At 38.9% G+C, this 109,459-nt stretch overlaps 3 protein-coding genes across 4 annotated transcripts; 2 read left to right on the top strand and 1 right to left on the bottom strand.

Moving 5' to 3' along the window:
• Window positions 1-2,827: 2,827 nt before the first annotated feature.
• On the bottom strand, window positions 2,828-18,880 carry CENPJ (centromere protein J). The gene is made up of 17 exons (XM_035542774.2): window positions 18,836-18,880; window positions 18,467-18,623; window positions 17,442-17,961; window positions 15,767-15,890; window positions 13,887-14,034; window positions 12,319-12,424; window positions 10,391-11,996; window positions 9,024-9,156; window positions 7,990-8,155; window positions 6,710-6,952; window positions 5,863-5,962; window positions 5,071-5,165; window positions 4,309-4,407; window positions 4,060-4,200; window positions 3,881-3,965; window positions 3,656-3,776; window positions 2,828-3,052 (listed from the first exon to the last, which is right to left on the bottom strand). Exons 3-17 carry the CDS (start codon window positions 17,874-17,876, stop codon window positions 2,860-2,862), a joined length of 3,795 nt encoding a protein of 1,264 aa, XP_035398667.1. The 5' UTR covers window positions 17,877-17,961; window positions 18,467-18,623; window positions 18,836-18,880; the 3' UTR covers window positions 2,828-2,859.
• Window positions 18,881-24,341: 5,461 nt separating this feature from the next.
• PARP4 (poly(ADP-ribose) polymerase family member 4) lies at window positions 24,342-67,728 on the top strand. Its single transcript, XM_035542805.1, has 34 exons — window positions 24,342-24,467; window positions 27,034-27,229; window positions 28,168-28,291; window positions 29,350-29,428; window positions 29,986-30,099; window positions 30,859-31,008; window positions 32,268-32,405; window positions 34,188-34,361; window positions 36,286-36,446; window positions 39,345-39,482; window positions 40,271-40,369; window positions 40,584-40,767; window positions 41,526-41,688; window positions 42,230-42,354; window positions 44,036-44,167; window positions 44,408-44,494; window positions 45,003-45,167; window positions 46,052-46,098; window positions 47,745-47,826; window positions 48,265-48,402; window positions 50,147-50,342; window positions 50,584-50,654; window positions 52,119-52,306; window positions 54,843-54,942; window positions 56,081-56,251; window positions 56,669-56,749; window positions 58,488-58,568; window positions 59,334-59,429; window positions 60,467-60,607; window positions 61,758-62,432; window positions 62,955-63,056; window positions 64,947-65,049; window positions 65,956-66,088; window positions 67,141-67,728. The coding sequence occupies exons 1-34, from the start codon at window positions 24,342-24,344 to the stop codon at window positions 67,289-67,291; spliced, it is 4,911 nt and encodes a 1,636-aa protein (XP_035398698.1). The 3' UTR covers window positions 67,292-67,728.
• Window positions 67,729-69,469: 1,741 nt separating this feature from the next.
• Window positions 69,470-95,942, top strand: MPHOSPH8 (M-phase phosphoprotein 8). 2 transcript variants are annotated; one of them, XM_050709254.1, is made up of 14 exons: window positions 69,470-69,782; window positions 74,077-74,232; window positions 75,141-75,995; window positions 79,333-79,429; window positions 80,552-80,803; window positions 81,251-81,376; window positions 81,463-81,551; window positions 82,636-82,776; window positions 83,553-83,639; window positions 85,576-85,730; window positions 90,252-90,406; window positions 91,923-92,002; window positions 92,769-92,852; window positions 93,535-95,942. In XM_050709254.1, exons 1-14 carry the CDS (start codon window positions 69,522-69,524, stop codon window positions 93,574-93,576), a joined length of 2,580 nt encoding a protein of 859 aa, XP_050565211.1. In that variant the 5' UTR covers window positions 69,470-69,521; the 3' UTR covers window positions 93,577-95,942. The 2 variants fall into 2 exon arrangements, with proteins under 2 accessions (XP_050565211.1, XP_035398697.1); XM_035542804.2 differs by having other exon boundaries at window positions 91,875-92,002.
• Window positions 95,943-109,459: the final 13,517 nt, after the last annotated feature.

Below are 109,459 nucleotides of genomic sequence, written 5' to 3'. Positions count from 1 at the left end.
CTGTGCCAGTGGTTCTCATACCGAGCTCTGTAACTTCCGGATGTCCATCCCTCTGAACACAGAATACTTGAAATGAAAAGCTTTACACCATGTGGTGTCTACAGAGAATACTGAAGACTGGTTTGGGTTTTGGTTTTTCAAATTCCTTAACCAACTTGACGTTATGTAGTTCTTTTCCCTCCCATTTAATAAGCCCTCTCCTAATCTGCGTTTATGGATTTTCCTTACAATTTTGACTCTTGATTGAGATGTAAATAGATAGCTTCACTGTCTGTCTATTCCCATACAGCCTTAAGTGGTGTTTTGTGGTAATTCCTTCATAAGCGTAGCTGGAATGAATGTGTAGTAGTGAAGAAATAGATAAAGAAATAATGTTGAGTACACTTGTTCCAGTGTCTTGTTAGAAGACTTGAAGGGAAGATGATAGTTCTATTACTGTGATGTAACTCTTGTTCGTATTTCAGGCATATTTGGTGACAGTTTTCTGGTACCAGTCTGCAATCAGGAATGAACAGCAGGGAGGTGGGGAATGTTACTGGTTTTGTTCTGAAACACATTTGCATTGTTGCTGTGTTTTGCTTTCAGTAGTGAGATGGATGGCTTGGGTGTCCTTGCACCTCCTTCCTACTCCTGGTGTTGTAGTGTTCAACTCAAAGGGTTAGAATAAACAGGAGCCTGCTCAGCATACATCTGAAAGCTTCCTTCTCTTTCCTGCTATAAAGAGATGTTCAAAGAAACCTTACTAGTGTGGTGCATCCTTTATGTTCAGAGTTCAGCTGCTTCAGTCACCCCATGGAGAATTTGGTCTAGATTATCAAGGGAAAACATAGGAAATCAGTGTAGCAAAATACAAGTCTTGAAATCGTACACAACTGAAGATGATAGTCTTTTTAAACAAAACTGATCCCAGCCTCTCCTTCTCTTAGAGGTCTTTGTTACACTCACTTCCTCAACAAATACCTAAATAAATTCACCTGGATTGCTCATGTCCACCACAGGACAGGGCTTGAATCTCATTACAACCAGCTGGGTTTTAGATAGGTTCTCTGTATTTTCTAGAAATCAGGTAGTGACAGTGTGAGACTCCTGCTTCAATCTTGTTTACCTGATTTTTGGCATGGCCTTTTGTGTTTTCTTACTTTGACCATAGGCCTTACACTGGAGAAGGCTGGGCATCTTTAACTTTGCCATCCTGCATTCAGTGCAAGTTTCCGTTTTTGGTAGAAGTATTTTCAGAAGAAAGCTCCAGTTGAGTCCCTGCTTGGGTGGTGTTGAAAATGGCTACTTCAGCGTGACCAGAATATCTATGTGAAAACCACTCTTTCTCTGTTCTGCCCTCTGTAAAGATCGGAAGAGGTGTGTTTTCTATCCCAGCAAGTGCTGCTTGAGCTCCACCCTTGTTTCTTTGTGGTAGTAGCTGGAACTGGGTTTGCTCAAATTACATTTTGCTCATTTTTTTGCCAAGTTAACAAAATGAACAGAGTTACAGGGAAGGCAGGATTGTCCAGTTCAGGCTGTTGCATCAGCTGGGCTTGTGTCCCTGAACCACATAGTGCTGTCACCTGCATAGCCATTTCCTGATGTTCAGACCACCTGACCTCCAGACCACCCATCCCCTTGTGCATTTCTTTGTTTGACATGAAAACGTGTACAAAACTTAACTGTGGAGTTTACAGCCAGTCTCTGTGCTAAGTGTTGCAAGTTGCCAGTTTTTACTAGCAGTGGAAGGATTAGTTCATGGGTTTAGTAAGTATTTTGGTACTGAAATGTGTTACATGCTGTTCTAAATACCATACAGAGGTGTTTCAGTACAGTCATCTTCCAAATGTAATGTTGTTCTTACATCTATTAAAAATTATATACAACTGTTGTGACAGAGGCTTGGGCCTGAATTACATTAAGAACTGCCATTTAGGACTGCCAGAACTGACAGGACCAGCCCCTACAGCCCACCACCCAACTTCTAGCTGAGTAAGCGTTACATCCCAGTGCAAGTTAATTTAGCTCTTCAGTAAAATAGAGCACAGTAACTACAAAGCTTGCTTGCTCTCCCCAAGGAAAAGGGGCAGTGAGGGTGTAGGGGCAGGAGGTATCTTCCATACTGCAAAAAGCAAGTGAAATAAACTTAGAATAGCCAAGTTGGAAGGGACCAAAAAGGATTATCACGTCTACCTTGTCAGCATCTCCTGCAGAAGAGGCTTGCAGCAGACACAACAGCAGTAACAACACTTTGGTTGTAGGTGCTGGGGAATTTTTAAAGATGAGCCAGCTTACAAATCTGCAACTGGATGAGGTGAAAGAATGGGATGAGAAGATGCCCTTTGGTGGTTTCTGATGTTTTTTCCCCTTTGCGTTGAGTAGCATAGAGAATTAACCTATCTCACAGTTGCCTTTTCTAGCCTTAAAGACAAGAGGGTTACAAAATACAGTTTGGGGTTTGCTGATGTTCTTGCTTCCTAACTCAGATGAAATAAAAATAAAGAATAAGCTTCAGCCTGACTGAAAAGTGCCCTTGATTTACTCTAACACAAGCAACTTTTACCTTAGATGGAATGGCTTCTCTCTTGAACTTCTAAAATAAGATCATCTATGCCTGTTTGATGAATTTTCAGTGGCCACCAAGCAATTAAAGGATACCCTTTACCCTACACATGCTAAAACACTGAATCACTAAACAGCTTCTGAAAATAGAAACAGGCAAAACAATTGACAAAGCTCTGATGTAGTAATACCAACTGAAAAATAAATTTATTTCAGGAAAACTATAAACAATATATATACACAAGTTTAAAAGGTGGTTCGTTTTGTTTACAGGAATGTACATTGTTTTTGCTGATGTGTCAACAGGATCAACATGAACTACACCTTGGTGTCCATGAGGATATTGCCATCCTTGTCCTTTACTCTTACTCTCCCAGAGACATACTTGGTTTCCTGGTGTCCATTCATATACACAGTCTTAACAGTACCATCTGGATACTCCCGTCTCTTGAACTGTGATGTGTGTAGCTCTCTCTGGCCATTATTGAACTCGATAGTTTTGCTCCCATCTCTGCATTAAAAACAAGTATGTGATTTTATTTTTTGTAAAAATCATAAGGACTATAAGTAGGCTTAAATTTATTCTTGGAACAAGCACTAAATACATAAGCCTAAATGAAGAAATTAAAAACAGTATTTTTGAAAGGCCTCTTTCATTAAATACCATCCCAGTTGGTTGGTACTCAAACATGTTTCTCCAAAAAACAGTTTTTTTCTGATGTGTCTTCTTTATACTCAAGAGCATCTATTACACATTCTCTCCTCTAAATCTATGGCTGCAAAGGTCCAGGAAAAGTTTAAAATAATGTTTTGAGCACAGGCAGTTTGGATGTCAGACCTGCTTGAGGCACAGCTAGGTCCTTAAACATTCTCTAGAATTACACACAAGTCAGAAGTTACTTAACTTTTTTTTTCCTATTAGAAAAGACACAGGCATTCAGTTCTCCATCCCCTCTATGATATAAGAAAAATGCAGACAGTAACCAAGCCTTCCCTGTACAGTATATCCAAATGTAAGCTTTTACAAAGACATCGCTATATACTGCCTCTGGCAGTGAGCTCTTAACTACTGCTTTCCTGTCAGCAGTCTAGGGTACCTGAAAACAAAGCTTACCGCTGAACACGAACGATAGTGCCATCTGGAAAGATGCTTTCTTCTTGCCCATCCGTAAATAAGTTTTTGATAGTTTGATCGGGGAAAGTGATTTCTTTCTTGCCATCAGGATAATGTTTCTCTGAAATGTATTTTGAGACAATATCCTTATTACGTAAATACAGGAGTGTTTTGCATACATATGTAGTAGTTTTGAGGGTTGGCTAGGTTGGATGTTTTCTTTACCTATTTGTCCGTTTGAAAATTGCAAGACCTCCAAGCCATCGCAGTATGTAGTATGAGTAGTCTTAGCATCAGCATAATAATAAATCTGCAGGAAACAGTTAAAATTAACATACCCAGTCAGGAATCGTGTGCATACACGCACATGTATAAGTATAGGGGAGAAGGTGCAGGATACATACCACTGTTTGATCAGGCATAATCTGCTTCACATCCCCATTAAAGAAGGTTATGGTTACGGTCTTCCCATCAGACCCCACTTTTTTCCATGTCCCATTGGGAAAAAATATGAGGTGACAGCCATTTTTCAAAACCTTTTCAACCTAATGAATGGATTACAGAGATCAGTATTTAGCCATCACATTCAGGCACCCATTCATCTTTCACGGCAAGCATCTCACAGAATTTCAAGTGCCACGCTCTTATTTTACCTTTCCATCAGGATAAGCAATTTCTCTCTGTATCTCTTCACTCTCTGTATGCGCAGGTCCAGATGGTGCTGGCACAAGAGCTTCATTAGGAGAGGTGTCCTGAAATCACAACAGTAATATAAGCATAAACTCCAGTCAAACTTTGTCGTCATACAACTGTTTTCCCTAGGCTGACAAGTATGTTAGGAAATAGGAAGCATGAGGGTAGGAAGACAGGTCTGGGAAGTCATAAACCCAGTCTAGATTTTATGCAACATCTAGTATATGATGTACTCGGGCTAGCAGTAATTTGTGGTCAGTTTTTTCCAAGCAGAAATGGAATTCATTGCTGTAGGGTGGTGCTCAACAGACTGAAGTCATCCATACAGAGGCGTGAAGCAGCTGATGAAGTTTTATAAAGCCTAAATGCTGCCTACAGCAATTAAGAATTCTTAAAAGATTCTTGGATGGTTTCTCTACATGGAACATAGTCAGTTCCCCTCCCCCCCCCCAAAAAGGGTAAACATTCTGCAAAATTCTAGGGGGTAGATTATTATTTTGTTTCCTTTCCTCAGCCAAAGAATGCTGCAACAGCTAGAGGGAGGTAAAGCATTGACTACTACATAGCCTTTAACTGCAATTTTGTTACCAAGTATATAAAAAAAATTGAGTCAGTGGCTTTCCAGGTCACCCTCCAAATACTCACTTAAATACAGATAACTTCATGGTTTTTTTTATTTGTTTTGTGTTTTTTTCCCTTAAAAATCAAGATACAAGACTTACTACCATAAAAGTCCTAGAAGAATCTTCTAGTGCCATTGTCTCAGAGTTGCTTCTGTCCTTAGCAGGTGCTGAGGCAAGCATTCTTGAAAGCTTTCCTACTCAGATAAAAGTAAGGAAGTTAATTTGGACAGTAAAATTAAAGTGCAGTTTAAGTGTTAAAATCATAATTATATATGAGATCAAGTTGTACAGGACACCTACATTTCTTTAGTGCTGTAAAAACTGAAAGCGGTATGTTTATAAAAATTCAGCATGTCAGCTCTCTGGGGCATGTCATTTGCTTCAGCAACATGCTGGACTGAAAAATCATTGCAACGGGCATAATGCTTGCACTCTGTCGCCTATTTCATTTTTAGATCTATAGAGGAGATTCTTAGAGGAGATATCTAGAGGATCTAGGTAACATTCTTACTAGCCATACCTTATAACGAATAAAACAGGACTGACAATCTTTCAACAAGAACAGTCTTTGGCAGACTTTTTCTACGTCTTTCCTAGCATTCCAGAAGGATTATCAAAATAAAAACAGCACGGGCTTCAATTCTGGATTGTACTCCTCTAATAGACAACATCATGGTTGTTTGCCTTTAGAGATGTCAAAAAACAAACAAAACCTACAACCCTCCAGTTACTTGCTATGTTTGATTATTCATTAGGAAGGGATATAGGAACAAATGCTGTTGTCAGCTAACTGTGAAAAGAAGGAAACCAAGGAACAGCAGCACTGCTCCCTCTACACTTATTTTCTGTTAACTCTTTTAAAAAATTTGCTGATTAGACAAGCATTTATACCTTTTGCCTGTGAATAATTTTTGCCACTTATCTTGCCACCCTTCTGTGCTGGAAGAAGTGGAGATCCAGTTTGGCTTTTCAGGCCTCTATTTGGTAGACTCTGGAAGGAAGGAAGAGTTATTTGTGGATTATGTGACTTTTATTCAATAACTGTTCGCTTGCAATAAAATTTATACACCATTTGTCATGAAACTTACTGCAAGCTTTCTTCACAAACTACATTTTTTGAGATTTAGTCAGCAGAAGGGTTTGCTTGATGTAGCCCAAGCTACGTTTTGGAACTCTGCCTACTGCCTCACTACCACCAGCTACAGAATGTTAATTTGGTACAAGCAATCATAAATAACAGTTTCAAAACTAAATATGATTACTGTAGACAATGGTGAACTGCCTGATTTGCCTGGCCGATCCTTGAGGTACAAAGGTTCTCAGGTTATATGCCATCTATGTACTTTTCCTCTTATAATTGCATCATTTTGAATTTCAATGACAAGTTTCTCAACAGAATAGATAGTGCACACAGTGATGCCTCCTTGGAGATCATCAGAAGCCGTGTGGACGTGGTCCTGGGCAGCCTGCTCTGGGTGTCCCTGCTTGGGCAGGGACATTAAACCAGATGACCCCCAAGGGTCTCTTCCAACTCAACCATTCCATGGGTCTGTGAACATTCACATTTGGAGAGAACATGACATTAACGAAATTCTGTGTCTGTCACCACTAGCAGACCCCCGAGATTAGTAAATTAAAAGTTAATATCTAGGTTGTGGCTACTGGATTCCAACTTTATGATCCACAACACAAAAGTTTTCACACAGACCAACTTAAAACACTGAGATTAAAAACTTACTACAGATTCTGCTCTTCTTAGAGTCACCCCAGAATTTTCCATTTTCTTCTTGCTTCCAGCAGCTTCTACTTTTTTCCAGGCTTCAAGACGAAACCTCTCCATAATTTTGACTTCCTCTTTTAGCTCCATGTTCTCGTTTACTAAAGCTTCTATTTGATCTTTCAGGCGTCGATGGGTGGTTGACCATTTTGCTTCTTTTCGTTTTACATCTTCCTGTAACTCTGCAATCTGCTGTTTTAAAGCCTTAGAAAAATGCACATTTATAAATGAAAGAAGTTTCGTTTTTTAAATATATCAAAAGATTTTCATGTTCTAGGAAGGAACTTACAAGCAAAAGGAAAAAAAAAATGTACAAAAGCACTTGAGTACTTGTACTTAGCGTAAAACAGGTAAGATCTGTGTAATGGTAGAGGGTGAAAGGTAGGGATTTTTAGTTTTATTCCATGAAAAGGATAGGATCAACTTTAGATATCAACTCCATAAGCTCAACTTAATCAGAGGATGTCTCTCATTCCCCTCTGAGCATCCTTTACACTTCATAGATTGGCCAGCACAAACACACTTGAGGCAGAAATTTGCTATCCTTAAGGCTACCCTCCAGAGGACCCTTCAAAAATCTTGGCACCAGAAAATAGGGAGGACACAAACACACAAAATACACATGAATCTGCCTGGCCAGTTTAGCAAACGTTACTTCGACCCGTTGAAGTAATGTCAGGAAGTGACATACCCACATGTGAAGGTTCATACAACTTATCTGTATGCCTAACATACCATAAATCCTGACAGTGAAGAAATGTATTGTTTCATATATCTCTGACCTTTAAGGAACTACAAGTAAGTAATCACAAAATGCTACTTTGAAAATTGTAGAAGATAACTATTTTTACCCTGGAACAGTTATAAACAGAACAAAATTCAGGTGTGGTTCTAGTTTGCATTTTTAGCCATTACCATAATAAAAACTTGCAGTGTTACATTAGCTACAGTAATTTTGTATCAAAGATGAAGATCATTCTACCGTAGTCAAGTGCAGTTTTTATTATGGAAATGTGACAAAACGATTTGCTCATGTGTTTTTTTTTTTTTTTTGCCTTGAAACCATCAAACAATGTTGTGAAGACTGTAACTGCTTTCTCAATTAGGCTGTGTCTACTCACGGTTCCTATCTTGAAATGACTTGCAACCTTTCAAATAAAGTTAGAATTTAGTTCTCAACTCCCTTTAAATGAATTTAAGTTTTCCTGTGTGGACAAGAATAATAACTATCATTTTTATACCTGAATTTCATCACGTTCTTTTTTATCTGGAATTGCTCTAGCTTCTGTGGTATATTTTTCAAAAACTTTACGTTCCTTTTGCAGTTTTTTCATTTCTTTTTTTCTATATTCTTCTATTTCAGCCAGTTCTTGGGCTTTCTGCTGTTGAAAGTCTGCAATTTCTTTCCTGTAATTATAAAACAAAGCTGTTGGTTTTAGCCCGACTCCTTCAAGTCTGGAGTGAGAAAATTAAGACTGAATTTTGCAGTCATTGATTCAAACCCAGCATCTGCTACCCCCAGGAAGGTTTAACTATAAACAGTATTAAGCAGTAAGAGTTTTCACACAGATAGTGTTTGAAGTCCAACTATTTCTATCTTCTAGTCACAAAAGTTATCCTGATTTTTGCAAATCTTCACCAAAATCTGCCAACATTCCTCAAAGCAGCAGAACACCATTCCCCCAAAAGCAGTGTGAAAAAGAATCAGCCAATACCAGGTCCCTCACGTTAGCCAACAACACGATGCTGTTTCCAAACAAAACAAACGTGACTTTGGTAGGAATTGGCATGCCTCCTTTAAGTCACCAGAGGATTATTTTGCTGTTTGCCACCTGGAAGTCACCAGGGGGCTGAAATGAAGTCAAACTCCGTTTGTACACACATATATTCAATCCATAGGAAGAGCATCGATCATGTTAGCATGAAATCTGTTTTGCAAGACCAGTTTAGGACTGTGTTATTGCTCAGAACATTGCTCGATTAGACGTGAGGAAATTCTCCCCAGGTGTAGCCTTCAAGGATATCATATTAATCCAGTAGGAGTTCTTAATATTATTCCGAGATTGGTATTTTGTTTGTGAGTAATAATGACAGTTTAATACATCCCTAGTGCAACAACCAGTTTCTTGACCTACGTCTGCAGTTACTGAAACACACCAATTATTTATCTGTAACACTATCTAGGTACAAACAGGACAACAGGGAACATACTATGTTAGCAAACACCCCAAACTGTTTTCAAGTAAAACTTTCCTAATTTTCAGTTAAAAATTACCTGATACTTGCCAGGGCATGCTCTCTTTCTTCCCGGAGTTTAGTTAGAGTTGTGTTTTCAGCTCTGAACCTCTCAATTTCCATTTCCAATTCCATGAGTTTCTCTCTCAGTATCTGGGATGGAACAGTGTTTCCTACCAAAGAACAATCAGGTGCAAGTTGTTTAAGCAGCCTTTGACTGAAGAAAACAATTACCACAGGCCATTTAAAAAATATATATACTATTTCATAGATAGAATTTTCTTGCAATACTACCGCTAATACTGAAATAACATAGAAGTGACATTTTAAAGCACCCTGCGCTATATACTCAAGGGTGGTGAGGCACTAGCACAGGCTGCCCAGAGAAGCTGTGGATGCCCCATCCCTGGAGGTGTTCAAGGCCAGGCTGGATGGGGCTTTGGGCAACCTGGTCTGGTGGGAGGTGTCCCTGCCCATGGCAGGGGGGTGGAACTGGGTGATCCCTAAGGGTCCCCGCATCCAACCCAAACCTTTCTATGTTTCTGTAACTACCTGATACACCAAGTGTATCTATCGTCTTTGTAGAACTAAGTATGTATTAGGAATTAGAATGTGAAGGTCTTCATGTCAAGCTAGAGAAATTAAATAAAGGTATGTTGAGGGCAAAGCGTCAAACAGGAAAAACTCACGGCTCTAAATTTTCCAAGTTGTACTCACAACACAATCTGCTCACACTGCCCTGAAATATATTGTAGGAGGCCCATAATCATATCTGTGGGCTTCTTTGCTATCCCATTTATTTGATCAGTCGCAGCTTAACACTCATTGGGCTTTAACAGTCTGCTTCTGAGTATGCAAGGGAAGAGCCTAAGCAGTGACACTGCAGTGCAGTTAGTTGCCTCATTCACTCTTAAATGCTGCCAACCATTACCTCCTGCAAACAACATTGAGCAGATTTCTTTCAAAAACCCAGCAAAATCAGTTCTCTGCAAAGCAGTAAGTAGATGTAGTAGCTTTCATATGAATTTCTCAAAAAACAAACAAACAAAACACTAAATGGGTTCAAGCTCTCCTGCAATGAACCTACCACCTACCATCATCTAACAGAGAAGGCATGCTAGGCTATACCATCATGTTGTCACTAAACAACTGCATTTTTAATGATCTTGCATAAATACAACAGCTTGTAAAGGAGCTCTTAGAGGCAGCCCTTCCACAGACTCAATCTGCAAAATGACTAGATTGCACCAGACACACAACCAGAAGAGATAAAAAATGCCATTCCCTGAAGCAGAAATCTGTACTTAGACTTTTCGGTGTAAAGTCAAGTTGCAGCTTAAGCCTTGGAAAGAAAGACTTGTAAAACATGCTTCCTTCAGCATTTCCTACCAGTTGCTGTTCTCTCACCTCCTGACTCCTGTTCCACATCTGATTTGATTTCATGCTCTGAGTGACAGCCTGCCTTCTGCTTCGGTTTCAGCGAGGGAAACAGTTTCATCATCAGGTTTGATGCCGGAGGCCCGTTTGAATCACTGTCCACTGCAGACTGTTTGGACAGTTCATCTGCCTTCTTCGAGGCAACTTTTCTCTTTACTGCTTTATCTGGGACAGTTGTATCATTCTTATTGAAAAAGTCTGCCTGTAAGGACATTTTAGTATATTTTTCAGGTAAATCATTGTGAAAATAATATTCATCAAGATCACTCCATGTCCTTTCATCATCAAACTCAATCTTACTCCTATTTATACAAGACACGCTTCTCTGATGGTCTGAAGCTTTTCTAATCTTTTGCTTTGACAGTGTGCTGCAATCTTCGTCTGACAAGTCACCTCCATATTTGCTTTCTTTGCTGGTATCTGTAGAACTTCGGTAATCAAAAAATCCTGGATCACTTTCTCTATTGCTCTGAAAGGATTTCTTAACATCTTCATTTTCATTTTTTAAGGTGGTCTCAAATTCTTGCTCAGAATCTGTAGTCGTATCACCATTTTCCTCATCTTTATCTTCATTTACAGTCCATTGAGTACTTTTCAAAGCAGGAAGTGCTGTCAAGGAAGAACCTGAAAATATTACACTGTCTGTTTTATTCACTGGATCCTTCAGTCTAGAAGCTGTTCCTGAATTTGAGACTGTATGTGTAACCGCTTTATCATTTTTATTTCCCTGTGCGATACAGTCTGCCTTTTTATTTTTTGCATTTATAAGTTTAACTGCAAGCTCCTTCACTTGCTGCTGTTTTGCCTTGATCGGGGTGGAGGACATTCTACGTCCTTCTGAGGTTTGCTGATCTTGATCTAAGATCCTTTGCACAAACGAGGAATTACTTGAAAAAGATATTTCGTCTGCAGCTTGCTCTAGAAACAAAAATTCATCTAATTCTAGATTCTCTTTTTCCTTTTCTTTTTCCCAGTTTTCCAACTTATTCTGAAACGAAACTTCAAAAGACAGTTCTGGATCTTTTACAGGGTGACCTACAGGACATTTAGCATTAGAAAAGGCACTGGCCAGCTCACAAGACAACTGAGGCTTTTCCACGCCATGTAACTTGTTTCTGATTTTGCCAGTGTTAGACTTAGCAAATTCCACTACGTTCTCTTTATTTTCTATTTTGTGGTTAATTTCTGATGGGAAAGAATCTCTCATCTGTCCATCAAGATTTTTTCCTGGTTGCATTCTTGTTTCTAATGGCACGGTATTTTTTCCATTGTGATTCCTGAGTACAAGAGCCTTCTGAATAGGACAATATTTTGCTTTATCAGGCTGGTTATTTTTTTTACGTGGCATAAGAGGGCTCCCAGAAACCAGCTCTTTGCTAGGAGGCAGACTTTTCTTTTGTATTTGTGATCTGTCCACTCTGTTTCTGTCATCTGAAACCCTTTGTTGAGGTTTCAACATGCTTTCTCCAAGCGTTGTTATCTTAGATTTGGCATTAGTGAACCTTGTTAAGCCTTCTCCTCTTTTCAGGAAGGGTCGTTTGATCACTGGCTTTTGAATGGCTGATCCATTTGTCTCCTAAAAGTGGATATTGAAAATTAACACACACAGAATTTTTAAAAGTCCTTTACACAGTTTTAAGATTTTTTTTCAGATAAATCCCACATATCAGTAGGAACTTATATAGCATATTTCTATTGGGTTTCTAAAAACATCTTAAACAAATGCAGTAGTCAGGGCTTATTTTTTTTATTTGTAAAGTAAAATCGTAAAATGTGAATATTGCAGTCAGTGTTAGCTTTTGATGCTAGAATCTGCCTTGTATGTTTTTAAAGCACTCATCACTATATATATACATATAAAAAAAAACAGTTAAAAGTTAAAAAAGAAATTTAAAAACCTGTAATTTCTGGCTTTGCTTCAGACGCTGCTCCTCTATCTGAATCTGTTCTTCCAGAAATTCTTCAAATGTCTGTTTCTTCTCTTGAATCGCAGCTTTAATAGGTCTAGGGTAATTTAAAAAATCAAGTCTTACGTGTCTACATAATTTAACTGCGTTTAGCATCCCTACTATTCAAAGGCCTAGGGCGCAATTACATAAAAAATGACAAATTATGAAGTACTTTAGTCATTAAGTGGCAAAGTTAATCTGAGAAATGCACGATACCACTAGCTGCTTATCTTTTGAGAAGTGATTATCAAATCCCTGCTATAATTAATATACATCTAAAAGCGCCTTTATGCAGGCTTTGCTGTTTTGCCTTTCACAGCTTTTCTCAATGACCCATTCTTCTGCCCAAAACATCAAATTTTCACTTGGATTTTAGTCACACTGCTCATTTCTGCAGTATCACCTTGCACCGGGTATGGCTGGGATGGAGTAAGCTTTCTTCACAGCAGTTCACGTGGTGCTGTTTTGGATTTGTGACTAAAACAGTGTTGGTAACGCACCAATGTTTTTGCTATTGCTGAACACCGCTTGCACAGCATCAAAACTTTATTTGGTTTCTCACACAGCCTGCCTTCCTCTCCCAGCAAATAGGAGGTTGAGGGGGACGCAGCCAGAAGAGCTGACCCAAAGCGACCCAGCAGATATTCCATGCCAGGTAACGTCATGCTCAGCAGTGAAAACTTTGGGCTTGGTTTTCTAAAAACAGCTGTTGTTCAGAGGCCAACTGGGCATCGGTCTGCTTGCTGGAGGTGGAAAGCGATTGCCTTTGTAACACTTGGGTTTCTTCCCCTCTTTCCTTCACTTAGTAAACCGTCTTGATCTCAACCCACAACTTTTCACACATTTGTGCTCTTCTGATCCCCCAACCCAATTCTGCTCTGGGGAATAATGACCAAGCAGCTGGCTGGGTGCCTAGCTGCTGGCTGGGGTCAACCCACCACAGCCTGGTACAAGATTTCTTGTCTTGTAATGACCAGACAGACAAGGCAGAGCTTCAAAACAGTGCCAACCACTACTTTTAGTCCATCCATGCCATAAACAAAGCTTCTACCATACACAAGAAGGCTTCTCCCAAAAGCACTATTATTACCTCTTAGCAATACCCAGATACTTAAAAAACTCCTGGTAATAAACTAAAGAGTCGTGGCCTTACGCTCTTCCTTCACATTATTTTTTTTTGCCATCTAATAATGGATGGGAAATTGTAATAAATCAAATTGGGAACAGTAATTATAACTGCTAATATGCTAAGCCTATACTAAGATGTGCCTCTGAACTGTCATCACTCCATGTTTCACACACCTCTTCAGCCAATACACAACGTCACATCTTTCACAGCATAAGCAACTTCAAGCCAGAGCCTCTCTTACCACTGGTCTCCACCACACCTAGCAAAATGGAATCCTTGGTTGAGAAAGCTATACAAATTGAGAATATTAGACTCTTAATCAGGACTCAGAACTCAATCAAACTTGTGTTATGTATTTAGAACTGTAAAAAATAATGTTCTGAATTACCTTTCCTCTGTATTAGTCACCCACAACTGTTTTCCTCTGCTGGACTTTTCAGAGAGATCTGCACCTTCCACACATAAAGAATCATCGTGTGGATCTTCAGCCTCCGTTATTTTTTCCATCTTTTGTTCTGGACACCACACGTTTTTTCCTATGAAATTGATAGAACATAGTTGTGGTTTTTTTTCTCCCCAAAGCAAACAAATCAGTTTTCAGCTCATACTTTAAGCAGCACTCAGATCAGATTAAAACCAGAAGGGAGCTTCATGGTCACGTATTCTGGATTCCCACACAAAAAAAGTCCTAAAATTTCCCCAATTTAATTCTTATTTGATTTTGAGCTCTCTTTTTAAAGGAACATCCAATTACGTATAAATTTTTTCCACACACCTTAACAGCCCATTCTGATTGTTCGTTATCTTTGCTAATTTATCGCTTAAAAGTAAAACAACTGAACAACTTTGGATGTCTGCTCTACTGAAAAGGTCTCTTATCAAGATTCTGTTTCCTATGTACAAATGTAAAAATTAAGATCAGTTCATCCTTTTGCAACCTCTTAGACCAAGACCTTGGATTAAAAGCTTTGAAATACGATGAAATGCAATCTCATACCTTTTCTCTGAAACCTCTACAGGTTTACAGTAACCTTATTAAACAGCTAGATTAAAACCAAAACTCTATTCCAGTCATAGCAGCCTGGTAGTCATGCTGCTGTCAATGGTAAAACTAAAAACAGAAAAGGTGAAGAACTCTAGTGCATTTCTTTTACGTACAGATAATTCTTAGTCATGCAGTGGCATCTCTTTGCCAACCCATCTTGATTCCTAATTCCAGTTCAGCTATTAACCCTCACGGCAGAGTTGGACTGGAGACATTCTGTATCCCTGTACAGATTATTTTCTGTGTGCCACATGGGTTCAATCAGCACAACTCTGAACGATGAGATACATTCTTAGTTATTTAACTTGTAAAAAATCACTGTTTTGTGTATGTGGAGGACAACTATTCAAGGCATAAACTCTGCCTTCATTGTGATTCCGATACCCAGATGACCACAACCTGTGAAAAGCCATCAAGCCCACTGAATGCCTAGGTCTTGGCTTTTGACTTTCAGCCATCAGAGCTTGAAATTAAAAGAAAAACACACCACTGTTCTGCAGGAGAAAAGAAGTGGCACTAAAGGGCAAGAACCAGCCTCCACCTTTACATTCCCAATTAGAAATAACTCATTAGGCAATCTAGTTTTTGTTCTAAGACTAAACCCTAGATCAGCTTTCTCAGATAGAGTAAAAGAAAGATAACCGTTAAATCATGTAGGACTGATACTACCAGCAAAAGAAGATCCCCCTACCTCAACTCTGCCAGCTTTTTCCAGCCCAGCACTGTGCTCTCCCTTTGCACACAGCAAATTGGACTGGAAAACTGATCCAGTTTACAAATGTTTGTTTTTCAGTACAAATCAGCTCCCCAGTCTAGTTCAGTTCATCACTTGAGTAAATTTGTTCTGCATGAGCACACACAAGGAGGTACTACTTCATTTGGATACAGTGACAGCTTAAAGCAATCAAAAGTATATTGGGAAACAGCTAATCAAAAAGGAAAGAAACTATTTTACACTGTCTTTTATAATATATTCTTCAAAACAAGGCTGCCATCATTGATTAAGTTACAATTACTCTTGGCAATTTATAAAAGGATTTTATAAAAGTCCTTCTACAGTAGCACTCATTTATCAGACACTCAAACGATGCAGCATTAGTCTTTGACTAATCAAGTAGTTTTAAGATGAAGAACACTGAATACACTTTCAGATTTTAATGAAGAAATGAGATCAAATTCTTCAGTTTACTGAAGTATGTCTTATGCTTTATTTCTCAACTTACCAAGGATTGCTGTCTGGTCAGACACCATGCTAAGTAGCTTCTGCTGTTCTTCCATCAGCCTTTGAAGTTGCTCCATCTGTTGTTTCTTTAGCTGTTCCTGCTTCTGTTGTTGCAATTCCTTCAGCTTTTCAAACAAACAAAAAAATGTACTGGAGGACATTTATTTACGTTATTTTACTTAAGACAAATATACTTAGAATGCATTAGAGTCATCAAGACAAGAGGTATTTCTTGTTTTAATGATGTTCCATTAGCTAAGTGCAACATGAAGGGAATTAAGAATACAAAGTGCTTTGATGAACGCAATTTTCAGTTCTATCTATCAATTGCACATACTATTTCCAGTGTGCACAGTTAACAGATCCACTCATCTTTAATTGACCAATCTGCAAAAAAAGGAATCAGAACAATCATTTCTACAGTATGAGAAAAACATTCAAATTCTGCTCTTTTAACATAACTTGCATGTGGTGGTTTTATTAAAATGTGAAATACCTCAAAATCAATAGTGCTTTAGAAATGTTTATATATCAGTATTCTTTATATGTATGTATCAGTAATCTTCACTCTATCTGAGATCTTGGAAATAAATATTACATGTAAGTTATATATATTTTTAGAATAATAATTGTTAATTTATATTAGATTGGCAATAACTTTCCAAGACAGGAGACTTAACAATTCCTTTTAAGATACCATTAAACCAGATAGTATCTGTTATTTTAGCCACTGTTGGACACTGCTGACATAACGAAAAAAGTGAATGAATATTTTCCTAACATATATAACAGAGATGAAATACCTTTTATATGCTTAGTAGTGGAATTATACTCTAGAGATTCACTTTTTCCCCCCACACTTTCACTTGCAGTAACAGACATAAAGATTTGCACTGAGGCAACTTCTAGAAGGGTGGACAAGGAGTTGAGTTCTTAATCCCAAACAGCAAGACCTATTAAAGTGTGCCTTAACACCTTCAGCTAACATAATTTATATCTGCTAATTGGGGAGAGCTATAAGCAACTGTATTGCCAGTCACAGAGGGTCAGCTGGCAGGCTTGCTTTGGAAAAAAGAAAAAAAAAAAAAAAAAAAAGTAACATCACAGGGTTGTAATTCCATGCCTTTTTTGTCCTATTGTCTTGGACATGTATGTATTCAACACCAACTTCTCTCTTCAACTAAACAGAACCAGGTACAAGGGTGCACACACATACAATGAGAACTAACGGAAGATGTTGCTATAGCTACAAGAACATACAACTTCACTGTGTTGTGAATATCTGCAGTGAAGCACTCCCACTGTAACGACCAGCACCCCATTGCCACAGCTTTAAGTGAAGAACTAATGGAATATTGTAAAACTGTGTGCATCTTTCCAGGTTAAAAAATAAAAAAATAAAAATAAAAAAAGATTTTGAGAACAAATATGCTGGCACTAAATACAATTCATTTTGAACTGGAACCTGTGCCAGCAAAAACCAGCTAAACCGTATGTTATGAGGACACCAACTTTTATGCATGCATAACTGACCTAGGGCTTGCTCTTTAAGCCTACTGTGTTCTATACATGGAAAAGATTTTGCATACTTTCAGGTATGAAAAATCATATATAGGAACAAAATAAATCTTAATTTATGTATGTCAAAGAATTCTAGAACTTTTTTTTTTAATTACCTGTTCAAGCTTCTGTAAGAGAGGATCACAGTAATCGGATTTATTCCGACCATCCACTTCACCATGGACAAAGTCTGTTTTAGAGCTTTCTACATTATATGCTGCTGCTGGAAAAGATGTTTCAGCGGTATCCTGCTGAAGTGTACAAGAGCTGCCAGACTCCAGCATCCGTTCTTCACACAAGGAGTCATCACTTACAGAACGACTCTCTGAAAGATGCAACACTTCAACAGGGAAAGCCGTGATGTTTTCATGTCCAGATAATAAATTGTCTGTGTTGATTTTCAGACCAGTAAAAGTAGGATCCAAGAAGACTCCAGCACGAGAGCTATCGAACATGCAATGTGCAAGGAAGTTTCGTTCACTACTCAGATCTTCAACAGCTGGCATCTTGTAAATGGTATTCAGATCTACTTGCTGATGTAGTGTTAACATAACACTATTATATCTTGGAGTGTTAGGACAGCAAAATTTTCAAAGCCATAGGCAGCTGGCGTGGATGGTTACTTATTTTTAGCACCTAAAAATTAAGCAGATAAAATAAGAAACCTACAGTAACAGAAAGTTACTCTCCTATAACCAAAGTATTTATAAAAATCAGTCACTGTCTGCTTTTCCCTAGGCAACAGAAGCAATTCGGACAATTGCCAATGAGCTTCCTGTGCAGGAAGTCAGCACAATCCAACATTTAATCTTAATAGTAACTGCACTCAAATAAATAACACCTCAAATACTATAGAGCTGTGTATAATATTCTGTTCAGTAGTACAGAGATGGGTTCTGAATTTTTTAAATGTGTCTGCAACAGAAGTGAGAAGGGATTTGATGAGGTGAGAGAGAGACGTCCATTACAGGATCTTCACGTGAAAGTAATGTTGTAAATATGCCCACATAAATACAGTCATATTACTGTATTTCAATGCATCCGTAGCATCATTCTCATGGAAATTCTGCACCCTTGCTGCCTGTTAGCTTCTCCCTCCCCTTCCTATCGTCTTTTATCGTTATTACTGGACTCTGCTTACCTCCAGCGGGTCCCAGGGCGATTAACTCTCCACCTACACGCACGGTGTGTGTGTCGGCGTGTCCTGTCGCTGTGTCGTGTCGGTGTGTCGCAGGGAGCACAGAGGTAAGGCTACAGAACAACAGACACGACCCCAGGAGCCCAAGGCTTCAACAGTCCTGCCAGTCAGGAAACAACTTTTTAAAGTTTCCTCATTCTCGGGAGATCAGATCACAGAAACTCTTGTTGAACCCTTGTTGAACCTCCCCACACGCCCAGCTGCCCGCCGTCGCCCCTCACAGCTGCCGCTGCGCAACCCCCTGAGGCACCCGCACGGCGACGGCCCCGAGCCGCGGCCCCAGCGGCCCTGCCCCTCCGTGTTGTTACAAACCTGCCGCCATCTCACGGCCTCCCGGCGCCACGCGCCGGGCATGCCGGGAGTTGTAGTCCCGAGGCACGGCCTCCCGGCCCAGCTGGCAGGCGGTCCGGAGCTGAGCGAACTACAGCTCCCGAGGGGCCCCGCGTGGCGGCTGAGGGAGCTGGGGCTGGGTAGGCTGGGGAAGAGGAGGCGCGGGGGAGACCTCATTGCTCTCTGCAACTGCCTCAAAGGAGGCTGTGGGGAGCTGGGTGTCGGCCTCTTCTCGCAGATAACCAGTGATAGGACTAGAGGGAATGGTCTCAAGTTGTGCCGGGGGAGGTTCAGGTTGGAAATGAGGAGACATTTCTTCTCAGAAAGAGCAGTCAGGCGTTGGGACGGGTTGCCCAGGGAGGTGGTGGAGTCACCATCCCTGAGGGTATTCAAGGAAAGGTTGGACGTGGTGCTTAGGGATGTGGTTTAGTGGGTGACATTGGTGGTAGGGGTATGGTCGGACCAGATGATCTTGGAGGTCTTTTCCAACCTTAATGACTCTGTGATTCTAAACTTGCCCTTGCCTTGCCTGCGCTTTGGTTTTGCCAGTTAAAAACATATCGCCTGTGTGGGTGTCCTGAGGCTGGGTTCTGCATTAACAAGAGGAGCTACTGTGCTGGGAGAAAGGATTCCTACCCATGCCTTTTGAAAGCACAGCATCATGTTCAGCCTAGAAAAGAGGAGGCTGAGGGGAGACCTCATCGCGGTCTGCAGCTTCCTCACAAGGGGGAGTGGAGGCGATCTTTTCTCTTTAGTGACCAGCGATAGGACTTGCGGGAATGGTGTCAGGCTGCTGCAGGAGAGGTTCAGGCTGGATACGAGGAAAAGGTTCTTCACTGAGAGGATGGTCGTGCACTGGAACAGGCTCCCCAGGGAAGTAGTCACTGCACCAAGCGTGTCGGAGTTTAAGAAGCATTTGGACTGTGCACTTAGTCATGTGGTCTGAATTTTTGGGTAGACCTGTGTGGTGCCAGGAGTTGGACTTGATGATCCTTATGGGTCCCTTCCAACTTGGGATATTCTATGATTCTACGTTTAATCCCTTGACATCCTTGTGAAAACACAGCAAAGGTTTGTTTTCAGTATTCCTGCACACTGAAGGCCTGACAGGGTTCCAGGTTGTTCATGGTCTGGTTTTGGTTGACAAAATTTATGTTGGGCTCCCTCTCCATGCTAGGAGTGCAGTGCATTGTCCATTGCTAACAATGATCCCTAACTTGCAGGTTGATAACTACAAGTTAACTGCATAGCTACATAACTACAAGTTCACATGAAATTCTTCTGAGGTCATTAGGGCCTTATGGATCTCCACCAAGATAAATTAAAACTGTAAGAATTAAACCAGAAGCAATTGTCAGCAGTTTTTCTTTGCATAACTTTCTTATCAGCTATAAAAGTGTTTCCTAGCAGTTAATTCTCAACACACGCGTTATATGTAATCATTCTCTATTCTGATTTTGAATTTGGGAAAGTTTGCAGTTCAAAAGGAGTAAAGCCAAACGCTTTGCTAAAATTCCACGAGAAGTTTGATTCTCTAGGGAAATAGGAAAAAGAAGAGAGGCTAATATTCGGTGGTCAATAATGAAGGAGAATAAGGTCCTCTTCACTCAGAGGAGGGAAGAACTGCTGAGGAGGGACTGCGCAGGCTTCAGCTACTTTTCCTGCTGTCTGTAAGGTATTTCAAAACTCACTTGCACTTTAACAGTGAGTTTCCTCCTTCAAGCACAGCGAGAGCTGGTGCTCCTTATTGTTCAGTTGGCTGCACTTTGCTTGGTTTATTTATTTGACAGGGTCACAATTGCTGGCGCTGTCCCTTTGGGCATTTCACAGGCAGGTATGTGCGTGCCCCAGCCCTTCCTACCTCCCTACACCCAGCGCTCCGGTTGCACTTTGCCCTGTTGAGGAAGCAGGAAGATTGTTCAGGGAGAGGAACTGCCAGAGCGGGTGAGTGTAAACAATTTTTCACCCAAAACCTAAAGAGAGGAGTGGGATCGGGGTCATTTAATAGCTCTCATGCTGGGAGCAGAGAAAGGGTGAGGGGGGTCTTCAATTTGCAGGCAAACTTAGCGAAGTGAATCTGCCCTTCCATCAAGTTTTCACATTGCTTTCTGCTTACTGGTCGACACTACGGCTTATTTACAGATCAGTTCTCTCAAGATTTTTTTCTTAGTTATTAGCTGCATAGCTTTCATAAGCAAGTGCAATATAAAATATCTTTGTGGAGTTTTGTATCACGTATGAGCTACCAAATTCAGTTGCTTCTCGAGTTTCTGTGTGAAAGAGGGATGTATTGGTAGGGATGATGTTTGCGATAGCTTGTACATATTTCATTACCCTCCTAATAATCTGTGTGTTAAGGCTGTGTGAATAGAATTCATTGTTTCCCGAGGAGACAAATTCTGGAGACTTGAGCAACATCCAGAAGCTGCTGTAGAGAATATCTAGTGCCTGCAGAGTTCCAGTGCAAAGGGAGGCAGTGCCCAGACCAGTAAGATGGTTTTAATAAGAGAAACTTTTGGCAGTGGTACATTTGCCTGTATATATGATACAAATTAATCTACCCAAGCCAAGTTATATGGCTGCATCTTAAAAGATCATTACCACCTCAGATAACGTAGTATCTTGCAAAAACCTCTTAGTTAAAATACAGGAAGAAGAGTTAGGGGTTTTTTTTGCGTGTGTGAGCAAAGAATACTTTTATGCTGAAAGCACTGGTAGTGCCAGACAACAAAACACAAGAGCCACAAAATATAAGTATATAATAATTTCATGTGTCCTTTGATCCTCGATCTGCTGTCTGCCTCTCCTAAATGCATGTATCGTCACTGCAGTGTTGCCAGTTCTCTCAGATGTGTAGGGTAGTAGATGATTTGGGGTCCCTTTCTATAGAGTACCTTTATGAGATCAGATTATATACATATATTTTTTTTTTAAAAATGTGTCTGATAGTGTTGATTTTCTAGGTTTTCCTGAAACCTCAAATTCAAATGAATTTCGTTGCCCCCTCTCTATGACCAGCTTCTTCCTTTCTGCTCATAACTCAAGTTACGGCAGCTGGCCATCTGATAGCTTTTTTACTGCACTGAAGAACATCTTTATTTGCATTCATTGAAAATCAAACATGCCATAGAGTAAGAAAATACACGTATTCCTTCTTTGTTGTTGCTGTGATTTTTTTTGGTTGACTGGTTTTTATTTTTCCTTTCCTAAACTGTCTTTATCTCAACCCAGGAGGTTTCGAAATTTTGCCCTTCTAATTCTCTTCCTCCCATCCAGCTGAGAGTGAGGGGAAGTGAGGGACTGGTAAGCTTAGCTGTTTACCAGGGTTAAAACACACCACTTCTGAAATGCCATGGTCAGTGCCACTTAAAAATTTTCTCTGCCATGTTAGGGTCTTTTGGGTTGTTTTCTCTCAACACTAAATCAAAAATCAACAGATTTGATGTGGAAGCTTTGTTGGCCTTGTAAAGGCTTTGGTGCAATTGATCAATATGAATTTCTAAACCAGAAGAACCTGTTGGGTAATTCAATGACAGGTTAGCTTTTAGTCCTAAGAAACTACTAGAGAAACAGTTCTAACATAGCACATAAAAATATAAAGTGGTAAATGAAAGTAGTTCAAACAGCTTCTGCTTTCCTTTTTGAGGTTTTTAACGTGGTTGTTTATTTCTAGGAGTAGAAGGATAGGAGCTTAACCACAGTTTGCCGTGTATGGGGGAGCTCTCGTCAATTTGGAGAAATGTCATTTTTGCTCTGAATGGCTTGTCCAAGAGAGATGGCACTTAATTTCAGACATTTTTGGCCAACACAAGAACCGCCTTCCTTTCATATTATGTTTACTTTCAAACAAGCAATTTCTTTTTTGTTTTGCCTCATTCTGTGATTCCAGGGTAAAATTGGAGAGGCCAAATACCCTGGATTGTCATTTTTCTTTCCAGTTATCCCACAGTTAAAAGTATTTGTCCTTAAGTCACCATGGAAAATTTACATTATCAAGTAGCTCTTCCAGAAATATAAACAGAGTAAAAACAGTTTTTTACCAGCGACACTGATACTAACCCCCCAGCTGAGATATGGCCATGGTTTACTGGCAGTCAAATAATCATTCAAAAAAAGAATTTATGATCTGAATATTTTGTTTTACAGGCATACATTCTCTTTGTGCTACTTACTGTAGCCTTAACAGTGTGTTTGCATTAGCAGTTTGGCTTGGAGCAGCAATGCAAATTTAAGGCAAGTCTTTTGGTCGTCAGGAGTTCTCAAAGTGGTTTTGTGGTATACTGTCTTAATGTCTTTGAGAAAACTGAATTGGACACCATGCTTCAAATATGTTTAGTGGGAACGCTGGTTTTGGGTTCTCTGTGAACTCACTTTGTCACAAGGTCCTCTAGTTCGCACTTAGTTTTAGCACTTTTGTTTACCAGTGAAAGGCTCTGAAACCCTGGAAAAGCTGTGATGTGCCGAGGCACGCATATGCTGTATAAAGAGCTCAGTGCTCTGTGTAGTGTTCTCATTTACACTGTAATTTTCTTTATCATTCATCATTGGCTTTTAAAATAAGAATAACTTTACACTCACGAGTGTCCAGGAAAATAAATATGCAATGATTATACATTGTAGTGGGTTAAACTAGGCACTGCCTTTACATTTTGTTGTCATAAATTCTGTTTAAATAAAACTTTCCCAGCCTCTCGTATCTTAGCATAGTTTGTCACAAATGACACACAGCCAATTTTTATTCAATTTATTTTACAGACAATTTAGGCTGACATGGCTGAGAAGAACAGCAGTCCCCCTACATCCATCTCTCTCCTACTCCTCCATCACTTTCAGTGCTTTGCTACTCCTTTGTGCCTGCGTAAATCTTTGCCCTAGGCCAGAAATGAATTCAATCGGAAAACAGATCTAGATTAAAGCTAATCTCTTGTTCTGGGTTGTTGTTTTTGTTTCTTTGTTTGTTGGTGTATACTTGTGGGTTGTGTTGCTGTTGTTAGGTTGTGTTTAATCTGGATCAATTTTCTGAAGGTCTTTTTAAATGTTTATGTTTTTTTTATTATTATTTAAAGATTATATGTACAACACTGAGTAGAAACATGAAAAATAGTTCATGTTCTTGAAAAAAGCAGTTGTTTTATAAAGGTACTGTGTGAAAGGGTTGTTCCAGTTTAAACTAAGATCGTTCCACTTTACTAACAGTGGATACTAACTGCAAAAGGTCAAGGTATGAGTTTGACAATTAGTTCAAGTCATGACTTGACTGAAAATGTAGGTCACACTAAATTTTCCATATCATTTTTTTTAAATGAATAAAACTGATTAAGAGATGTTCTTTGTCAATTTGATTGCCATGCTGATAAACTGGGATTTGTTGTGGAACTTCCTAGAGTAGAAAAGGGAATATTTGGTGAGAAACTACTTAGGTGGGTAGTAGGAATGAAAGATTTCTTAGTCAAAATAAACCCCTCTTTTTTGTCTTAACAGGAATGCAATGACAATCTTTGCAAACTGTGTGTTCTTTGTTAAAGTGAGGTACTTGCCCATTCAGGAGAAGAACAGCCTAAGAGCATGTATAAAAGAAAATGGTGGAGTAATTCATTATGTGATTAATCGCAAGGTAAGTTCTAGATTTATTTCTGAGATCTCAGAAGGAGAATACCAAGTGGTGTAAGTGTTGTCGAGTGTTAATCTTGCCTCATGTAGAGAAATAAGGACTGTAGAGATTATTTCTCTGTTCAGTATTTCTGCTTATAATTCTAATGCTCTGTAGTACTGAAATGTCTCATGGAAAAAATAAGAGCAATATTCTCTCTCTACAAAAGAATCAGGGAGGCTTTTTTTCCTGGATAAAGTTGCCATGTTGGTTTTCTTCTCACGTCATCAGGGAGCAGAAGCTCTGAATAAGGAGACACATCCCTGAATTGGGTTTTGGTCTTGTTGTTTATACTAATGCAAGCATTTGATTACAGAGAAGTGATGGTTGTAGAGTTAGAAGTTTGTGATATCACAGTTGTTAATTTAAATACAGGTTTCTGTTTTGAATATATACTGAACAAGCAGCATGGATAAATCATGACGTGCACAGGAATGAAATCAGCAGGTCACATTATGCACCTAGGAGTGTTTGTGGGACTGTGGCCAGGCAGCATGGCTTGGCCCACGTCTGTACTAATGAAGTTTCTTGGTCATCAGGGCTGAGCAGCCACATCCAGCCTGCCTGATGGGAGTGGCCATGGCGATGTTCCTCTCCCAAACCATGCATGGAAGCTGGGGGAAGTGAGTTGGTGGAGTCTAGAAGTGCCAAGGAACATGCTAATGCCATAGCAATATTCACGTGCCAGTGTCAGGGAGTGGATTATCTAACTTAATAGCAAAGGCATAGTTAGTGCCTTGTCACTTCTGCCACTTGAAAGTGACATTCATTTCCTCCCCCCACAAAGCTAGTACTTGCAACAAGCTCATAAATATTGCCATATTAGAGCTCTTCTAATCTACCTTGGGAAGAAGATAGTGCATTTTATTTTGATTTTTTGTTTTGTTTTCTCTGTATACTTTTTTTCTTATTTTAAGAGGAGTATGATTAAGCAAACTAATTTCTCCCTCTCACTCTTGTGTAACATTTCCTCATAAAGCACTGAGTGAGTTAGTTTAAACTCTGCTGTTAATGCACGCAGCTTCCATAGGTGACTGTTATTTTACAAACAACAAAAAACATATTTGATATCCTCAAGAGTCTGTAGATTGATTTTTGCATAACTTAAGGAGTTGGCATTAAATATCTCTCTTTTTTTTTTTTTTTTTTTTTTTTTTTTTTTAAGAAAAGGAATGCAAAGGAATGTGTGAAGCAAAGGAATATCGTAGGCACATTATATTGTTTGGAGCCCAGCACTTTTCCTGGCAACTCTGAAAATGCACACCTGTTTAGGGGAGAAAGTGAAGAATTGAAGAATAACATATTGAGGTCTAGCAAGAGTATTCCAAAGACGTGATGGATTTCTTTGCCCTCTAAATTCAGGATCTTCTAAACTGCTTTCAAGACCAGGTTAGATGAAACCCTGAGGAACATGATCTAGTGGGTGGTGTCCCCTCCAGCCCTTTTACCAGCTTTGTTGCGCTCCTCTGGATGCTTTCAAGTACCTTAACATCCTTTTTATGTTGTGGGGCCCAAAACTGCACACAAGGTTCAAGGTGGGGCCAGACCAATGCTAAATGTAGTGGGAGAATCACCTCTTTTGACCGTCTGGCTATGCTGTGTTTAATGCACCCCAAAATGTGGTTTGTCCAGGGCATGCTGCTGGCTCATGCTGAGCCAGCTGTCAACCAGCACCCCCAAATCTCTTTCTTCTGAGCTGCCCTCCAGCCTCGTTTCTCTGTCTGTACCTGTGTCTGGCATTACTTTGTCCCAGGTGCAGCGCCCAGCGTTTTCCTTTGTTGAGCTTTGTGCTGTTGAGTATTGCTCAATGCTCCAATGGATCCTCTGCAAGGCTCCTCATCCCTCCAGAGAGTCAGCAGCACTTCCCAGTTTATTATTTTCAGCAAACTTGCTGAGGATGCATTCCACTCCTGCATCCAGATCGTTGATAACAGTGTTGAACAGAACTGGCCCTAGAACTGAGCCCTGGGGAACACCGCTAGTGACACCAGCCAGGTACAGCCCCATTGACTACAACCCTTTGAGCTCTACCATCAAAACTATGCAGAAAGTTTAAACTTTCAGCATAAATGTGATTCCAGTAAAGCAGTGTAAGGTTCTTTATCAGGCTACCAAAGCATATTATGATTGTTCAGGACTCTGCCCAGCTTTTTTTTTTTATCCTGTTATCCCAAAGAGTATTGGATTTATAACTAGTTGGCCACTATAGAGCTTGGCCTGTTACTGGACCTCCTGTGTGCTGCTAAAAGGTCTACAGAACATTAGGCACTTGTCTGCCCTCATATCTCTGTAATTACTGTAGAAAGATGGGTATGATCTGAAGTTAGCCATATTTTAGTCTCTCTGTTGTCTATGGAGGAAGTGTAGAGCTATCATGTCTCTGAATTAGAAATTTGATCCAAAAAGGTTGTGTTTAAAATGTTTCCTTTGGACTCTAGGATTTTACCAGCATGGGTTGCAAATAAACAATGTTTGGATTAATTTTGTAGTTGTGTATGCCTAACAGTTGTAATTGTAACCTGTCTTTCAGTGTACACATGTTCTTGTGGATACTGCTGACGTCCTCAGTTGTCATGATCTAAAAACTATTCGGAAATATCAGCTGCCTGTTGTATATGCAGATTTCATTTGGAAATCGGTTGAAAATGGGAAGCTTTTGCCAACTAATGCGTATGAGGTTAATACATCACAGGGCGACACTTCTGACCAATGGCCAGACAGACACGGTAGGTATATTTGGCATGGTGTAGCCATCTATCAGTTACTTTGGGAAAGAATGTTTCGGAAGGTCAATATTTCAAATCAAGTTTTAAGAAATCAGCAACCATGGATATTGGGAATAAAGTTGATATAAATAAGATTTTTTTTCTGAAAAAAAAATCCTAAAACCCATTTACAAGCACATGAAGGACAAGAAAATTATCAGGAGTAGTCAGCGTGGATTCACCAAGGGGAAATCATGCTTGACCAACTTGATAAGCTTCTAAAATGAAACGGCTGGCCTGGTAAATGAGGGGTGGGCAGTGGGTGTTGTCTACCTAGACTTCAGGAAGGCCATTGACACTGTATCCGATAAGATCCTCATAGACAAGCTATTGAACTATGGGCTGGAGAGGCAGACAGCAATGTGGATTGAAAACTGGCTGAATGGCCAGGCCCGGAGGACAGTGATCAGTGATGCAAAGTCTAGTTGGAGGCCAGCAACAAGCAGAGTACCTCAGGTGTCAATACTGGGTCCAGTCCTCTTCAATGTCTTCATTGAATGATGGGGCAGAGTGTTCGCTCAGCAAGTTTGCTGAGGGCACGAAACTGGGAGGAGTGGCAGATAAACCAGAGGGTCATGCTGCCATCCAAAGGGTCCTCAACAGGCTGGAGAAATGGGCTGGCAAAAACCTGAAGAAGTACAAAACCCTGCACCTGGGGAGGAACAACCTCAGGCACCAGGCCATGCTGGGAGCCACCCAGCTGGAAAGCAGCTGTGCAGGAAAGGACCTGGGGGTCACTGAGTTGAACATGAGCCACCAATACTGGAGCTAAGAAGGCTAAAAGTGTTCTTGGCTGCATTAGGGAAAGCATTGCCAGCAGGTCAAGAGAGGTGATCCTAGGTTAAATTAGATTAGAAAACCCAGATACTCTACCAAGTAAATAAATGTTTTGATTGCAGGTTTGGAAGACCTGTCATCTTCTGAAAACAAAAATGCCACAAATCAAAATGAAAGCAGTGACCTCAATCCTACTGTTATAGCAGAAAGTGACAAGAAAATTGCGTTCAAAGTAGGGACACTCAGGTAAAATGATAAAATTAAATATGTGTTTTGATACACCTATGTTGATATTTATGTCAAAGAAAAAAATAAACTTTCCAATCTGTTTCAGCGGTCAAGATCTCTTCTGGAGATTGTTTAGTACCTTAACAACAGTGTAGTGAAGGAAAAAGTTATTCTTTCTTCATTTTCTATACCATCTGTATGAGTTTATAACTACTTCTACCTTTTTTACCTTTGAATCTGACTGTGGAAATTGATTTTACATTTTTCCGTCTCAGTAAACACCTACGTTCCAGCTCCTTAATGGATGCAAAGCTTCTACCAACTCAGCAGCCGTTTATCATCACGTATTTTTTTATTAGTTTGGTCACCCGGGCTTTTATTTGCTATCCAGTCCAGTTTATTGTTTTTAGAAGTGTCAGGCATCTCTCTCTCCCGTGAAAATTCTTGGGAGAGCTGAAAATCAAGATCATGAGATTGCCCTTATTTGATAGGGAAACAGTATTGTTCTAACTTTTACCAATTATTGAATTAAAGGAACAAAGCCAGCTCCAATGCTCTTATTTTAAAATGAGTGAATAAAATGCAGCTTTCACTTTCAGAGACTGCTGTTCAGTGATAGGGAAGGTATTTAGTTACTCTCAGGGAATTTAGTAGAAGTTATGTCTAAAAGTCCCGATGCTGAAGGATATGACTACAAGTATATACGTTAATGTGAAAATCAAGAATAAGAGAGGAATTAACATCAGGGAGCGCAGGTTAAAAGATGTTAAAAAATTAACATGCAGTCAGGCAATGAAAATCTATGTATTTTCTTGCTTCCAGAGTTTTTCTAAAGGATGAAGATTGAAATCTAGTCTTCATCTTCAAGTTTACACCAGACATTCGGGCCTACTAGTGTAGGTCAGCAGTTTGTCACTGTGGGATTTTATTTCTCAAAACTTTTCTGTTTTTATTTTGCTGCTGAAAAACAGATTTATGTTCTTATATTAATTCTTACTTTAGTGTGATGTTGCAGCCTGTTAAAACACAGTATTTACTGGGCATTTGTGGCTTCAATTGCTCTGATTCCATTCCAGATTTTACACTGAAAATGATCAGGATGCTCCTTTTTTCCCTCAAGATTTTGAAGTTGCAAAATACAATGTCCTTGAAAAAGTAAGCCTTTCTCTTACTGTGACAGAATGTAGGATAATCAGTAGACGAGTAGAAGTTTTGCAGTTTTATACACAACGGCAATCACGCTTTTATGTTATCATGTTCTGCAATACAAAGAGGAGTACTGAAAAGTGCTTCAATGCTTTCTGTCTTTCAGTGCAGCCTAATTCTACCAACATAGAACTCCTGTTATTGGTGTAGTGTTCTCACCAAAGTATTGCAGTAGAATAATACGTGTATCCTTCTGACTAGATATATGTTATTATGGCTGTTATGTGTTAAATCTAACTTAAATGTTAAGCATTTTCATTAAAAAGGCTTTTAAAGCACAGAAATGATGGAATCATACAGGAAGCCCTGAGAGGAGCTTGTGCTCGTTACGATGATACAAATAATGAATAATTTTGTTTGTTTTTTTTTAAGCCCTAGAATTTGTGGTTCTCAATGGGGTGAAAAAATAAGTAGGACAGGGGGAAGTATTTGGTGCAATATCACATAAATGAAACATACTTAAGCATTAAATGGGGGGCGGGGTCTTTATTTCTCTCTCCATTCAGATTAACTCCAAGGGAAGCAAAGATTTTGTAGTTATTGAATTACAGTGCACCCAAGAACAGTATGACTTTCTGTTCCGACTGTATGCACACTTCAGTGCTTCAACTGGAACCAAGGTATGAGCCACTCGTTGACGTTACCTGTTTGTTTCTTTATGCACATTGACCACTCCTGTCCCAGAGAGCTTTACGTGCTCTTCATTCTTACCTGCAGGCTGATTCTTACATGTAGATAGTAGGAGGTCCTTCTATTAGCTTTATCATAAGAAGTTTGATTCATATTTGGCTTCTCTACTCCGTGTGTTTGCGTACAACTCTCAAAAGAGCTGCTTTGGAGCTTGGCAGCAACACAGCATGGTCCTGGGTGCATCTCCCTCAGATACATGCATGTTCCTGGTAACATCTAAACTGTGTGATGTTTAACTGCAAAAATGCTACAAGGAATGATAGCGTGGGCATACTTTTGAGAGACAGAAAAGCCTGTCCTGAGGGCAGCCTAAGGACATTTCTCGGAGTAAAAGTTACGTATGCGCTCTGGTATAGCTCTGATAGTCTGCGTTATTGTAGCAACACTAAATTCAAGTCAAAGGAGCTGTATCAGGGATGGATTTGGAATATCTCAACCAATAGAAAACATTATTCCAGCACACATTTAGATGAAACTAACTTGTCACTGTGAGGCTTGTATATGAAGCCCTGTGCTTGTTCTTTATGTCCCACGAACCCTCATGAAAGTACTGCCTGGCCAGAAGCCTGATAAACCACAAGCCAAAAATTAAGTGTGGATTTGTCAGCTGTTAGCACAGTGTCTGGTAAAATTGATTCTATAAGTCTATGTATAGTTTCTCCAACTAACTTTACTCTTTCAATTTACAGAATAATAAACAATTTATAGTAAATAAAACTGCTGAAGAAATAAGAGAAAATTATGATATTTTGGTGGCGAATCTGAAGAGCCAGGACTTCCTGCTCAGAGAAACTTTTCCACCTGAAGCAGAATGTTTGGCTTCTACAAAATTGCAAAAGGCTTGTACAATTCACTTGTTTACACTTTTCTGTTCTTAATTATTTGTTTTAGTTTCTAAGTTTCTGAATGTGGTAAACACTGTCTAGATTACAGTGATACAGTCATAGGCTAAGGGAAATTGTTTATATGTAAAAGTTTTGAAATTGTTTTAGGAATATTAAGAAAATCTTCAAAGCACTTAAACACAGTAAAAGCAAATACAATCGTATTCACTATCATTTTGTCTTCTATGTAGGTTCATCACCAACTTTTTTTTTAAAAAAAGGATATACTAATACAGCAACCAAAATTATTATGTCAAAATTATCACTTTGTCATAACTATTTTGCACACTATACAGATGTCATAGGCTTGGTGTAGATCTTACTGAAATCAGTAACAGGACTCCCTCCAGTGGCAATAGATGTTGGATTCTGCTCCCTAAAGTAGTTTTCAGACAATGTTTTACTGCTATTTAAAATATTTGCACTGTGACAGAAAGTTTTTTCCCATTTACTTTCTCACTGTACTTCATCTACTTCTCTCTTCCACCATGGCTAACTTCTATTTTATGGCACAACTGGAACAGAGAATATATCCAGCAATGGCCCACATACATCATCTGGTGATCTCAGGAGCTGTATGGCTGTTGCCATATAAACAAGTAATGTAGCATGTCCAAATGTGTGCTAATTGTTTAATGTCATCAAGTTTAGTGGAAGTTGCTGGAGTTGAAGAACAACGATAAAAAGCTTAAGTAAATACTTTTAACAATGTTCCTCAGATAAGAAAATCTGTTTTCATAACTTTTATTGAATGTATGAATTGCACTGAAACTCATCACCTTTGTACTCTCCTGTTGTTTTACTACAATTTTTTATTTTCACAGTAATAATGTCTTTCCCACCACAGCTTTCTTACAGAGAATTATATCTATAGTTACAGTATCTCCAGTGTTTTATAACACTGGCCGTTTTGAACCATCTGTTCTTTTACCAGCTGTGTAAAACTATTACGTCCTTATACCTGATAATACAATATAATGTTAAAGATACCAAACATCAACTTAATTCCAAGATGTTATGTCTTAATTTTCAAGATGGATCATGGCCACTTGCCTGCCATGCTCTTCACCTGAAAGAGTTAAAAAGGCAAACTTTCCCTTCAAGTTGATGGAACTGAAGAAATTATATTAGGCATGGATGTATATTGTTCATCAGAATAGGAAAATTCCTGTTGCATTTTGTCTTTCCACTGAATTGTGTTTGTTTTACTACAGTTACTTCTAGAAGAATCCATAAATTCAAGTGCTATATGCCAGCAAGTTAGTGATTTTGTGGAACTGATCTGGGCAGAAGCTCTTGGCCACCTGGATAGCCTGCTATTTGAATCAGTAAAAAACATAAGTCTAAATGATGTAAGTTTATTCTTGTTACTCCATGAGGACCCATACATAAACGCTATTATAAGTAATTTTTTCCCCAGCAAACAAGAATGTTCTGTTTCAGATTGGAACTGGCAATTACATCGGGTAACCATATTTCAGTCAGACATTCTCTTGTATTAGAAAAAATAGTTTTAATTATAGTCCATGTCTGTATTATCAGATGACACATATAATTAACATATGGCATCTCATGAAGGCCTTTGGATATTACAACTGTTATTGAAAGAAATTGCCTATCCATCCCTCTGTTAACTCTATGGTTCATTTAATCCTTTTTTTTTTCCACATACCTCAGTGGTTTTGCTTTCCTTCCTAAACAGTTAGGAGGCTAATGTTTATTCATGTGATTTAAGTTTGTATAATTTAAGTCATAGCTGCTTGACAGCAGGATTTTCTTCATCTCTGTTAATACTGGAGGAAAAAATATTTGGAGATTAGGTTGGTTTTAAATTGGAAGAGCTTTGCCAGTAGAAGTTCCCTAATTCTAGAATGACTTTGCCCTGATCTTCGTACATAAGACACTTTTGATTCTCTTCAATTGATTTATGGTAGGAGAATATTTCTTTCAGTTTTTGATATGGAAGTATACATTCATGTAGGTTGTGATGAGTAAGTGGTATATTAGTGATGCTTTATACATTTACTCAGAGACGGTAGTGAGTGTATTTCATAAATCAGCAAGGACAAAGGAAATTCTGTTTGTTGTAGATGTTTTCTATGAGGTGCAATTGTTTCAATATCAAGATTCCTACCATATTTTGGGTAGGTGAAATTTGACAAATAGTTGATAATTTGATAAATAATGTTTGATCATTGGTAGTTTTTGAAAAAGCTGAATCATAAACCTAAAAGACGCAATGATTTGTAAGAAAATGCTAATACTGTTTTCACTACCTTTGCCCGCTTATAATTAGTTTGCCAGAGAAATAGCATTTGTGTAGAAAGAAAAAATCTCTGGATATTTGAAACAAAGAAGTGGGTTGCTGTTCGGTTAGATTAACTTTCCATTTTTTTTCTGAAGGCCTTTGTGAGACTGAGACCAGCCTTGGGTCAATATTGAACTGAAGTAAGACTTTGTTATGCAGCCTCTAATGTCAGCATTTTACTAGCTGTTGCCTATGGCTCTTGTAAATTAAGAGTACTTTGCCTTTTTCCTCCTGCCCCAAGAATATAAAATAACATAGAGCATTCTGTAAAAAATTTCCAGTTGAGAATTAATATGCAGACACAAGCAAATATATAGAGTATCTGTCTAGAGAAACTGCCTAGAATGACTCATTACTTTCTTTTGATCAGTAGGTTGCATTTTATAAATAGTATTTCTACTCTGTTTTATGTATTTTAGGATAAACTAATGCAGTTAGAAATTTAGTAAGAAATTTATTATCATCTAATATGTGTAGTTATTTCATCAATGTATTAAAGCTAACAATATGAGTCAATGGGATGTTAAGTATCATTACCTTTCAATCTGATTCATATTCTGTTTTATTTCAGAGGGGTTATTTTACTGCCTCTTAGCTCTTCCAAGGTACTTAGCAAGTAGCCCAGTATAAGGGTAGAATAATGTCTGACTTCTAAAAACTATTTTCATATCTGAGATGTAAGTACATTTTTGGTGGATATTGCATTAACAAAGAGTTCAAGTTTTATTTCAACATGGAATCAAATTATCCATTTCAGTATTTGTTGCTTTCTGTTCTACCAGTAATTTTGCAATGGCTTTCAGCTTAATAATCTCTTCTCTTAAAGGTGAGCAAAGCAGAAGGTATTTTGCTCCAGGTAAAGAATGGACTGGCTGAGGGAGCTGGTGAGGCAGCGCTACAAGAGATGATGATGGAATTCTATGAACTTATACGTCACAAAACTGAAATAGACTATAAAGTTTCCAAAAAGCTGTTATCTAGAAAACAGGACCTGTGCCAGGTAACTTTTCCAAACTGACAGTAAGCCCCAATCTGCAATGTGCTACACAAATTTTGAACACACTCAGTAGATAAATTGACGGTCACAGACTGTCAGTTTAAAAAAAGTAATTTACTGGAATCTTTTGAATAAAGTAATGCTCATGGGGGGTACTGAATGTGTTGAAGAGGAGGATCAATTGCCATCCAGATGGTGACAGAGTTTCCACTGCAATTATTGTTATGATGGCATCTTCAGCTGGATTAAATGAGACACATGAAACTGATGTTATCATCCTGCTGACCCTGGCAACTGCTCCAGCATACACATAATCAGTTTCTTTTGACTAGCATAAACTACATACAAAATACTTCTAAGCTATTTTAACTATGTACAAAGACTGTTCTTCATGACCTTTCCTTTCCCATGTATGCAGGAACAGTTTCAAAAGATGATTTAAAATTATCTGTCTATTGGTCTGTTCCTACATCTACAGCACAAAGTGCTTGAGGGACTTCCCTGGACTGCAAATAGCATCTATCAGTTGGTCTAAGCACAACAGCCCTGCCTAGGGGAATCTCCAAGGATCCCCACCACGTCTCCCCCTCACAGTTTCTGCATTAATTAGTCACTTCCTTCATTTTTAAGTTGTGTAGCAGTTCAGTCAGGCAGGAATTTAGTTACTCTGCCAGGAGAACTGATGACGAGGTGTGCTGAGTGTGCACACAGATGCAGCCCTTGCATCCAGCAGCTGTCAGAGAGCAGCAAGGGCAGGTGACCGGGGCTAGGGGTGAAAGTGAGCAAGGCCAGAGCAGTCACTGCACTGACAGGGAAGTACTGCAGTACCCAGTTAGGAGCAGAGCAGCAGATAGTGACTGCTGGTGACAGTTAACGGGGTCAGACAACGATCCACATTGCCCCCTCATCATGAGCTTGTCCAGCTGGTCCAAGGTCAAACTGGGAACTCAAGTCCACAGGATCTGAGTCAGAACCGAGGACATACAAGGCTGGATGTAGACATGTCTGCAACATAGCTCAGCCAAGAAACCAAGGGTAAAAGCCTTAGCGTAAAGGCATCTCTTGAGCAGAGAAGGGACAGAACTCCACCGAGTCTTCCCACAGCTCTCTTTCAGGCCCCACAGCTTCACTGTCAAAGCTAGTTCTAATCTCAAGCAGCCAGAGTTTCAGGAGAGGTGAGGCATTCAGGGCCCTGACAACTACATCATACTTGTAACTATAGAGCAAACTCAAATTTTCTCCTTGTATTACAATTATAATGTAAATTCCATAGATTCTGCCAGAGATACTTCTTGGTTTTGGCAAAGGATATACAGAAGTCAGTCCTCTGTAAGTCACAAAAAATAAAGGGGGAGAGGTAGAGAGAAGGTGGCTCTCTATCGTTCTAAAAGAATAATAATAGCGCTTTTAACCTTGGAAGCCTTCTGCTGTCAAAAAACTACTATGTCTTATAAAGTTTTCCCATGACTCAGTGAAGTTTAGCATTACATATTTTTTTTAAGTTAGATGTCCTTTCTCTTGATCTGAGAAAAGTACATGGATGCCTTGTGCTATCACCCTGACTGGACAGGGGCATCAGGGACAATATGATAAGATTCTAGTAAGTCAGGATTGCCGCAAAAGCAAAATGGTATCCAAGCACAAATACTGGTCCCTGGAGCTGTTATGAGCAGGCTCGATGCAAAGCTTGATTTGCGGTTGTATAGAAACAATTTATCACCTGCATATCTTTTTTCTTCTGTTTTGTTTTCATGGGATTCTACAGCTGTTTGCTCATGTTCCACTTGTTATCTAGCGAGTGGAAATGTTCTTTTCCATATTCTTTTTGTTGTTGCTGCACTGTCACTTTATCTAATTTAGTCTTTTTTGTGTGGTTTCTTAATTAAAATGTAGCAAGTATTCATAAATTTCTGTCTTTATTTTCCAGCTCATCCGAGACATGCTTAATATACAAGAAACGAATATGTCATGCCCAAACCCAACATCTTTGGCCAAATACCAGGCCCTGAGGTGCAAGATTGAAGCTGTTGATCCAATGAGTGATGAATTTCTCAATGTTGCACAGCAAGTGTTAAAAAACAATTACAAGTGAGTGTTTAACGGTTGCGCAATGATTGTGGTAACATGCAAGGTATGGTGCACAAAATGCCTCTAAAAAGGACTGAATTATTAGGTTCTGTTACTATGCAGTGTCAAACTAATGGGATTGCAGAGCAGGCATATTTGCCGTAACCTATACTAGAACCAACTGAAAAAAAATCAGAAAACTGAAAATGAGAATATTGTTAATTTTTTCCCCTTTTTAAATTGTGAAAAGCTGTCTATATATAGGAGCTATTTAAAGAAGATATATGGCTTTTAGGCTTGTTCATTCTGTTTTGCTATATTTATTTCCAGGTATTTTATAGAATACAGGGAAAGTGAACATCAAAATAAAACTTGGGGGGTTGCTGAGAAAAACAAATATTTCTTTCTGTGTATTATTAGAATAAATATGATGGAGTAGGTGGGGAGCAGGGGTGGACTACCTGGTCATCTTTTTATTATCTACAGAACTTGATGTCCCTTTTCAGGTAGCTTTCAGTTGTATGAAAAACATGTATTTCTGGGAATTTATTCTGTGGATTTGCCTATTATTCTATTTAATGTTCTTGACATTGGCTTCTGATTGGGTACCCTGTGTTTTTTGATTAACTAATGAAATTTAAAAATGGGTAAACATGGAGAAATAAATTTAAAGAGAATGTCGTTCTAGAAATTGAATAATCAATGGTTAGATCATTGATGATAGAAGAATGGAGTGGGCTTCAGTTCAGCTATATAGAATCATTTAGGTTGGAAAAGTCCCTTAAGATCATCAAGTCCAACCATCACCTAACACCAAGTCCACCACTAAACCCTGTCCCTAAGAGCCACATCCACATGACTCTTAAATTCCTCCAGGGATGGTGACTCCACCACCTCCCTGGGCAGCCCGTTCCAGTGCCTAACCACCCTTTCCAAGAAGAAATCCTTCCTGATACCCAATCTAAACCTCCCTTGGTGCAACTTGAGGCCGTTGCCTCGTGTCCTATCACTTGTCACCTGAGAAGAGAGATCAATGTCCTCCTTGGTGCAATCTTCTTTCAGGCAGTTATAGAGAGAGCGAGTCACTTCAAGTTTTTTACTGAGTAAATGTAGTGTTAAGCAGCTCAGGCCCTTGCTAAGGCCTAAACCCTAGCAACTACTGGTTACTAAGCAGTTGTACCCAAATACGAATTGCTCAAATATGGAAGGAGCGCTGTGCTCAAACATGCAACCTTCTGTTGGTTTTTGGCAAAGTTCAGTACTTGTGAGTACTTGACATTTTGTCTTAATGAAGTCATTTAAAATTAATAGAAAGAGTTTATGTGACTCAATTCCACCTTACAGTTCTTTGAGACAGAACCAATTAAGTAAGCCTTTTGGAAATTAGCTGTTATGTGAACCCACTGGACTGCTCTTTCTGGATCACAGTTATCAAATTTAGGGCCTATAAACTAACTCATAGGCTCAATGATCATCTAACTAGTTACAAGCATGGGATTGTTCACCCAAAATTTTGTCTCTATTCTTATACAACAGATAATAAAGCATAATTACATTCGAAGAATTAGAGATCATTTAGTCCCTTTCAGTTTTTGCATTTGCAACCTTAGTTTTTTTAACTAAAAGCAATCTCAAAAAAATTTCAACTGCAGTAGAAGCATGCTAAAGGCTCAGGGCCCAAGCTCTCTCTCAAAAAAAATTAAAGTTCATATGGCGTGTTTATAAATTAGGATGTAATGTATCTGTAATCCTCAACACGAGAAGCCATACTGTTTGAGTAAAGCATTCAAAAATACAAAAGAAACTGTCTTATTTACCAATATTGTTTTAGCATTTAGGAACTCAAGACTGGCTGAAGTTTATTAAATCTTAAAAGCATGGAGCTTTGACTTGTAAGCAAAGGTTTGATTTGCTTTTACTTTCCAAGTGTACTGCCTACTTTATTTATCTAAATTTAAAATTGCAATCCCTAAGTCCTTTACTTAGTTGTTTTGTAAATCCTAAGGTTCCCCACTGTGTGACAGCCAGGAATCCTGGAATCCTAATATTATCTTCTGGGTATTTCTTAAGGCATCGCTACCTTGCCACTCTTGAGCAACCCAGTCCTTAGTCCATGCTCTGTCATCTGAGGAAGCATGTTCCAAAGACATGTACATAGCAGACTGGTAAAGCAGAGGGCAGGTGGTGAGCACACTGTTTCCCACTTGGACCTCTATGCAAGTAGCTAGATAAAGCATTAAGCTGGCAAGAAAAATGGAAAGAAGTCTGAATCTGTTGCTTAGTGTAATCACAAGAGAAGGACATGAATCCCAGTGTGTGCTCTGCCCAGTAACTACTGTATGTAAAATGCATAAATCTTGCTGGAGGTGGGATTGCAACCCAAGCTTTCCTCCTCTCAAGTGTATTTCTTAATTGGGAAGTTCAAGTTGCTACATTCAGATAACCTGAATATTCTAAGATGTTTATGGTTCAGCCAAGATGGTGAGTTATCTGAGTATTCGCAGTAGGAGAATTTTTAGTACAAGATAGATTTGGCAATAATTTCTATAATACCAGAGTCTGCTCTGCATAGAGTTATATGGGGTTTATACATCACATCTTTGAATTTAGGTTCCAAAATATCAAATGAGATAATTTGATCTGACTTTAAGTATGAAATCACAGATTTTATTTCTTCCTAAGTGTCTAAATGAATCTTGAACTTAGTCATAGGTTTTAAATATCTCTGCTGTTTTCAGTAATTGCAGTTATCTTATTTTTTCTCTTATTGCTGTTAACTTATTTTTTTGCCTCCCAAATTGCCAACCAAAACCAAAGATTGAATGTTACTTTGAGATTTACTACAAGGCTTTATCTCTTAGCAGTAGATCGTTCTTAAACAAATTTTCTGAGTCAAAGATCGTTTCAAATTTCTTGCAGTGACTGTCCAGTGAGAATTTTACAGGTGTATAGTGTTGGCAGAGTAAGTGAAACAGCAGAATTTCTGGGCAGTCTTGGAAATATTCGATCCTTATTCCATGCATCATCTGTGCGCAATTTCATGGGAATTCTTTCCAGGTAAAAATTTACATTCCCCTTTTTTTGTGACATTGGGTTAGGTTTAATTATCTATAACTAAATATATTTTGATTTTTAAAAACGCTTTTTTTGTGAAACTCTTTTACATTATGTTTAACCTAATTTTTACTGTTAACATTTATATAACCATTCATATGCTTCTACAGAACCCTGGGAGGGATCATTCTTTTGTAATGATAAATGTGATTACTTTCCAGCTGGATTAGCATTGAGATGGAGCTATTTGGTTATGATGAGGAGGACTGTAGTTTAAATCCAGATGAAAGATGACAAAATGGAGAGAGTAGGAGAGTAATGGCTGTGTGGATAATTTACGCTGTTTTAGGAAAGAATTCCATTAATGATGTCCTCCTTCCAGTTCTTGTCTTCCTGTCCACTTCCACATTATTTACCGATGACCACTTTATCTGAAATAATTTTAGATGATCATGATTTCCTGGAATAATGGAATATCTGGTTTTATGACAATTCTATGGATTCACTCAGGCATAGTAATGAGTCTGGGAAATGCGTTGCTTTTCTGCTGAATGAAAAAAGCAAACAGTCTTCATAGCTTATGTAGTCAGTGTCTTGGTGATTCATATGGCTTTGGGATTTATTTTTTGATGAATAGACTTTACTTGCCTTGAGTCTCTATGTAGGGTTTTTGTAAAGTGTATTTTGATTTAATCCTCTGTAGTTCATAATTGCACAACGTGTATTAGCCCACATACTTTGTGCAAAAGTATTTTGAACTTCATTCATTGTGTGACTTATTTTTTCTCTAGAGGACTCCTCTTGCCAAAAGTGGTTGTTGAAGATCATGGCCTGGAAAGAACTGACATTGGAAATCTGGGAAGTGGCATTTACTTCAGTGATTCTGTTAGGTCTGAATAATGGCAATATCTTTTGATATTATCCTTTGTGTTTTCTTTTTACTTTGCAAATTAAGTAGATATATGTTTAATACTCTTAAGGTAACTTAATTATTATTTCTTTCATGTTCATCTGTTCAAAAGTATTTGTGTATTCTTAAACTCCTAGAAGCTTTACTTTAAAATCAATTTTAATAAAATGTGCATGATCTTTTTTTACATATAGTGCCAGTATTAAGTATTCTTCACCCAGTGAAATGGATGGAACCCGACTCCTTGCAGTTTGTGATGTGGCACTTGGATCCTGCTTAGATTTGTATGAACGAGATTTTTCATTAAATGATGCACCATCAGGTTATAACAGTGTACATGGAGTCCGTAAGACAGCAGACATCTCTTCAGACTTTGAGGTACTGATCCTGCAGTGTTGGGCACTTGAAAAGACACCAAGTTTGGGATTTATTTATACCAGTGGTAGATAACAGTATAACCTGTATGTTTCAGTTCAGACACTAAATCACTAGACCGTAATGCATAAAATCACTTTTGTCTGTTTTACAGCCTGAAAAGTGCATATAAAACATCAAAGGCTCTAAGTGACTATTTGTGAGGAGATTTAAAATTTCTGCAAGAAAACAATACTTGAAAGAAATATGTTAGCATTCTTTTTTATTATAACTGAATCATCCTATAGATATCTGATCTATGACGTTGAAATTGCTATTTGGAAGTGCTGTTCTGCTTTGTATGGAATAAGAAATCACTACCATGGAAGGTTCACTGTTTTGGAATAGAATCCAACTGATAAAATCCCTGTCCTTAAAGGTTGGTACTCAAAGACAAGGATGATAGCCTTACTGGCATACAAATAGATAAAGTCACTGGCTAGACGTTCACCAATTTTTTTTACTTCTTTTTGTTCTTAGTTATTCTGAAGAATGATTGTGTATTACAGTGAAGAAGAAATACAAGGAGTGTGGAGAAAGCAAACATAACAGAGATGTAAATGGTAGCAATAAAGAGAGATTAGGGGAGTGAAAAAAAAAAGGTCATATTAGTATTTATCAAAAGTGATGTCATTTAGGCTCATCTCTTAATAAATCTGCATTTTTTAAATATTACCTACAGCTTTGTTTTTATTGTAAAATACCTTTCTTTGCTCCTTCAGGATGATGAATTTGTTGTGTACAAAACCGCACAGGTTAAAATTAGATATGTTGTTAAGTTTTGCCTTCCTGAAGATCAAATAAAACCATTTCAGCCTGGAACTGGGGTGGAACTGGAGCAAGATAACAGTGAGCCAGAGTCACAATGTCATGTACAGAATGAGAGTAAGAAATATTTTCTGTTTGTGCTTTTGGCTTGCTTCCAAAGTTCCCTAAATATTTATCAGAACGCTTTTTAGAGTTCTTGTATGCAGCTAGCTTATTAAAAAATCATTTGTAGTTTATTTGTGGATGTTACCAAATTAGTTATGTGGCATCCACGTAGCATCTGTTTAACACATTTCCTGTAAGCCTAATTACCAATGGTAGTTGGAACTCCTCCTGTCACAGTGTGTTTCAAGAGAAGCACAAGAAGCACTTTTGCATAAATCATGAGATGGTCTTTTAATAATTCAAATGCAAGATGTTAAACAAAGACCTTGTAAGACCTTGAAGACTTATCATGAGCTGGTGATGAGCTGGTGACAGCCTACAGCTCAGTAGTGCAACACAAGTATTCTTAACAAAAATGAGGATTACTTTTAATTTGTGTGTTCTGAGTCGCAGAAGTAAACATAGGTCATTGTTATAGGATTAGTTTCAAACTTGCTTCCCAAATGTGCATTTCAAAAATAGCTTTCTAATATTTCGTAAACTCTTTGTTTAGGCTATGTGTTACCGAGTGCAAATATTTCAAATACAGTAAAAACTGGTCTTCAAGACAGACTGGGAAATCCTGTTCCTTTGGAAGGCTTTCATATTAAGGCAAGGATAATAGACTTCGTAGCACAGGTAAAGTATGCTATTTATTGTCCCTTCCCGTAAGTCAGCCCTGAAAAATTATTTCGGTTGTTAAATAGTGTTTTAATCATTAAAAAGAAAAAATCAATCTCTAAATGAAGGAAAGTCTGAAACTGAGTGAAAAGTTTTTATTTTTAGAGGTGTATAGTCAAACAAGTGCCAAATGCTCTTTGGTCAGCAAAAGGTTTGACTTTATTTTTCATTCTGTTTCTGTTGATGCGTAATCAAGTCAGCACTGCAGAGAAACTTACTGCAGTAGCGTATGCATTCTGTTCCCTTGTAAAGACCTTCGTGGTGATCTGTTTGCCAGCTGAATTATAAACCAGTGAGAAATACCTAGGATGATTAAAGATTTCTGGAAATGTATTTGTGTGTTTTGTTTTTAACTTTGGTTAGACAACCTAAATTAGCTGTTGCAAGTAAAATCAGTACAAAAGAACTTGCTATTCTAGCTTGAAAATTAGCTATTTAAATTTGGCCAAAATTAGCTAATAAAAGTTAGCTAAGCAGACTAAATTTTTTGTGTGTTTGTTTAGTATATATGCCCTAAGAACACATCCTGTCAAGACGCAGGATTTTCTTCTGTCCCGGGGCATAATTCCACAATCTCATTCCCCCTGCAACTGAGTCTTGTCTGGGGCAGTCTTGATCGTGCAAAAGCTATGGTTCTACTGGGTTCTGTTGTATGTGTCTCTCTGCACAAACATCTGTATCCAGGGGTGTCCACTGCTGAAGTAGTTTCATAAGAGCAATTCATATTTTTATTTGTTGCTGAAGTCCTAAAAAAAGAAAGCAGGCAAAAACAGGAGAGTAAAGGGATTGAAGAATTGTTGTCAGATGAGTCTGTGCTTAAACTGTTCTGACTCTCAGAACAGTTGTCTGATCAGTCTGATCCTTTTGAACAACTGTTCTTCTCATGAGGGATTGTCTTTATTTTTTGGTTTGGTTTCCTATGGAATGAATTACTGTACAGTAGCATCTGTGCTATGACCCAGTCCACCAAAGCAGAAAGCAGTTTATAAAGCAGAGCTACAGAGCATAAACCAGAAATGATGCGATGGCAAGGGACAAGAAGAATGGCAGCAAAGGCGAATGAGGAATTCCTGGGGTTTTGTTAGGACGCATGGGAAGTAAACAGAAGAGCAGATGTGAAAAGAAGGATGCAATCTGCCACCTCAGAGGCAGAAATACTGTCAGTAGAAAATAGATGCTACACATACAGACTTATACAAACATCCCTTTCGGTATATCATAATAAAAAATAAAACTTTTTTATTAGTTTTGTTTATTCCTGCTTCTTGTTTAGACATTACCGGCTGAAACTATTAAAGACCTATTGCAGTGGTGACAACTTTTGCAGGCAATAGCTTGACAGCTCCAGTTCTGCATAAAGTAACCTTTGTAAGGTCACGGATTACTCTTCTTCTGGAAGAGATTTGATTAATAATTTAGAGAGTAAAAATTCCACAGCTCCTTGCATTTTTGTGAGATATTTATTTGCCAAGCACTGGTGAATGTTATGCCTTCGTTTCTAATATACAAATAAATCATCAAGTTGTAGCATACGTATTGACATTTTGCAGCGCAAAGCAGTTATGCTGTTACGTGTACAGTATTGATGTTTTAATCACATTTTAATGTTATGGAGCTATAAAAAAAATGTTCATTTCAGGTAGTAATGTTTCAGACCTACACCAATCAAAACAGTAGTCCGATTGAAGCTAAATATGTTTTTCCTTTGGATGATAAAGCTGCTGTTTGTGGATTTGAAGCTTTTATCAATGGAAAACACATTATTGGAAAGGTAAGATGTTACTGTATACTGCCTTTGATGTAGGTCCTTCAATGTCAAGATTTGAAAGCACTTATTTAGTAATAAAGCGTACAACACCAAAATTAATTTTGTTTTCTCTCACGTTCTTTGTTGTTACCACTTGACTGTCATGTGGTAACGTCATGTAAGAGAATACTGTGTTCTGTATATGGAGATGAAAGTGTTCTGTTTACAGAGATGAAAACACTTATTTTGGAAAATCTTTCATAGGTTAAAGAAAAGAAACAAGCACATAGAGAATATTGTAAAGCTATCAGTCAGGGCGATGGAGCTTATCTAATGGACCAAGATGCACCGGTACGTTGAATAGCATGGTTTCATAACCTATTTGAAAATTTTGCGTTTGTCAGATTACAGATAGATTATCTGGGCATGCGTGAATATTCCCATCAGAATCTTTGCTCAGTCGTGTCTTTGTTGGGAAGAACTTATTTGGACCATACATTTGATCCTTTTTGAAAACTGCTATTATTTCTTCAAGTATGTTCCACAGCTTATATAAAGCAGGTATTTCTCTTTTAGGAGCTTACACTTTTGAAGAAATCACAGCTTTTTTTTGCCTTTTTTTTTTAATAAAAGATTGATTTATTTAGTTATTACTGATTAGTTTTGCCCAGAAATCTTGAAGAGCTATTGAAAGGTTAATATTTCTTGTCTCAGCATCATTTTTCCTTATACTTCTCAAAAAAACAAGTAGTATTTTCTGTGTTAGCATTTAGATTCATTGTGCTGAACCACGAATTCAATTATTGTTTTGGAAAACATGAGCTTCAACAATATCATTAAATCTAGTCTCTTTTTTTAGGATATTTTTGTAATAAGTGTTGGGAATTTATCTCCAAACTCTACAGTTCTGATCAAAATCACCTATATCACTGAACTGAGTTGTCAGAACGGTTGTATCACTTTTCATATGCCTGCTTCTGTATCACCATGGCAACAGGACAAAGCACTGAATGAAAACACGCAGGTTTGTTAAAACGCAATCTTAAAATAGCATCTTCTTTTGAAGCAAGGATTTTGTACCTAGGGGATTGCAGTTACACAAGAGAGTTCAGTAAGATCATGATTATCTTCTGTTTGATTTCTTCTCTTTTTATTAAAAGATAATTGTGCTTATCATTCTTGTCATAACAGGATTGTTAAAAAGCAATGTGAACACAAGCTTAGGAATGCCATGATCGGTAGAAAGCCTGTAATATCTCTGAGGATTTATTTACTCTTGCGGTACTTGAAAAGCTGACTTGAGTTGAAACATGTTTAAGCTAGATCTCGTATTTTGAGTTATCTGCTGTTTCTGTGTTGCCATTCCTCCTTTGGTTTGCAGGAAAGTAGGCATTGTTTATATCCATCATGAAACAGCAGCTGAGCGTCTGCTGAACACTGCTATTACCCTTCTCTGCCTCCTTTGACCAGGTTTCCCATCTGTTTCTGTGGATCTCCCTGATGGCTTAGGAATTGTTCAGGTGGGAGGGGAGGTCATCTCTGTTTAAATGCTGGCAAAGAGCCAAAGGTGGTCCTTGTGGTCCTACTCCCTGTGAGATCATATAGCTGTGTCGGATGTCTGACCGTTCAACAGTCATGCCTTCTGCTTCAGAGCTGTATTATACTGAGTTCTGAAGTTCATTGTGTTTTTGGGAGAGAAGCATATGCAGGCTCATCTGAATTTTAGCTGCAGTGATGCTCAGATGACAAAGCCATATGAATGAATGAAGTAAACAGGGTTCCAGACAATCCCATCTTAGTGATAGAATAAGAGAAGGGAGCTCCAGATGGATAGAAGTGTCAGGGATTATATGCAAATACTTCTTAACTGGTGCAGTATAAGATTTTTTTTTTCTTTTTCTTTTGTAGGATGCAGTAAAGAAGGTTTGTGTTAGACAAATAAAAACACTGAAGAAGTAAGTTGCTTGCATTAATACTATAATTTGATTTATTATCAATACTTTTAAATCATTAAGTTAAGACATCTGCATTTAATGTTTTTCTGTTTACATGGAATATTTGTATTACCAAGAGACTAGTTTAATTTCATGTTTCATTCTAGTCTGTCATCCTTAGATAGGTACTATCATAAATATTTCGTTGTGTTTCAGAAACATTTCTGTTACTAAGGTTTTTACATAAATTCCCAAGTCACAAAATTTAATGAGCCTACATGATCTTCATATTTGCAGTCTCATTGCACTTAACGTTTTAGCCTTTCTTTGCACTTGTATTTTAAATTAAAAAATAAAATTAGCTGAAACAACGATGTTGCTGGTAAAGTAAGACTTCTTGGAAACAGAATATTATAACTTTATTCCTAGTAATGTTTCTGCATGTGGCTGTTCTCAACTGGAATCACAAGGCATGTAGGTGGCAGTAGCAGTAAATGTGTCAAAACTTATGTTATTCAGGGAATTGAATTTTCCGTATTAAAAACAAATGAAAAGTGTTTTTCATGAGCATGTCCTCTGTTCTAGCTGCAAAGCTGGCACAAAGCCACATCTTTTGTAATTTTCTCAAATTGTATTTAATCCTGAAGTAGTGCTCCATACTGTTACCTTGCTTTTATTCAGTACAGTTACTGTTGGTTAGTAGAAATATTGTACTGATCAACTAAAGATTTGGTGCTATTTCTGGCATATGCATATCAGAAATAAATTCGCATGTTCATATAATACACATCCAGTTGTCGAAAACATATTTAAAATTATAATACAATTTAATTTCAATGTGAAGGGACAACTCAACTAGAAAATGTGAATAAAAATTGGGAAGCGCTTAAGAATAGTTACTGTGTGAGGATGGAGGTCAGGTATTATTAACTCAATTTCCAGCATCAGGTCCTAGAGACAGCAACGCAAAGATATCTGAGCTGGCTGCAAACATTTATATAATGCTTAATAATAATTTTTTCTTGCTTCAGTCTGGTTCTGCCGCTGCTCTGGGACTGTGCATACCTATTGCATATTTTATCCACAAGCATCTTAAAGATAATGGAGATGTGATTGTGAATAGAAAATAATTGCTTATATACTGTGCAGAGGATACACAGATTCATGGTGCATTCAATAATGTTGAGGTTAGGACTCTGAGTAGTCAATGATAGTTTTTAAAAGAGGCAATTTACCAAAATGTAAGACTGACCAATGGAAGGGTACGCATAAAGGAAACGTTTGCAGCCCTACACACCTACATTTTAGGAGATGATATCCTGGAATATAGTAACTACCAATAACCCAGGCTTGTGGTGAGTCAGCAACCTGAAGTGAATAACCATTGTGATAGTGTGGCAAAAATGGCTAATTCAATCCCAAGATACACAAACTGGTAAGTAGTGAAGAGAGAAGATTGGCTGAAATTGGCAAAATGCAATCTGAAGACCTTAAAAAAACAGTGGGGACAGAGACAGAAACTTGTCTAAATAGTTTAGTATTCTCCACTTTCATCCAGTGAGCTTAAAAGGTCAGGAAACGGAGCTCATTCTCATGGAGATGTCATTGCACGCAGATTAATCGTCATCTTCCCTGGACCACCATTCATTTCTGTTCTCTATTTTTAGTGGATTCTCCTTGGATATGTCTATTGAGATGCCATATAGCATTGAACGCCTATATAGTTGGACACATAAACTTAAAATAAAGGTAAACTAATTTCAAAATAACTTAAAATAAGGCATCTGCCTTAGCAGTTCTGCTGTGTATTTAAAAAGGAACTTTAATCCTAGGAAATGTGTGTTGTATATCTGAGTGGCTTTGTGCAGTATTCCTTCTGCACACTGGTAGCTTCTCTGTTTTTCTCAGATGAAGATGTTGTGCTTGAATCCTTTTTGCTTTGTTTTCATATTTTAAAACACTTTTAGGAAAGTGAATGATATTTTAAAGAATATAATATGTACATAGCAACTGCACCTTTTAAATTTTATGTAATCTTTCTAGAAAAGACTTTTGGTACTACCCCTATTAACTGTGCTGTCATCATTCCCCGTCCTCACGAATGACAACTTTATTTTGTACTAGTAAAAAATATTCACTGAGCTGTTATTAAACAAATATTTAAATGCCTGTTTTTTCCCCTGCTAGAAAACAGAGTGCAAGGCTGTAATTAAGACTGTGAAAAACAGCTGCTTGGACAGCAGTGGCTTTGGTCTAGATATATGGATTTCTCAAGCCTATCTACCCCGAATGTGGGTAGAGAAGCATCCCAACCAAAGGAGTGAGGTATGGCATTACTGTTACACAGTTCATGAGGTAATACTGAATATGCTAAAACACAATAAACAGAAACAGTTTGGTTTTGATGGGTAGAAGATGAAGAACAATTTCACACCATAGACAGTATTCAATTTAATCTCTTTATTAAGCTGAGTATTCTCCAAAAATGAGTTTTCAGTTCCATAGAATCTTGTTGACTTTGTTTTATCCTTTGCCTTGTAATAGACTGAAGGTTGAGGCACAATTTCAACACAGTGTCCAATCATATTTCTGTTAAAATACTTTTTTTCTAACTGTTGTGCTCCTGTTTGTATTTCACAGAAATGTGACTACACTGTTTGATGCAGATGTTACATTTACAGAAATGGAAGTGAACAAATAAGTTGTGGCTTAGGCTGGAACTAAGTAGCTTCAGAGTCATGCAGTCTGTATTCTAACTAAAAATTAAATAACATTTTAAATCATTAAATTTGTAATAAATTTGTAATACTATTTACAACTCACACACAAATATTTATATAACCCAGCAGTGTTTTATCTTAAGTCACCTGGCCTTCTTAGAAGATCTTGCATTCTGGAGTAGTTACTACTGTTGCAGTGGCTATTTTCAAAGGCATTTAAATCTCATAGTTTTCACTAACAAGTGAAAAAGACATAGAAAGCAGTTCAAACACTCTGGATCACTTACAAACAGAATCTGGCTGTGTCAGAAGAGCTCATTATTACAACTGGAAAACATTAATAAAAGGTTGAATAGGAAAGAAAAGAACAGTTCAACCTCTTCTTACCTTCATACACTCCTTGCCTGAGAAATGCATTTAGAACTTAAGAGCACATCTTAAAAGATGTGATTCCAGTTTATTAGAAACTATTTCATCCTCCTCCATTTTTTGTGACCACAGCTGTTCTTTTCTGGTATAAAAGTGAAGTCTGTGGCACTTTTAGCTATTTTCAGATGCTTTTATCTTTTCTTCTTTTTTAATAAGACAAAATGCTGCAGAGGTGAAATGTAAAGTCTTGGTATTACCAATCTGTAAATCCAATGCTGAAATTGAGTAAAATGAGTAAAATGACAGATTAGATTGTTTTCTTTTTGACAATGATGTCTCCTATTTTTCTTCTTTTAATCAGAATTGTATAGTTTAAAAGGATTAGTTTAGGGACATTTGTTTCACGACTTCAATAATACAGATATTCCCCTGAGGAAAGGAAAAAGAAAGAAATTTCTGTTTGTGCTTCCAGACTGCAAACCTTTCTGTGCTATTGGAAACACTTTCACTCCTTCCAGCATTTCATTGCTCCACTTTTGAAAGCCCTTGTGTTTTATAGCATCTCTGTTCAGAGCAAGGACAATATGCATTTCTCTGCTTTGCATATATATATATATATATATATATATAATTCTACTCCTTCTAACAAACTGATGGTGGCAGTGATGATTATAAAAAATATCTGATTTTTTTTAACTTTGAGAAGAGAATCCAATGCTGTTTGCTGGAGAGTAAATCAGATAAAAACATTGAACATCAAAATTCCTTTTTCAGTTGCTCGTGTGAGGCTTAAGTTATATGTAAAGGATAGAGAAGTTGCACTTCTCACTAAATAAGAGTAAATGAAATATATTAACTCAAACTTTCAAATATGGCTATATTCTGCTCTCATTCCATAATAAGAAAAATGGAGATGCTTGGGTACACTTCTAATGCAATAGCATTTGTTCACTGCACTAATTTTGTTTCTGTCTCTGTAGGCTTGCATGCTTGTATTCCAACCAGAGTTTGAAGCAGCGTTTGATGAAGAGCAGCTGTCCAGTGAAATTATTATTTTATTAGATTGCTCAAATTCCATGGCAGGTTCAATGTTACGGGAAGCAAAGCAGATTGCTTTACACGCTTTGAAACAACTTGGTTTCAGACAAAATGTGAATGTAGTCAAATTTGGCACAAGTGAGTTTCTCTGTTTCCTTTTTAACTGTGAGCCACCTTTTACCTTCTTGCCATGACTTAATAATTTTATATGCATCATTATTATCAGACCAGCTTAACACACTGAACTGCAACCTGGAATGTGTAGCAGTATGGCATATTTCTACTCTGATATTCTAGTCATAAAACTTAAACTTGTGTTTCCACAGTGTTGCCCCGTGCTAAATATTTTAATGCTCCTAATATCAATCTTTGTTCACAGATTTCACAGAATTTTCCCCATTTTCAAAGGACATCTTAAAGGATCTGGCATCGCTGACCGAGTTTATTACAGTAAGTAAATCAGTTTGGTTGTATTCTAAAGAATGTTTCTTTAAAAGGAATGTTTATCTTTGCAGAAGTTATCCAACTTTTCATCTTATTTTCTTTTTCTTTAAGCCAGCTTCTAAGATATTTTTTTTATGATTTAGACTATTTGAAACCTATTTTCCCTAGTAACAAGCATAATCACATTTGAATATTAATTCCTGTTCAGTTTAAAGTGATCGCTTAAGTTGTTATTTTGAAGCTAAGTAGATATAAGTGTAAGAACATTTTTTCAATGTTTCCTCCTAAATTTGTCTTTTGGAGTTCCTGCCTCTCATTGCCCTGCTCACAGCACAAGAGAGGAAATTATTTCCTTCACAAAATCACAGAATCACAGGAATGGCTGAGGTAGGAAGGGACCTCTGGAGGTCACCTGGTCCTAACCCCTGCTCAAGCAGGAACACCCGGAGCAGGCTGCCCAGGACCACTTCCAGGTGGCTTTTGGAGACTTCCAAGGAAGAGACTCCACAGCTTCTCTGAGCAACCTGTGCCAGAGCTCCCTCACCTGCACAATAAAGAAGTGCTTCCAGATGTTTAGACTTCCTTCTGGAAATCTATAATTTGTGAGTGAAGCCAGCATTTAGGCCAAAGGAATTTTAGTGACAAGAAAAAAATACTTTTGGACGATTATTTGCTGTTTCTCACCTCTTAAGGATCAGAGGATATCCAACAAAATGATAAATCAGTGGATTTAAAAGGAAAACTAAACAGAATCATAGAATCATAGAATGGCTTGGGTTAGAAATGACCTTAAAGATCATCTAATTCCAACCCCCTTGCAATAGGCAGGGATGCCACCCACTGGATGAGGTTGCCCAGGGTCCTATCTAACCTGTCCTTGACCATCTCCATGGATGGGGCATCCACAGCTTCTCTGGGCAACTTGCCTCAGCACCCCTCTGAGTAAAGAATCTAATCCAAATCTCTCCTCTTTTAGTTTAAACCCATTCCCCCTTGTCCTACCACTATCTGTCCACGTATAAAGTCACTCAAAAAACAGCATAATACACAGTGGAACTCCTTGTCACACTTGCTGTTGAGGCTAAACTGTAGTTCAGTTCAGAAAGTGGCTTAAACAAATTAAAAGATGGAGCTGTAAGTAGTTCTTAGATGCAATAGTCTGGATGAAAACTGTTCAGGATGTCCCCAAACCACTGATAACTGAAAGCTCTGAAGGATTTATAATTTTTCTTATATATCTTGCCTATGCATTGTTTTGCCTAACCCAGAGAAAATACAGTATGATATGAACCTTAAACTCCATCTCTAATCATAATTATGGAAGAGCAGGAACAAAATAAAATTTAAGAATTAATCATTTATATTTGGGAACCAGAAGAACTGTATACTAAATAATAAATTCTGCATTATATGTTATTTTGAAAAAGGTAAATTAAGTTCAAACTAAAATTGTAATACTTTACTTTTCAGTCAGCTACTGCAACATTGGGAAATACTGATCTGTGGAAGACCTTACGTTACTTAAGTTTGCTATTTCCTTCTCAAGGACACCGAAACCTCCTTCTTATATCTGATGGACACATTCAGAATGAGAGTGTGACATTCCAGATTGTGAAAGATAATGTCTACCATACAAGGTTATTTACATGTGGTGTTGGGTAAGTACAAAGTTAACCAGCAATTTTATTTTAAGTGACCGATAATTAATTTGAAATGAGAGGTGGATAATCTGAGAACTGTCAGATGTTTGAGTGTACTGTCTTAAATATATATGAGTTTAGATTAAATGCAGAAATGTTTGTAAGGAATTTCAATGATAAGATACCTACAATAAACTTAATTCTGTGCTATTCGTATCTTTCTTCATTATAACAACTACTATCTAAGAATATAATTGGGAAATATGAGAGTTAACACTTTAAAACTTAGCATTTCATGTCTTTGTAAAGTCTCATTTTGATAGTGGGATCTCAATTTAACATTAGTTGTATAATTTCATGATTTAATGTTCATCTGGTTTGTAAGGTAATGACTTAAAGACAATGAAAGCACTAGGTTCCCAAACCTGTGATACATTTCACTACTGGAATGTAACCTACTTCAAAATGATGTGAAAATAAACCTCCTCAGCCCAAACCCAGCCTCTGCCTTTCACTAGGCAAAACAGGGAGTAACTACTCCAGCACAGTCAGCTTTTTTGCTGAACAGCCAAATTCATGCTTCCTCTTCTCAGATGGAGATGGCAGACAGTAAGGATGATTTATCTTACTACCTAGCCAGAGTGGGGGAGCAGGAGCAACTGCTACCACTGTGACTCAGCACAGATCTGTCACAGCGATGGCAATACTAGAGAGAATGAAGTTTGGGAACATCTGGTATATACCCTGGTATATGGCTGGCTATAAGATGCCACCTGTGTTAAAAAGAGTTCTTAGCAATCACAGGAACAAGCAAAACCTCACTGAAATTCGTTGTAATTTAGTTTGACTGTACAGTAACAACAAACTGGAAAGATGTGACTGAAATGACTTTAAAAAGTAATGGGTTACAGTTGCATATTTCAGGTTGCCAGGCTTAAATGGGAAGGAGTCAAAGAGTGTTAGCTTCTTTCTGTATCCTGGGAAGGCTGGCAAGGACACATCAAAATAAAGACCAGTGGTGAGAGTCATGTTCTTCTAGAATGTTTTTAATGATAACTTCAACAGGGCTCTATCAATGTTTCCTGGTTGGGAGCTGCAGGCCTTCTCCCAGCACTGCACGAGCACACCCTTCAGGCCATGTACCAAACATCCCAGTGCTCTTCCAGTGTAATCCTTTGCATCAACACACAACAAAGAACAAACGGTGTGTGCCCACTAACATGCTGACATCCTTTCCAATGTATTTGCAGTCATGTTGTGTTCGTGTTCAGCATACTTTACATTCGTATTATTGCTATGACAGAACTTGCCCTAGGGACAGATTATTTTACTGCTGATAGTCTGAGAGGGCATGGCTTTTAATAGTTCCTCTAGACCTATAACACTAATGGCTGACATTAATGTATAACAGTCTACTTTCAGGAGGCAGGATCTGTTTAATATGTTCCATTGGTAAAGTAATAATTGGGAAAGAGGTGTAAAAGAGAACCTCGCTCTCTGGTTCATACTTCCGTGTAGACAGAGTGTTTTCTAGAGGGCTGAATTAATAGAGAGTACTACATCAGTTTTATCTGTGATAATTCTTTGCAGGTAAATGAAAAAAAAAATCACAGAGTCATAGAATAGTTTGGGTTGGAAGGGACCATAAAGATTATCTAGTTCCAACTATCCTGCCATGGGCAGGAGCACACCCTTCAGGCCATGTCCCTCCCACTAGATCAGGTTGAAAAAATATTTTTAAATAGTGCAAGGTTTGTACTTTACAGAGTTGTATAAGATAGCAAATCTGTAAAAAGACTTAAAAGGGCAGTAAACCTTTTTAAGTTCAAGATGTTGTGTGTTCTTGTTACAAAATACAACTGTACTGTTTAATTTTGCCTGGAGGGGATTTGGTGAGGATTTGCAAGATTTCTCTAAGACAGTGGTATGGTCCTGTTGAGGAGTGAATCTGCTATTGTCTGACAAAGATTTGAGAGAGAGCGTGCTGTTTCTCACCCATGAGAATTCTCATCTCCTTAATTGTTCTTCTGTAATGCTCTAGAAGCTCTCATTTGTCTGTATACCTATGATAGCTTCATAGTAGTCAGACCATTAGCCTGCTGTTCTATCAGGCTAATAAGTGTTATCATATTGGTTATATCCGTGTTGTCAAGAAAGTGACATTCCCTGTAAGATGACTGTGCCCATACTACATAGCTCTGCTGAGACTGAGGTTAATTACTTCAAGATCAGCATCATTTTGATCAGCCTTACTGGTGTTGGGATATAAGTTAATTTCTCTGCAGAGCCCTGCACTAGGACACGTAAAAGCTCATAAGCCATGCAATTTTCTCAAATGTTATTGGGAAATCTGTAATGCAGCATCATTTTCATTGGCTCAGTTGCTTTCAGTTGGTCTATACCCTGAGAAAGGGGTGAAATTTAAAAAAATCACAAACTTTGCAGTACTAATTAAAATCAAGATATTTAAAAACTGGTATCAGTTGTAGAAATGGTATCAGGTGACTTAATGATTTAATTCAATAATTACATGAAGGATTTTTTATGTTATTAGTTCCACAGCAAATCGTCACATGCTGAGGTCTTTGTCCCAGTATGGTGCTGGAGCGTTTGAGTATTTTGACCCAAAATCAAAGTATAACTGGGAGACAAAGGTACGCTTACATATCCTTAATATACTCAGTATGTCACCATTGCCTGACCTATCGATATCTGATACTGATTGTCTTTTGGGTGCATGCCTTATTTTCAGCAGGAACACGGGCTAAGAAGGGATATAGAGCTGTGGAGCTCCCTCTTTGATAAGGGAGGGAATTTATCACTGCAGTTGCCCCACCTTCTCATTCAGATTGGTCACTTAATGTGTAAAATAAACCAAGGAAACCAAGACTTAGTTTAGTTTTTCTATTGTTTTTGAGAGAGGTCTCTGCTTTTTTTGGTGATTGCAATAACACTGACTTGGAAAAAGTTTATGAAGTGTCAAACTATTTAAATAATTCTCCCTGAATGGAAAACCAGAGTTTTGCTTCTATCCTAGATGTCACAGGCCATCTACAACCTCGTCCTTGCCATAGTGTTGAGGCCTGTAGCAACTGCATTCTGTAACATTGGTCTGTTGGTGCTTCTGTAAATTTCAGGCAACATAGGACCCCATGTGCAGAGTGCTTCTGGGTTTCCCAGTAGTTATGTGCCTACAGCTCTATGCTGTGCCTTGAATCTGGTCCCTCCTGACACAGAGATAGCAGAGAAGGGGCTGCAGCATGGCAAATAGCTGGCATGTTTTTGTCTGGGGGAAAGAATGAAGATCTGTCCTCTGGCTATTCTGGCTGTCATTTGAAGGATGCAAAATTATCCTGAGCAGACCACGGAGATCTGCAGAACTGTTCACACATCTCAGAGTTCACACATAGGAGGCGCTGTGTCTAGCAGGCCATATTCCCTAGCCTTTTTGGCAACCCTGATGAATGGAAACTTTACTCTCAAATCTCATCTTTCACTTAAAAGAAATCTCATTATTCCCAAAGCTGGTACAGTAGCGGCTGAGCGATTATCCTTTGACTCATTTGTACCAGTATGTGGCAAAAGTTTTACAAGTATGTGGCTTTAGTTGTATCAGAAAGAAAAAAAAAAAAAAAAAAAAAAAAAGAAAGGAAATTAGGTCCATTCACATGGGAAGTATGGGTATTGGTTTTTTTTGTTTGTTTATTATTATTGTTATTGTATTGAGAGATTGTGTTTTCTCTTAAAAGTCTAGAAGGAAACAGAGCTAATTTGTTTTCTATCTTTACACAGGTACAGAGACAGGTGTCCAGAATATTTTCTCCAGGATGCAGTTCTGTTTCTATTAAATGGCAACAGTTTAATATAAATGAACCAGAGCCAATGCAGGCTCCTGCTCAAATACAGTCTTTATTTACCAGTGAGAGGCTTCTTGTCTACGGATTTGTCCCTCACTGTACTCAGGTAAAGACTGGGATATACACTTAATACTGGATAGAAATTCACATGTAAAAAGATTGCAAAGGTCCTATTGTATTTCATTATATTAATTTTGTATTATATATCCTTTATGCAGCATATACTTAGCTTCATTTTCACTGCTAAATGTAATTAAATTACTATTTAAATGCCATTATTAGTCTTCCCAATAAGAAGTAGAGAGGAAAAGATTACCGTGTTTAATGTGCATGTCATTATACTTTAATAAATACAAGATTTCTTTATTCGTGAGTGTCCCCTTGTTGTAAGGGGAAATGTTTTTAAACACAGACATGCAGAGAGTTACAGATTTGAGTTACATTCAGAACATGGAACAGCATGCATGTGTGCAAATAACACAGTACAAGACGAAGAGAACTTTTTTTTTTTTTTCCCTTTTAGGCCACCTTAAGAGCAATAATAAATGACAAAGAACTACAAACTGTGGTGTCAACTACTGAATTACAGAAGACAACAGGAACAGTGAGTTTGGCCAACATTGCGTGCACATATAGTGAGAGAAGCTGCTTTGGGCTCTTTTGAATGAATTAAAACCCTTGTTTTCAGTTCTTGCACCATTATTTTTGCTTCTGACGTTTGAACAGACTCTGTGCTTTTTAGCACAAAACTTGGACTTCTCAGAACTGAAAGTGCTGGTTCTTATTCCAGCAACTTCGTTGGGCTCTAGCTTTGTCCCTGCATTTGCTCTTCTTCTTCAGGTGACTTGCATGAAGGAGCTGCAGCAGCATTCTCTTTCAAGTTGTAAATTGTTACTATGTGGAGAATCTTGTCATCAGTCTTTCATTATAGAAACTTGTATATATTAAAGTGTTACTAGCCTTTTAGCTGCTTCAGTAACCAAGTAACTTAAGAGTATTTGTATAGATGAAAGCTCTGCACTGGTGTTGAAAAGGAAAACATGCTGAAAAGAACCATTTATTAGATCTAAGAGGTGTCTACACTTGAAAAATCATCAGAATAGTCATCCTTCAGTAATAATTCTGACATGACTCTCACCCTTTCCCCACTAAGGAGCTGATTTGTTTTCAAATAAAAATGACTGTTCCTTATTTAGTGTAATCCACTTAGAAAGCTACTATTGTGCGCTGTAGTCTAAGGACAGTTGGTTTCCATGGATATGCTCTTCTACAGACGAAACTGGCAAGCAGAAGCAATGTATTTGCTTGCCATAAAGAATTAATGCTTTTTTTTAAAAAAAAATCCTATACTACAAATTCCAGATGTAGTTAAAAAAATAGGGCTTTGAAAGGTGTAAACTGAAATGGTAAAATGATTTTTTAAAGGGCCAAAATTAGAAGCAAATTATTAATTATTGATGCTTTAGATGAACTCTGAGAATTTTTACCTGTTTCTTTTGTCAATTCACCTTATCACAAAAAATGCTGGCTTATGAGGTGTTCCTCAGTAGTGCCTTTCTCCAGCACTTACTGTCTTCTTCCAAAAATGAATCAGTGGGAACGTTTGGGCAATAGGAACTAGAATAGAGCAAAACTTTGCCACACAGAGAGAGTGCTTCCTCCCTCTGTTAGCTTTAGCGTATTGAACAGACTAAAAGTGTTTTTCTTTCCCATGAAAGACTGGTTCCATTTTTAAAAGCAATTTCTAGTTAACAGATTTCAGTATTCCCTTTTTCTGCACACAAACCCTCAGGTCAAAAATAACTTGATTTTTATACACCTAATGAATTGTTTAAAGTTAAACACTCTAGAATGAATTTAATTTTCCCCCAAATTCTGTATTTTTATGCACAGGACTAATTTACCTAACTTCAGCTATCTAGATATTCTTACTTAAGAGTGAGGAAGTTGTCTGGGCTCAGTTTACAGTCACTGTAGGGAAATGTGTTCCTCCAGAAGAGGGAAGCTTCCTACTTGTTTTAGTTAGCTGTTCCAAGATGAGATGGATTGCCTGGTGGTTTTTTCTGTTCATCCATTTCTTTGCCTTTTCCCATCCTTTACTCTAGTGAGAATGTGTGCAACAAGCAACAAGTAAAGACCTAGGTATCTTTTAGTTTGCTAAAGTTAAGTGAAATAAAAATGTACCTTAGGTGCAGGTTATGACTGCTTTTTAAATGAAAGATTAGCTTGACCCTTAGAAAACTGGATACTGTGTAAATATGAAAGCTGCCCAGATCTCATAAATAAAAGGAAAAAAAAATTTTAATCTCTTTTTTTCATCACCACCTTTATTTTCTTTCTAGGTGCTACACAAACTCACAGCAAGAGCTTTTATTAGGGACTATGAAGATGGGATTCTTCATGAGAATGAAACAGAGCATGAGGTTTGATAATCTAAAAGCAAAAAGTATATATTTAAAATTACAAATAGCAAGCATTTAAATGGAATAGAAGGTTTTTTGCTTTGTTAAACATAACTTTAAGGTTGAAGTTCCAGTGTCATTTTAAGGTTAAGGTCACCATATAGGAATACATTTTCCTCCTAAATGCAATTATGAAGAATTTGGGGACAGTCGTGTGTTCTTCCCTGTTATGAGAATATTGGTATAACGTACATATTTTTCCTAATCTATACATTGTCATTGCAGGTCATTGGTGGTTCTTCTTTCCCTGGCATATAACATTTTTGTTTCTAGAAGATCAGAACATCCAGCCAAGATTCTTGGCTTTTGTATAGGATAGGGTGGAAGATAATGACTTCAGTTTTACAGATAGACAGATTTAATGATCTGATGATCTGTTAAAACAGATTTAAGTTTTAGCTACTTAAAAACTTATCACTTTGTCATCTTGGCTTACCTGGGGCTTCAAACTAATCCTAAATAAGATAGAGCTTTCTCTTACACAAGAGGAAGTGCAGAACCAAAAGAAGTGTATAACTACATGTCTCTACCCAAAGTTAAGTGAGGAAGTAGAAAAAGTTAGAAGGAGCAGAGAGTTAGGCCAGTACATTCACATGAGCCCTTCCTTTTATATGTCCCTATTTAGAGTGCGTAAGTGTGTTTATATATTCAGTTTTGACATTTCTGCTTCTTTTACCTGATTATATTTTTTCTGCCTCTTTCATTTGTTAATACTTAACAATCTAGATGAAGAAACAAATATTGAAAAACAAGATTATTCATCTCAGCTTGGAACACTCAATTATAACCCAGTTTACAAGCTTTGTTGCAGTTGAGAAGAGGGTATGTTTTCTACAAAATATCTTGTTCTCACTAGCTTCTCTGTGAAAAGACTCTAAATTCTGTAACCTTGCACATATCAAAGCCAGTCTTCCTTTACAATAAACAATGTTTATTATTTTAAAATAGAGCTAAAACTATGTTTTTTGAAATGATTCTGGTTTCTTCTGCAATACAGCAAGTTATTTTTGTTTTCCATTTCACATATTGCTTGTCCTTACCTTACAATCAGACCTCAAACAGTCAGTATTTTCCTGTTGTGATTTGCTATAAGGGTTTGCAATTTGTGCTAGTGCTGTGGAAGCCAAATGGGTCAAAGGAAAAGTCCAGATGAAGAATACTCTTTAAGTAATGGGTTTGGATTGGCAAAGGTCATTCCGGGACAGTCTGTATTAGGTGGTAATCAGAAGGAAACCAAAACTTGAAAAAAATCTCTTCTAATACTGCTGTAAACTGTGGGAAGTTTTGTTTGCTTCCAGCATTAGAACAGTGGTAGGAAGAACAAAACTTTGCAGCAAATGGAAACAAATACATACAAATGATAACTTTGAAGTTCGAAAGTCTGTAAAAAAAAATTTTCAAATGGAAAAGCGGTATCATGATAAGCAATATGGTATCAGTTGGAGTAAGTAGTAGATCGTGCACAAAGAATGGGAATTCATCTGACCATGTATGTGTATTTACATTTAGTGATAAATCGGTCATGTTTGACTTCTTCTTATTGTCATCTGAAATAAATAGATATTTCTAGAGCTTGATTCATCTCATCTTGAAGTTAAATATCTAACTGTGAAGTTACATTTACTGCTTATTGGTATACACCGATACCAATATATTGGTTACATTTACTGCTTATATTGGTATTTTTAATGTACTGCATTATCTGTTTTTTTTTCTGTTTTCAACACATTTCAAACTCGCAAAGAAAAAAATGCACTCTCTGTTATGACAGAATTTTCTGTTATAACATCTATCGCAACTAAGAACTAAAAATTGAAGAGAACTTTCAAGTTTTGTAACTGTGATGAATTTTGTTTTAGGATGCTAATGAAATTTGTCCTGCTGATGTTCCAAACATTCCGGAAATTATAGCAAAAGAAGATGTAGATATTTTACCGTACATGGACTGGGACCAAAAGCCAATGGAATCTGAAATTTTATGTTCAGAAGGATTTTCCCCGGTAACTATACTTAATATATGTTTTTATTGCTAACATTTCTCATTTATTATCCAGCTGTGCTGCTGTATTTTATGTGATAATACACAGTAATTGTTAATGAAATTAGGTCAATTTTTAATAATTTTGAAAGTCATTAACTCCAGACAAGTACTGTGTGGAATTTTATTGTCCCAAAAATAAAGTATATTTTAAAAAATAAAATGAGAAATTTTGAAAGAAAATATGATATTATAGGCCTCTTCTACCATCCAGCAGAAACTAACACTTCTTGAATTAAAGGCTTTATCTACACTAGTGTATTCTTATGAAAATCTTGAACTAGTCAAATAGGATGTTTGCTAGTTATGGTAGTTCTTGACTTTAGAAATTAGTTAGCACCTCTAATTCTTTTAGCCCATGAAGTCTTAATGGGTTGAGGCTTTACATCTCGAAATTTTGTAGGAGAATCAAGTAAATCGTTATTTGTCTATTCAATTATGTTGTGTGTGACCATGACGTGCATTTAAAATAATTGAAGATCATCATCTTAACCTGTAGTCTGTAATGTATTAAGAATGTGGACTATTTAAATTGTCCCAGTGTATATTTGTACTATAACTTAGGTCAACTCATATAAAGCCATTTTTTTTGATCCTTTGGACCAAGAACTCCTAGGTAGCAGAACACCTAGAAGTCTACACTGGTGTATAGTGGCAAGCCCACTAACCTGTATGCAGCAACTACTGGACCTCACCTGGTACATGTACCAGAATTGGTCTGCATCATGTGAACTTCCCAGCTTGAGTCAGCACAAGCAGGATCCACACTTGAGTTTACATAGATCTATCTTCTGTGTATATAAAACAATATGGTGCAGTGGAACTTCCTTGGCTCCAAATCATCACTTGGATATTCATCGTTTTTATCTTAATAATGTAAAACACTCGCCGCTCATACTTTGTCAAGTTTTACTCTGAATTGGACCAGTGCAAGGTTGAATAGGGTAAGAAAAATTTAGTGTAACTGATGTATTACTTTCATTTTGAACATAAGAATGACAATATAACGATACTGTGCACAACATAAGAAGAAATAACAGATTGATTAAAAAGAGGAAAATGTCTTAATAGTTCTGGAATTATTTTGTTTCCTTGTCATTTTTACTAAACAGGCATGTTCCCCAGGAGTAACTGATGCTTGGTCAGATTATTTCTTCAGTGACAGAGGTGAAACTGAAAGCTTCCAATTTCAATCTGAAGAACTTCCTGTTATTCACGAGAGCACCTCACAAAAAATCACAGCACAGGGCTTTGGAATTTTTTCTGAAATTCAAAGTAACACTTGCAGTCTCAAATCAAATTTGAATTTTGATAATGGCATCACAAAGGAGGAATCTTCAGGAGCAATGTCATCTTCACCACATGACCTTCGTGTGCTGGATTATTGCAACGCTTTCTCATTTGGTTCAGCAACTAAGCTAGGAGGAGGAGCTTATCTGACTGAAAAAAATTCACTTCAGACCCCTGTGCTTCCAAAATTAGGCGTTTGTATGAGTGTTCCTGCACTTCCTCATCCCCGTTCTCTTGAAAAACTGGCGGGAGGCATGAAACCTGCTTATTCTTCTTGTGTTGCTCAGACACAATATTCAGGAATGTTTGGTTCACCTGCTCCTACAGACACAATACTTTCTGATAAAACAAATGTTGAAAAACAAGTTATTCCCAAATGTCCTGTTTTCCAATGTGATAGCAAAGCAGCAATGTCGTGGCGAAAGTGTAAGAAAAAAGTAGCAGGTCAACATGGTGCTACAGCATCTGAAGGAGTTACTGAGGGCACTAAGGTTTCGGTAAGTCTTCAGCTGGGAGTCTTTGATATACAGGATGCTACAAATGTCATGTTGAAATCTAGGCTGCATTTAGCTAAGGAAAGCTGCCTTAACATTTGTGTTCTAAGGTTCATTGCTGTACAGCCTGAAAAGAACATGGTAAGGGTGGTAATGAAATTGCTTTCCAATTCAAGAAATCTGAACCCGAGATGCAGAAAGCATTCTTTTTGTTTGATTATTTTTTCATTATTTCTGTTTAAAGTGATAAATCTTACGGTCTGAATTCTGCCACTTGCTCCTTACTATTCTAAGAGACAACTTTTAAACGGAGAAAAAAGGTCTCACTAACTCTGGAATTGCAAATGCTTTCCTAAGTAGGAGAGAATGAACCTGAAATCTTACAATTTCAACCTGAAAAAAAAGTTTATTTTAAAAAGAAGTTCCTTTTAAATTTTTTTAATGAAATTACTTTTTACCATGATGTAGTAGTTGCATGAATAATGGTGGTAGAATAAGATTCTTAGTGAATATTATCCTCTTCAGGAACAATCAAAGAGCTTTGCAGCAATAGAGAAAGAAAAGATTCAACGGAGATTTGAGCTGACTTCTATAAACTTGAAAGAAATTTTTGAGCTCCAAAATCAGGTACAGTACCCGTAGACTATTTGTGCATTACTTTAAAAGAAAATACATGTAGAAAGAAAAAGTATTTTTACTTTAGTCCTGTCCTGAGATAACTATTTTATAAACGTATTTGTTTTCTTTACTTTATGAACTGATCTTAAAAAGTATATAATGACCTCAAAGTCATGCTACGTTTTATTGCTCTCATGGGCAGCTCTTAATGGGTGCCTAAGGAACAGTGTAAAATCAGGGCCAACAGGTACTGAGTGATACACCTCCATTTTAGAGCCTCCATCAGTTTGCAGCTTGGAGACTTCCTGGGACATGTATGAAACCATATATGGGGAGACAGGTTGAAGAATTAGGTGTAAATAATGCACATTATGCAAGAAAATAAGAAGTAGTTGGGGCTTAGAGGATTACATAGAGTGCAGGAGGAACTTCTGCAGGATAGTTAGACCAGCTGAATGACTAGCGAATTAAAGACAAGCTGAATTAAACAATATTGCCCAAGAATTCTGCAAGCAGGGTTCAGAATAGGTAATGTTTTGCCTTGCTTAGGTATGATCCTCGTGGTTGGAGAAGTCCACTGCTTCACCTAACCCATCACCAGTTGGTGAGCTTACCAATTGATGGGGTGAGGTGGCGATCAACAATCAGATCGTAGGCCACACAACTGATATCCGTATGTAATAAACAGAAGGAGGTCTTCAGTAGTGCTACGTGATCCAAATGAAGAAGCCACCGTGGTATTCCCTCAGTGGAGACTCCTGTTGTTTATCAGCAGAGATTGGCCATTCAGCCTGGTGCTTTGTTGAATTCCCTTTGTCTGGGAGTATACCTGGTACACTAGATCCAGCACGTCAGTTTGTATGCAATAGTAGGAAAAGGCAAGTAGGAAAGTATAGCTGATGTAAGTGTCAAGAAGAGATGTCTATTTTTCCTATATTTTTGACAGGTCACTTTTATCAAATTATTTTTAAACATTGAACCATTACCATATGCCACACATGGGGATATAATGGGGAATAGTTTTGTGATCGGCTCTTATGGGAGTTAACTCTCAAAGAGAGCTTCAAGATTGCTTTTCTTTTTGAGCAGAATTGCCAGTTGTTGAATTAGAGAAAGAAAAAGTTTCTCAGTTTTTTACACTAATTAAGTTTAGTGATCTAACAGAATCTTACTTTTTAGATAATTTAAAAACATGTATTGTCTTCTAACTTACCTTATATGAATCTGTAAATTGTTATGAATTTGTGTCCACAGTTACAGTTATCTATGACATAAAGCTGCAAGGACAGATAAAAGTTTTGAAAGTGTTTATCATTGAAGAATAAGTAGTTGAAAATCCTATTGAAAGCCCATCTTCCATCTTATCTGAGAGTAGCAAACTGACAGTTTTAATCAAAGTTCTCTAATTTTTGGTAGGGAAAGTCAGATAAAATAGGATTGGTTAATACTGTATTTAACAACATGAATAGCAAACTAAATTTATAGAGACTGCATTCCCTTCAGAGGAGAGAGATCCTTTTTTGTTTCTTCTGGGTAAGACAAATGCTTATTTTTGAGCACCTTTAAAATAATTTTCCAAAAGAATTTGTTTGAAATAAAATTGAGGTTAATGTTGTCATAGTGCAAGTCAATTCAGAACTTCTTTTTTCTTATTGTTTGAGGTTTTTTTATAACCTAACTACAACATTCCACATCAATTACAAACATCTGATGGTTTATCAAAGGGTTTGGAAGTTAAATATTTGATTCAACTAAATGGATCACATGGATTTCAGTTCGGTGTTTGTGTAAGCTTTTAAAAACATTTTAAATAATTATCCTATGTTTATTTTGTTCCTGACAAACACATTTTCAGTGTTGTGAATCTCTCGCTTATCCATATCTTTGTTTATTCCATAGAATGGCTCTTGGAATCTCAGTCCCCAGTTGGGAAAAATCTTGAAATTTGATGTTGATTATTTAATTAATCATTTCCTTATCAGAAAAGGCATTCAGTCACTTGGTAAATACTTTTTCTGTTATTAAAAAACACTGCATTGTATTACATTTCCTATCTTTATGTGTTATTACTCTGTATTTCTAGGGGAACTTTCAATAAGATAAACTCAGAATTTAAGTGGATCTCTTAACTTAAAATTTTCAAAAGCATCTGATTTTAATAATATATTTTCTTCTCAACTTCTCTCACAATATAGTGTCCTGAATGCTAAGTACATCTCCTGGAGAAATATGTGGAGGATATGAAATAGCTGGAATAGCAATAGAGGTTCTTTTATCTCAGCTATTGTATCTGCTGTATTAATATCTACTTCAAAAAAAAAAAAAAAAAAAGAAAGGGAGTGGGGGAGGAAGGTCTCTCCTAGGAGAGAGACTGAGACAACTTCTGCTTTTCACATTTCAAATAACACAAATAATATTTCTACAGTTCTTTTCCCCACATGCTGCCTGCAGCGCATTCAGTATGCGTTCTGTCTATGCACACTTTGTCTGCTGTTTGATTCTGTCAGTTGGCGCTCACTGCTGGCAGCAGACCAGAAAACTTGGGGAAAAAAAGGCAATTCATTCTTTCTAAATTATTAGAGGATGCAGTGCTTCATCAAAGGACAAAACTCTTACATTTTTCCCATTCTTACACATTCCCATTCCCATGCATTAAAATCAAAGTTGATTAGAACCCAAGCAAACGCAAACTGCAGAAGTCCTAAAAAAGCATTAACAGACATAAGTTTGAAAGCCAGGAGCATGTTTGCCAGGTCACTAATGTGAATACTTTTCATAGTACTGATTGTATGGTGAAACAATTAAGTAGCATCAGGACTTTAAAATTTTTAAATTTAAAACTTTGTAGGAAGTACCTTTTCTGCTATCAAGAATTCATTTAAATGATTTCCCTTTTCTTCTTCCTTAGGCTCAAATGGAAAAGAAAAGCTACTGCAATTGATTGCTACTCTTCTTGTGCTTCAGTTCATACGCTGCACAAAGGAACTGAATGGGATAGTTTTCAAATCGCTGATGAAACTTGATAATTTAACCACTTCAAGGTATGCTTTTAAAAAAATCTTATAATTTAATATAGTAATGTAAACCTTCTCAACATATGTAAGATTAACCTCATTATGGAGAGTAAATGGCTATGCTACAGGATATGGCTGTAGAAAAGGGAATGGGAAGCACTAATGATATTGGTGACACATGCCTGCTTCTAAGAGGATGGATGGAGGAGAGAGTAATTTGCAAAATATGATACAAAAACTGAGAAATCAGAGCCAACTCAGATGTTGGGTAAGTTGTTCAGAAACTTGCCCAGTTGATTTTTAAATACCTTTAAGGATGGAGATTCCACCATCTCAACCTTTTCAAGACTTCAACCTTTTCAGACTTTTCATTCATGTAACTTGTTCCTCTTGGTCTGCATCCTTTTTTAGCATTTGGGTTTAGCAATTTAGCATTTAGCATTTTAGTATACAGGTTGGTGTTCTTCACAAGCAAACACTGTAAAATACAATACTTTTGAAATCATCAGGGCACGTGATCACAGCACAACTTCCACTTTTTCCATTAGCCCTGGGGAATGCTGATGCTGGCTCATTCTGACAAAGTCCCCTCACTTCTGTATGTCCCAGTGCCCTGTTATCTTTCAAAGACGGGTCCCTGCATCTGGAAATTCCCTTCTGTTGGGGGTGAAGTGAACAATTGTCAGCTGGTGTGAAATACGAACAAAATCATATTGACTGCTGGATGAAAGAAGTTTGGATAGACCACAAAAGTGAAAGAATTCTGACATGAATGTACAAAGAATGAGACACGTTTGCCGTTATGAAATGCATAGCACTTCACCGTGGTGATAGGAACAGTGCAAATGAATGCAAGTAACGGTTATGGATCCACATATGCCCCATATGGAATATTCCAAAAAGATGGGGCAGAGGAGATGATGATGTAGTTTCCTGTGTCAGGTGATATTTTACGTAGGCTGGGTCATTGTACTATAGACAATTTTCTCTTTCAAATGATCACAGAAGAAATTATTTTCTTGCTTTTTTCGGTGGATTTACAAGACTTTATTATAATAAAACTTCATTTCTACACACAGCGGTGTTCACTGGACTTTTGAGTTGATCAAGAAAGCAATAGAGTGGGTAAGAAGAGTTGACAGACAATTTCCAGCTATTTACTATCGACTTGAACTTGGGAAAGACTGGGATTCTGCCACCAAGAAGATACTGGGTATCACCTTTAACTAACATCAATTTTCTTTCTACTTAAAATATTTAAACCTTTGTAATTGTTTAAGATAATAGTGAAATAGCTTTTCTTGTGATTTTACATAAAATGTTTAAATTGAGGATATTTGATTGTATATTATTCTCGAATAATTCTCACACAGACAAAATTAAAGGATCTTACAGTTAGTAAGTTGACTTTACATACATAGTACTTTACTTATCTGTGACTATTAAAAATACCTCCATATTTCATAATTTGACATTATTCTGTAGTTTGTTGCATATTCTTAGTACTTTTACATCTTTCATATTTCTATTTATTCTAAAATATTTAATTCTTCTACAGTGGCACTGTAATTGAAGTGCAATATAGTAATTAAGTTAAATACTGCAGAATGTTTTGACAGATACAAGAATGTGATTAGTAAAGACCTAATAAACATCTTCACATATAAACATCACAATAAACATCAAAACACATATCAGTGTTTTGAGTTGGATGGTTTTGTGATTCCTACAGTGTGCCGTGAAATGCAAACAGCAGAACTGTTGTTTTTCTCCTGCACTGTTTTTCTTATTAGTCATATGTCAATTTGTGAATACATAGGTCAATTTTGTTAGGAGGTATGTGTTCTCTCTATTTGTCGGCTATTACTCTGTATTCTGATTTTATCCTGAGGAAAAGCTACTTGATTAGTATTACTTTATACCAGACCAAACACGTAAGCCTAATAATAAATCCAGAATAAAAGTGATTTATCTTAATTTAATGTGCTTTTCACGGGTGCTTAAATGAACACATTACCTCTTCTAAATTCCAGAGCTGCACAGAATCACTCTTTGGTATGCTGTGATCAGAAGAAGTGTAGGTAGTGAGTAAAAAGACAATTACTTGCACTGAGGCGGGATTGAGTGTGTACAGAACACACTCTGCAGTTGTTTGTCCAACCATTGAAAATGTTCAGAAGCAGCAGATTCCTCAGCCTCTACAGGTAGGGTGCTGCAGTGCAAACAGGACATGCTCCCTAGTATTTATTAAGAGAAAGAAGCATTGTAAGACGTCGCTAAGGAAAACTGGAATCTCTTTCATAGATGTTTTCTTGAGAATTTAGCAAACACCTGCCAAGGATGGAGCATATTCCCTTGCTCCTGCCTAAGTACAGGAGGTTGCTGAGACGATGTCCTGAGTCTTGTGTTTCTGAGATGCTATGAATCCTAGTTTTCAAGTAAGCTACTGGCTCTTTTCAGTGAATAATACAAAGGAAAAGTGTTGTGCTACACTTTCTGTTTGATAAGAGCTCAGATATCAGTTTATTAAGAGCTAGGCAGACTCTTTAATTTAGAAAACTGACAATTTAAGTCTTTGCATGGGCACTGGATGCATAACTAGAGTTACCTTGGAAAGTGAGCATGTGCAAAACTATGAATAAAAGACACAATTTGTATTTTCCTCTGCTACATTTATTTATTCAAATAGTTTGTTGTTTTCACAGTTGCAACGATACATCCTGTATGAGTGTTTTTACAGTGCAAGCGTGCTTTTATATGAAAGCCCCAAAGTTTCATGTGGGTGATTTGTATTCCTTAATAAAATGCTTCCTGGGCAGTTTTGTTAACACCCTAGCACTAGCACAGGCAGTTACAGTAAATAAGGTAAAAAGGTATGTAAAGGTAAATGTAAAACGTAAAAGGTATGTAAGGTAAATAAGGTATGGCATTCTTACATGATTATCTTTTTTTCTCCTGTATGTTACTGCCTAGAGGTGAGCACAGTTTTTTTTATAGTAAGTTTAATGCGAAAAATACTAAGAAATGTAAAGGGATTTCTTGTTTTTCCCAGTGAGAACCCCCATTCCCCAACGGGACCTTGCCTTGAGGTGCCCACAGCCATCCTTTTGGCGAATTTCCCCCAAAACTGGCAGCCACCTCCTGGTCCCCTCTCCCCGTCTTTCCACGGACATGGAGCGAGCGGCGGGGGCTCTGGCCACCCGTAGTGCCATGGAGATCCCCGTGTGTCCCCTCCCTGTATCCCCACGTCCCCCTGTCCCCCTCCCGCCCGGGTCCCCAACCCCTCAGCCCCAACCCCGCTCCCTCCCCGCCTCAGCCCCGAGGGCGGCCTCCGCACTCTGCCCAGCCCCTGTGTGCGTCACGGGCTGGCGGCGCCCCGATTGGCTGCGGCGGCCCCGCCCCGCCCGGCGGTGGATGTCGCAGCCGCTTTTCACCGTTGTCGGTTGAAGCTCGCCCCAAAATGGCGGCGGCGGCCGGCGGTGGGGCTGAGGCGGCGGCAGCCAGGCGGGAGGGGGCGGAGGAAGAGGAGGAGACGGCGGCGGCGGCGGCCGACGGGGCAGAGGGCAGCGGGCCGGCCGGCCGTGAGGCGGCGGCAGGCGGCGGCGGGGAGGCCGGAGGAGGCGGCGGGGAGAGCGAGGAGGAGGAGGAGGAGGAGGAGGAAGAAGAGGAAGAGGAGGACGTGTTCGAGGTGGAGAAGATCCTCGACGTGAAGAGCGAGGGGGTGAGTGCGCGGCGGGGCCCGGGGGCGCGCGGTGCTCGCCCTGCCCTCACGCAGCCTGTGCTGAGACGGGGTTTCCCTGAGGAATCCCTCGTGTTTGGGCGAGGAGCCTTCCCCGGTGGCACTGCTGCTGCACTTGTAACGTGAAACGCGGCGTGCGCGGTCTGCGAGCGAGGTTTTCCCTCTCTTACTGCTCTAACTTTAAAAAAAAAAAAAAAAAAACAAAAACTGACTTTCCTTACTAACTTCTCCTTTTGTCTGCAGCACTGAGGTACGCCTTGCTGTTATGCCTGAGCTGCAGGAGTGCCTCGATGTAAGGTGTTTGGGCAGGGTAGAATATAATGGGGAACTTGGAGGTGGTTTCAGGGTATATTTAGTGAGAGTGGCAGGAAAAAATGCAGGAAGACCGCTCAAAATAGAGGGACCGCTTCCAGTTGAAATAACTAGCTCTAGAGATCTTCTTGGCACAGCTTAGGAAGGAATATCATACCTTAAAAAGGTAAAAAGCAGGACTGGATTGGTTGAAGTTCTTTCAAACTTTCTTGAACTTCCAAAGAGAAAAATAATAAAAAACAATGATGGTCTTTTATAAAGTGCTTTTTGTATCTGCAAATTGTTCGTTCTAGCTAATTACATTTTGGGTTTTAGGCTTCAGTCAGGTATGTGATGGCACGGAAGCCTCCCTGCTTAGTGTGAAACGTGAGGATTTTGAGGCCCTTAGGTCAGGGAATCTTCAGGTGAAGAGTTGCTCATGCGTTCGTGGTGCTGTCACGAATAGGCAGTTTCATGGTGCAGTGTCTTGATGGCTTAAGAATGTTGGGCTTTAGAGGTAATACCGCATTTCTAGTTCTGTCTGTATAAAGTGTCAATCAAAAGAGTGGGTCTGGCTTGAGTAGTTTTTCTAGCAAGAGTAATTTTTCTGCAGTGATGGCAGTGAAAATCAGCGTAGTGGGGGCAAGGGGGAATGTACCGTTCCACACGCTTCTGAAGTGCACCAGAATGCCTGGAGAACCCTCTCTTAAACGTGTCGGTGGTGTCTGCTGGCTCGTGGCAGCCCGTTCTGCTGCAGGCCCTGAATGCTGTGTGCTGGAGGTTGCCAGGCTGGGACAGAGCACTGAGCATTACTGTGTGCGTGTGCCTCACCCAGTGCGTGCTCTCTGTGGCCTCGTAGCATGGGCTGTCATTGTGCCAGAGCGCCTTTCTGTTGCTATTCAGTGTGGTGCCACGCTCCTGTGCTTCAGATGTGCCGGGCAAGGCAAGTAATCGCTCACACCTAGTCCTAACATCTGAAAGGAGTGGAAAAAGCTGCGTGTTACGTTCAGTGGAGCATACTGTGTGTAGTCCACTTTGGGCCAGCGATTCCCAGGTGAGTTAGGAAGCCCAAGGAGATGCTGAACCAGCAGTTGGTTTTGTGTGCTGTGTGTGCCCACATGGGAGAGCCCAGAGCATGGCACAGAGGAGCTCCTGTCACCTCTGCTCTCAGTGTTGCTGGAGCTGGTGGCAGCACGGCAGGGTGGCACTCTGGGCACAGGGTCAGGCTGGGCAGCTAGACTTGCTGGTAGATGAAACACTAGCTTGTCCTACTTGAGGCAGTTAGCAATAAAAATCTGGAAATGTTATATTTAGAAAGCCTTTCAGGCTGCACTAAAATTCTACTAAAATAACAGGTACCAAGGCACTGTGACATTTCCCCATAGAAATGGGTAGCGTTAACTCTGTTCTTTAATGAGGTGGTGATAGGAGTTCTAGCCTATCACTGGCTATTGTAGAAGTTACAGCAGTGTAAAAATGTTTTGGAGTTTTCTATTATTTATAAGTGACAGAAGAGAAATAACGTGGAATAAATTAATTCTGACAGGTGAGGGAAAGGCTGTGTATACATCTTTAATGTGATGATCAGTCTCCTGCCTTCACTTAAGCTGCTTTTTTTTTTTAATCATTTGCTGTGTAGTGGATGTAGTCGTTCAACAGATAGACCTACGTTTACATGAGATTTTGTTTTAGCCAGCTTTCTCAACTAGTTAAATAACTTCTGACTGCTTTTGTACCTGAGTTACAAGGTGTAATGGTAGCTGTAGGTAGCTGAAGAAATGGAATAACCCTGTGCTGTGGGACAGGAGGGAGGCAGGCTGCGGGAGAGCACCTGGGGGTCTCTGCAGGCAGTTAAGATGAGCAAGAGTCAGCAGTTCCCGCAGCAAAGCAGGCCAGCAGCGTGAAGAGCATTGAGGGTGATGCTTCTTCCTCTCTTAGCACTGCTGAGATGCCCCAGGAGTGCTGCGCTGAGCTCTGGGAGAGACGTGGACACAGCAGAGTGAGCCCTGTGAGGGTTGTGAAGGCGTCATGGGGACCTGGAGCACACGGAAGAGGCAGGGAGAGGCTGAGAGAGTGGGGCTTGCTTTACCCTAGTAAAAGAAGCTCAGGGGTCATCATAGTTCTACCTACATCAATTTAATGGGACGATGTAGGGAGAGCAAGACCCTTCTCAGAGGCGTGCAGTGAAGGGATGAGACGCTGCAAGCTGGAGCACAGGGCAGTCTGATGAGCTACAAGGGAAAGATTTCTTGCTTTGTGGGGGTGGGGGGAGTTCAGAGGGGTTATGAAATGTCCATCCATGAAGATCCTTAAAACTTGACAAATTTCTGAGCAGCCTGACCTAGCTGGACCTACTTTGAGCAGGGCATTGTACTTGTTAGTTCCAGAGATCCCTTACAACCGAAATTATGCCGGTGTTTGTAACAAGAAAGTTACTTACCAGTTGCTGCTTTCATGAGGAACCATGTTAGAAGAGAGAAAGAGACAGGTGAACATTATGTTTGAAAAGTAATTCCTGAATCAAGACTGTATGGCTAAGCTAAAATATAAGAGGAAGTGTTACGTTAATGTATCTGAATATAGGCTTTTTCATTGATTCATTTCTATTTTTATTTATATGTCTGTGAAGCAAAACAACAAGGTTGTAAGCAGGTTTTATAGTTTTCAATATATGCTGTATATATAAATACACTTCTTAGAAGGTCAGTGGTGTTCTGGCAAAAATAGAAAATTATGGAAATAAATATTTCTAATACTAAGTGTCAAATGGCAGTTCTTCTGAAACTTTTGTTGTCCGGGCTTGGTTAGCAGTGTAGGATCTTTGGGAGCATCACCAATCTATTTCTGAAAGAGAGAGATACTGTTATTTTGCCTCTCGAAAGGTATTTTGGTTAGCACCTTTGTGAACTTCTTTTTCAGAAAATAAATTTAGGAATGGTTGTGTTGCCTTGTATTCATTATTACCCTTTTAATGGAAAATGGACTTTCTTAAATTTGCTGCTGGTCTTTGTCATACAGGCGTCTAAAGAGAATGCAGGTTTAATCAATGAAGGGGACCCCCTTGATTTCGTGGGACATGACTCTGCTTTTTGGTTAGGCTAGGTGCACACAGTCCAGAGTTGCCACTTGACAGCATTATGCTCAGACCAAGCCAATAAGCCTTGTCTTGCAGCAACAAAATGAGTCTGTATTGAGAAATACCAGAATTCAGACTAATTTATTTAGGAGAAAGGCAAAAGATACTCTGAAAAGTGCCTTTTTCTTTTTTTTTTCCTCCCCCTAATGGTAAAAGACTTTCTAATCTAGTGGAAAAACTTGGAGACTATAAGTTGTGATATCATCCTACAGTGAAATCAGATACTGTTGAAACAATTGGTCTAGGGCTGTCGTACCATCTTTTACCGATGTCTTTGTAACCAACTTTGGGAGGCACACAGTCAGGTTTCGTCTAGATTTGACTTGATCTCATTGAAAGATGCTTTTTTCCTGAGCAATTGTTACCATTTCAGTTTATCAAAAGTGTCCTTGCTTATAAATCTAACACCTTATAAATTCCGATTAAGAACTGTGCGAGTGGTGTTACTGCATTATAAATCTTTAGGGTTTAAGTTCTTCAGCAAACAGAAGCAATTAAAACTTGTACAGAGGAAACATTAACTTAATTTTGTAACTGTCAGGAAATCAATTCCAGTAAAATGACTGGGAATGTATGTGCGTTGAAGCTGTGTTTCTGACAAAAATCAGGTAATACAAATATTTGGGATAAAACCACTCCAACTACTGAAACTTTACAACCTCTTGCGTTCAGCATGTGATGCAGATGGAAATAATTCTAGGAATTCTTACTTCAGCATGAGGTTGAATTCCCATTATATTCATTTTCACATACATAAAATAATGCATCCACTTACATCCACAAGAATGAAGTACATTGCATAATGTTATATTTTATTAAATATTTGCTTGTGGTTTTTTTTTCTTGCAGGGTAAAATTCTCTACAAAGTACGGTGGAAGGGATATACCTCTGATGATGATACCTGGGAACCAGAGGTTCATTTGGAAGATTGCAAAGAAGTGCTGCTTGAATTCAGAAAAAAAATTGTGGACAATAAGCCTAAACCTGTTAAAAAAGATGTGCAGGTGTGTTTCTCCTTTTGTTATCTTAAAATGAAGACAAATTCCCTATCTAGGCTCTGTTAATGGGGGACACGAGAATGGAAGACATTTGGGATATGGAATTAAAGAAAAATATTCTCTTTGATCTAAAACTGTTTTGTTTCAGCAGAAACTGAACGTTGCTGCTGTTGTCTGGTTAAGGATTTTTTTATTGAATTGACAGGCTTGCTTGTAGAATCGGAATTCATTAAAACTTTATTTCAGTTTCTAATGAGACTCTATAAATGATGTATTGTCGTTCTGGTTTGCTTTTGACAACAAAACCAACCCCTTTGCCTGCCCACAGGCTTATTGTCTTGTCACTGAAGCTGGACGCTGCTCGTTTCACCCTACTGCTTCGTGTAGCAGGTTAAATTAATGGATAACAAGCAAAAATCCATTAGGTAAGATAGGAATACAGAAAAATGAATTTCAAGAAGGCAGCATATGGCTCTTTCCTCTTTTTTTTTTCTTGTTCATTTTTGTTTAACTGTTCAGTCATTTTCAAAGTCATGTATAAGAATCTGTTTGAAAGCTGCTGCTTCTGAGAAACCTGCAGATAAATTTTATAAAATCAGGTTAATTGCTTTTGGTGTAAAAGACTTGTGATTTAATTCTGTTCTGGAGTCTGGCTGCTGGATGTCCAGTTGCCTTGGTTTCCTTGTTTATGTATTGATTCTCTTTCAGGCAGTTAGAAATATGATTTAGGTAAGTGAGCTAGAACTGTGTTTACAAATTTTACAATTTGGCAGTAAGTAACATTATTTGTAATGTTTAAAAAGCAATTGACTTTTCCAAAAAGCATCGCCACTGCCATTTCTGGATGGCTTATGCTAAAGTGATACAGTTTAATGAGGAAATAACTTTTTTATTTTTTCTGTCCCACATTTTAGAAACTTTCTTTAAATGATGATGTATTTGAAGCAGAATCTGACAGTGACCGGCAAAGTGAAACAAAAGATGATGTTTCACCAAAGAAGAAAAAGAAAAAGTCAAAAGATGGAGAGGATAGAAGTCCAGATGACCTGAAGAAGAAAAAGTCAAAGTCTGCAAAACTCAAAGAAAAACCCAGAACAGAATGTGAAAATTCCTCAGATACTGTGGTTTCAGATTCAAAACCAAAAAAAAGGACTTCAGAAACAAAGGAAGATTCAAAGGATCCTAAAAAACAAAGGAAAGATGATACTAAAGAAATCAAGAAAAAGAAAGGAGAAGTTAAAGATGTAAAAGTAAAATCGAAAGAAGATTCTAAAGAAAATAAAAAATCACGTAAGGAGAAGCAAGATGTTCAGTTTGACTCCGAATCAAGTACTTTAGATGATGCACTTTCTCAAGCAACTGATAATGAAGCTTCAGATTTATATTCCGAAAATAAAGAGGAGAAACAAAAGGTAAAATGTGGAAAAGAGAGATTAGAACAAGAAATTGCTGAAAAAGATGGCATTGCTGACAGGCATCTTGATGGATCAGCAAGTAATGAAGATGATAGTATTGAGGTTAAGGTTAAAAGAAAGAAGAAAAAAAATCAGAAAACTGAAGATTATAAAGACGAAGGTAGAAAAGTAGAAACTAAAGATACCTATTATTTAGAGAAGAAGAGCATGCACAAAAGGCAAAAAGGTCAAGAAAAAGTAAAAACTGTAGCTGCAGAGTTGGAGAAAGTGTCAGCTGCTCCTGCACCAGTGCAGAAGGCTTTGAAGTTGAGCACTGATGAAAGAGGACGCAAGTCCATGGATTCAGCTGGAGAGGTAAGCAACGTTACAACGTTAGGGTGGTGTTGGGGGAAGGGGTTAATCAAACACATTTGAGGTAGAGGTACTTCAAGAGGCTACTGTTTATGATGGCAAAGAGAAAAATACGAATTGGAAGGTTAACGAGGTGAATAAAAAAGGCTCACTGCCCAACCTGTAGGCCAGACAGAAAAATTTCTGGATTCTGAACGCAGGAAAAAGGGGGAATGCTGTAGGAGAGGAGTGTCTTTAGGTGTGAAAATACAAATTTCTGCTGTTTGTTATGCGTACCTACTTAGAACAAAACTTACTGTTCCAGAGACACGTGCTTTCATTTTCAGCCTTTCGTTTCCCCTAGCTTCAACAGTAGGGCCTCAGTTTGACTTTCTTCTTCTTGCATAGTAATGCGTTCAGTCTTGTAGCGGCTATCCAACACCGCGCAATGAAATGAAGCACATTTTTGAGGTAAGATGAACACTTGATCTCTCTCAAAAGCCAGCCACTCAGTTATACTTTTCATGCATTAGCACCTTCCGAAGAATCGGAATGCTGAAATTGCTTCGAAACCCAAGTCTCTGAGGTAATTGTGCAGCTTGTCTTGCCTTGTTAGAATTCCTGTGCTGCTTACAGGAGATGCTGAGTTGCATGACTTGGTGTCATGGTAACTACAAATGCTGTACCCCGTCTGACAAATGAACTAATCAAATACCAATAGAATATTTAATTTCTCTTATTTAATTAAATCAGGAAAGCAGGGTGGTAAAAGCAAAAAAGAAAAAAGTGTAGTGGGAAAAAAGCATTATTTCTAGAACGTTTCTTAAGAAAAACTACTCTTGGAGGGATTTTTTTTCAGCTTCTTGAGACTATAATAATATAATTTGCAGTTCTTAAAAAATTGTCTGCCCAGAGATACCCCTTTCTGATTTGGCTGCAGCCAAAATACCTTGATACTTAATGGATTTTATCCCACTTCTTCTGAAGCCATAATGCCATGGTGGCAAGTGCCTTATTTCAGTAGGTTCAGCTGTGGTCCTCTGCTTATGACTGTTTTATGTATGGAGCAGGCCACCTTAAACATGATCAAGTTGATTTGGGATAGAGGATAGAAATACTACATGGAGTAATCTCAGAGTAGAGCTACACAAAGTACTATTTTTGCAGGAGCTTAGTGGTGAAAGCTCTTGTAAACGAGGTTAAGCTATAGCAACGAGGCATAGCTGTGTCTAACAGCTATTTAAATAATTCTCTCTAGACTATTAACTAACTGGAACGGTATGGCCCTGTAGTGCTCCAAGTGTTTTATCATAGTTTAAGGCTACAGCATTCATAAGAGAGCAACATTGGTGGTGATAATTGGATACATCTTTGGAATTCTGTTTTATTTACCAAAGCATGAAAATCCTGTCATCCCAAATGTGAAGAAATCAATAGCAGGTGGAAGCTTTTGTTTTCTTTTGGCTTTCCAGCCAGCACTGTCAGTAAAATGTCTGTATGTCTTTCTCATGCTCATGTTGCTGGTGCTCTTAGATTAAAGGTACCAAGGAGCCATGGAAAACATGTTGCTTTTTGCTCTTTCTCTCTGGGAGGCTCAAACAATGTTTGCTGTAACTGGCTAGTTATTCTCCAGAGCAGCTGTGGACTCACTACATGGGTGGGTTTGGTGGAGAGCTTTAGGGTGTGTTTTTTTTTTTTGGCTTCACAAAGTTGTTGGCCCAATCAAATTATTCTTTTCAAATAAAATTGTCACATCGTTCTCGGCTACCTGTCTTGACTGTGTAGCTCTGATTACAGAACACTGTTACCTCAATTTGTAGCACAGTATTCTGTTTGAAGTCATTTTGTATGCTGAACCCTCCTTTCCTTTTGATTTACCTCCAAAAATAAATGTGCAGGGTGCATTGTGCATCTAATCAGTATTAGAGATCTGGAATAGAATTCAAGATGACTGATTATAACAGCCTTTGTGTTCAGTAAATACTTGGTAATGGTTTTAGTAAATCACTTGTCCCCTCCTACTTTGGGCACCTGCCTGGGACAACAGCTGTCTGTGTTGCTAGTTAATCATGTCTGTGATTAAAAGCTGGAGTTTTGTGGGGAAGGAGGGGGAGAAAAGGAGGGTTCAATGTTACGGCTCTGCTAACGCGTTATTGTATACTAAATTAATTATTTTAATTCTTTACCTTTCTAAGAAGTGGTAGCATTTAATGATAAATTCAGTCTGTAGTGCTTTGGTGGACTTATTCCAGTGGCAGTTTTTCAGAAAGCCCGTGCTATTCGAGTTAGTATTGGGGCTGATAAAATGCTGTGCCGAATAGCCTTCTCCCTCCTACTCTAAGGTTTGGAGTCTGCTGACTGAATGTAAAGAGAGGCTTGGAGGAGAAGAAGAAAGGCAATCTTTGGTGGAGGCAATTAGTTTCTTTTTGTGGTGCAGTTGATTTTCTCTACACCTGCCATGAATGTATCTGATACTGGCTAAAGCTAAGCTCAGTCTTCTGTGTGGATAGAATAGGTTTTGGTGGATTTTTTTTGATTGTGCATTTTTCACAAGTGACTATTGCTACATTGTGCTGTGTAAATTGGAAAACCTGAAGCCTTCCATATATAAATGTCAAGTTTTCTCAGTTACGGTTGAAGTCAGTTGTGTCATAACTGCTTGGTATATGGTGCTACAGAGGTCTTAAATACTTTGAAATGATTGTATCCTACTCAAGTTAAATATTGGAAACAAACAAGAGGTTCATAACTTTGAATTTTCTTCCTGCAAATAAGCGTTTATGATCACTTAAGTACTTCGAATATTTGTGCCTCCTTGATCTGTAGTCTCCTTATTTTGGACCAAGGGATTTTAGTTGTTTTATCCCAGTTTTAGTAGAGAGAATACTTTTAAGAGAAACTTCTGGTTTCTACTTGCTTTGTATTCACAAGTGATGTACCAGCTAACATTTCAGACTTAAATAGAGAAAGCTTCCTGGTCTGTTTTTTTGTCTTTGCGTTATATATATACGTACACGCGTGTATATCTGTCTGTCTCATTTTGATGAATTGTAAAGCACCATAATTTTAAACATATGCTGGTTTCGGCATATGCAAGCACCTTGCGTGACTGGGATGCTGCAAAAGTCAGAATTGAACTTCCTTAATTTAGAAATAACATCTTTTCTCTTACTGAAGAAGCCTTCACGGAGCAACTTCTGTCTCACCCATTTAATTCTTTTCTTAGGAATGTCCACAAGTCCATTATATGCAGTTTTCAGTAGTATTAATTGTGAATATATGAGGTCATTGGAGTAGTGAAAGGAGATTTATTTTCTGTTTCCTCTCTACCACTTTAATTTTATCTTTTTCTTGATATCAGGAGAAAGACATAAAGAAGACGGAAATAAAAGACAAATCTCTAAAAAAAGAGCCTGAAAAAGAAGAAAAGAGCAGAAAAGAACAGAAGGGCCTAAAAAGTAAGTGCTAATTGCTTAAAAGAGAAGGGGAAGACCCTTCAAGGCATTCTCCTCTGATTCCTACAAAAGCAGACACAGTATATTGCTGTAGCACATATCAAACGCCAATTTCTGCTTTTATTTTAGGAAGCAAAAGCCTTCTCTTTTATGTCTTTGTTAATGTATGCTTCGTGAGAACTATGTACTTTCATGTATGAGGCGTGAAAGTGTCTATAAAAACATGAGAGCCTTCTATACAAGTCAAGATTTTGCCCTTTTTCATTTAGTACTGTCAATTATGCTTCGTTATCATGCTGTTAATAGCAGTCTTTGGATGAATTTGTCCAATGGTCATCTATTCCCAGAATTGTTTTGTTATCACTCTTAAATACACATTGTTTATTTCTAGAGTAACTTGTAGAGGTTCACTTCACACAAACTTCTTACCTGGTGCTTTAGCCACGTTGGGTTATTGTTCAAGCCTTAAAATAACAGAACAGGATGCTTTGAAATAAGAAGAAAAATGTCTAGGTTGTGCTTCTGTTCTTTGCTGTTTAATAGAGTATTAATGTTGACGCACTTGATCTCAGTAAAATTCTGGATGAATTTGTTCAGGATAAATTTCCTCGCTGCTCTGACAAAGATGAACTGAGAGGAAAACTAAGTAGCTCCACCTTCGGTCATTCTGAATAGGTGTAGGAGGAGCTCTGGTGCTTCAAATAGTTATTGCCAGAGGAACATTGTTCACTTAAAGGATAATAGATGCTTACAGTGCTCAAGAAAAGTAGTAACAGGCTATTAATTACTGTTCCATATACAGCTTGTGTCCTTTGTTTATCACAGGTACTGAACCATATTTTCAAAGTAGTAATTCATGCATGATTCTAAACTAAATTTGTTAAAAAGAAGATGGTACTATGTAGAAAGCAGTCAGAGCCCAGACTTCCAGGGTATTTGGAGGTGAACTTGCTTTCCCTGATTTTGGCTTATGCTTAAGCTTGCTGCTGTGCTTCAGCAATGATTAACTTATGAAAAGAGAATAGACCTTTTCTGAATGGACTCTGGTCACTCACTTAAACTTTGCTATGTAATAGTCTTTAGTGGCTCAAGTAGTCACTCTTGGTAACTGTCTTAATATTCTAGGCCTTAAGGACATCAAAAGTGCATTTGAATTGTTTAATGTAGCTTCAGAAGAAAAAAATGACTATTCTGAGAATAACCGCAAACGAGAAGAATCTTCGCTAGAATATAAATTCATAGAAGAATTAAAATCAAAAGACAGCAAGGTGTACAAGGAAAGGAGGAGCATAAGAGATGAAACAGAAACATGGAATTACATTGCTGCAGAAGGTGATCGAGAAGTAGTGGATGTGTGTCAAATGGAGGAGAACTCTGGTGAGCCATAGAAGCAAATCTAGGAGAAAGCTGAGCACTTGCATTTAATATTTTCTCCACTCCTGCTTGCATCTTTCAGTGCTCCAATTCTTGTTTCCCCTGGTGGCTATAATAATGTTTTCTTTTGAAAACTCATTGATAACTTCTCAGCTTATCAGTGTGTTCCCAGTGTATTCCTGCTATTGCCGTAACGGCGTTCACCTTCTCTGATCCCTTCAGCCTAATGCTGTAGAACAACTAAGCGATTTCTTTCAAGTAAAAGCTTTTTGTGTCTGCTTGTAACATGGCTGCCATTGTTTGGAACCATTTCACACTGGCTTCCAGAGTGTTTGAATGAAAAGTAGTATGTTGTGCTGCTGATGATTGAAGCAGTGAATGATTTGGAAACCGATAAGTTACTATTTACTTATTTTATTGTTTTCTTCTGTGAAATCAAATATATGATAGATGGCAAGCAACAAGTCCTGAGTTTGGGTATGGACATGCAGTTAGAATGGCTGACTCTAGAAGACTTCCAGAAGCATCTCGATGGAGAAGATGAGAATCATGTCTCAACAGAACCGATATCCAGCAGTAAGTAGTTGCTGGGAGGAACGGATGTTTCTTATCTGGCATTTCAATGTGAAATATCCTATAGCTGCATTAAATTTATTTTCTAGCACTCCTGAGGGATGCTGTCAAAAGTGGGGATTATATGACAGTGAAGATGGCACTTTCTTCAAGCGAGGAATATAATCTGGATCAAGAGGTAAATGCTCTGTAATAGAGCTGTTGAGGGGGTGGGTGGGAAGTACAAATGTGGATTGTTTGAAAAGCTGTGTCCTGCTAGTAGCAGACTTCTGTGTCACCTTTGAAAAAGCACTACAGGAGAAAGGGGAACACAGAATACAAGGTTTCATTATTTGTTCCCGTTTCTTCCAAAGAAAAAGTGAAGCTTCATAGAAACATCCTAGTAGCTGGATTTGCAATGGATTTGCCCCCTGGATTTAAACTGAATAATAAATGTAGAATTTTAAGTGGTATAAGGAATGATGATAGCTGGCAGATAAGTGCCTGAAATATGTAAAATGTCTATACATGTGAAAAAAAAAATGTAGAATTTTCTGTTCAGCAGACTGGGACCACTTCACCCCATGAATAATTTTTTTTTGCCAGTTTTTCGTCAGCTGTGTTCTTACTGGTTTTCCTTTCAAGGGTGTATTTTCCTGTTAAATAGTAGTGCAATTCCCTTTTTGAGAACTAAAATCTTTGACATCACGATTTTCACCAGTGACCTTGTGCAGTCATATTATGTAGCATTTTGAGGACTATACATTATGCTAAAACTTCTGTAGTGTGGGAGAAAAGAAGATGCCAAATGAACTGTTGAGGCAAGCACATGTTTTTTAGAATTGTAGCATCTAATGGACAATGCAAGGAGTGGTGAGGAGACTGGCTGCCCACAGGAATCTCTTCATATTTTTCCTCAGATAAAATTCAAAAGCTGTGTTGTGGTAGCAACTGGCTTAAGCCAATGGGTTTTTCTCCAGTGGTTGCCAATTTCTTTTTCCATTGTCTTGCTGTCTTCCCCACTGTCACATACCTTGCTGCTTTTCATCCTGCCTCGTTCTGTTTTTCCTTCTTGTTCGACTCGTTAGATTTATGAAGCTCAGAGTGTGAGGCCTGTGGGCGAGGGAAGTGGGAGGTGATAGTTTGTCAGCATCTGGCAGTCATCTATGTGTGAATTCTTCTGCCGGGGAGGAGAATCTCTGTGAAACCTGTTGATGCACTTGCAGTCTTTGTCTTGTGGCTTTGATTTATCTTCAAGTATTTGGCAATGATTGTTGTTGCAGGACTCGAGTGGAATGACCCTAGTAATGCTTGCTGCTGCTGGTGGGCACGATGACCTCCTGCGGGTCCTAATCAGGAAAGGAGCCAAAGTTAATGGTAGACAGAAAAATGGAACAACTGCGTTGATACATGCAGCTGAAAAGGTTGGCTTGTTTTCCATCATATTTGTAGTTCTTGGCTCTTCTATGTACGTGCAAAAGTGGGACCCAATTTTTTTCTGCCCCTTTAGCTGATCCCCAAAAAGCAGCGAGCAGGGTACAGCACGGTGACCTTAACTGACCTTTCAGTGTCTGGTTGCTGTAGACTGAACAAATTCTGAGAGGTGATAACAAACCCTACTCTTAGTAGCCACTACCACAGGGCTGCTTAGAAGGAAAGCTGGTGCAAAGGGTGTCTCTAAATTTGGCTTTGATGGGGGCTGAAATTTTTGGGTTAGAATTGCTTGTGAATATCTTTGGATTCACAGTATCCAGCCTTGGGAAGCTTTGAGAGCAAATCTCTGATGAAGAAGGGCTTATTACTTGAGAGTTGGGGATAGAGATGGTGGCAAGCTCTTCTCAGACAAAGTCCAGCTTGATTAAAGTTAAAGGATGTTTCACGGTGCTCTCTTTTGTTCAAGTTGGTTCGTGAGCTTTCCAAGTACAGGAGATAGGGGGCCAAAAGAAAGCTTGATTCCAGTTTCATGATCAGTGCAGGCTTTTTTTTTTTTTTTTTTTTCCCCCTGAAGTGTTTACTATTACCAAGTTAAGTAAAAAGTAAGAATTAGAAATGCCCATGGCTATTTATTTGCAAGAGTCTAAAATGAGCTTTATGAGCAATGGGAGAGAACAACTGCAATTGTGACATGTATCATGCTTATATTTTGAAATGAAAACTGAATATTTTATATTTACTTGTCTTGTGGTTTTGTGTTTTTAAGAATTTTCTAACAACAGTAGCTATTCTTCTGGAAGCTGGGGCATATGTGAACATGCAGCAGAGCAGTGGTGAAACTGCTTTAATGAAGGTAAATTCAATGTTTGTCCTGATGCAGATTAATAAGAAACAATACTTGGGAGACTAATAGAATATAGAAGACATAAAAGTGCATTTGCAGAGTTGATTTAGTCAGGGGGCATGTACTACATTTAAAATACAAGTACTACTCATAGTTACTTGAGGCAGTGTTTTAATCCATATTTTTTTAATGTACTATTATGTCTAAACAATGGATCCAGATACCATCAGCTTACAGCGTTAAATGTGGCTTCTCAGCTCTTCCACTGTTGGGGTCAAAGAAATGTGGACGTGGTCTTTAAACTGAGATAATCGGATTGTCAGCAGGGAGACAAAAACTCCACAAAGGAGAATCTTTCACAGAATGTTGCTGTGAAATGTTGACTTCTGTCTTTTTGTCACTGACCAGAAATAAAGTAACTGGTTTACAGTCTCCTTCCCACAGCCTGTTCTGCACCTTTACTCCCTCCAATCACAAAGGAAAATACCTATTTATTTACATTTTTGTTGTTGTAATGGGAAAACTCTGAGACCCTTAAAACAGTCTGTGCTCCTCTTAATAATTTTTGGGTTGTATTAGTGAATTCCACGGAAGTTCCCCTTCCTGATTGACTTGCTCTGTTTTCATGGAGGCTGTTTACAGAAGAGATTACAAAAGGTTTTCTGTCCAAGACAACGTCATACTGTTTCTCTCTTAACCTCTGCGAGGCTCAGAGCTCATATCTTCTGTAAGGAGAGTGGTGACATGCTTGTGGTTTCCTCAGTCACTTACGTCCAAAAGCTCTTTGCAGTTTGTCTCCCTCCATGAACCTGTTTTCAGCTTCACATTTCTTCAACAATATTTTTCTAGTTTGATACACAGCTGTGCGTACTTTCTAATTGGCATCCTACAGTGACTTATTCCCTGTATTTATTTGCTGTGTAGATATGAAGAGTTGGGTCTTAATTTCCCGTAACTTACTGAAGCAAGTTTAGCCACGTGTGGATAAAGATACCGATGTGTTTATCAAGTCACTCTTACTTAACTTGAGGAGTTGGATCTTACTTCTGAAAGCTGGGGGAGGGAAGTCTTGGCAATTCTTTTTTCTCAGAGGTGATACGTGATTTTTGTGGTGGTGTAGGGTTTTTGTTTTTTTTTTTTGGGGACGGAGTGGGTATTGGTTGTTTATTTATGGAAGATTATGGATTGAAAGCAGATACGAAAGTTCAGGCCTTAAACAAATTTCAGATGTTTATTTCTGAAAGGCCTCGTGAGGATAGAAATTTCTCCTGTGCTTTTCCCTAATTCTGAGTGAGATGTTTGAAAACAAGCTGCCAAGATTACATTTGCATTCTTCAAAGTAGAGCTTTATTTAGCTTTTCCTGTACCTTTGTCAAGTCTTAAGTTGAGATGCCCTGAAATTCTTGCTGGAGGTAGTGTTGATCAGGCTTGGACACGTACACAGTTGAAACAGTAACTGTCTAAAATGGCTAAATTATTTGGGGGAAGTTCTACTAGTTTATTGCAAATCTGAAGTAATGTTTGTGAGATGCCTAGAAATGGACGTTTAGAAGTGTTACATCAGTCATCCTGAATACTTCTGCAGAAGCCCATTTGTTCAGGTTGCAAGGCAGTTTACAGGTACTGTACTTGAGCAGATTAAATCTTGTCATAGAACTTTTTTTTGTCTATTTAGTAATGAGATCCATTTGGCAACCCTGAGTGTTGCTACTTCTGTGGGATCAGGTGTATAGTATTGCCTGCGTAAAGATGAAGTATTTATATAGCCTGATCCTGAGTTAGCAGGATCTGCGTTAGCATTCACTGGCTGCCTACTTAAACTTGTTTTCTGAATTGTGACTAAATTTGGATTTTGTTTCTGCAGTTCCGCTTTTTTTGGTGTTATGCTGTTCTAATGGGATTTTTGTTGTCATTGTCCATCCTTCCCTTTTCTCTCTCTGCACAGGCCTGTAAAAGAGGGAATTCTGATATAGTGCGGCTTATGATTGAGAGCGGAGCGGACTGTAATATTTTGTCAAAGCATCAGAACAGCGCACTTCATTTTGCTAAACAGTGTAACAACGTACTGGTGTATGAGCAGCTCAAGAGTCATTTGGAAACGTGAGTAAACTGTACTTTGAAGTTTGTTCTGTCAAAGTTGGAAATACTAGGCCTGTCATAATTTGAAGTCATGGGGAAGAGGGAGGGAGTTCTGGAAAGAAGGCATCTGCTTTGGGCACAAAGCTAACTGACAAATCACATGAAATATAAACTGTGTGAGCTAACAATTAGCAGGAAGTTACTTAAACACTGTGTAAAAAGGTGGAGAGGAGGAAAAGGGAATTAGTAGAAGATTCCTCAAAGTAGAAATAAAGCAATCAGAAAAAAATACAAGCATAAGTATTGGACAGTTGAATGTAAAATCTTATTAGGGCATGCAAAGTAAATCATTCATTTAAAAAAAAAAGCAGTCTTTTTTTTTTGGGGGGGGGGAGGGGGGTAGTGGAAAGGGGTAGAAGACAAAAAGTACCTGAAGATAGCAAATAATTAGGGTGTTGTTGACCCTTAAGTGTCAGTTGTGAGCTGAGACTTCAAGAGCTCTGTGCTGGAGAGGTAGGTACAGCTTACATTCCAGTAAATGATGGAAATGCAAACCTTTATCATGCAACAGAATGGTCAAAGAGCAGTGCAGTCAGTGTGTGTGGTGTGTATTCATAGAATCACAGAATGGTTTGGGTTGGAAGGGACCTTAAAGCCCACCCAGTTCCAACCCCCCTGCCATGGGCAGGGACACCTCCCACCAGACCAGGTTGCCCAAAGCCCCATCCAGCCTGGCCTTGAACACCTCCAGGGATGGGGCATCCACAGCTTCTCTGGGCAGCCTGTGCCAGGGCCTCACCACACTCTGAGTAAAGATTTTCCTCCTAATGTCTAATCTAAATGTACCCTCTTCTAGTTTAAAACCATTCCCCTTGTCCTGTCACTGCACCCCCTGACAGAGTCCCTCCCCAGCTTTCCTGTAGGCCCCCTTTAGGTACTGGAAGGTTGCTGTAAGGTCTCCCCGGAGCCTTCTCTTCTCCAGGCTGAACAACCTCAGCTCCCTCAGCCTGTCCTTATGGGAGAGGTGCTCAAGCCCTTCTCATCCTCATGCTCCTCCTCTGGACTCGCTCTAATACATCCCTGTCCTTTTTGTGCTCGGGGCCCCAGAGCTGAACACAGTGCTCCAGGTGGGGTCTCACAGTGTCATGTGGCCATGTGATTGTACTGAACTGTCAGGTGAAATACACAGAAGGGATTAATAGTGATGCGAAGTAGGGACAATTAAAAAAGTGAAGAGAGAGCAAGCTCTTTGAATGTCACTTTATCGGTTAACTATCGGTTCTTCCAGTGTATCAGAGCAGAAGTTCTTAAACCTGCAGTCTCCAAACTTGAATGACCTTTAGAGAAGGTCTCAGCTTCTGCAGCCGGTGAAATATTGCCATGAGTGCCCTGTGTGGTGCCAGAGGAATATTGTCTCGGTGTAAGATCTTTTTGTTGTTTTATGATGACTTTCTTTGTGGTTTTTCTGTATGATACAATGAGACCAACCTATCAGGTGCCTTGTAGTCAGAGCTCACTCTCTCTGTTTTAGTCCACAGAAAACTGTTTCCATCTCTGGTCTTGTTTCCCATCAACTAACTTGTTAAATCTATTTTGACAGAAACTGCCTCTTAAATGGTCACTGCTGCTTGCTGTAGTAGTGCTAATACTCTTACTCTGTTATGAAGTTATTAGTAGTCTTTCCTTTATAACCTTATAAATACTACATTTAAGAATACCAAGTCTAAAAAAAATTAATATTAAGCAAATATATAAGCAAATGTTCCCATATGATCGTTGTGCTGGCGTTTACAATGGAGGTTACAGAACCCTTCCGTAAGGTAGAGAAATTTGTGGATTGTTTTGTGAAATGGCAGTAGAAGACATTTTAGTGCAAACCAATAAAACCTGAATATATTTCTGAGGCTAGGGGATATTTGCCCATGATATCTGAAGGAACTCAGTTAAGAAGATTGGTTGAGGTTGGCAGGGCCCTCTGGAGGTCACCTGGTGCCACCCCTGCTCAAGCAGGGACACCCAGAGCAGGCTGCCCAGGACCACGTCCAGGTGGCTTTTGGAGATCCCCAAGGAGGAGACCCCACAGCCTCTCTGGGCAGCCTGTGCCAGGGCTCCGTCACCCGCCCAGCACAGAAGTGCTGCCTGGTGCTCAGAGGGAGCCTCCTGGGTGCCCGGCTGTGCCCATGGCCTCCTGTCCTGGCACTGGGCACCGCTGAGCAGAGCCTGGCTCCGGCCTCTCTGCACCCTCCCTTCAGGGATTGAGGGACACGGATGAGACCCCCCTGAGCCTCCTCTTCTCCAGGCTGAGCAGCCCCAGCTCTCCCAGCCTCTGCTCACAGCAGAGATGCTCCCAGTGCCTTCATCATCCTGGTGGCCCCGCGTTGGGCTCTCTCCAGTATGCCCAGCTCCCTCTGGTACTGGGGAGCCCAGAACTGGACCCAGCACTCCAGGTGTGGCCCCACCAGTGCTGAGAGAAGGACTGGACCTTGGGCACTAGTCTCTAGCTAAACTTCCCAACGCTGACTTTTTGCTGAAACAACATGTTCAAATCCGGTTTGATACTGGAGGGGGTGTAGCAGTATTGTGGCACCAATATTTTTAATGCACCATAGTTTTTCTGAGGTATTGTAGATCACTGTATTTAACTTCTCTCCCAGGCAGGTGGAAACTATAAGGAAGCTATATGACTAAACTAAAAAAAAAAAAATACAAAGTGTTAAAAGCATAAAAACTAATAATAGTTTTTCAAACATAGAAAATTTAAGTGAGCAAGGGCAGTTGAAGTAGATAAACTAAATTCTCAAGAGTTAGGTTTTTGAAAGCAAGGGCAGATATACAGACAAATGTGATCTGGCACGTGCTGTTCAGTATATTGAATCTTTCTTACATTCACTGTTTGATTCCTTTCCAGACTGTTTTGTATTTAAAATCTGCCATCTTCAGGTTTGGCTATGCTGGATGATGTGTTTTGTAAGATCTTGAATGTGTAATTTTGCCCGTGAAAAGGCAGGTGAAATGAAATACTGGTAAATGCAAAGTGGTGTCCACGGGGTTTCGCTGTAGTTGTGTGAATTACACAAAGTAAAACAGCTCTTGTGAATTTAGAAGGCTTCTACACTCACCATAATTACCTGAAAATACCAACTCAGTGCTGCCTTTTCAATCAAAAAGGAAGATAATACTGTAGTAGTGAAGCTGAAAATAAAATCTAAATCCGTGTTCTCTGAAGATCTTAAATAGCGTGTCCCATTCCGTTCAGCTTTTTGAAAAAACAGATGAAGCAAAAAAGGTAGAAGGAAAGTAGAGATAGTCAGAGATACAGAGCAGAAGCGGGTCCCCCTGGGGCAGTTTGAAAGCTCAAAATTTTATTTTTTTAATTGTCAGGGGAAAAAAAACATGATGCAGGTTCTAGAGGCTGTCCATTTAAATGGTTAATAAGTTTGAAACAGAGAAGTATTTTTGCACAGGAATGCACAGGAAAGCTGAATTATGGATTTCATTGCAAAATGTGCTGGTCCCAATTGTATGGGAATTAAGAAGGGATTAAGTAGATCTGCGGAGGGGTGCGGTTTGGTTTTGGATACCTCTAAATGGCATTGCTGGAAACTAGGGCAGCATACCGCAAAGACTGCTGTTCAATTCCCCTTATTTATATAGTTCTGGAAACTGGGCTGGGTGGGCTTCTGGGCTTGTTGTGGTATGGCAGTTCTGGTAGTTTCTTTCCAATGAAAAACCTCATTTTTTAAGGCTCTGTGGGTGATGATCTCAGCCTGACATGGAGGGGAGCTGTGCTCTGAGGCATGGCTCAGAAAGCTGCAAAGCGGGGAGTCGGGACCTTTGCCTTGCAGAGACATTTAAACCTCATTTGTGTCAAAACAGCTTTCCAAAGAGGATTACTTGATAGCTGGCTTGTAAAAGTGCCAAATACTGTAGGTTAATGGGGTTTCTCTTTTGAAGGACATCCTGCATGCTTAATTTAGCAGCCACTGCCCTTCCCAAATACCCATTTTACGTATTTATTTATTGCTGGGGGGCTATTTAACGGTAGAACTGCTGCTTTTTCACTGCGTTTTAATAGAGCTGGGAATAACTGGGAATTGCATTCCCCTAACAGTATGACCAATAAAAATGTGGGACTAATTTACCTAACCTACTTGCAGTCAGTCTGTAGGTCAGTCGTGCTAGGGAAGCAGTTTCTGTTCAGCCAGCTGGTACATACCTGATTTTTCGGCAACATCTTCCTACATAAAGAAGTGTGTGGCTAGTGAGAGGTTTTGGTGTCTGCTGTAGTGGACTTGTCCACAAAAATAAATAGCGGAGACCTGATGGATGAATTTCACAAACAGATCTCTTGATAAACTGTTTAATTCCCAAAGTACTGGGACCTGGGGTTCATCTACACATAAACATCAGTGATGAAGCCCTGAAAACAGGGAATTCAAAAAGGTGATCTGAAATCATTTTTTGTGTTGGCTCTAATCAAGTCTGTGTCTGGTAAGGTAACTTACTATGTGATGTACAGGCCTCACTTCTTTGCTCTTCTAGGCTCTCAAGAGTAGCAGAAGATACCATCAGGGACTATTTTGAAGCTCGTCTTGCTTTACTGGAGCCAGTCTTCCCAATTGCGTGTCATCGTCTCTGTGAAGGGCCAGATTTTTCTACAGACTTTAACTATAAACCCCCACAAAACGTCCCAGAAGGTAGGGACTTTGTGTTTCCTACTTTCTATTTTTATTTTATTTTTCAAAAAGTAAAATAGCGGATGGAGAAGCTGCGTTTTAAGTATGTCGTAAGTATCTGCTATGTGAAATTGTTTTATTATAGTACATTGCATTACATTGGGGATGCTTTTTATATTCAGATTATGGAATGTAGAAGTTGAAATTAGGAAGCCCTGCCTTAGGGAGAGGAGGAGCATGTTTTAACGCATTGAGGGTGGGTTTTGTGTATGTGTGTTGGTGGCTTTGGTTTGTGGGGTTTTGGTTTGGCTGTTTTGTGGGGTTTCGGTTTGGCTTTTTTTTTTTTTGCTGTTTTTTTTTGTGTGTGTTTTTGTTAGTGTTTTTTTTTGGGTCACCACATACCCAACCTCTTTCTTCAGCTCATGTGTTGCATGAGCTGTGTGATGGGTTTGCCTTCAAACAATTGATAATTAGAAATCTTAATGTAAGAGTACTTTAATATTTAGAAATCTTGATGTAAGAATACTTTGAGAATCTAGAAGTGGATCACCTTGTTTTGTATGCGGTGCCTAACACACTGGAATCTTGGTGTACAGTCATGACACTATTGTGACACAAACCCAGCTTAGAAGGACTGTAAATAAAAGAAGCCAGTGTCACCCAACTCTGTTTTGCCTATGAGCCCCTTTGAAAAGCTGAGGATCAAACTCCCAAGATACTTAGGAATGCTTCTTCATTCTGTCAGGAATCCAGAGAACAACTCTGATGCTCTTTTTAGCTGAGTCATTTTTTTCTTGCCTTTTGAGTGTATCAGGGAAGTACCTTCTGATACTGATCTTGTTTTTTTGTGTTTTTTTTTTTTTCAAAATAATACATTAACGTGATTGAAATACTACTAAAACTAGGATTGTGAGTGGTTATGTCTACCCAGTTGTTATTCAGAGTTATAATAGATCTTCCATTTTTTTGATGATATGCTTTGTAGAATTAGGAAATGTTACATAAGTTTATATATGAAAATGAGGTATTTGTGGGTATTGAAGACAGTTGCTTATGAATTTCAGTGCAGTTCTTAAACATCTGTAGTTGATTGAGCTCAGTTGTCCTTACTAGGAAAAAAGACAACCCAAGCTACATGAAATTCCGTAACATTTGAGATAAATCTAAAAACACAGAAGTGAACTGTACCTGAGGATTACTGTATCCATTCTGTTTTCCTTTGTAATAGCCACCTGAAGCTAGTCCTGCTGCCAAAAGACCTTGGCTTTGTGACCCACTCAGTTGTGTTCTGTGTTTGGGTTGTGCTTGAGAGATCAGATTTTGCATGTTTGCTTTTTTTTCATATTGCTTCAGTGGTCCGTTGGAGTTTAATATCTATACAAATGATAGAGGTACCTAACTGTTTGTATTCAGAAGTTCAGTGTATGCGGTTGTTCTAAATAATGGCTCGTGTTTCAGCTTCATGTGACTGAATTGCCTTCCCTTTTAGGATCTGGAATTCTTCTCTTTGTTTTCCATGCAAATTTCTTTGGTAAAGAAGTCATTGCTCGGCTCTGTGGACCATGCAGTGTACAAGCTGTGGTTTTAAATGACAAATTCCAGCTCCCTGTGTTTTTGGTAAGTCATCGTATAACTAACTGACTGTAAAACTGCTCTATAAAGTCTGTGGAACAGCCTGGGAAATTTTAGAGCCTTAATTTGGATTTTGAGTGTTATGATGCAGGCTTTGTGGTGGTGGTGGTGATGGTGGTGTGTGGTGACTTTTTTTGTTGTTTACTCATTTTGTTTTTATTTTTTGGTTTTTGAAATGAAAACTCTTTTTTGTGTGTGTATAAAGAACTGCAAACCCTGTAATATTAGATTCCATAGAAAGTTGTGACTTACAAGACAGGGGCGTAGTTGTGGGCAGCCTGCTCTGTCCCTACTTGAGCAGGGCTTGGACCAGGTGGACCCAGAGGTGCCTGCCCACCTCAGCCATCCTGTGATACTGCGACCTCGGGACTGAGGGTTTGAGCAGGGAGGTCAGAACTCTGAGTCTGAAGGTGTTTTACTTCCCAAATTCACCTGGCCTCTCCAATTTTTGACCCAAGTCTGTTATTAAATATAACTGCTTTGCCCTGTTTTAATGAACTCCCTCATATTTCTACTGATTAATTTAAATTTCTTGTTTTTTTTTCTGTTAAACGCATCACTGTGCACTCGTGTTTTTTTCCTGCAATTATGACAAAGGTTCTTTGCAGTATATGCAACTTTAAAACAAACATATAAATAGACACCCCCCCTGCCTAGTTCAAATGTCATGTTCTGTTATTTCAATCCACACCACGCTTTTAACCGTATCATATCCTGCCACTAATTTTGTTGATTTTCTTTTTCCTTTTAGGATAGTCACTTTATTTATTCCTTCAGCCCTACTGCAGGCCTTAACAAGCTTTTTATACGGTTGGCAGAAGCTCCTACTGCCAAGGTACAAAATGCTCTTAAATGTGTACGTTAATTTGTTGTACAGTAACTCTTCTGCAGTATAGGTGCTTCTAGTTGTATGTTGCAAATGTAAAACCAAGGATATCCCACTGTCTTCTCAACCCAGTTCCTATCAGGAACTCATGCACTGGGATAAACTAATGTTACAGCCAAAAATTTTCTCCATCTGTATTGTGAATTTAATGACAACTGCAGGGAGTGACAGCTATTTTTTGCATACAGATGTTTTTACTTGTGCATTTAGAGTTTGGAAGTATTTACCAGGATATGCAGTGTGCTGTTGAATAGCCTGTGGTGTCCTTTGTGGGTGCTTCCAGGTGGGTTGGGCAGTTGTCCCACTGCACATTGCAAGACGAGTTACAGATCCTGTGTAGCAGAGTTTTTTATGGAAGATGCACTAGTAAATTTTCTAGATCTTCGTATTTAAGACTTAGATTCTTAAATATTTTATTGTGCTCTTCAATTTTTTTAAGTCCATTATGAATAAGCATATTCATTTGAAAGTGTATGTGCGTGTCTAGTTCATAGTCTTCCTTTTTTTCCTCTTTTGCTTGTGACTGAGCAATTTCATATGTGCCTCTTCTCTTGCTGTTGTATTAGCAGAAGTGTTCACTACAGCTACACGTGAACAATCTGTATATGAAACCTCTGCTTTTCTTTTCCAGGTAAAGCTGCTAATAGGAGCGTACAGAGTGCAGTTGCAGTGACCTCACAGTTGCAAACGTGTTGAGTGGACCGACACTTTTGGAAATACTTCTGATTCCTCTGTTCAGAGACTGACAAAGCAGTTTGGAACTTTTTGGCACCACACTCTTAGGACTAAGTTCCCATCTCACTGTCGTTTGTTGGCATTCATATAGGAAAGGATGTGTTGGAGAGCAGCTGAGTACGCTACACTGGTCGGGACAGGGTTGTCAGCATTTTTTTACCTTGTACAGATGTAGATGTAAGTATTTGTGCCAATACACATAATTCTGTTTTTCTTTAACTTACGGAGTCCAGACTGCATATTTCAGCTTTTCCACAATGTGGAATGGTGCATATAAGAACTATTTAAGGTAACTAAGTAAAATGTTTTTTAATAGAAGGATCTTTTCCATTTGTAAACTACAGTTTTCTACTTACTCTAACTGTAATGTTTCTATGTAAAATGCAGAATTGTTGTATTAGAGCCATGGGTAGAAGTTACACTTTAAAGTTATTGCATTAGACTTAACCTCGAATTGCTAGGGGCTGCGTTCTGGTTTGAATCTCTTCCTGCTGTTGCTTCCTGATAAGGAAGCAGGCATGCTGAGAGGGATTCCCTTCGAACACACAGTTAAGTCTGTTCGCAGGTATGAAGAAAGGCATCCGAATGGGCTCAATTCGCAGAGGACTGCGGTCAGATTCCTCGTTATGTCAGTGCTTACAAAACTAATTTTGTATTAGAGAAGCAACTGATAGTTTTACAGGCATCTTAACTTGGGAGTTTTTAGTTAAGTGAAGTGGCATATGGGAAAACAAAAACAAGCTGCAAACAGCAAACCAGAAAACTTGTTAACCTACCTTCAGTGTGCGGGCAGTGCTTTTTGTAGATGAGAAGGTACAGAGGGTTTCAGATGTTCTCAGCCTGATGAGAACACACATTGCCCTCTAATTCGGAAGTTCATTTCCTGAGTGCAAAGAGCTGCTATCTTTTTTTTTTTAAATGCCTCATTTTATCAGATGACAGCAGTTCTGTAATGGTTCTGTGCTATAATATACAAATGTAGTGCTTCTGCATGAGGTACAGAGTATTTTTCTTTGTAAATTAAACATCTTGAAAAGTAAAGGGGGAAAAAAAAGAAAAAAACAGATTGTGCCTTTGCTGTTCTGGTTGCCACAAGTAGTTTACATGCCACTATGTGCCTATATTGCTAACAGAACTGTTGTGGATAAATTCTTTAATGTATTTGAGTGCTCACCATCGGAATGGTGCAGATGTATCCTTTTAAGAACTGTGACTTTGTATTAAAAAGTTCAGTTAGCCAGGTTTTAATTTTTGGTTCTTGAAAGTTTAAAACTTTCATAATGAGAGATGCCAAATTATCGTAATGAAGCACACTATTTCAATTTTGTGGAATGTCACATTAAGCTATATAAAACTAGAACAGCAACACGACATACTCATTTCTGTTTGGATTTAAAATAGTCTTTTTGCAAACAGTATTGATGAGACGTTAAGTCTGGGTTTTGAACAGACGTGTTACCTCCACCTCTCTGAAACACGTGAGATACCTCATTTTGCTAAGTATCAACACCTGAGATGCACAAAAAGCGCTGGCTGAGAATCAGGTTTGTCCCTACCAGCACTTGGGAATTTTGTGTAGCTGCATTTCTTCTTACTCACTGTTAATGAACTTTTAAGCATATTATGAAATAATCCTGGAAAATTAATAAGGGTAGGGTACGTTCTTAAGTGTTTCCTTATGGTGGCGTGATAGTTGTCATGTGTGTGGCTACCATTTCCTCAGCTCTCCCTGCATTGTACGCTTAAGAGTATAGTGGATGCGTGGTAAATGCTGTACAGCACACCTCAGCGGTAAATGTTTGAGCTGTTCAAGGACTGTGCAAAGATGGGGACAAAGGGTTTTTGAACAAATGTCCATATAATATTTAGATGCTATTTAGAACCTGTTGTACAGTCTAACCTAAAAATGTCTAGTACTGCTCCAAGAGTTGGCATAGCAAATAGTTGTCAAAGGTGGTGTTGGGGGGGTGATTTTGTGTTTGGTTTTTTTTTTTTTTCTCCCCTCCCTTGAGGTGTTTGGGAAGGAGGGAGGAGTTCTACAGGACTGGGGAATAAAATCTGAGTTCATAAAGCTCTTACTGAGGGATGGATTTTGCAGCCATCTCTTTTGGTTGGGGATATAAAGTTAAGATCCCTATTTAAGATGCGTAATAGGTGTATGAAAAGATGTTTAAAGCTGTTACTTGTCTGACTTTACTACGTTGTTTTTATCCGACTGCTAAGTAAAAAGTTTTGGTGGACAAAGGATAAAGAGAAAGTAGCTATAATAATAAAAATCACTTCTGTAGGCACTGTGCAGAAATACTTCTGAAGTACTTGTGTGGTTTTTCTTGCTGCTATCAGTCAGCAAGGCTGAGCAGCTGGGCTTACTGTGAATGGCAGTGGTAATTGTCCTGATTGCTTGGATTTGTCATCTTTCACCGCTGCAACAGCAGTGCTTGTGGTCCTGGTGTCTTTCACAGGTACTGGAGGCTGGTGGGTGACAGAGGTGGCTTTCTCGCAGGTCATCTGTGCTTTCTGCATCCATTTTGTGAAAGGGAGATGCGGTACAATGATGAAGTGATGAAGGCACTGGGAGCATCTCTGCTGTGAGCAGAGGCTGGGAGAGCTGGGGCTGCTCAGCCTGGTCTCATCCGTGTCCCTCAATCCCTGAAGGGAGGGTGCAGAGAGGCCGGAGCCAGGCTCTGCTCAGCGGTGCCCAGTGCCAGGACAGGAGGCCATGGGCACAGCCGGGCACCCAGGAGGCTCCCTCTGAGCACCAGGCAGCACTTCTGTGCTGGGCGGGTGACGGAGCCCTGGCACAGGCTGCCCAGAGAGGCTGTGGGGTCTCCTCCTTGGGCATCTCCAAAAGCCAGCCTTCTTCAAAACCCAGCTTCTGCAAAGCTGCTCCACTTCCAGTCTTATGTCCAGGCTGCACTACTGCCTGAACTTACTCTGGGCCCAGCATCAGATTTTACTTTTTGCCTTTTTTAAACTCAATGAGGTTCTTGGCAACCGCTCTCTTCTATTCACGGTCACTGCCTTTCTGAGGTCAAGAAACAGAAAATTAATCTATGAATAACAGGAAGTTTATTTGAAACAGTTTTATTAGAAACAGAAACCCCAGGGGAAAAAAAAATCAGCAGTGCTACATTACAGTGCAGTGTGAAAACCTCATGACATCAGAGTGCATTTTTCATTATTTGTTCCCTTCACTGGTTTTCATTTTTCATTAGGCAACATTAATAAAGCAGGCATTTTACATTATAACATCCAGCTCAACTGCATAGATGGTGAAATCTTTCTCCAGTTTTAATTTTTGCTATTGATTAGTATTTCCTCAGTTTTCAGCTAGCCTGTTGCTGGCTTACAGTTTTCTCTAGGTAACTAAGACTTGTGTGCAACATTGCAGTCTCAGTACTGTAACTTACAAGCCCGACCACTGTTTTTTCTTCAAATACCAGAATAACCACACTTTCTCATCTTTTGTCATGTTTTAGTGCTTGATAATATTTTCATATTTGTTTCATCTAGCTCTAAGAGATTTGAGTCCAAAACTGATGATTTAATCAAGAAGGGGTACTTCAATATATCATTTACTCTGATTCCTGTTACAGCATGTACAAACTCAAATCCTCTTATCAATACAGTTTACCGGTACTTGTATTGGAGATGCAGAAACAAAATGTGCTTCCAGTACAAACCAGATAAAAAGGGAGGTGAGACCTCAGTGACACACCAGTTGGCAGCCATCATCCTTGCTCCACTACATTTCACTTTCCTCAACACTAGATCCCACCTCCTCTGCTGGAACCTGAAGACATCACAATACCTGTAACTTGCCTCCTTTTCATACAGGAAAAGGCTTCTTGAATATCACAAGGAGCCATCAGCTTTTTTCTGGTGCCTCTTTCCCATCGTGCAAAATGAAGAGGTAAATAAGAGGAACACAGTCTCGGTGCTGGCAAACTGCCCCCCACTTCAAGCAGCCCGGTTCCCTCGGGGCTGCTGGCACTACCTGCAAGCAGAAAGAGGACAGCCCAGGTGAGAGCGATCAATCCCCGCTGCTCAGCTCGGTGCCACAGCTTTAATTACTGTTTTATCGGGATGGCAGCATTGTTCTTGTGCCCAAGAGCACAGAGAACAGTGAGGGAGAAAGAAGGCATAAGACAACAATTAGACAGACACAAAGAGACTGATAATTAATCTAGCGCAGAGGAAACATTTCATCACCAAAATCACAACCACCATCATGTGTTCCAATGACTGAAAATATGATTATTTTCTCACCTCCAGTGGTCCTTTGAATTCCAACGTGAGGAGCAGAATTTTGCACATAGGGTATAGCAGGATGTCATCTCCATTTTGAGGCTATGTGGGCACCAGCAGCTTTCATCAGAACCTAATCCAATGAAGAACGTTTTCAGGAAATAATTATAATTCAGGCTAAGGCGTTAGATACTGAAATGACTCAAATTCTTGAAAAAGTACTTCTGTAATCAACGTGCAGCAAACAGCAAGACTCAAATAGCAAACTACAGAGCGATGCGTTATAGCAAATACAGTTGGATAAAGAGCTTGGAAAGGCTGATGCTTGCCCAGATAGCATGATCAGAGGTTATCTGAACTGCCTACCGCCATCCTAGGAACCCCAGTGGCAGAAAGACAGATGGAACATGTTGCCCGCACTACGAATTAAATCAGAGCCCAGTACCTCTGCTGGCACAACAAAACTGCATGAAATTTGTTTCAAAGTTGAAAGCTGAAGAAGGGACTTGCAATGGCAAACGCACAAAGCCAACATTCATCTCTGCAAAATACTGCTCATCAGAAAACTAAAATAAAACTGAACAGGTGTAAGTCTTTTTTTTTTAATGTGACTGATTTGGCTGACTCAGAGGCTTTTGCAACTTTTTTCGGTTTGCGCTTGCACACTATGCCCCAAATACAACGAGATCCACTCACATTTTAGTCTAATCTTTTCAGAGGTTTTAATGCAATTTAATTAGGCCATCGGGCTCTGCCAGCCAGGTTCACACCGTAATCTGAAGGGTACACACACCACTGAATAGTGGGAGAAAGAGAAGGGAAGGGTTTTATCACTCCGCTGAGACAAGGAGTCATTATTTAGCCAGTCAAAGGAACATTTATATCGCCAGGGAGCCTTGGCCATCCTCTCTTCCCTTCGCAGGAAGGAAGGAGAGCACATTGGGGACAGAAAGATTCTGAAGCACCCAGGAAACTTGCCAAACGCCAAGGCTCTCAAATAGCTCTTTTGCACAGGGCTGGTCTGATACCTAAGGGAAAGCAAGAAGACTGAGTTCCCAACAGCACTTGGTCAAGACAAGAAGTCAGGTGGACAGGAAAAAAAAAAAAAGCTTATGATTTAAACAGCATAAATAAATCAACTGGTTGGATCTCCCCCTGCCTTTTTTTTTTTCCTTTTAACTTTTTCTGATGGCAGAAACAGAGTTTTAACTGTATTGCTTTTAGATTTTATGAGTAAATGCCTTTAGCTTATTTCTTTAGCCTGGTGTACGTTATATTGTGATTTTACAACGCCTAGAAATAACAGGGAACAACTTAGTAAAGGCAAAGCAAAGCCACAAAACAAGGTGTGTATGAGTTTCCCCATCTCCCCTCACCTTCAACATCTGCTACGCAGCAGAGGTCCGAGCTAGAGAACACTGAAGAAGGCTGGACAGACATACGAGCAGTGCCTGGGGGCTGACAGGACACTCCCAGTAATGCCGAGGGAAGTGTCTGGTGTTCTCGCAAGGCTGCTGTCCTTGAAAGGCCACGGCCATCATGAGATTCCTGAGGCCTGGAGGAAAGCAAATGCCACTCATACCTGCAGTGAGGGCAGGAAGGCAGATCCTGGAAGGCAGGAAGGGACCTGCAGGCCTTGGGAAGGAGATGGAACCACCACTCACCACGGACAAGAAGGCAGCTGACAAGAGTCAGCATGGATTTACAGAAGGGCCTTTTGCAAATCCTCAGTCAACCTGTCCTGACAGCCTCCTGTGACGAGGTGACCCGCTCAGTGGATATGGGGACAGCAGCGGGCATTGCTTACCTTCACTTTCTGACACTATCTGCCCTAACAGCCTCACTGACAAGCTGAAGCAGCACGGGCTGGGTGAGTAGACAGTGAGGTGGGCTGAAAAGTGGCTGAACAGACCCAGAAAGTTGTGATCAGTGGCACAAAGACTAGGTAGAGGCCAGTACCTAGCAGTGTGCCCCAGGAAGTCAGCACCGAGTCCAATCATTTCCAAAATCTTCATTAATGACCTGGACGATAGGACAGAATGCACCTAACAGCTAGTATGCAGGAGGTGCAAAGCTGGAAGGAGCGTGTGAGAGGATTGTGCTGCCATTCAGAGGTACCTTCACAGGCTGAAGAAGTGGGCTGACAGGATTTCATGGAGTTCGTCAGAAGGAATTACCAGCTCCTGCCCCTGGGGAGGAACCACCCCAGGCACCAGGACAGGCTGGCGACCAGCCATCTGAAAAACAGCTCTGGAGAAAGAGTCGTGTGGGTGCTGGTGGACACCAAGCTGAACACAAGCCAGTGATGTGCTACAGCAAAGAAGGGCAGCAGCATCATCCTGCACTGCGTCAGGAAGTTGCCAGCAGGTCAAGCAAGGTGATCCAGAGAGTGAGGTCCCAGAGAGCTGGGACTGCTCAGCCTGGAGAGGGCTGGGTGGAATCCTATCAATATTTGCAAACATCTGATGAGAGGGCAGAAAGACCACGGAGCAAGACCTTTCCCACTGGTGCCCAGTGACAGGACAAGAGGTGAGAGTAGTCTTAGGCTGATGGTTGGACTTGATGATCTTAAGGACCTTTTCCAACATAAATGATTCTGTGAGCACCAGGCAGCACTTCTGTGCTGGGCGGGTGACGGAGCCCTGGCACAGGCTGCCCAGAGAGGCTGTGGGGTCTCCTCCTTGGGGACCTCCAAAAGCTGCCTGGACGTGGTCCTGGACAGCCTGCTTTACCTGGCATCTTGCTTTGAGCAAGGGGTTCAATCACAAGATCTCCTTGGCACCCTTTCAACCTTTGATATTCTGTAATTATGTGAAGATTCTGCCCCAATTTCAGTGCAGAGCTGAGGTTAGCACTGCAGGGCTCAGCAGAAATCACTTCCAGCAGCAGCAGTAACTGCCAGCTCTCTGGCTCCTCATGGATGACCTGAACACCAGGGAGCAGAGCTCCAACACTTTATCTGAAGCACGTACAGAAGAAACTTTTTCTTTGGAGAAATCCTTTACGAAGCAGTGCTACCTAAATAGAAAATGTAGCAGATAGAGAGTAAAAGGTAGAAAAAAAGGAGAGGGCTGCTGTGGAGAGTATAATAGGAGTCCGCCTGTCTTGGGCAGAATTTTTGAACTACTTGTGTTTTTGCAAAGACCACATAGGTAATTTTGCAGTTTTATGCAATTCATAGTCCAGTTTGAGATTTATTACTGCAGAAAGATTTTTTTCTCATGTTGTCCTTCCCATGCCTTTTTTTTTTTCAACAGGATAACAAAAGGTCCCTGTCACATTTATACTCCCCAAGCAACTCTTAAGTTTTACTGCTTACTTCCCACAGAATTACTGATGGAAATCAGTGAGAGGACCTCTGATTAGCAATAAATGATACAGCCCATTATTAGAGCTTAGTATATCTTGATTAGTTCTCTTTTACTGTAAACATAACTATAGTGACCGCTCTCATTTACCAGGCCAAATATGGAGAACACCTATGAGAACTAACCCAAATTCCTCTTGCTTGATCAGTACAGCTAAAATCTCAGATAAATCCCATCAGTGTTTAACATGACTTTTACTCTATAAAAGCTACTGATAATTTGGAATTTCAGAACTGAACCAACCTCCCTTTAAAACCTGCATGGTATACGTTAGTCCCACTACCAACACCTAGGGTAGATGACACAACAAACCTGCATGTTTGGGAACTGAGCTCAACCCCAGGTTTTACAGAGGACATGGACACAGCCTCATAGACTAAAAGCCTACTGGCTAATCCTGAAGACTCTTCAGAATCAGAAACTACGTTGTATTGTTTCTACAAACTGGATTCTGCATGCAATGCCATCCCTGGAGGTCTTTAAAAGACATTTAGATGTAGAGCTCAGTGGTATGGTTTAGTGGAGGACTTGTTAGTGTTAGGTCAGGGGTTGGACTCGGTGATCTTGGAGGTCTCTTCCAACCCAGATGATTCTGTGATTCTGTGAATAACATCCAGCAGCCTGGACACTGTAGCACATTGATGTGGCATTGTGGCGTTTGTTTGGAAGAAGCATTATGAGTACCCAGATTTTGAGCTGTCTGCAGAACGCTGTGTATGTACATTTCAAGTTGTTTAATAACATGGTAACGTGTGACAGGAATCATGAAATGAATAGGCATGTATTATCTGAAAGCAAGTGTTAGTTGAAGCATACAAGCAGAATAAAATCACAAGCATGAACGCAAAGCTGGCTCCTAATTTCAGTAATTGCTAAATAAAACCAAATATCCCAATACATACCTCATACTAAAACTCAGTTTAGGATTCCCTTTTGTATTCAAAAGGTAGCAGGAGGAGTCTACAAAAGCCAGTCTTCATCTGCCTTTTAACGTTTTAATGGTAACCTAAAAAATAAAGAGACAGCAATGACAAACTGGAAAAACAGTGGCTTCTCTTTTCAAATACCCACTTTTCAAATACCCTTATGTATAATATCAGGAAATAGACATGAATAAAACTTCACTTTATCAGAAAAATCCATTTATCCTCTACCTATTCTTACCACTTAGATGTTCCCATGGATTTCTCTGTTCTTAAAATCTTAAATTGAATTTGACTACGTCACGGTTAAAAACCAGCTGGTTCAAGAGCATAAACAAGTTCCCAAATTTCATAGTTCAGCCTGAAATAGAGTAAGTGCAATTCTGCTCCTGAGTCTCATCACTGTTCTTCATAGGGTTTTAAAACACACATACTCAAGCAAAACACTGTCTTCTGCTAAGCCTTTCAATGCAAGGCCAAAGGTAGGTTTCATCCTTCTCATGTTATTGCCATTAAGATAATTTGGATCCCTGCATACAACCCAGTGTCATTAATTAAACGTGACATAATTACTCTCACTGTAGTTGTGCTGAGGATAGGTAGGTAGAAATGCAGTCTCCTCCTCATTCCTCAGCCTACTGTGGTACAGACATTGAAGAGGATTAAAACTATTTATGAAAACTAGATTGGAGTAAGATGTCCTACTTTAAGATCTTGGAGCAAGACAAGTCTCATTAAAATATAATTAATACTAATAATATTAGAAATTGATATAAAAGTTTAAGACTTGAAATTTCAAAACTTCTGTAATAGATCTGCTTGCATTTGCAGTAAGTGCAGTCACAAGAACAAAGAGCAAGCCAGAGTATAATTTTATTGCTAATTCGTAATTAAAATTATTTGAAATATAATAGAAAAATTGCCTAAGATCAAAAAATGTTAATCAGGGTATCCATCTTGAACTGTGTGTGACTTCTAGCGTCCACACACAAAATAATGTATAAAGTCAGTGTATAAAACTCAGCAGCTCCCTGTCCCAGTTGTTTGGGCTTCAAAACAACTTTCACACACACACACTTCCACCCTCCCGTACACCCAGCTAAAATCATCTCGTCTCCACAAATGCCGCAGATTTCAAACAAATCCTGCAGTGTTTGGTAGGGTTAACTTACAGCCCATTGCTTAGGCTGGGGAAACAGAAGCATGCTTCAGAGCTAAGGAGCACTACAAAAATCTGTGTACAGAGCAAGACTGACTGGGAAAACCCCAACTACAGCAGCACAACAGGATGAAGAGCTCTGTGTTTTCTCAGATAAGGACTTCCTAGAAGAATTTAGCGATGCCTTGAGGCCCTGCTTGATGATCAGAAAACTCAGCACATTTAAAAATACTTCTTACAGAAAGAATCACTTTCGAAAGCCACACACAAGTTGCATCTTTTAGGCTGGCTTCACTTAGATAACAGCCTCAAAAAGCAACCCAGAGTAATGTGCAAATTGCAATACAACCACAAGCATTTACAGTAAAGGTAGCATTTACCTTATCAGATGCAGCTTTAGAATTGCAGCTCAGGTTACATACAAAGGTGGCAAAATTTATGTCCAAGACCTCTTAAAAGTGCTGGTAACTTCAACAATTCTCCCATTTCCTTTCCATCTCTTCCCCCTGCCCACAGTACAGCTCGCTATGCATCCCATTTTAAACACTCCTTTGCCTTCTCCTTGACAGCCGGGTAGATGGACGCCGTCTTCCTAAAGCAGACAGCACAGAGCACAGCCCGCCAACCCTCAATAGCTACAGCTCTAGTTTTGCAAGCCCTACTGTTAAAATCCTTTAACTACTCAGTTACAAATTGCCATAGCCATGACCATCTGACCCAGAGGCCAGGCCAGAATTGTTGCCTGGATAAGTACTAATGACAACGCTGGTAGTGCCCTGTGACATGGCCTCCGTATGGTGAGACTAATCCAGCTACTGAAAAACAAGTATGCACCCATCTTAAAGGGTAACTAATTACAAGTTGCCATTTTTTCGGTCTACATTTTAATATTATGAAAAAAAAACACTAATAATTAGGCTTTCTTTATTCCTTTTTCCCTGTCTACAAACAGCAAGCCAAAAATCCCCAAGGCCTAACAGCCTCCAGCTCCTGTAACAGCCAGCATGTATAATTTCTCTTTCTCGACCACTCAGATTTATTGAGGATAAAGCAGAGAGAGATTCTTGGCAACTTAAATGTTGGTATTGGTGACAGGTTTGTAGCCAAACTACCAGAAAATATCTTTGTTTTTGAAGACCATGCCTAAAACCAGACAGCAAGACCATGTGGTAGTGTTACCAAATAACGCATTTACCATAACTCACACTAAAAAGGGATCGTATAATAGTGGTTTGGGCTTGTTTCTTAAATGCAATAGGTATCTGCCTCCACACTGTTTCTTCAGAATTCTATCCTCACAACAAACAGAGACCCCTCCAACCTCTCTGTGCTTGTGTGTTACTCTTAGTCCTGACATACCCCGGCAGCTAATGCTGAAGCAAAACATATCATTATTTTCAAAGAACTGACTCCAAATCACCTTCAGATGAATAATAAAGCATTTCTTTAAATTAAAGTTCAGTATGTAGGTGTTGTGCCAAGCAAAATGAATCTGAAATGCTCTAATGACCAATAGCATGGCAAAAAGGCGTATTCTGAAGAGAACAGATGCATCAAGCACACACTAAAGCAACACTATGCACATACTGTGTCATTATCGGGGAAAATTGAAAAACAGCTCCTCAGTACAACCCATCTCAAGCTGTATGCATTCATTTAATGGGGCACTCTCCATGACCATTTCCCAATACAAATGTGCTTTGTTTCTATCAAGTAGACAGCCGTGGCAACCTGTGGCCCCGAAGGACGTTCCATATTTACCTTATGTACCCATGCTGTTGTGCTTCCTTCGCAGAGAACATGTTGGCTGTACAGTTTCGCTGGCTTGACTGACACAACAGCTTTTGTTTGTTTTTTAAATTAACAGGATTTGGGGTGGCATTGTAACAAAACCCACCCCCCTTTATTTTACATCTACATTAAAAAATTACCTAGCAACACAGAACAGCAGCATAGGTAAACTTTGACTTCCACTGCAGTGGAGCACGTGGCACTTTGCACCAGCAGGTACCATCCTGAGTAGCACAGCCACCATCCATCACACAAAGGAAGAACTCCCGATTCCGAGCTTTTCTCAGGACAACACACGATCCCTTGCGGTCATTTATTTGGGGCTACCAAAGGGAACCTGAGAGAGACGATCCACAGAGCTGTGTTCATGTCTGCATTTGTTCAGGTTTTCCTATCAAAAGGTAACAGATAACAACGTTGGCTGAAGTACTAACGGAAGGCAGTGCTAGACATTTCTAAATGGTCAAGCAATCTTTTCCTCCTCGTTCTCTTAGTTTTTACTCTAGTCAGGCCAAGCCTTGCTCACCTCTATCATGAGTAGCCACTGCTGAGGACAGAAACATATATTTACATCAATAAAACCAACAAGAGTAAACAGTTATTGACTGGACATCATAGTACGGCTTCCTGTGACTACAGGAGATGAACCCAATGTAACTTTTACCAATCTTACACGTTCCTAAAATTCTGCCCCTAAGAACATACAGCCTTGTAAACAGTTAGAAGCAATTAAGAATTTAAGGCAAAAAAGTGAGCATTACCAAATTAAGGCTCAAAAGGAAGATTAAGTTCCTAAAAAGAAAAAGACAAATACTACTTGAACCGAGCCAGAAAACCATTCATTTTCCTTGACGACTAAAAGCAGTTTTATATATATATGTGTGTGTATATATATGTATATGTATATATATATATATATATATATGTATTTATCTAATTCACAATTTTCAGTCTATAAACCATGGGGTATCCAAAGTTAGCACCTTACACAGAATAAGGAATGTGAAAGTAGTAATATTCCTTTTCTGGAATCGCATTTCCAAAAAGAAAAGGTGGTGGCAGTTATTAGAATTACTAGTTACTACTACAATCTAGGTGACTGGATAATAAGCCATTACCAGTGACAGTACTATAATCCAGGGATATTTATTTTTGTTTTGCCTGGATAATAAAACTTCACTCACGCAAAGTATTTCTTCAGTATTTGGGCAATGATGAATGTCTGAAAATATCTTAAAAAGGACAAAAGATTTCATCTGTGCAGCTTAAGCAAGGCCCAAATTTGAAAACAAAATAAGGACATAGTAAACTTCACAAAAAGTCTTCATTTGGGAGTCATTTCATTTCTAGATGTAAGACTACTAATTTAACAGGAAAGTTGGAAGCATGGTTTGGTTTTTTTTTTTGGTAAAATTTAAAGATTCCCTAAGATCTCCAAGAACTATGGATTTGATCAGCAGAAGGGAACTTAGTGCTTAAATTCTTAACATCACAGACCCCTACTGCACGAAGTAATCTACTATATGTATTTTAACAATTTATTTTTTTTAACTGTGAGGCTGTAATCTTACACAGTCATTAAGATAATCCTATATAAAACAGCAACTCCATCCCACATTTTGGATTGCTGGCCCATCCCCTATGTTGCTCACTAACCTTCCTGTGTCAGGCTGAGCAATCTGCAGCACCAGAATAGCTAGCTCATCATAGTTGCTTTCACAATTAGCCATTGTACACATCACCATTAACACAGCTGCAAAGTCTTCTGATGTCCAGATTTCTACTTTCAATGACTGTGTTCGTGTTGAGCAGTTTCAAAAAGTTTGCCCAAGTAATAGTGTAATTTTCTCCACTCAGAACTCTTGTGCCTTTTTAAACAGATGCAAAGTTCCTGAGCGCTTTACCGTACTTTACCTTATCACAGTCAGCTAAGTACAGAGCTGTTGAAAGGAACAGCAACCTTTAACCCTCATCATCTCTTTCACATAGAAAGTGATGTACAGATGTTGGTGTATAGATGTGACTTCAAAGAAAACTTAAGCATCTAAACCAGTTCTATCACTCAGCATTGAAGTGACAGCTAAAATTTCATGAACTTGCTTTAAGTCAGGTTCTGGAAATTCAGAGCAAGTTCAGCCAATCACAGGAACTTACAGCTTTACATACAGAGCTTGGAACAACTTAACTTTGCTGTAAACCAGATACAGTTACACCAGCACAACTAGCAGGTAGTTGAGTACAATCGCTATTCCTCTACTGCTCTAACAGAGCCAGAGGTCAGGATGTTATTGTACTATGCACTCAAAGTGAGTTTATAATTATGCTGAGATGAGAGAACCACTTAAAAAAAATCTAGAGGTTACAGAAATATGCATAGTTTTACTCGTGTTAATTCAGCCTGATTTACAATCATTTTTAAAATGTTGTTCAAAGAAACTAAGCATGTGTGTAAGCAAAGCCTAAGAGCAAGTTTTCTCAGATTTTACACTTCAACACCACTGAAAATCAGCATAAGCCTTGTGTTATAGAAAAGTATTTATATACAGTTGAGATGTTATGATCTCAATAGCTTAAGGATATTTTAGATTTTCAAAAAAATTCGAGGGGGGTTGTCTAGTTTCAAGGGAAACTTCCTGGATTTTACATAATCCAACATTCTTTTAATACTTAAAGAAAGAAAAAGAAAAAAGACAACATCACGAAGGATTTGTGAAACTAGCTGATATAGAGTGCATTTACCTGTGAAATGTTATAGCAACACTGCATTACACAAGTTTACACAATGTTCCCCATTCCCTCCTGTAAGATTCCTTACCTGTCATTTTTGCAGCAGGTGCCAAGTTAGGCCCATGTCCTAACTTCCTCTTCCAAAATAATGAGAGAAGAATTAGTTATCTTTGCGGGGCTACAACTTCCGAAGCCGTAAGACTGTGCCAGGGTACAAGGGAAGGGCTGTGGTTGTATGGTCTTTATAACGAAAAACAATTCACGTTTCACTCAAAGAGCTTTCATCTTTGAAGCACTCCATTTGAAAACGTAACATAGCAATACTAAGGAATAGATACTTCTTTATTAAAAGGAAACCTAGTAAGGAAGCAATCAAGCAGCTAATTATGTAATAGGTTTTAATGTTAATTTATATAGATTAAGAAAGTCAAAGCTTTATTTATGTCAATGGCTGAGGCTGGCAGGGCCCCCTGGAGGCCACTTAGTCCAACCCCTGCCCAAGCAGGGACACCCAGAGCAGGCTGCCCAGGACCACGTCCAGGAGGCTTTTGGAGATCCCCAAGGAGGAGACCCCACAGCCTCTCTGGGCAGCCTGTGCCAGGGCTCTGTCACCCGCCCAGCACAGAAGTGCTGCCTGGTGCTCAGAGGCAGAGGGAGCCTCCTGGGTGCCCGGCTGTGCCCAAAGCCTCCTGTCCTATCAAAAGGATCTTGCAAATATTTTATCTGGAATTTCCTTCCTATATTTTTAATTCTGCTGAGTGACAATTTTTATTTCTGATGGCTTCAATTGTGACAAACACAGAACAGCTACTCCTACTTTCCAGTGTAATACAGCCATATTTGGCAGGAAAAACTTAGAATCTTACATTAGATTTGAACACTGGAAATAGAATCTGTATTTGAGGACCAAGATAACAAAACAGCATTAACAAATTGCAGGGTATTCTGCAAACGTTCTATCTCTTGCTCCACTGAAGTGAGACTTACCTGTTTATAAAAAACACAAACCAATTTTGAATAAAACTACCATTTCTCATAAAAATGTGTTTTGTGGAGATGAAGGTATTTATCTATCTGTTTCAACATGGTATAACTAGTCCTTGCCTGCACTTGCCCAGTCTAAGCAGATAACTATTCAAACCAGGGCTAGCAGTTATGCACAGCAACACCAGAGAACCTGCGAAAAAAACTTAGGGCAGAATATATGATGAACTACACTATGTAAAATCGGAGAGCAGATTCTCAACTTGCTATTGCTAAGTAAGATTTATAATCCGGCAAATTTAAACCTGAAACTTGGTTTTTTGTCCCTTAACCGTACAATTGGACATACTGCTGATACTACGTTCAGATTTTTCAACTTTCTATTACCATCCTACTTTCTCTGTTTTAACAGAGGTGACTCCTACCTGAAGATATCGTGCCTATCCAAAATGAAACAGCTAAGTGAATACCAAACAAAAAAAGCATTAAGCCTCAGCTCTCAGACAGAGCTAAGGAAGCATCTGCTAATATGTAGTGGAGAGAACTGAAGAGGTTGATATTAGCAGTAACTGAGCAACAGATTTAACTGCCCAACACCGCAGTGTATCCTAGGACTACTAT

This window comes from Cygnus atratus, chromosome 1 (assembly GCF_013377495.2).
Source record: "Cygnus atratus isolate AKBS03 ecotype Queensland, Australia chromosome 1, CAtr_DNAZoo_HiC_assembly, whole genome shotgun sequence".
In the NCBI taxonomy this organism is placed as follows: domain Eukaryota; kingdom Metazoa; phylum Chordata; class Aves; order Anseriformes; family Anatidae; genus Cygnus; species Cygnus atratus.
Note: the sequence above shows the minus strand (reverse complement) of the source record. Positions and strands in the feature narration are given on the sequence as shown.

Coding starts and splice junctions, on each gene's coding strand:
- CENPJ (XM_035542774.2), bottom strand. CDS start 17,876: ATGTTAACACTACATCAGCAAGTAGATCTGAATACCATTTACAAGATG. Junction 11,997..12,318: donor AGCAAAGCCAGAAATTACAG/GTTTTTAAATTT, acceptor ATCCACTTTTAG/GAGACAAATGGATCAGCCAT. Junction 3,053..3,655: donor ACTATCGTTCGTGTTCAGCG/GTAAGCTTTGTT, acceptor TTTTTAATGCAG/AGATGGGAGCAAAACTATCG.
- PARP4 (XM_035542805.1), top strand. CDS start 24,342: ATGACAATCTTTGCAAACTGTGTGTTCTTTGTTAAAGTGAGGTACTTG. Junction 29,429..29,985: donor AATACAATGTCCTTGAAAAA/GTAAGCCTTTCT, acceptor CTCTCCATTCAG/ATTAACTCCAAGGGAAGCAA. Junction 54,943..56,080: donor AGTATAACTGGGAGACAAAG/GTACGCTTACAT, acceptor ATCTTTACACAG/GTACAGAGACAGGTGTCCAG.
- MPHOSPH8 (XM_035542804.2), top strand. CDS start 69,522: ATGGCGGCGGCGGCCGGCGGTGGGGCTGAGGCGGCGGCAGCCAGGCGG. Junction 81,377..81,462: donor AACAGAACCGATATCCAGCA/GTAAGTAGTTGC, acceptor TTTATTTTCTAG/CACTCCTGAGGGATGCTGTC. Junction 90,407..91,874: donor CCCACAAAACGTCCCAGAAG/GTAGGGACTTTG, acceptor CTTCCCTTTTAG/GATCTGGAATTCTTCTCTTT.